The sequence below is a fragment of the Prunus persica genome, chromosome G7 (genome assembly GCF_000346465.2).
Source record: "Prunus persica cultivar Lovell chromosome G7, Prunus_persica_NCBIv2, whole genome shotgun sequence".
In the NCBI taxonomy this organism is placed as follows: Eukaryota; Viridiplantae; Streptophyta; class Magnoliopsida; order Rosales; family Rosaceae; genus Prunus; species Prunus persica.
Genome location: NC_034015.1, coordinates 3733000 through 3877178, shown reverse-complemented (window position 1 = coordinate 3877178; position 144179 = coordinate 3733000). Strand labels below are relative to the sequence as shown.

The following is a 144179-nucleotide window of genomic DNA, read 5'->3' as shown; positions in this document are numbered from 1 at the left end:
GGAACATTATCTTCCATTTTAGGCCAAAATACAATTTTTGGTACAAACAGATAGTGACGCCGGAGATACCAAAGGAGGAGCAGATTGTTTACTAAAAATGCATTTAATATTTTAAATTGAGGCAAAATTGGTTGCCAATTGTCAATCGCTTATTGGATGGGGATACTTATGTGGATGGCTGACCCCGGCATCTCCGTGCCAGGGAAGTTTTTCTCCTATTTTAGGGATCCGAAATATATTAAATTTGAAATATATGCAGGAATGGCAGTTCTCATACGAGGGAATCGCTCCTCTCTAAATTAAAATATCCCCAGTTAATTAGAAATCAATGCTAACTAAAGAAAAGGGGCAGAAGCACCTTTTGAACGGATTCAGGTCAGTCTGTTAGGTAACTTACTTAGCTAGATCCTAGTTCTTGGATTTTACTTATAAAATTGGAGAGCATTTTTCATCACCACATTAACCAAAGGTATATGCTCACCACCACTCTTAAAAGGTGACACATGTCCCATTGTTAACCTTAGTTAACTTTTATGTGAGAATTAACTTTTATTTGAAAATTGGCCCGCAAATCAACTTCCCCTCCTTCCTCCTTCTTCCTTTTTTTTTTTTATCTTTCTTTCCTCCCCCATGACCCTTCTCTCTTCTCCCTCCCTCCCTTACTTTGTATCTCTCCCCTTCCCCTGACCTTCCTCCGACCGGTGTCACATGTCCACAACTTTTAGGGGGTTTTATTGGTATTACACTTTTCCGTATTCTGCAACCAAAAAAACTCAGTTTTTAATCTTCTTCCCATGAGTTTTGTTCTTAGTGTATTTAGTTTCCCTATTCTGGGAAAATGCTTCTCATGGGGTCATTGATGTGTGTTTCAAGTTTCATACGTTTTATGTTTTTCGTTGTTTGGTGCAACTAATGGGTTTTCTCATAGAAAAACTAGAATCCGATTTCTAAACCCTAATGCGCCCACTAAGTCATCAACGTGGTTGCTGCCTTCTTCTCAGGGTTCAGGACGTTCAGGCTGGGCGGCAATTTGCTAAGAAGATGTGTCAAAAAGTTAAAACTGTTAGTTTTTTTAACATTGTTAGGTTTTCTTTCTTCAATTATTAGGGCTCGTTTGGTAATGTTTTCGGAGAATGTTTTCTTAGAATATTTTTAGAGAATAAAAACAAGAAAACGAATTTGCATTTTCAAGAAATGAAAATGCGTTTAGTAAATTAATTAGAAAACATCTTTAGAAAACAAAAACAATGTGTTTGTACCCAGCTTTGGTAAATGGACCAAAAATGGTTTAAAGGGTTAAAAGATTATTTTAAAGATAAAGTCAGGCCCATTAACAATTATCTTTTCTATAAAGGCCATTCTCTTCCTAACGAGCCTTTTTGAATAAATCAATAAGAGGGCCCAAATTGTAAAAATCAGAACCTCATTTCGCACTACAAGTTAAAAAATCGGTAAACGTGTTTTCTTGGCCCACGTGGGAGGCTGAAGGGGATTATCACATTTAATGATGACTTGACCTCCTTCTCTCTCAGCAAGAAAACTAGCCGTACTGAAGCCTCTGAAACTAGAGAAGGATCAAATTGCCAGCCAGGTCTTCAAGTACAAAGGAGTCAAATCAAGAGAGCTTCACAAGGAAAACTGACGGTCCCTGCCAGAAGCCTTCCATCATTCCTTCTATGAATCGGTTAAGATCAACGAACCAGCAACTAACCTTGAACCACAAGCCAAAGGTGTTGTCGCAGTTTCCATCATTATAGGCTCCTTTCGCATCTATAAATAAAGGTATACTTCAGAAAAAGTGGACTCTCTCTCCAAAATCAGACGCAACATCTCAAAAAAAAAAACACTCAAAATCTTTCAGAATAGCAATCAGCCTACTTCTTGTAGATAACTAGTTGATAGCTCCTGCGTTTATCTCTCGTTCCTCTGCCATATTCATGATATAATTTTCTTTTAAGAGTAATCTATTTCAATTCTTGTCATCGCTTAAACTGGAACGAGAAATCTCTAGTCTCCCTTTCCTTGTTTTGCAATTCGGATTTAAAAATGATCGATGGATTAATTGAAGAAAGTTCTGTTATTTAGTTTACGTTTAATTTAAATACACGGAAAATCATCATAAATAAGTTTACTTGATCACCCAGAAATGAATTATGGACTATTTTAATACATAGAATCAAGTTCCCGCCTTCTCCCTTTACAAAAGTCCAAAAGAACCAACGTTCGGGTCCAAAAGGGAATAGGGCCCCGAATGAAACAGTAAAAATAGGAGGGATAGGAAGTTGAGTTGGGCCCGAATTAACTATTAATCTGGTCCGAGAACGAAACAGGTATTGAAGGTGGTTGATAAAACCCAGATAGGGTCTTACTAACCACGAACTTGGTGTTTCTCCCTTATTTGTTCAGGTACTAGTCATACTTGTCAGGTTGACACTTGCGAAGGAAAGAATGCAGAAGTCCTCTTAATTGAGGCATAGAAAAGAATCAATCCAGGCCAGTACCATCACTGGAGTACAATGGCTTGAGAAGAAGTCCAGAAAAAGAGGCGTGAGTTCCATTAGAATTAACCATTCACAAAGCATCCATACCAGATCTATTGCGCTAGTCATATACCCAATAGTGGCATGCTTACACAACACCACGAGTCACAGTTGAGAAGAGCTGGTAGACAGGGCCTTAATCAGGCCCGCTCGCTTTTGGCAAACTGATTCAACTTTCAATTTTGTTCAAAAATTGGAGTCCTCTCTGCAAGCCAAGAAACAATCCAATCGGGGCATTGGTGTTGATCCAACGATCCTCTCCGTTCCTCAGAGCAGAGCCGACCCCCGCGGGGGGCGGAAACGAGCAGCGAACAGAAAAAAGGACCAATACAATGAAAACATGTCTGGTAGTACCATTTCAAATAATAATATGTGAATTATTTTTATGAAAACGTTTCCCATGAGAATGAAAACAATTTTTTCTCTGTTTTCTACAAGCACACATAAACTTGTTTTCATTTTATGAAAACATTCTCAATGTTTTCTGTTTTTGGGCCACTGAACGTGTTTTTGCCTCAATTTTGTTCTCTGAAAATGAAAACATCCCCTTAAAACGTTACCGAACGAGGCCTTAGTTTTTTTTTAATTAAAAGTTAACATTATTAACTTGTGGTTAAGTGAAAGGACATGTGCCAAAAAGTTAGATAGGTAACGTGTGGGCACAGAAAAAATAGTAACAGGTAAATTGAACTCAAATGTATTATATATTCTTTTCCCGTTCTTTTTTATTACACTTTGAATTACACCTCAACTCAATGCGTCTAGGTTTACGTCTCACCTTAAGCTTTGACGATGGAAAACACTGCTTTCACCTTATGAGAGCGTGCAAATGGACATTAATAATTGAAAGGTTGGTTCAAAGGGTATGTGTGGGGACTGAATTAAATCAGACCCGAGGTCAAATAATTCCTTCCATTTGGGGATTATTTGACCTAATTGGGAATTACTCAACCTTATTGGGAGTTACTCAATTTAATTCGGGGTTACCCAATTAAATAGAGAATTGATTTGATTCCTACCACAATTCCCAATTAAAAGAGGAGTTACCTAATCAAATTAGGAATTGATTTGATACCTACCACAATTAGGGATTTGATTTACCCTAATAAATCAAATCCCTAATTAATCAAATCAATTCCAAATCGGGGGGGAATAATTCCATTCCATCTACAAAATTATTCCTCTGAAACCCTAGCCTCCAAGACCACTATAAAAGGATGGCCACACATAAGGGTTGAGGTACGTCTAAAATTCCTACTGAAACTCTACAAAAAATTCCTCTCAAACCTTGGCCACCTCCTCTCTCTCTCTCTCTTTTACATAAGGCTTTGGCCGCCCGGTTTACACCTTAAACACATCTCCGTACCCTAGTTAGCTAGTGTTTTTCTTACAAACTCTTGAACTAATTTAGGCATATGAGGGCCATTGGCCAACACCCCCCGGGTGTGGTCCTCTTATTTGTTCTATTTTGCAGGGAGAAAGAGGCGGCAAAGAAGGAAGGGGAATCTTTACAATCGAATATTCTTGTGGGAAAATTTGCTCCCACAAATTGGTGCTTTCATTGAGAGCACGAGTTATACTCAACACGTGCTTAAGGAATCTGTTCCTCTTATTTTCCAATACACTGAAGCCTTCCAAACAACCATGGTTGGAAGCAAGAAGACGAGGGGCAAAACCGCCATGATGGCTCTATCTGCGACGGCCCAAAGCCACTCCACCCACGATCCCGTGATAGACATGATGGCACCACCCCCTCTCACCACCGTGCCACCCACTAGACTCGCAGCTGAGACCACCGCACCAGCCACCGCCGCAGAACATGGTGGAACTTCTCATCAAGGTGGGCTCATTACCACTGCCAACCTAGGCCCGATCTTGGAGTAACTTCAAGTGTTCCCTCCATTGCCTCCACGCTCGACGCACGCTCCCGCGTACACTTCCAATGAAACCCTAGCCCATGTGCAATTGGGCTCCATACACTTCTTTCCTCCCGATCCACGAAGTCAAGCAACCTTAATCTGAGAGTTGACCAGCTAGCTCAGAGAATGGACAACCAAAGCAATCTAATGAGGCAGCTCCTCAACCAAATAAGCTTGGCTCAAAACCTTGGCCTTGGACAACCAGGCAAAGGGAGAAGGATGGATGAACGAGCCGATAGGCAGCTCGATGGGTACCAAGTAGGTCAAGCAGGAGTGGGCATGATTGGCCTGCCAACATGTCGCAAGCATCTGCGAGCCACACTTAGAGCAGATTGAGTTTAAGGAACAACGTGCGCGAAAGGCTGGGCCTATGACTTGACATCCACGCCTGCCTGGGCTCGCAGGGAAATGTACATCAAAGGCTAGGCTCCCAAGAAGGTCAACCAGACAATCATCGCAACCAGGATCATGAAGAAAGGCACTCAGCTGTCCACTCGCAGAGGAGCATTCACGAAAGGCTAGGCCCCCAGAGAGGTCAACTGGATAACCCTCACAACGGGGATCATGAGGAAAGGCACTCCACTGCTCACTCTCGAAGAGTCGATTCTCGTCGACAAGCTATAGAAAATCCTTCACAAGCACAGTCAGCATCGCCCAAATCTTGAAGGTCGCCAACGTGGCTAACCAACAATATGTGTGGAAGATGTTGAAAAGCTTATGAATGACCGACTTTGAGACTTGAAGACCGGCGGAAATTTCGAAGATGCACTACGTAAGGAGATAGAACATGCAAACTCTATGCCTTTCACTGCCGAAATCGAGCAGGCTGCTCCCCCGAAAAGATTCTCAATGTCGTCGTTTAAACACTTCAATGGGGATTCCGATCCCAAGAGCCACCTAAAATACTTCAAAAGTGTCATGATCCTCCACAAGGCCGACAACGCACTGATGTGTAAGGTGTTTGCAATGACCTTACAAGGAGCAGTCCAAAACTAGTTCCACACCCTACCATCTAGGTCAATCAGCAGCTTCAAGGAGCTGGCTTACGTCTTCACCAAAGAATACACCTCTTACCGGATAATCAAGAAGAACCCTAACCACCTGTACAACCTGCGCAAGAAGTTCGACGAATCCCTTCGAGATTGCATCAAGAGATTCAAAGTAGAAAAGGCCAACATTGTAAGATGTGACGACCGAATCGAGTCATCTGCTTTCAAGAAAGGCCTTCCAACTGAACACGACTAGTACCGCGAGCTAAGTATCACTCCCAGCCAAACTCTGGCAGAGGTCTACGCCACTGTAGAACGCTATGCACTCTGGGATGATGAACAAATTGCCGCAAAGAAGTCTACTAAATAGGAAGATCAACCGACTAAGCAGGCAACAGGAACAAGGACAACCGCAAGTCACACCCACAAGGAGACGTTGCGGCCGGAGAGAACTAAACCAAGTTCTCCATCCCCATACATCAAATCTTAGCCCAAGTGAAAGACAAACCTTGGGAAAGAAGACCACCATCCTTGAAAGGAGATCCGGTCAAAAGGGACACTAGCAAATACTGTGGCTTCCATGGGACGCACGGGCACACTATGAACAACTGCTTCGCTTGGAAAGCACATCTTGAAGAACTCATGAGAGAATGTCACTATACGGAGTTCATTGCGAAGCAGGTCATCCAGTGGATTGAAGATCGTGACACCACCAAGGAGCCGCCCTAGAAGGTCATAAGGATTAACACAATCCTAGCGGACTTCGAGGAGTCCGGGCTGACCAGCAAGGAAAAGAAGAGGAAGATTAAACAGGTCACTGTGATCTCCCAAATCCCGACTGACCTTCCACCAGCAGAAGACAATCCTGTGACTGGCTTCCAAAAGAAAGATTTGATCGGCCTCGACATGCCACATAATGATGCCCTTGTCATCAGCATTCAAATAGCCCAGGCCATGGTCGACCGAATCCACATAGACGAGGGCAGCGCAGCCAATATCTTGTAACTGGCGGTCATCCAACAGATGGACTTGGAGGCAAAGATCAACAAATCAGGCAGATCGTTGACCGGCTTTAATGGTGCAACAATGGTTATCGGGGCCCGATAGACCTCTACGTCTACTCCTCACCTATAATCAGCTTGCAAACATTCATGGTCATTAATGAGGTCTCACCCTAGAACGGCATCTTGGGTAGACTATGGATTGGCAAGATCAACGTCATCACCTCTGCCATACATCAGATAATTTGATACCCAATTCCTGGGGGCAGTGTCGGCCAAATCAACAGCGACCTGGCAATGGTGAGGAAATGCTCTGCCTAAGGGCTAAAGAAAAGCAAACAAGCGCAGTTCCTCCCTGTGAGTTAAGCAGATCTGAAGGAGATTGAACAACCGAATCTTACTCACTTATAGCAATCAAAGCGTCAGGCCTAAGCCGAGGAAATCTGTCCAGAGGTTTCTCCTGAAAAGGATGGAAACCCGAAGGGGACGTCAAACTAATACCCTTGGATCCTGACCAGCCAGACAGGAAAGTGCAGATCGACTCACCCTTAAGCCCAGAAAATAAGGTGGAGCTGACCACCTTCCTCCAGAACAACAAAGACATGTTTGCATGGTCGCCGTTAGACATGCTTGACATCTACCCGAACATCATCAATCATCGACTCCACGTCAACCCTGCCTGCAAGCTAGTGGCGTAGAAAAGACGCAACTTCGCTCTGAGCGGGTTGCTATCATCGAAGCCGAGATTGACAACCTCCTAGCTGCCGGCTTTATCGAAGAGGTCTCTTACTCAGAGTGGCTTGCCAACGTTATTCTGGTAGCAAAACAAGAAAATGGCAAATGGAGAGTCTGCATCGATTACACAGACCTCAACAAAGCATGCCCTCAAGACAACTTCCCATTGTCGAGAATCGACCAACTCGGGGATTCCACTTCTGGCAATCAGCTACTCAGTTTCATGGACGCCTACTCCGGATATAACCAAATCCTAATGCACGAGGATGACAAGGCGAAAACTTCTTTCATCATCGAGAGAGGGACCTATTGCTACAAGGCCATGCCTTTTGGGCTGAAGAACGCCGAAGCAACCTACCAAAGGCTCGTTAATAAAATCTTCAATGAGCAGATCGGCAAAACCATGGAGGTCTACGTGGATGACATGCTGGTCAAAGCCCCAAAATGTACCGATCATATCAAAAATCTCGCTGAGGCATTCAGCCTGCTTCACCAATATCGCATGAAGTTAAACCTGAGTAAATGCACATTTGGTGTATCCTCCAGCCGATTCTTGGGATACCTAGTCACACAACAAGGTATCGAGGTACACCCACATGAAATCAAAGTCATTCTCAAGAAGAAGTCGCCTTCCACAATAAAGGAAATACAACGTCTGACGAGCAGAGCAGCAGCCCTCAACTGATTCCTCTCGAGATCTACCAACAAGTGTAGACCATTCTTCAAAGCTTTGAAGAGAGAACAAAGAGACAAATGGGATGAGGAGTACGAAGTAGCTTTCCAGAAGCTAAAGACTTACCTCACCTTACCTCCTCTGCTCTCAAAGCTAGTTCTTGGTGAAGACTTGTTCGTGTACCTGGCAGTGTCCAACTCAGCCGTCAGCTCAGCTCTCATCCGAGAAGAATTGGGGGCTCAACATCCGGTATTCTACATGGCAAAAGCTCTCCTCGATGCAGAGACTTGCTACCTGAAATTGGAGAAGCTCATTTTGGCTCTTGTAGTTTGCACGAGAAAGCTGCGACCCTACTACCAAGCTCATCGAGTCATTGTCATAACTGACTTTTCTTTGAAATCAATCCTCCAAAGCTTTGATGCTTCTCAGCGACTCATGAAATAGGCTATAAAGCTAAGCCAATATGAAGTGGACTCAAGAAGCTAGCAATCTACTCAGTTTCCCAGTTAATCGCGAATCAAGCGTTAGGTGAATACATGGCGAAGCACCCAAGGATGATCTTGTACCTTGACAAAGTTCAAGAGTTGTTGAAGGCGTTTCCTACCTTCACCATCCAACAAGTGCCTCGAGCAGAGAACGCCCATGCAGACGCAGTGGCAAGCCTAGGGTCAGCGCTGGACACCCAATTCAGACGCTCCAACCCGGTCGAACACTTTGACCGGAGCATTGAAGAAATAGAGTCAATCGACACAATGCAGATTGACGAGGACCCCAGCTGGCAAGAACCCATCGTCGACTACTTGATGAATGAAAACCTGCCAAAGAACAAGTGCGAAGCTAGAAAGGTCCAGCAAAAGGCCGCGAGATACTAAATGCATGGCAACAAGCTCATCCGCATATCATACTCCGGCCCTCATCTCACCTGCATAAAGTACCCACAAACACTTGAGGTTCTCTGCAAAATTCACGACGACGAGTGTGGCAACCACTCTGGGGCCAGGTCACTCGCCCGAAAAGGCTCTAAACATAGGCTACTTCTGGCCTACCATTGACACGACTCCGTCGAATATGTCAAGAAATGTGATCGCTGCCAGCGGTACAAGCCGATCCCTAACTTGCCTGCCGAAGTTTACCATCTGTAAAACAGTTCATGGCTATTCATGCAATAGGTCATTGACTAAGTGGGTCCTTTGCTGCCGGCGCCCGCCAAGAAGGACATGATAATCTTCGCCACCAACTACTTTACTAAATGGATCGAGGCCGAAGCTCTATCTTCTACTAAAGAAGCCGATGTGGAGCGATTCATCTGGAGAAACATCATCTGCCAGTTTGGTTACCGACGATGGCTCACAGTTCATTGGCAAGAAGATCACCACAAAACAGTCGCCCACAAGGAGCGTCCTAACGGAGATGCATGGCGACGACCAGAAGGGTCCTTAGGGAGACGCAGCCCGCTAAGAAGCGTCATCAGGTAGACGCAGGGTGCACCAAAAATTTCCTAAGGGAGGTATCCAGGTTCCTATTTGTTTTCTAAGGGAGGCAGGATAGTCACATAGTTGCCCATAAGGACAGTCCTAAGGGAGACACATGGGACGACTAGAAGCGTCCGTTTGGAGACGTAACCTGCTAAAAAACGTCCTAAGGGAGATGCAAGTTGCACCAGGAATTTCCCAAAAGAAAATCTTCATGCTTTCTGAGGGGGGTATCCTGGTTCCTATCCGTTTCCTAAGAGAGGCAGGATAGTCACACAGTTGCCCATAAGGAGCGCTCTAAAGGAGACACAGGGTGACGACCAAAAGCATCCTACGAGAGACGTATCCCACAAAGAAGCGTCCTCAGAGAGATGCATGGTGCGCTAGAAATTTCCAAAGAGAGGTGTCCATGCTTCCTGAGGGAGGTATCCAGGTTCCTACCATTTCCTAAGGGGCGCAGGATAGTCATGCAGTTGCCCATAAGCAGTGTCCTTTAAGAGACGCAGGGCAACAACCAAAGCATCCTACGAGATATACAGAACACGCCCGGAGTCCCTCAAAGGGGACCTAGGCACTCACCAACTTCATAAGGGAAAACTTCCTACAGGATATGCAAAACACTCTCAGAGTCCCTCAAGGGGGACCCTGGCTCTTATAAATCTCCCAAGGAAGATACATGATCAAGATACTGGCTGGTTACTCAAGCAGTTCACAAGTCAATATGCAAATTGAAGTAGAAAAAATAACTGAAATCTTCATAACAAGTTGACCAACCGGCCATGTTCAACAAAAAGAAAATGGTCAAATAAGACCAATTATTCTAAACAAGAAAGCAACTGCAAAAGCTGAAAAGAAATAAATGAGTCTTCATTTACTCCGAGACGCTAGCAGGAGATCCCTGATCTACAGCCTCTTCAGCATCCGCCTGATCAGCCACGTTCTCAGCAGCTCTACCTGCCTGATCCGTGATGTTTGCCACTACCTCATCTGCTTCATCCTCTTCGGGTATCGCCTGTTCGACCGCCTGCTCTTCAGCTCCTTCCATGTTCACAGCATTAACCTGGTCACTTTGCATAGGGAGCAAGTCATAACAGAGCATCTCGATGTCTCCATCTCCAATGGCATAGAAGGGATCATTTCTATTTGAGCAGTCCAAGTAGCCCAGCTTGTACGCATTCATGTTAGCTTCGAACTTGGACTTTTCAGCAGACTTGTTATAGATGCCAAATCTAGCCATAAGCTTGCTATAATTGAAGGAGACGCCAGCATTCTTGTGCTCAAGATGGAAGTAGGCATCTTTTCGACTAACCAAGTTAGCAGCAGAAGAGGGAGCAACAGTAGATGAGTTTCGGACAATTTCAGCAACAAGTACTCCTTTTTGAAGCAGATGAATTGTTCCTTCCCTTTTTTTCCAAGGAAAGACTTGAGACTGTCTCAAGATAAACCAGCTTGAAGCAAGCAGACGGGCTTGACGAGAGGTTCTTCTTCAGCAGATCAGACACTCCTGCATCCCCTGCAGGGCTGGACTTGTCCACATTGGGATCAGCCGCTGACGTTGTAGAAGAACCCTTCACCCGGACAGATGACTCTCTCGCCTTCTCAAGCCGCCGCCATCCTTACCTCCAAAAGAGTCGACGATGCTAAATCAACTCCACGCTTAACTGCTCGTGACTCAACAGCTGGATCGCGATAGTTGGGCGGATGAGCATACCTCCCAGTTCGATCTTCATCCCTTGATTAGTGCAAACGACTCGAACTTTGGAGAGGAATACCAATATCTCTTTACTTCTCGGTAGGTTTTCACCTGTTTTGAGTTTATTCCTGAGATGGAACGGCAAAGTTCCCCACTGCCTTGGAAACCATTGATTGGTCAACAAGTCAGCTTTCTTTGGTGTATGAGCGTGCCACTACTAGCAATAAAGATTATAGCAGACTTCTTTAAAATCGATAACTTGCGCCCCAAGTTACTGATTTCTAAACAAACGATTATGAATTTGGGTGGGGAATATATCCCAAGTAAGTTCTTTTTCTTGCCTCAGACTGGTGAGGACTTCACAATTTATCTCAGTATAAAATTGGTAATTCTAGCCAGAGTAATGGATAATAAAGTGGACTGTTTTAGACAGAACTGCTTTTTACAGAGGAAGAAATCAACTTTAGAAAAGCAAAAAAGAAAGCTGGAACTCCATTCCTGTCTGGATAGAAGCTTCTGATCCGGGCTGGACCGGGTATGTCTGGGCTAAACTAGACTTTCAACAACTTCAACTGCTCAGTTTCAACTGTAGATCGATACCAAAGTTCAATTTTGGCAGAGCTTTAATCTACTCCAAGCTTTGGGAGGCTTTTGAGCGGGCAGAACTGCAGCTTTTTCAGTTTGAAGGGACAGAAGTGGCTGTTCTTAAGAACCTAATGAGCTGGAAACTGCACTGTGAATTTTGTTGAGGTTTTCATATTTGAGAAAACTCAAACTCTGCTTGTCTTAGCTTTTGCTGAACCAAATTCGTAACGAGAGAGATCTCATTTTGAATGACTCATTTCTTGAAGTCTGAACTTTGGAAATTCTGATCTAAAACTGTTTTTCCTTGTGGTTCAAGTGAGCTTTTGGTTGATTTTTTTGTTGTTTGTTTGATTGATGAAAATTGAGTATCCTCGATTCTGTTCACCCTCTCTAGTATTTATAAAGAAATGCTTTGGAGTAGGGTTTCATTCTTCTAATAATGGGCGGCAAAAAATTCTCAAAAGATCTTTTTATTTTTAAATGCAAAGGAAGAAGAAAAGTTTTAATCAATTCTGGCAGATAAGCTCTCAATAGTCAGTTCTCAAGATCACTTCCCTGTTTTTCCAGAAAGAGAACCTAACCCCTTTTTAATTTCTAACTGCCCCCTTGTGAGAGCTCAAACCGTGATGGTTAGTTTGATTCTCAGTTTGAACAGCTCCCTGTCTTCCTGCTTATCTCTTTTTGAAAGTATGACCTGTTTATCTTTTGGGAGAATCACCCCTTTTTTGGAGTAGAAGAAATATCTCTAAATATTTTATACATAAAAAAATAAGGGTTTGATCTTCTGATGGCAGAGATTTTTAGAGAGGTCTTCTCCTAGTTTGCCTGCTTTTGATTAACATACTTTATCAAATTTGTTGAAAATGTTGACTTTTCAATGTCAGAGAAAAGAGATTTCACATAGGTCTGTTTTTATTTTTCTTCTTTCTTTAATCATGCTGAGCCTGCTCTGATTTTTCTGGAATCAAACCAAGGGCTGGCTTGCTCTTTTCTTTTCAAGGCCCAAGTTTTTGTTTTGCCACCTTTTGATAGATCCTGGGCAAGGGTTCTTTTGGATTTTTGGGCTTTTTGATTTCTTGTTTATTTTGCAAAGTCCGGGTCTGGGCCCGTAGTGTTTGGGCGGAGTGTATAATCTTGGCCCAATTCAAGGGAACGTTAGTGGCTGGTTTAAAAATTGCTATAGGCATTGTGACCTTGGACTGGGTGTGCCAAATTAAGCCCAAACAGTAGGTGAACTAGTTTGCGAGCGGACTACTTCACGGAGCAGATCACGGTTTTCAAACTTGTCGGCAAGAGGCTTGAGTAGAACATCCCAAGCACCGAGCACTATGCGTACCACCAACCTTCCTACTATCAGCACCAACAAGATATTTAACCCCAATAGATGATGATGGAACATACCCCACTTGAGTCTTCTCAGCATAAAGGAGCTTTGGCTTCTTCCTCAATGGAGACACATTCTTCGCCTACGAATAAGTAGCTTCATCTCTTGAAGATTGGGCAACAACCTTCTTTTTTAGGGGGGGTTCCGGTAGAACACTCCTCTTGCCCAGCCAGTAGATCATCAGAGTCTAGACTATTCTGCTTCCATCTCTCAACATCCTAGGCAAGGGGCAGACCACCGACTTCCTCTCGATACCCACTCAACTGATGTGGCTCACAATGCATAAGGCCAAGCACGCTCCAGCCTAGACCTGCGACGATAGGGAGCAGCTGGTCCACCTGCGCACACCTACTCCACCACGGCTGCCGCTCACTGCCAGCCGTTGCCACGACGACAACTAGCCGGGCTTTCCCTAGCTAGCCTTCACCGTAAAAAAGAAGAAAAGACGAAGGAAAAGAAATATACGTGCTCGACTGACCTTGGGATGCACGGCGACTCCTCTCTTCGACAAGCAGTACGAATTCTCTAAGATCTCTCTCAAGCTAGAAAGTAGAGAAGTTCAGTTTGTGATGTGAAGAAGAGTGAAGAGAAGCCCTGCATTTATACAGGTTGGGCATCCTTAGTCAAAAGGAATTGCAAGCCCATTTCTACTGAGAACCCAACTCCAAGAACAGTCATAAACTCACTCCAATTGAGAACCCAATCTACAAAAGGAGTCCAACTCACTGAAGGAAGCCCAGTTACAGCTAGACAGCCCAATAGATAATTCACATCTCCTACATGCCACCACGCGTCATGCAGAAACTGGGGGGCATTTGTGGGAACCGAATTAAATCAGACCCTAGGTCAAATAATTCCTTCCATTTGGGGATTATTTGACCTAATTGGGAATTACTCAACCTAATTGGGAGTTACTCAATTTAATTGGGAGTTACCCAATTAAATAGAGAACTGATTTGATTCCTAGCATAATTCCCAATTAAATGAGGAGTTACCTAATCAAATTAGGAATTGATTTGATACCTACCACAATTAAGGATTTGATTTACCCTAATAAATCAAATCCCTAATTAATCAAATCAATTCCAAATCGAGGAGGAATAATTTCATTCCATCTATGGAATTATTCCTCTGAAACCCTAGCCTCCAAGACCACTATAAAAAGATGGCCACTGAGGTACGTCTAAAATTCCTACTGAAACTCTACAGAAAATTCCTCTCAAACCCTAGCCACCTCCTCTCTCCCTCTCTTTTACATAAGGCTCCGGCCGCCAGGTTTACACCTTAAACACATCTCCGTACCATAGTTAGATAGTGTTTTTCTTACAAACTCTTGAACTAATTTAGGCATCGGATGGCCTTTGGCCAACACCCCCCAGGTGTGGTCCTCTCATTTGTTCTATTTTGCAGGGAGAAAGAGGCAGCGAAGAAGGAAGGGGAATCTTTGCAATCGAATATTCTCGTGGAAAAATTTGCTCCCACAGTGTGCATCCATGACTCATAAATAAAATTGAATGAGGACTATATCCCACCAATATCCTACAGAAAGCATTGGAACTAGCTGCTAAAGTAATCATTCATCAGCACAAAAAACCCACTAGTGTAGTGGTTTGTAACAATTGCTCCTTTAGGAAAGGTCTTGTGTTCAAGTCCTAACATCCATGTAGTGTATATGAGTTTAGTATGTTATCGCCACTGTCAATATAAAAGATCCTAAAAGAAAACAAAACAAAAAAGTAATTCATCAGTGCTTCCCCTTCCTACCAAAAGCTGGTCATTCTCTTCCAAAACATTTTTCATTCAGCCCTTAGAGGGAGAGAGAGAGAGAGAGAGAGAGAGAGAGAGAGAGAGAGAGAGAGAGATCCCGGAAATTTGAAATCTCCGGCCCTTAGCGTTTCACACTAAGCAAATAAGAGAGACAATTATATTACATTAACAATACAGATTTCCATTCCATAAAAGGTGCAACTCCATCCATGTGACTCGAAAAAAGAAACACGAGACATAATATACTGACTACGGATAAATTACCTCCACTGACAACTTGTCAATGTGGATCATACATTCAAATGAACAGGTTAAGGAACAAACATCTTTATTTTCTTCATCATGCTCGGGTTGCCACCACAACCTACACTTCCCTCTCATTTGTTTTTATTTCACCTGCAGTTCTTGTCTCTTGGCTTTGGTTCTTCATTGCTGAAACTACTGGATCTGCGCCAAAGTTTTCTTTCGCTTCTCCATTCTCCAGTTCATGCTTGCTATCTAACTTAGCGTTATCGCATTGAATGAGATCTGCGCCATTGTGTTTTTGTTTGGCTTCTCCATTGTCCAGTTCATGCTTACTGTCTAACTTAGCGTTATCGCATTGAATGAGATCTGTGCCGTTATGTTTTTCGTTGGCATCTCCATTCTCCAGTTCATGCTTACCATCTGAAATAGTACCATTGCATTGGATGATAGCTGCAGTCCAACCACGTAACTGCTCGGTGGCTGCTTCATCTGTTTATGAACTCCAAAAACTAGTTAAGACCATGTGTGCATACATGCATGTGCATAATTTTTGCATACGTGTGTGCTTATGTATGTATGGCTCAGAGTGAGAGAGAGTAAATTAGACCAACCTAGCCTTGGGACCATATGCCCCTGTGGGTGCCTGATGATGAGTGGGTTGTCGAATTCGGAAGCAAGATCCTCGGAAGGCAGTTTCAACCAATCTTTAGCTCCTATGAAGTGGACAGATTTGGCCTTGATAGTGTCTTTGTATGCAATGTCACATATTTTTGGATCTCTGAATTTTGCTCCTGATATGGATATAAAAAACTTGAAAGGTGGATGCTCCTTCAACAGCTTTCCCTGCATTCCCAAATTTTGTAGTTCCAAATGATATATCTTGAGTAAATACCTGAGAGAGAGAGAGAGAAATAGAGAGAGAGAGAGAGAGGGGACTTATATACCTGAGCTTGGTAGCCCAACAAGAGTCCTGATAGTGTTGCACCCTGAGTAAATATTTTGAGAATCTGAATTAGTAGTCTGTGAAACCATTAATATAAGCTAATATGTAGTGCTCTGCTAATGAAAACATCAATTTTTGATATTTTTAATGGTGTTTATTGTTCCAACATGTTCCCTAAATTTTGATGCCAAACAAAGGCAAAACACCTCAGCTGGTTTTTGCAGCTACAAAGGCAGTCATTACTTTGCATCATATGGTTCATAACTTATTTCCCATGATTTATGAGATTCATTAGATTTCTAGTCAGGGTTGGATTGGAAGATAAAGATATCTCTTTAGGACAGCAAAGCATGCTTTCACAGCAAAGGGTAAAATAAACTATCAAAGTAGTCCAAGTATTTTTATAGCTCTTGACAATAGTTTCAAGCAATTTGTAAACCTAATTTCTTCCAAAATTAAAAAATTAAAAAAAAAAACCTGAAGGGTGAGATCATAAAAGTCTTACAGAAACATGGAGGCATACCTGGGAAAAACCAAGCAAACCATCAAAAGGACCTTTGCTTGTTATGTAGTCACATAAATAAGTGATGCATTCTTCCAAGTTTGTGTACTCTGTGAAGTCCTGATCCACAACATCATAAATAACAGATCCATTAAATATACTCAATATCAGTAAAAGCATAAGATATATCAACAAACTTGGTAATGAAAGGATTTCATTTTGATGGACAGAAGGAACAACTAAAAGAATGAGGAGCAAGCAAGCAATATAAAAGTTGGAGTACAAGTTATGAGGACCAGATTGGCTATGTAAAATTAATCAAAAAGGTTTTACCTTGTCAAATTGAAACCACTCGTAGTAAGGTGGTGGGAAGATGCCTTCTATATCGGATTTTCCTCCAGCAGGAAATATACCATCTGGAAAATCCTGTTAAAATACCAGAAGTGATTTGATTATATTGTCAAATATCTACTAAATTACCACGAAAAAGAAAAATAATGTTGGAAACAGGTAAAGGGGGAGATTGGCTATTTCTATATAGTTCGTATCTTTAGTTTTCTGAAAAATTAATTTGGGTGGTTAAGTCTCAATTGGGTGACAGTTCAGGGGGCAAAATGACAGTTTACTCAATAAAAAACCATTGATATTTAGAGCATGATAGGAAAATCATGTTCAGAAAAATACTATTGTATATCCCAAGAATACAGAAAAAAAAAATTCCATGCACAATCTCTATGATTGATTAGTCGTGGCGAGATAAAAACAGTAAACATGCAGGTAGTAAACTTTGTCGCTTTTTTTAAAAAATTTTATTCATAAACAAAACAAATTATAAAATTATAAACAAAGAACTCCACAATATGATCATTAATCCCCAGATGATATTTTATTAAAGCAACGCATGAGCTATAGAATTATATTATAATTTATGCGTACATACCAAGTCAAACTGAGAGAAGATAGAAGCATCCCATTTGCTAATTTGCTTTTGCAGAAAGCTCCCACTGGTTCTAAATCCATGGAGGCAAAGTATCTTCATCTTCTTCTCCTTGTGCTGTTGGCTTTCCATTGATCTCCTGCTCTCTTCTCTCACCCAGCTTATCTGACCACAACAAATATCAATAAGCTAACTTTAACTTAATACACGGAGCAAGAACGCAGTAGCTAGCTGCACGTTTTGGTACTACCTACCACAGAACTTAAAGACCCCAACTACTACTCTCACTTGTTCATGTAGTTGCTGTTCCACGTGCGCTCTGCCAAAACCTTTTTTTTTTTTTTAAACTTTTTTGTCATACAAGCGATATTGGGGGAGGAGGAGGGAAACAGAACTTAAGACATCGGGTGCAAAGACAAATACTCTGAACCACTTGAACTACAAGCCCCTTCTGCTAAAACATTTTGTAGTTGCCAATTGTCTAGTTTTCTTCTCTTCTTTTTTTCTAAGATTTGCACAAATTTATTTATATCTTGAGTTTTATATTAAAATAAAGTAAATATATGCTGCTTTTCTCAGTTTTGTTCTTGTTTCCATTTTCTTGTCATACTATTCAAGAAACCAAAAGAGTAAAACTCCTCTTCTATATTGAAATGCAGGCATATGGAAATTAATGTTAATGAGCACTAACAAAGATGAAGATAAAGGGAAACTGGTAAATTTAATCCATCAATTTTTTGCCCAATTCCAGTATTTCTTACACCACACATTCCCCCCAACCCCCCTCGCTCCCCTCATATTTTGGCTCTGCACTTTTCAACCCACCTCTCATTCTCTCATTCAAACAAGTCACAAACTGCACAACAGCAAATTCAATCGTTTTTTCCAGTTTTCATAATCTCTTCAAACTTTTCTTCCTTGCATCTATTTTCTTCTTGTCTGCCTGTGCTTTTGCCAATCCACCTTCCTTCCTTAGCGTTGTAGTAGTTGCGGCTGCTGATGCAGCACAGCCACCAACTCCAGTCTCCACTGGAGCAACAACAGCTGGTTGATCCTGACCATTTCCTCTCATCACTGTAATAGGGGCCAGTGGGGACGGAGATACAGAGATCACTGGCAAAGCAGCACCAGGTGCTGTGATCTTTTGATCAGCATTAAGTGCAGAGCTGTTAGTTTGGTCAACGTTCAGTGCAGTAGTCGACTCTGAAATAGCTCCTGTTTTAAACTTGGGTTTTGGCTTGGCATGGATTCCAGTATAAAGTCTGCATGGAAGACATAAAAGACACTTTAGTTTCATAGTTATGTGTAATGGTAATGTATCCAATAGTCATATCATTTAGTCTATATGGGGGATCATTCAAGTTGGTATGTGCATCTTTCATTTTCCAATCATCTGAATGTTGTGCATTCAAATTACACAAATCTACTCTGACAAAGTCTACATATACAACCACACAAAAGTTTACATATAAACTTTCCCTGCTCCATTAACCAGAACATGAAGCACATAACATGATGACCATGACTCACCTGGCATGTTTTGCATATTCTTCATAATTTTCAAGCAGCATCTTGCCCGCCTGTTCATTCAACGCTGATTCTGGAAATGGTTCGATCAATAAACATCTAACTACCTGTTATTGCAAAGCACATAGCCGTGACAATTAGACTTGACCAGGAAAAAGAACATCTCAGCTGGATAAGCAGAAATGAAAGAAAGTCAATAATTGAAGAACAAAAGGGAACTTACAATCAGAATATGTCGTAATCCAAGACTTGGATTCCAATCTTTTTTCAAGGTGTTGACACAAATCTCACCATTCATTGCAATGTTTGGATGGAAAATCTTAGTCAGGAAGTAGCCTACAACAATCATGTCCCAGAAATTTCAAATTAAACAAAGTAATAGCTTCAACCAGATAGGGACTCAAATTAAGCATGGACATAAATATCGACTAATCCTAGAGTTATATACAAGCATTCCATCAACAGAACTTCTCTTCAGTTGTATCAAGCACACCAGTTTTTATTTACAGATATACGACATGTTCATTTAAAAAATATAGTGGTATCAGTTATGTCATTGATGACAAAACATAGCAAAACAAACCTTTAGGAGGAGAGTGTGGGAAGTCACGAGACAATAACAACTTCATGCGGAAAACACCATTCTCGTAAGGAGTGCCAGCTGCAAGGCCAAGATCTTAGCTCATCAATTATACTAAAATATAGATGCAGGAGTGAAAGACACTACATACAGTTTACCCCCAAAAAAAAAAAAAACTATGTACATGCCTGGGCCTTCAATATCCGCATATATGATCGAAAAATCATCATCATTAACACCAACTTTAATGCCTTCAGGTGGGGACTCATCAAGATTCTTCAATTCCTTCGCAAGTTGCTTAATTACATTTGGTGGGAGATTTTCATTAGTAGCCTGAAATTGAAACACGACCAAAGGAATTCTAAGAAGAGTTAAAAAGAACATAAGAAGAAGAAATCATCAGTTGCAAATAAAAACAATGCATCACTCGCTCAGATAGCAATCCTTATTGATCAAAGAAGAAAGATGGACTCCACGTACAGCTGACAGCTACTCTAGAATTTACCCTCACTGTTGTTGATAGGTGAGGAGGTGGAGTTCATATATTTTTAAAACACAACACCTAAAGCCATTGAATAAACCAAACAAACATGTGCACAACCACCATGTCATAGCTGATGTTTCAATATAAAGAGGATTAATATCTCATACACCAGGAATAAAATTTCACGTGCACACGTATTGATGTCCAACTATCATGTACTCTTAGAAGTAGAATGAAAACAACCTGAAATTATATTTAGATGAGAAAAAGCATGGCACTTAAACATCCACCCGTCTTAGTCCAGCGACAATGTTCATTAGTCCACATGATTACCATATTCTATTTTATAATCAATAATATCCAACAACATAAAATAAAGAATAGTTTTTTATGGAGAAAGAAATAACATTACCATAAGAATAAACAAATGAAGTCCCACTCTTGCTACCAAAAGAAAATCAGCAAATCGGCTGAATATGTGCCACAAAACTTTCAACTCCACGGATTAGAGTGACAGAATAAGGCAAGCTGTAAGCCGAAATGTCTGTAATAACAAATTAACATTTAATATTAAAAATCAGGAAAATAGAAGTCAGATCAGTCATATCATATACTTCTCACAATGAAAAATAGCACATAGAACCAAGAAGCACAAACCCTTCCTACTCAAAAGTTAAACCTATTACATCAGCATATTCAAACACAATAAACAAACAATAATTTCCAAAAAATCATAAACAAAAAATGAAATCAAAACAGCTGGTAAGTAGATAGGTAGGTAGATATCAAGATAAGTTTGAGAGGAAGTACATGATTGACACTCATGTACAAGGTATGTTGATTCCGTGAACACATCTAAGCATAAATTGTTTGGCCCATGCAAGAGCTCTGGATACCAAGAACCAATCAATCAAACAATAGAGATAGTAATTTAAAGAAGCCATTTCAAAAAAATTGAATTTCATTATGTCAGCTAATAAAACGGCAACAATATGGGAAAAGTAGAGGGGCTGGATTTGGACTAGTTAGAACTTCTCTGGATTTGGATGAGAAAAAAGAAGGTTTGAATTATACTGGGCATAAAATTACCTCTCAAAAGCATTGTGAAACTAAATTCCCAAACCCTTATAACTAATCAATCCCATCCTGTATCTGTCCCTTAAAATAACAACTAAGACTAGCTAAACTGTTATCTCAAATCATTGAAAAATACAAATCGAGTATGATTTCAGTGCAGACATGCACCAATCGTCTTCTAACCTATATTTTCTACTTTCTCACTTACTCGTTTGGCACACTAGCACAGACCAGTTAGTTTCCTGATAAGGTTAGTAGAGTTGATTTGAGCATGAACAGCACAAATTTCTCCTACTGTTATGACTTTCTAAGGGTTGTCTGAGTGTTAGATAGGGGATCAATGGACCAGCAAGAGAGATTAAGCCTGTTTTTCTCCATCAGCTATCTTCAAGAAAAACATGAATAAAAAAAGTTCTAAAGCTAATTTAAGATAGACACGAAGTCAAAGGAAAATCTCCAACACCAACATATTTTAACTTTCGAAACTCCTAAAAGACAAGTGAAAGTGATGAATAATTACACCCTGAATCCACTTAGACCTAAAGACATTAACAAGAACCAGTTAACTCACTTTAAATTAATACCCATACGAATACCATTAAAGTCAACAAAAACCAAATGCCTTATCTTTCCCGGGAGAAAGGGAGAGGAGAAAGCACTATCTTTCAAGTAAAACATCCATAAAACAACCCATTTGCCTAGAAAGCAAGAAAAGCACCTTAACTGAGAAAACCCCGAAACAGATCAAACAAGAAAAGTGAACTACCAAAACCCTTATGCCCAAAAATCCCATGTTTTCCCATTTCAAAAAGACACAGATAAAGATGCAACACAGACAGATATGTACTAGTTCTTAAGAAAGAAAATCAAAATCAGTGAGGTGAATAATCGAACCCAGAACAAAGAACAGGAATCCAAGAAACATCAAATTGACCAAACTTACGGTATTCACAGTCCAAAAAGACAGATTGATAATGAAAATCGAAACCAAAGAAAGGAAATTTACCCTAAATAAAGAAAACCCAGATGAGAATTTGCCTTATCTCATGAAAAAAAGCTCAGTCTAATGTTGTAGATTGAGGGTACGATTGAGGGCTTTGAGGGTTGCGAAGCAAAGAACAGAGAGAGAGAGAGAGAGAGAGAGAGAGAGAGAGAGTGCGTGCTCAAGAGAAGGCGATTTCTCCTTGGAATGATTGATTGGTTGAATTTGAGGAGCGAGAAATATTTTTATTTTATTATTATTTTTTACATAATTCAAATTTTACTGACTTACTTTAAAAGAAAAGAAAAAAGATTATTATAAAAATTCAAATAAATCCAGGCAACGTTTAAAAATATGGAAATAAAAAAAGTACCGTTTGAAACAAGGTGTGGCTGTGCATGGTCTCCTTCATCTTCAGGGCTTATAGACGTTGAATTGTCAGTGGCAGTGCCCCAGACGCGCTCTTCTCTCATTCTCACTTTGCGCCGCCCATTTTTAATTTATCTCACCAACGTCACCCTTTAGTCTAAGGTAAATTATTTAACGTGTGTGTGAGAAATTCCCACTCTTTTAATTTAAATTATTATTTTTATTTAAATATTAAAAAATTATAAATAATTTAGGGCTTTTTTTTAACGAATAATTAAGGGTTTTTTGTGTGTCAATAATTAAGGACTTGTTTAGGAATACTTCTAAGGACTAAAAATTATTTTTGACAACTAAAAGCGATTTTAATAATATTTGGAAAAGAAAAAAAACTTATTAGTGTTTTCGATCACGAAAGTGTTTCTTCAAAAATCACTTTTAAGTGCTTGCTGTTTTCAGTAAGTTTATTAACTAATAAAAGCTCTTTAAAAAAACTTATGTTCTACATAAATATTCCCAAACAAACTTAACAATTTAACAGAAAATTTTGACAGAACGTGACGGCGAGACCAAATTAATGTATAAGGTGTAACATAAAGGACCAATAATGTCACATAAAAACATATATGACCAAAGATGATAATTTAGCAAATCCCAAAAGCCATTTATGATAAAAAGGATCGGTTTGTAATTGCCTCATAAGCCAATTTCTCAACAAAAAGAAGCCATCTTTCAAACTATTATTTATTATTTACTTACGATAAAGAAAATAAAAAAGCAAAAGATTTATTATTTACTTAAGATAAAGAAATAGATTTATTTATCTCTATGTAGCCGACAGATTTGGTTAGGTTAGTGACCGTTGAGGGGTCATCTTTCAAACTAGCCGTTGACGGTGCTGCCAGCATCAACCTGCAAAGTTATGCTTTGCTGTTTGGTCACGGGGAGGGTATACCATATTCCAAACTTAATTATTTTGATTTTCTACGATATGCTTTCCTAGGCTCCAACTTGTACTACTTAAATATTTATAGTTGGTATTGCATCCAACAAGAAAAAACAATTCATACTTGTACATCACTCTCTGGCCCAACAAATTGAACACACGTGTCACTTTTAAGTTAGGGTTAACTACATAAACGTACTCAACTTTTAGGGTCCGTTCAAATTAGTACCCAACTTTTAAAATCATGCATGTAGATACTGTGGGAGCAAATATTTCGACAATCAATTATGAGGCACCACGTGAATAATGAGAATGTTTTTTAGGTCAATAATTGTGCTCCATTTAATTGGCCAAATATTTAGACTTAAAATAAGAATAATACCATAAATTAGGGATTTGATTTTCATTAAATCTCAATTGATTTAATCTCTCCATTTAAGGGAGAGAATAATTCCCGTCCATATGGAAATTATTCTCTGAAAAACCCTAGAAGGCAAGAGCACTATAAATACATGGCTACACCACACACATGAGATAATTCGAAAAACCCTAGCAATTCCTCTCTCTCTCTCACGTCGCCCACTCTCTCTCTCTCTCACGGCTCCGGCCACTCGGTTCTCTCATACCGTAGAGAAAACTCTGACCTTCTCTGTTATTTTCGTATCTTCCTCAAGATCATCAAACTGACTTAGGCATCTGAGGGCCTTTGACCGACACCCCCCAGGTGTAGTCTATTTACTCCAACCTTTTTCGTAGGTATTGAGGAGGAAGATAGAGAAGGAAGCTCAAAGGGTGAAGAATCTCTTACGAATATTCTCCCGTGAGAATTTTGCTCAAACAGATACCTAACCTTACAAAAAAAACATACAATAAGTCACTCTGTTAGTCAGGCTGTTATTATATCTATTAAATGACGATGTGGCATTTCCCATGTGGCTTCCTTTTGCTGAAGTGGCCTTACTGATGACGTTGATGGTGATGGTGATTATCCAATTAGACTGGCAAAATTGGGAGTGGAGAAGCAACATTTCAAAACGCTGACTTGAGCAGTGGTGTAGAGGAAGAAGTATACTTGGTAGTTGGAGGCTTTTTGAATTCGAACATCGCAATGTCTTGTACTCCGGGAAATTGCTGGTCATACGGTTGTACCTTCTAACCTAGGATAGGAAAGTGTTGGTGGGCCTGGATCCTTCTTCTGGGCCCTTGTCCTTCGCTCTTAATATTTATGCATATTTTCCCTTTTGAAACTGTAAGGGCTTTTTCGTTCCGGTAGTGGGCTGCCGTAAAGAGTCAAATGGGTGAAATTGCCCCTTGAGTATGAGTTCAAGGATCAGACCCCAAGAGTGTTTCAAAAGGATAGCTGAGCCTTAGGAAACACATTGGTCTTCTTCACCAATGAAACCAACAGTCGCTTACAGATAAATTCTTAGCTTGGCATGAGAAGCTTGTGGCATGGGAGCTGAGCATTTATGAGTTTAGCATGAGAGAGAGAAAGAGCTGCAATTTCCTATGAGAAATAGAGTTTTTAAGGCAAGGAGGAAGGGATTCTAAATGGGTTCGTTGGAGAGAGAGAGAGAGAGAGAGAGAGAGAGAGAGAGAGAGAGAGAGAGAGAGAGGAGAAGTGGGTGGTTTGAGCAATTTTCCAGCAGCCTGACAAAAGCTTGGTCAGACTCTGTAATGGCTTGAAATAGGAGAAAAAGAAAGCAATGGAAGAACATGGCTTGAAATCGAAGGGTTCCAAGGATGAGAGGTGAAGCTTGCTCTCTCTGGATGTGTTTATCGGAAAGAGAGGAAGAAGATAGAAGCATGGGTGACTTTAGCAGATTTCCAGCAGCTTGAAGAAAGCTTCGTCAGGCTCCTAGGTTGCTTGACAGAAGAGAAAATGGGAAGAGATAGAGGTATATGGCTCGAAATTGAAGTGTTGCAGGGATGAGAGGTGATGCTTGCTCTCTCTGGATGTGGGTTTTGGGAGAGAGAGGAAGAAGAGGGAAGAACGAAGCATGAAATTGAAGGGTTCCAGATGGGATGCTTGCCTTCGATTAGTTGTTTTTGTTGGGTAGAAAGTGGCTCCTTTCATAGGAGCTGGAAACCTTAATTTTGTCAAGCCTCCCTCCCCATTTTCTTCACTTTCTTCCATTTAATCTTGTTTGATGAAATTTCCCTAACCTAAACCTATAGGCACGCAGCTTTTTGGGGTTCCAAGGTCCTTAGATAGTTGGACTCCTCCATGTGGGTGAGGTGCCACCCACTTTTGCTTCTTGTTTTCTCACCAAAGCTTGAAGAGGAAAGAATGGGTAAGAGTGCTAGTCAAAAAAGTGCTCAGCACATGGGTTTGCTTGGTTTTGATGGTTTGGCTTCGATCTGGTTTTAATAGAGATGATGAATATTTTCCACGATGCTGGGCTAGGCTATTGGTATTTTGTTTTCAGCGGTCTGTGAGTTTGCTCAAGTTGCTGGAAACAGCCTATTTGATCAAGGTGCTGGATATTTTGGCTGATGTGGGATTTCTCCAAGTGTTTGCAAGCCATTGGATATTTCCCTAAGCTATTGGGCCACTCATTCTCTCTCATGCTTACCCATATGTTTGGGCTCAAGAAATGAGCTCAAGTTTTGGTGCTCCCAAGCAGCCCAAAACTTCCACTTCTTGGCCCATCAATGGGCCTCGTGGATGCTCGTAACAATCCATACCACAACCCGCTCAGTAAGCCCCAGGCATTCACGTGGCTTGGGCCCACTTAAGTTTGTAGCGTGGCGTGTTGCTTCTTTGCTTGGCATGGCACGTGTGCAAGCGTATATGACGAACTCTTGCGTACCCAAGTTGGGTTTTTTCCCTGGGCCTAGCCTTAGAATTTTTGGGCCTCAACAGAAACTTTTCTCACCCTTAGACAAAAATTAAAAAATTTAAAAAAATTTATCACCTGATGTGCTTATAAATGTGACATTTATCTATGATATTTCTCCATGTTTATACCTTTGTTTTACTCTTTTATATAGGTTTTACATTCTTTTATTACTTTTTTAGGTAATCACAAGCAAATGGTGGAAAATGAGCTAAAAAGAGAATGTTGAGTTTGAAAGGCCTGAGCAGATTAGTCAAGTTCATGGATTATACTGTACTTACTCAGGAAGAACCAGAAGCTGAGCCACATATGCTTGGAAAGCTACGGATGTCTATTTTCTGGAGATTTTTACTGTTTGTGAATATCATTCTTCTAGAGTAAGTTATGGTGGTTTTAGTCCAGGTAGTTCGGGCTGCGTGGGAATCTGCAATCTTTTATGAAGTCCAAGTTCTGAGGCCCAAATCACATCAATTGGCCCAATGAGGAATATTCCTATTTCCCAGGGGTTTATATGTCTAAGTAAAAAAAATATGTAGGGTTTCAGAAACGTGGAGAATACAATCATCAATAAACTTTTTTTTTTTTTAGAAAAAAAGAAAAAGAAAGGGCAACTGCTGTGCGAGAGGGGAGCTGATTTTTGAGTCGTAAAAATAGAAAAAAGAAAGGAGAAGAAGAGGGTAGCCACACCATCCCATTCTTCTCCATCCTTTAAGGTTCCAAGATCTGAAAGGCTTATGAAGCAAGGAGGAACATCAAGGCATCATCCAATCACTCTGGCTGACCAACACATCATCAAAGAGCTATCTTCTTCCTCTTTTTATTTTCTGTTTTGTATGTTCTTGCTGTCTATTTAAATTATGACTAAGTACTTTAGTTAGGGCTCGATTGAAGCCCTAATCATGTTTCTTTAAGGATTTCGATATGCCTTTGCTGTAAACTACTTTTGTGATGCTTAATTGATTAATTTCTTATTATATTTTACTCTTTACATACGTTATGTTATGCTTGATCACCATATGCACGTTGTGCATTGAGTTTGTTACATAGGAAAATTTAGATGACTGAGTCTTGTGCCTGTGAGAGTAACAAAAGAACTAGTTATAAGTTCTTGAAATTAGTCATCATGAATAACTAGAATAGATACCATGTTCTAGGAGTTGTGTGTTTGTCGATTTCCATTGTGTTATGCATTCTTAAAGTGTAACTTAGTAGATACCATGCTAAATACTTTAAGAATGAAAAGAGTTAGCGTAGATACCCATGCCTAACTTGTTGCTTAGGAAAATTAATAATTTAAAGGGTAGATATCATGCCTTTAGGTTGACAAACATGAGCATCTCAAATATGTTTTGTAGCATTGCGCATGTCGTTTGCTTAAGGAAGAAGATTAGTTGTGAACATTGAATCCCTAAGTAGTTTTCTCATTGTTTTGACCTCAATCCAATTCTATTTTTAATCAAATGCTGTTCTTAATATTTTGTTTCAAAATTTTCAGTTTTCAAAATCATCTTAAAATCATCCTTTTGAACACCTTGTCTACACAGAGTGCCCTTGTTTATTGCACCTTAACTTTGATTAGAAATCTTAGGGTTTTTGAAATAAGTTTTTTAGGGTTTTCTTTCACTTTTGCATCCTTATTTTGTACCATTTAGTTAGTAGTTCTAGGAAATTAATTTAAAACACACACACACACATATATATTAATCCAATTCTCGTGGGAATGATCTCGTATTTGCTTTATTTACTATTTGTCTGATCTTGTGCACTTGCAAGTTAAAACATGCATATAGTTGCTTAATTTTTAGGTTGCTATTTATACAACATCACCCACTCTGTTATCCCTCCTGCACTAGTTTGTGAGGGTTATGTCTAGTCGTGAGAGCGAATCAGACTCTTCTAGTGATGTACTATATTATGAAGTAGAATATGTCATCCCTTTGTTGAGTCTCTAGTAGATTCGATGCACCTTGCCACGACCAACCTCTCAGTCATGTTTGGAGAGTAAGAAAAGATGTCACAAGGTCATGAACTCAGTACTCTTAGTGGGGATGTTCATGCAATTTTGCGTTGTAGTAGTGGCTTAATCCTTTAATAGGATCAAGCCTTTGTTTTACATACTCAGAATAATTTATTTTGATGTGTTGTACTTTTTGAGAGCAACTTGAGCAACCTATCACCTTGGTGGACTTTTATGCACTTAGTTTTTTTAAGGGTTTTTTCCTGATCGTCTTTTTGAGAAAGACCTATCACCTCGGTGAACTTTTAAGCACATAGTGGTTATAGGGTGACAGAACCCACCCCAATTTCCCCCTCGAAATTCGTAATGAATCCTGTTTTCCGTATGACATCTAACCCATGACGGACCCGCTTTACCAAAAATCCCTTTAGCCCCAATTTAAATTGTAGACAATACGACTTCTACCAAAATTTCGGCAAAATCTCCCATGTAATTGGAACATTTCCCAATTACACTACCTGCAAACAAGTGCTAGAATATACCAAACTTCAAGCATGCACAAAGTAAAGGCACGCACAATAGTTAATACTATTCAAATGGGCTTCATGCCCTCTACCCAAGCTCAAATGAGCAAGCAGAGCAACTAAAAATTAAGTTTACAACCCAGGAAAAAATAAAATGTACAGAGTGATAGTAACACAATCCTATGGAGTGGATAACGATGATGCCTCGACGTGGTGGTCTCAACCTCATCTATCTAAAACCTGCGGGGAGCAAAACAGAAAATGTGAATTCACGAAAACAAGCATTAAACTCCATTTATATTCAACATAAATAACCCCTCAGTCTTAGAAAATAATATAAACTTGTTAATTTAAAATATAATCATCATATCCCAAGATCCTTTTTCCCGCAACTATACTCTTGTAAAAATACAATATGCTAAGTAATTTTCCAAATATCCAATCTCAATTCTGAATTTCATTTCAAATATTCACACCTGTGCAGAGTACTCTCAATGCACATGCTCAAGAAACCTCAACCTGGAAATAAATCCACATATACCCGATACATATACATATACCCTGAGGTTTGCGAAACTATCAGATTTCATCCTTTATGTTTTTTTGTGTCCTTTGTGGTTAATACGTGTGCTCACAAATAGTCCTTGCCATTAGGTTCCGTCCAAAAATCTGTTAAATTGATTACGTGACACATATGCGGGTCTCACATATCCACTGATATGACGCCATATGGATTAAATAAAAAAAATATTTGAAACTTATAAAAAAATTTAAAACAACTTAAAAGAAAAGAAAACATATTTAAAAAACAAAACAAAACAAAATCACCATCATCTTCTCCATCGGGCTAAACCTCAACCCCCACCAGTCTCCCTTTCCCCTTTTTCTCCTTGCTCCCACCTACATCTCCTCTCTCCCTTTCCCTTTTTCTTGTTTATCCCCGAAAATTCACAAACAAGCAAGAATTCATGTAATTTCACCCCATTTTTGTATTATATAAATAATTACAATATCCAATTTTGGTCTTTGGTGGTGGAGATTAGACGGGCAGTAGGTGAAGGGGAGTTCATGGCATATCAAGGTTTGGGTTGGCTGTTGTGGGTGTTGATTTGGGATAGCAGGTTGGGATATGGAGGAAGCTGGATGTGGGGTTTTGGTGCAATGGAGGGGGTGGTATTTTTTTTAGGTTTTTAATTTATAATTTTTTTTATTGTTTATAATTTGAAATTATTTTTTAAAATGTATTTTTTAAATTTAATCCACGTGGCATCATATTATTGGATATGTGAGACCTACATATGTGACACATCATCAATTTAACAGATTTTTGGACAGAATTTGACGGCAAGGACTATTTGTGAGCACACTTATTAACCTCAAGGACCACAAATGACAAAAATATATATATATAAAGGACGCAATCTAATAGTTTCACAAACCTCAAGGACGTTTTGTGATAAAAAGCCATATATATATACACGCACACACATTCACGACATTAAGATATGTACAAGGGGAAACAATCCAACTCGGGGATTGTTTATTCTCAACCACATGTTGGGATCTTACATCTTACATGTGGCTAGGGATGGGCAGTCCAACAGGGGGACTATTGCTCCCCAGCATGCACACCGGGACCTGCATTACACGTGCGCAGGGATGGACCCAGGATTTCAAACTTGACTGGGCTAAATTTACCTTACATATAAACATACTAAATAGATAGAAAACTCGATAGTACGATGTAATTTCATTGATAACAAAAAATTAATAATACATCTACTCAAAGGGGGGACACTATATAAGTTGCACCCTTCGAGTCTTCATAGAATTAAAATCATTAATTATCGATTAATTATCTATATTATCAGCAAATTCTCTTTCAATGTGAAGTAACATACAATCAGCAAGAAATTCATCATCTATCTTGTTTCGAAGCCGATTTTTGATCAGTCTCATACAAGAAAATGCTCGTTCTATTGTTGTTGTAGAAATAGGAAGAGTTAGCACTAAACAAATCAATCTGTCAATCAAGTAGTAGGTTTGTGCTAATCTTGTTTCTACTAAGTGCTCAAGTAATATAGGAATGGAATAAAGATTCTTGAAGGTTGGATTGTGATCCATGTCAATCTTATAAAATCCCAGTTGTTGATTAAAAGCATGCAACTCAGTTGTACTGAAATCTTGAGGATAAAATTTCTCAGCAAGAGTGTATATATCATCAATGTTAAATTGCTTGAAAGCATCACGAGGATCCAATGATGAGCTAAGACGAAGGAGTTCCACAGTTTCATATGAAAATCTAGTATTTAACTCCCCCAACTGATAATCTATTACCTCATTAAATACATCCATATGTTAATAATGTTCCACTGTGATACAATCTTTTTGTTGACAAGAACGCCCAGTTCCCATTGTATGACGGACACCCATATCAGGCATACTAGTTTCATGTTTTTCACAAAATGATCGTACACTTTGTATAAAGTCATCCCAACCATTGTTTCTCAACTCATCAAGCCCCATTTTTGTACTTGCAATCAAATTCAAAGCACTTACAATGTCTTGAGATTTTCTTTGAAGTTCTTGACAAAGAAAATTAGTGAATCTCATAGTTTTGTCCAACAAATTCAAGGCAAAGACAAAGTCAAAAGATAACATAGAAATTTTAATACCTTCTGCTTCCCCACGAAATTGTGAGGTAGGTCCATTATGATTGATATCCTTTAGAAGTGTCTTGGTTGCACCAAATAAATCAATCAAACTCCTAATAGAACTAAAATGTGAGCCCCAACGAGTAGTTCTAGGTCGTTGCAGACATCGAATTTGATTAGCCCCTTTACTTGTTCCAAGTCTTCCAGCTGCTAATAAGTCTTCAATTTCAGCTTGTCGGTTTAATTTTAACTCAGAATGTCGTTTGGCAGAAGTACCAACAAAATTCACAATGTTATTCAACATTGAAAAAAATCTCCAAACAAGTCCTACCTCTTTAGCAGCAGCATTTAAAGCTAATTGAAGGCGATGAGTAAAGCAATGAATATAATATGCATATGGACAATCATTGAGAAATAATGCTTGTAAGTCACTCCATTCACCATGCATATCGCTAGCACCATCATATCCTTGACCACGCATATTGCTTACTAAAAGACTATGCTTACTAAACACTTTACAAATATCACTTTTAAGAGTTGAGGAATTAGTGTCATGAACACTCACAATATCATAAAACCTTTCTCGAATATGCCCATCACAACTAACAAACCTTATGATAATAGCCATTTGTTCCTTCTTAGAATCGTCAAGTGCTTCATTAATGAGAATACAAAATTTCCTATCTTCCCCAATTTCATTGCATTTCCTTTTCCTCACTTTGTTAGCATAGATATTTCGGATCTCCTTTTGTATCTTATGTGAAATATATTGGGCATTTAGAGGAGCATTTTGTAACACAACTTTTTCAACTTCTTCGTTCATTCTTGCAAAAGCCTTTACCAACTCAATAAAATTACCCGATTAAAGGAGTCATGAGATTCATCATCACCTCTAAAAGCCATTCCTTGATTTGCTAAATACCTAATGGCCTCTTTTGTGGTTGTAAGCCTCAACCTATTTTTCGCAACTTCTTGTGGGGGTTGCACAACTCTATCAATATGGTGAGTTGGGTTCTTTAAATCCATCCACTTTTGGATAGCAAAATGATGTGGTGAATTTATAATGCCTACATGAGTAAGGAAAGCACACTCTTTGCCACCCACTCTTCTCCAATTTCTAAATCCATCTACAGTGAATGCCTTATGTGAGTGATCAACGTCAAAAAGAAAGCATGGAAAACAAAACACTTAATCTTTATGAACAGAATACTCAAGCCAAGGATATTGGTTATACCAATTACCATTAAATCGATGCATTTGTTTCCCTTCTAAATGAGATGGATATTCCTTTAGTTTTAGTTGACATGGTCCTAAGAGAATATATGCTCTTCGAACATTATCATGTTGATTAGGCGGAAATGTGTCTATTCGAGGATGTAATCCTGGATCACGCTCAAGAGAATTGGTATCAACTTCTTGATCAAAATTGGCTCTTTGAGACTCATCTCTTAAACTTTCAGATTCAACTCTTTGAGATTCAGAATGAGGTTGCTCCTCACAAATTGGAGGAAGTAGAGGAGGGTTGGAACCCATGCTAGTTGATTCTTCATTATTTCTTTTTTTTTAAATCCCGAATAGTCTTTGATCTCTTAGGATTTGGATGATGATCCGACATTATAAAGTTAAAGTATAACCTATTGGATAAGCAAGAACACCAAAATCAACTACAAATCCTATTTGATAATTCATAAATAAATCATAAGTCTCAATTGCAAATCTGTAATTGATACTAAATAAAATCCAAAAAAATTCTCAAATTTCAACATCAACAAATTGAGAGAAGCTTACCGTGCAATATGTCCATCACTCTAAGAATAGTTAAAAAATTTCTTTTTTTTTTCCTTTCTTTTTTTCCACCGGCTGTGTGCACTCCCTTTTTTTTCTCTCCTATGTGCTGTTTCTACAACTTCCCCATTTATTCCCCATATGCAAGCAATGGAATCCTAAGAAGGGTAGGATTAGGATATTCACTTGGATGGCTGGCTGGGCTATAAAAAAAATTTGGGCTGGGATTTTAAAAGCCACCTGGGCTGTAGCCTAGGTTAGCCAAAGCCAACTACCGTCCCTGCACGTGCAGCTGATCTAGTCATACATATAGACTAACATCCTGACACACCTCCCAAAAAGTATATGTGTGCCTTGATGGGTCCCAAAGACCAACTATAATTCTTTTCCATAATTTCATCATCCTTTTCATAATGAACCAGGGGAAGGTACAACAAATGGTGTGTAGTCACATAAATCTCATATCCCAAAATATATTCAAATTCCATAGACATAACTAATATCACCATAGTCTGAAATCCAAATTCATGTACTTTAATAATAATAATAATAAAATAATAATCCTTGGAAATCCCATATCACATTGTAAAAGCCAAGACTAGCCCGATAATAAAATCCATAATCTCATTAACCCAAAATAACCAATTTTCCAATCAAATCACATTTATGCAAGCAATTATATGTTTGAAAAACAATGCTCATTTAAAAACAAATGTCCACTCACAACAAGTCCAAAGCTAGCTCAACTGTGAGCGAGTCCATCCTAAGCGATACATTGCGCCTGGGTACCTATTTGAGAGAATAAACGGATTTAATTAATAAACGTACCCAACAACGAATTTTAACTCAAAAATCTAGTTCTCGGGTCTCAAAGTGTGCCCAACCCTTAATAAGGTTTATAGGGTCATTCTAGCACTTCCCGAAGGATGAGACGGTCTCGGAAGACTCATGGTCAACCGAATGGTCAAACTTTCCATATTGGTTAATAGGGCTCGTGGGGCCCACGATCTCCGATTTCCGATCCGAAAGTTCCTATAGGTCCAACAAAATCTACTGATCAAGTTTTGAAGATTCGGTCTTGATCGAGCGATCGGATCTAAGCCAATTGCACTATCGGACGGCGATCGTTTCCCCTACTTAGAATCATTGATTAAGTGTATCCGAGACTCCGATTCTCGATCCACAAGTTCCTACATGATCCTAGAGGTATATGGAATAACATAACTGAAATTAGAACCGATCGAACGGTCCAAACCTATCGAACCCAGATATCGCATAATAGGCGCAATATCTATTTGATAGTTAAATGACAACCAATTCCAAATTCGAGAATACAGTCGTGCTCAGGATGATATGGTGAGTTTTTTAAAACATAATAGGCCTCCACACAGTGGCCCACGCGCTCGCAAAGCGTGGTTGTCTTGAGAAATTTTCGGTGACGGAAAATTCTCAAAACACCCTACAATACCTATACCAAAACGTCAAGGGCAACTAGGGGAGTACCTTTTGGTCTTGGACCCCGGCCAAAAAGTGGCCAGAACTAGCTCAAAACACGGCCAAAACTGTCAGAAATTCTAGGTTTAAATATTGAACTTCCAAAACTCCAAATCGCCCCAAACCAACTACCAAAACAGCTAGAAGGCACTGAGAGGATGAAGATTCATACCTTGGTCAAAGAAAAATGTCACAGGAATTGCCAGGAACGATAATGGAAAATTGCAATATTTCTCCTCGTTCTAGTCGCTAAACTATGTGAAATCGATCGGAGAAAGCTAGTGGACTAGGTAGAGGAGAAGGAGAGGAAGATTTTGGAGGTGATTTTGTCGAAAAAGGTGGCCGGACAGTGACAAACTCGCCATCTGAAAATCAGGCATCGCGCGGAGGAGAGAGATAGTGTCGGGGAGAAAGAGAGAGATAAACAAACAAAAAAAGGAATATGGTCTGTACTTAAATTAGAACTTCGTGATATTTACGGTTGTACCACTGCACTTCTGTAACTTCTTCGTTATAAATCAGAATTGAGCCTACCGCATGTCTACGAACTCGTATTCATGTGCTCTAAGCAACATTGATAGTCATTTCCCCAAATTCTTCCCCAAACAAAAAGTGACTAAAGTACCGCCACTCCCAAGGGCAAAAACATAATTTCACAATTAATTAAATAATTAACTAATTATTTGAGATGGGGTGTTACATAGGGGTTTTGTCATGATCATCTTTGTAAGAGCGACTAGCCTTTTATTTGGGCTTCGTGCTCGGCTCGCATTCTTATTTATTTATTTTAGCCTTTAATTTAGACTAGTGCTGGGCACACTTTGTGGGATTTTATTTTATCCTCTTAGTATGTGGACTAGCCCCTTAGGGCATGTTTGTTGGAGGGGACTAGGACAAGATTGTGCTATTTAACACTTATCCTATCATGAACCAAACATGAGCATATTTAAGAAGCTCACTAGCAAGAAGACCTTGACTAACATGACTTATCTTAGCCCACTTGAAATCAGGGTTATGCCTAACCCAAAACAAGACGCACGCAATAGAAAACACACGAGTTCGTTTTCTTCTTTTGTCCTCTACGAGCTCGTCTTCTTCGTATCAATGTGTTTGTCGTCTTCGTAAGTAAGCTCCATCAGCGACTATCACCTTCTTGTAAGCCCCTAATCTTTCTCTCTCTCTCTCTCTTCTGATTTTTGGTAATGTTTGCGGAGCCTGTTATTGTTTTACGATTTCGATTCTAGGAGAGAAGCCCAAACCCCCAAATTGTTTTTTTTCAAATTTTTGGTACTTTGCAAGTATGAGACATCTCTGGTTTTGCTACCCTTTCTTGTGTCACACCCCATGAATTTACATAATCTTGGATTAAGACGCGATTCACACCTTAATTATAGAATTTAATAAAAACTATAACTAAAATGTGAAGAACACTAAAATGAATAAATAAATATTTCAAATAGAATTTTCAACGGTAACAACAACATCATTTGAAATCTTAGAGACCATTACAATATTTTACAACTTAGAACCACTAAAGAGTTCACTAAAACAGTAGCACATTATTCTACCACAAGCTATGTATGTGCACACTCTATAAACATGCCAAATTCATCTCAAGTCTTAGATTTCAAGTTCAATACCTGCAAAATCTGTTAAGGGGTGAGCGAAACCGCAGCTCAATAGGGGCACAAACGACATTTTCACAATAAATTGATATAACTAAATTTAATGACATGCAATCACTCAATTAGATATCATACCAATAATAATAATAATGCATGTATGTTCTTCATCTATTCATGTTAATTCATACCAAGAGTTAGACTCAACTATACAAAAGATCACATTACTCTCTTTTTCACCATTATTTTCTCAACCCAAAACCTCCAACCAATTTCCATGACATGATATAATTCTTCTTTTCACATATCTCATATATCTAAAAACAATGTAATCATTTAAATATTACGAGTGTACATATAATCATGCCAACATTAATAAAATATTGACAATTCATAACTATTCAAGAGAAACCATTCAATTGTAACAATAACATGCATCAAATAATAATTTTATGCATATTTCCACACAAGGAATATTCATCAATTCATAACCATTTAAGGATTATTTTTCAAACCCTAGCCTACGAGGAGCACTATAAATACATAGCTACATAAGGCATTTGAGGTAATTCTGAAATCCTACACAAACTCCTCTATTTTTCTCTCTCATGCCGTTTCCCTCTCCCTCTCACTCTCTCTCTCACACGGCTCCGACCACCCGACTCTTCCCGTGAGAAGAAACTCCAACCACTTTAGTTGTTGTCGTATCTTTTTCAAGATCCAACCAAACAAATATAGGCATCGGAGGATTTTTGGCAAACACCCCCGGATGTGGTCCGTTGACCTAGATTTGTTTTATAGGAACCAAGGGGGAAGAAAGAGAAGGAAGTTCGAGGGTCAAAAAATCTACGTGCGAATATTCCCTATGCGGAATTCTGTTCAAACACTGCTCACAAAATTTAATTAAATCAATCTCGGTAAAGGCCTCCAAGAAACTCCTTGCATGGATACCAAAACTTTTACAAGACGATTCCCCGATTTCCACCACATTCGTCCACTCTCTCTATCTCCTTTTCTCTCTCTCTTTCTTTTCTCTTTCGTTTTCTTTCTCCCTTCTCATGCGTGTCTTCCAAATGAAATGAAGCAATGAAGGTCCTATTTATAGTAAGAAGAGGCGGCAACTACTAGGCTTTCATTGGTTGCATGTAGATTTACACCAAGTGTGGGTAATTGTTTTCTATTATTTCAACAGCTCATGGTAATAAAGCTTAGTCACATAGGTACAATGACCCTCGTCAGGCTCGGGCCATAGCTTGTGTAGGTTGAGCGACTGCACAGGGCCCCTAAATTTTTTCAGGTCCACTTATAAAAGAAACCAAGAAAGGCCTTTACTTCTCCAAACTTCGCTTTTTGAAAACAAAAAACAAAAAGACCCTTAGCCAAGAGAAACAATAAAATGGGCCTTTTTTTTTTCAATTTTCTAACCCAATATGATATCTGATTTTTTTTTTTTACCTAAGTTTTTTAAATGTGTTTTTTGGTCAATCTTTTTTTCATTGGATGAAGATAATTTGGAATCATGTTATGATCATTTGGAAATTTTTTTTGAAACATGGCAAGTCTTTTGATCTTGATGGGAAGGATTTGTTTGATGAGTTAAAAGTCATACAATAGATTTTACCAAAGGAGGCTCAGACATCCGCTGACATTTTGAGCGCTTTAAAAAGACTCCACCGTTTTCCAAATGCAATAATTACTTATAGAGTATTATGAACTTTACCTGTTACAGTTGCTTCAGCTAAAAGAAGTGTTTCCAAATTGAAGGTATTGAAGTCTTACTTGCGATCAACCATGTCACAAGAAAGATTAAATGGTGTAACTTTGATATCTATTGAAAGTGATTTTTTGGACGAAATTGATTGTACTCGTTTAATTAATGATTTTGAAACTAAAAATGCAAGTAGGATAGTTTTTAGATGATTTTTGAACTGTTGGTTGCTAGTTGTTGGTTGTGTGGTTGTTTTGGTTATTGGATGAAGTGTTGGTCGTTGGTCGCTTTTTTTTATTTAGTTTTTTTAACTACCTTCACATTTTTTGTATGTAAAAGACAATTGAGTGGGTTATGAATATAAGAAAGTAAATGTAATTGACTTTATTAAGGATTGACTTGGTTCTATTTATGGATTATGATGTAATTGATGTCAATAAAGGGTGCGTTTGGTTCTATTTATGGATTATATATGGATAATTAAAAGCATGAAATTAATTGATAACTATTAAAACATAGAATTGATAACTTTGAGTATGCAAACTTACAGAAAATCTTGATTGAAAGATTTTATTGATCACTCATACAAGAGTTCATCAGGGTAATAGTCCTGAGAGAACTTTGAAACTGAGAAAAGTAAAATTTACATTCTGAATTCTAAATGAGGCAGGAGCCTCCTTAAATAAACTGAGGCTACCAGACTGTTGGTAGCATTGGATGCTTGAAATCATGACTGTAGATAGGCACAGGAGAACTGTAGAATTACAAGACTTTAACTTTTGCTTTTACTGATGACTGTCGGGGAACTTTATCTTTTACTGGCTTATGATGACTGTTGAGGAATCTACTTTTGATTAATATGAATTGAGATCATAGGGATCTTGACTGTCTGCATAATTTGCCCACCGCAATTTCGGGGTGGAATCCTTTTGACTAGTCTTTTGACTGGATGGCTAATGGGGTTGACTGGAAGAAGATTGAGATATGGGGGAGGTCTCATCGTCATCGTCCATTTGGGAGGCTTGAATGATTGACTGTCGGGCAATTTCTTGCAATTCAGCTTTAGACTTTCCTTCGGCTGAGAAGGAGGCAAGAGATGATTCGGATGAAGAAGGCTTGTGGGCGGACTGTGGAGGAACAGTAACTGGAGGGAAGTCTGAATGGACATAATCTGCAATTCTGTCGATTTTGAACTTATCCCACCAATTTACTGAAAATTGGGGAGAAAAGACTCTAGAATCCCAATTAATATGATAGGACCATTTAAGGATCCAGGGAACTTTATATTTAGCACAGAAAATAAGTAGATTAGGAAAGAACAACTCTAACTCTTTGAACTTATTTTTAATGGAATAATAATTGACTAGTTCTTGCATTTGAGAGGGAAGCAAATCAATGATTGGACCATGCTTTTCCCACCAGTGGAGGAACCAAAAAGGAAAAGGGCTTTTGAATTTACTATCGAAATTAATAAACCAATAATGACTGAAATCAATTGTTTGATGGAGGAAGATTGTATACCATGCTTCAATATAATCATAGTAACTATATTGGAGATCTGACTGAAGGACTTTGAGATCATAAGGGTGGCGACTCCATTCATCCTCACTAATCAGACGATGAATGTAAAGGGAATGGTAGAGAATAATATGAGGCTGATTGCGATCTTTTATTGGCTTTATTTCAATTGATTGTGTCTCATGAAGGATATCCCTGTAATATTTAAGTGACTTGTAGGGAGCTTGGGGGATAAAATGATGATTTGGAGGAAAATATGACTTTGCAATGGTGACTGGGTTGGTAATGTTATTATATTTGGATTCAATTATGAACAAATGGCAATTGCTCTTTTGAAGGTAAGGAGAAGACTTTTGAGATGGAGTAAAAGATTGGGTGACTTGGGTACTGACTTGGAAGGGATCATAACTTGAAACTAGAGCTAACTGATAATTTGGACGAACTTGTCCGACTGAGGAACCAAGTGGATTGAATCGATTACTAATCTGGATTGGAGAGCATCCCGGGAAGGGGACGATCTGTGAAGGTGACTCTGTTTTAACTAGGATCATTGATGCTGGGAGAGCTCTGAGTGACTAGGGTTGACTAATTTGTTCCTTTTCTTTGCCAGGCCTTCTAGCTACCATTGTTTATCCTGAAGAAATTCTCTAGTAAGAAAATCAGGACCATAATTCTCACTACCTCTTAAATACTCAATTTCAAAATAAAAAATACTTAAAATTGCTTGCCAACGTGCAAAAATCTATTTTGATGCAATGTTTTGAACATCTTTTTCTAAAACATGCTTCGCACTTTTGCGATCGACTCTGACTAAAAAATTTTGATTTAATAAATCATCTTGAAATTTACTGATGCATAAGACTATAGATAATATTTCTTTTTTAATAGTACTATAATGACTATGTGACTGAGTCCAAATTCCAGAATGGAATCGAACAATTTGCTCAGATTGACTTGGATTGACTTTATGTTTGAGAATACCTCCATAACCTATTTCAGAGGCATCAGTTTCAACTATTCTGAAAGAATTGACCGCAGGAATGCCAAGACAAGGAAGTGTTTTGACATAGGTTTTGATTTGTTTGACTATGTCTGTATGGATGGATGACCAGGGAGGAGGGTTACTCTGAAGTCGGTCAAATAAGGGCTTACATTATTTTTTTTAGATTTTGATAAAAATCAGAAACATAATTTAGAGATCCCAAGAATCTATGGAGTTGACCCTTGTCAAGAATTTGATCTGAGAATTTATCAGCAAATTGAATGACTCGATCAATGGGACTGATTTGAGACTGACAAATATTAAAACCAATAAAGCGGATATTAGTCTGAAATAACTTGATTTTCTTAGCAGAGACAACTAAGCCATTTTGTTTAACTATCTGGAGGAACTTATGCAAATGCTTCCAATGTTGTTCTATGGACTGAGAGAATATAAGAACATCATCAATATAGACTATGGAGAAATGACTGAAATGATTGAATATCTCATTCATTATATTCTGAAATTCACTATGGGCATTCTTAAGTCCGAAAGGCATAATTCCACTCATAGTGACCGAATGGGGTTACAAAAGCGGTTTTATACCTATCAGATTCCCGAATTTGGATTTGCCAGAAACCACTGTTCATATCAAACTTAGAAAAGATGACTGCTTTGTCTAATCGATTAATTAAATCTCTTTTATTAGGAATTGGATACGTAATCCATTCTAAGAATGTATTAAGAGGTTTATAGTTGATGACTAATCTAGGGGCTCCTCGTTCTAACTCAGTATTTTTCTGAACATAGAAAGCAAGACATGACCAGGGTGACTTGCTTTTTCGAATTATTCCTTTTTGGAGTAACTCTGTAATTTCTGTTTTGAGAAATTCCATTATTTCTTGACTCATTTGGATTGGTCTGGCTTTAGTGGGAATATTCTTTTCACTAAAGTTTTTGACATAAGGTAACTTGACTACATGTTGTTTCCTGTGCCAAAAGGCATTGGGTAAATCAGAACAGACTTCTTGTTTTAACTTTTCTTCAAAATTTTGAATCTGGGACTGTAAAGGCTTGTCATTAAGCTTTTGTTCAATTCTTTTAAATCTGACTTCTTCCTTAAGGAATTCTAACTATTTATCCTTATTTTGAATTACTTTGACTATTTTGGAAACTGCGCTCTTCTATAAGGCTTTTAAATTGTGCAACTCAGGTTTGGTTAAGAATTCAAATTTGACATTTTCTCCTAAATGGGTAGATAAGACTCCATTGTATTCTACCTAGAAAGGATACAAAAGGGCAATGAAAGGTAATCTTAGGATAACTTCATTAGTAATATTTTTGACTAAGACGAATGAGGTTTTGAAACAAATTTTATTTTGACAAACATGGGCTTTTGGTATTTCATAATTTAACTTAAGTGACTTTCTTGAGGCTATGCTTAATGATTCTTTCGACTTCTTGTAATATTTAGTAGGGATCAATCCTTCTTGAATACAATTAAGGTCAGCACCTGAATCAAAAAGGGCAACTGTATTTAACTCGAAATTTTTTACAAATATAGTGACTTTTGAATACCGTTTCCTAAAATTTACTTGTTTAATTAAATTAATGGTCTAATTATTATGAGAGGGTTCTTCGTCTGAATTGGCTGGACTATTTGGTTGACTTTTAGACTCAGAGGCTTCTTTTTCCATTAAATTAACAAAATCTTGCTTAATCTCATAATTCTTGGCTTGTAACTTTTGACTCATTTGTCTTAATTCAACTATCTCTTTTTTGACTAATTTTACTTCTATTTTTAAATCTTGCAAAGTTACTTCTTTTCTTTTCTTGTTGAATTTTTCTAATGTTGTATTTAGACTTATCTTCTGGGGAACGGACTGACTTGGCTCTTCCTGACTAATGATTTTTCTCAGTTTTCTTAGATACTCAGATTTTAACTCTGGGTTTTCTACTTTACTGATTAAATCTATTAACAATTCTTCTTGCTCTTCCTGTTTGGTAAGGACTCGTATTGACTTAGTGATGACATTACAATACTTGTCTTTACAACCTAATTGGATTTTTGGGGAACTTAGTTGAGAATATGAGGAACTGTAATCTGCTGACTTGGAACAACTCATAATTGTGTTGTCGGCTTCACTAGACTCAAAGTCTTTTAATTCTAAAACTTTAATCAAATTGTCTTTTTCTTCATCCGTGATTATCAATTGCTTTATTGCATCTTTTACCTTACACTCATTAGCATAGTGACCGTTCTTTTGACATTTCCAACACTTAACTTGTCTTTTGTCGAATCTTTTCTTAAAGTTACTTTTCTTATCTTTTCTGTAATCTTTTGATCAATTTTTTCACGGGTGAAATTTCCTTTTATTATAAAACTCATTATTATCATTATTATGTCTAGAAGACTGTCTTTTTCGGGAATAATGAAGCTGTTTACTAGTTTGTTGGTCATGATAACTAGTTTTGGCTTTTCTGGATGGGGGAACTGACACTATACCATACTGTTCACAAAAATTTCCTAACTCATATTTGCCTGAATTCCTTTCTGACTGAATTTGTTTACTAATTTTCAGATCAACACACATTTTCATTCCTACTTGGTTAATTGTACTCATTATATTACCATAAGTCAAATTATCGAAATCTATATGACCTTGATTATTACTAAGGACTGTGCGTATTTTATGAGCAAATAAATTGGGAAGACCATTAATAAATTTTTCTTTCCAAATGGGTTGGTTACTATCATCTCTAAGCATGACTCTGGAAATGAAAGCATCTTTATACCAACGGAAATCAGATAATTTAAGACATCTGAGATTACTAAGTTGATCATGAATTCGGGCTGTTGTATTACTAGGTGTTCCTATGAAATGCTCAATTATGGTGTATAACAAAGTATTGACTCCGTCTTCTATACCTCGATCTAATTGTTCGTCGAAAATAGGGAGTCCTTCTTCATTTAACTTGACTGTGTGAATGATAACTCATTTTGACTCTTCTGTTAAATGATATATATATATATATATATATATCTCAACATCTCTCTTTGCACGAGGCCTCCAAAATTAATGAACCAGCCTAACACATGTAAGTCTTAGTGTACTTCAAGTAATTGCATTCTTATATCACATGTGAGTCTTAGTGTGCATCAAATAATTGCAAATATGTTTCCACGTTGATTAATTAGCATGCAACAAATGTAAGGATGCCAACTACACTAATTAATAGCTGGAGGTTTTGCATGCAAGGGATTTAGATGAGGTGATTATGTTCCTAGTGGCAAAGTTTAACGGATCCATAATTTTAAAATGGACTGGACTAGATTTACCTTACAAAGAAACTCGACGGCACGAGCAAACTTTATTAACAACAAAAAATGATACACCTAATTAAGGAGAACATAATGAGGCATATACCTCTCAAAATGCATCTAAGAGCAGCTCCAGCGAGGGAGCCCAGCCCGAGGCGAGGGCAGGAAAAAAAAAAAAAGTCGCTCCAGCGTACAGCCCAGGCCCGGGGGTGGTGTGGGACCCACCAACTCGGGCCAGCCCGAAGGCGAGACCAGCCCGAGGTCCAACTCGCGTGTTGCTGACGTCAGCCTCGCGTCACGCTGACGTCAGTGCGCCAGGTCCAAAGTGCGCTGCCACGTGTCGCCTCCCCAGCCTTCCGATCTGCTTCTCCAAATTAATCCAACGGCTGAGGCTTTTTTGGGCAATAAAAATATGAAAAAAAATCGTAAATTTTTTTAAAAAATTCTAAAAAATTCTGATATTTTTTTTCTATAAATACCTATCAATACCCTTCACTTTCAACACCAATCCTCATACATTTCATTATACTTCTACTATTATTCACTCTTTATTCAACATTTTCCTCTATACCTTATTTCCATTTTCAACATTTAAGTAAATGTCTTTGTCCTTTTACTTTAATTTATTTTTATATTACTCCATTTACTTAAGTTTACAATGTAAATAAGGAAGTACCCCCCATTTGGATTCAAATAAAAATACTAGAAAATCAAATTCCCACCAAATCAAAATATGAAAAATCGGTTTTAGTGCAAAATACGATTTAGGCTAAAAATGATGGCTCATTAAGTCAATATATACTTCATATTAAAATCCCATAAAATCAAGTTTTCTTATTTGATGTGTAAGGAATAAAAGCCGCCAAAAATTATCTTGAGAAAATAATTATTCCGAAAAACCATTTTTCATACTTAGCCAATATTGCACCTCCGCTAAAAAAATTATGGGTCCGCCCGTGTCTATAAATACCAACCAATACTCTTCACTTTTAACACCAAATCCTCATTTTTTTTTTTAATGAATACCAACCAATACAACTAATAAAATAAAATCTTATCCGATATGAATAGTATTGACACGTAGGAACCCAAAAATCTTATCCGAAAATATTATCCAAATTAATTATTTAAGTAAAAAAAAGTTGTGAAAAAACAAAAAAATGAATAGTAATTGCCCTTAGCCATGGCAATGGGTGGAAACTCAAAATACTATTTGCAAGGGCAACCACTATTCACGTGAATAGTGGCTGCCCTAGCTCCCCCCTTGCCATGGCTAAGGGCAAATGGGTGGAGTTGCTCTAATACATAAGATATAAGCTAGTAAAAAAAAAAATAGTAAATAAACATGCAATGCAAATACAAAATAAAACTATTTAAGTTGCAACCTTCGAGTCTTTAAAGAATTAAAATAATTCATTATTGATTCATTATCGATATTATTAACTAATTTTTTTTTCATTGTGTGTAAATACTATATAACATTTTTAAAAAATTTGAAAAATCGGTACGGGCTATAGACCATATAGCCCCCAACATAGATTTGTCCCTACCAAGATTAAAAACGATTATACAACTTTTGGACTTTAGCTATTTAACATACATGAGGTGAATAACACAAAACTTATTTGTTCTAGTAATTAAATATTATTATAAATATAAAAACATCTAAATTATTATTATAATAATACTATAATTATTATCAAAGTGCACAACTATATGTATTTACTGCATAATTACCTATATATATAAAAATTAAACACCCAACAAATATATAACGACACCCATTTAGAAAAAGAACAAAGAATATATATACTTTTTGAGTCAATTCCTCCACAAATTGGAGCCATCATGGGTGTGTCCTCTTCCTCTTGTCAATTTTTTTCTTTTTCTGTCTTTCTTTTTGCTTTCCCATTTATTTTCCCGTCATCCTTATAATTCTCATTGGTTGTTTTTCTTCTCTCTATCATTGGGGATAATGCTAGGATTAGATTTGAGGGTGGGGAATATTATTCCTGTTGTGACTTCCATGTTTCGCAAAAAAAAATATAAATAAAAAAAAAACAAAACGAAAACATATAAATATTTTACTTTTTTCCTTCGAGTCTCTTCATTTTAATTCGTTTTTGGTAGTCACTTCCCATTTCTACGATGAGATTGTTCTTTATTTCCAACTACTTTCAAAATTTTAAGCATGACAATAATTCTTTACATTATCTTTGTGTTAGCCATATTTTGATAACAAAACTAGGTAAATCTCTATGCACATAGTGATGTTAATATGATTTTTTATTGAGAATTTCACATGATTTAAATCTCTAAATAAAAACTAGTGTAGACTTATATAATCCTCATTATGTGAGCTTTTCAGCCTATGCCTTCCTTTTTTGAGTGTTATATGCAATTCTATAATTTTTGTCTACAAGTCATTGTGATCTCATTATTCTTTCTTTTGGTCAAGTACTTAAGGATATTTAAATTGTTTGCTAGAACTACTTTCACTATCTATTTGAGGCATAGTTATAAACCACTTGGATTCTAGGAAGTGATATAGGCCTTGTTTCTTTCGTTTGAGCCTTTCTAGCCAACGTGTTCATTAATTATCCCTAGTTTTCCCTTTTGTGCCTTTAATGTAACCATTTTCAATTGTATTACCTAAATTCTCCCTACCCTAGCCTTTCATAAATTTTCCTACCCTTCTAAGAAGTTTGTAGAGCAATCTTCATAAAAAGATAGAGTTATTCAAAGTTGATGAGGCAAAAGTGTGAAGTAAAACAAAAACAAAAAAAAGAATTTGCTGTGAGAAAAATATGAAGAAAAAAAAAAGCTAGGCAAATTCCCAAAGTTGAACAAGTTCATTCAAAAGTTCAAAAAAGTGTGCTCAAATTCGAAAAATGCTTCGAATTAGTTGTATCTCTCAAGTGCAAGAGTGTTAAAGGTTTTAAAGCTCTATGAATTCCTTAGACTTTATTGTTTTTCATAACCTTTTCTTGTTTCAACCATCACCCTAAGCCCCACTACAACCCTAGTAAAAGTCCTACTTGATCCAAGAAGAAGTGTGGTTCCTCATGTGGAGAACAAGTGCGGCAGGACTATGGTCAAATGGTTTAAATGTTTTCAAGTATCCGATATATGTTCATGAGATCTTTATTCATGTCTTGTGCTTTTATTTCGATTATGTGAGTACATTCCATTACTTTGAATCTGCTCACATATAGATGAGTGACAACACCTAGTCAAATTTAGAGTGCTTTTATTAGAGAGAACATCCTTGGTGAGACTTAACTTTGAACCTTGTTGTTATTTGGTTATTTAACTTTTGTGAAGTTTAAATCTTGGATTGTATTAACGTTGGCTATTTCACACACTACACTTCAAGTTGTTCAATTAAAGTTTGGTTAACCTCTTGATAATGTCTTGAGTTATTGTTGCTTATCTATTGGAAGTTGGCTAACAGTTGATAATTATCTATCTCTGAGATCAATATTGGGAAGTTAGTTGTTTGTTTGTGTCGAGTCTTTGTTCTTATGCTTTGTTTTGCTTAAGGACTAGCAAAATCTAAGTTTCGGGGTATTTGGTAAGTCATTTATATATCATATAAATTTACTCTTTTCACTTAGATATTGTATGCAAAAGTTGATTGTTGTATAGAGATCTTCAAATATTCCAACTTTTGTGTTTTCAGGAAACCACTTGGATGAAACCACTTGGAGATGAAAGATAAGATGTCAAGGGACGTTGCATCAAACTTTGAGAGTTATTGGGGTAGCCAACTGTTCAGAACGAGTTGTTAAAGTCAAGGCATGTGTCATATGGGCAAATTGGAGCTGTTGGGATTGAGGACGATTTTAGTTAAGTTTATGGGATTTTTCTTGGAAACCATTTGTCATAAAATTGTAGCTGTCGTCAATACCTTTTCAATGACATCTTACACATTCAATTTGGTGAAGATTAAGCCCCCCAAAAGCCAAGAATTGGAATCTCTGCTATAAGCCGCAAGGAATAAGGAAAGTTGACTTGTACTTTCTATTTTTTATATTTCCTATGTGGTTACAGTTTGCTTGGCCATTCTTGCCTTGCAAGTTAAGTTATTTGAGGTTTGCTAGGACTAGGAAAAGGTAGAGGGATGATATAAAAAGAAAAGCCTAGGTTAGATTAGAGAACCTTACGATCCGTTTCATCAAGGAGAGAATATTGCGCTAGGCATTTGCGTGTGACGTTGTATTTCAGGGTTTTCTTTTTCACTCTTATGATATTATTTTTTGTGTTTTAATTACGTTGATGTGTAACTAAAGTTTAATCTGGGTGGGGTTAAGCCCTAGCATGATGATATGTGCTTTGATGCTTGATCACCATTAATGTGATTTTGAGTTTTATACTGGTTATGTGCTTTGATGCTTGATCACCATTATGGTATATGACTAAGCTATATGATGTAAAATTGAGTGAATGCCACAACGCTTTTGAGTATGCGTCTTGCAATTAAAAGGTGTGATTACTTAGGGTAAATGCCATGCTCTAAGAATTACATGATTTATTTGGTTACTCGTGCTCATCGTACTCTTCATGTTTATATCTAGCCTAAATGCCATAGGGAGATTGCATGTTGTATGAATTATTCTAGCCTAAATGACATAGGGAGAATAAACGTAAGGTAACCAATCTTCAATATGGAATTACCTCTTAATGGATGAATGAACATAAGTGCTATATTGGATTGCTTGTGGTGGACACCTAACCTTAGTATCTTCTCTTCCTGATTTTCTCAACCAATTAATGTATTTATAAAGATTGGTTAAGCGGTTTAGATTTACCAAAATGCGGATAATTTCATGGAGTCTAAATGCAGAAGTTTGGGATTGCCACAATTACATACCACTTCATATGGGAGAAGAGGTGGCTATGCCACATCAATTATATGATGAGCTATCTTTTAATTAAAGTACGTAAATTCTAGAAACAATGAAGCTATAATTACTTATTTTTCCAAATTAAGATGTTAATATGACATTCTCTACCCTTCTTCGTTTCTAGAATCCCACCATTCATGTCGTCCCTAGTCCCCAACAATGACTAAGATTTTTTCTTTTACTTTCTTTAACAATTTATTTCATTTTAATTGATACTTTTTTATTCGTAACTACCAAAAATACCAGTAATATGCTCTTTTATTAATTTCTTATAATATACCTGAGCACTTCAACCATTGCTTTTGATTGAACCAATTAGCATAATTTGAATTAATATATAATGATTACATTATATAATCACTAAGCAAATAGCTTTTGGTTATGTTATAACATGTACACTACTACTATTCCTTCAAAAGACATTTTGAATTTATGAACATCTTATTTTGGCCCATAAATGTTCTATGAGCAAAAGAAGAATGTGTTACAAGGATGCCTTTTAAAGTACTCATATGTTAATTTTTTTTGGTATAGTTGACACGAAGAACAAATTCTATTTGATAAGTTCTGAATACAATGATAATCCCCAGTTGATTAAAGATAGAGTTCATCAGTTGTTCACCCCGTTAAGTTCTATAATTGTTAATGGAGCGTTGTATGCTCAAGGGACTCGACAACTATTACACAAGACAAAACTTTTTAGTTCAGTTAAATGTACTACGGATCTTTCAGCAACAAATTGTAAGAAATGCCTTGATTATGTAATAACCGAACTTATAGATTGTAGTTATAAAATGAAATGTGGACGAGCAATGTATAGAAGTTGCTACATCAGATTTGAATTGTACAATTTTTACTAAAACGTATTTGTCAATTATAGTATTCTAAAATACTTGTTATGGTTATTATATAAATAATTTATATTATCGTCCCTATGTTTGATTTGTACAATGACAAAAATTAAAATATGTTCAAATTTTCAATAATGCACATGCTTATTACATTGAAATGTTTTTTCTTTTATATATAGAAATTTTTTGGCACAAGAGTTTATTGCTAAAATATGAATATGGTTTGAATACTTTAGGTTATCTTTATTCTTCTCCATAAGGAGGTATATGTAAGAGTTTACATGTGCTATACAAGGAATTAGATACAGTAAAAAATTAGAAAAGTATCTCCTAATTATACAATGATTTATCAACTATATAAAAATAGGAAAGTAAATCCCTTAATTAATCAAGGAAGTAAATTTCCTTGATTAATTAGGAGACTCACATCAACCATCCTCCTCAAGTTGGTGCATATATGTCACCAATGCCCAACTTGGTAAGTGAGTCATAAAATACTCTTCCACAAACAGCTTTGGTTAAGATAGTTGCCAACTGATCTTCTAATTTTATGAATGGTAGGCAGATGATCTTCTTCCCAAGTTTTTCTTTGATAAAATGTCTATCCACCTCAACATGTTTAGTTCGATCATGTTGAACTAGATTATGGACAATATCGATGGCTGACTTGTTATCACAATGTAACTCCATTGGCTTTTCTGGCTTGAACCCCAATTCTGTCAATAGCCTTCTTATCCATAGTAATTCACAAACTCCTTGAGCCATTCCTTGATACTCTGCTTCAGCACTAGATCGAGAAACTAAATTTTGTTTCTTACTCCGCCAAGTGACTAGGTTACCTCCCATAAAAGTGAAGTAACCTAAAGTAGAGCGTCTGTCAATAACGGAGGCAGCCCAATCAGCATATGTATATCCAACAATTTCGAGATCTCTATTTTTAGAGAACGTTAACCCTTTCCCAGGTGCTGACTTTAAGTATCTTAAGATCCGATCAACTGCATTCTTATAGGACACACTGGGTGAATGCATAAACTGACTAACCACACTCACAACATATGCAATATCTGGTCTTGTATGAGCTAAATATATCAACCTTCCAACAAGGCGTTGGTACTGTTCCTTATTGGTTGGTTCTTGATCCATGTCTTCACATAACTCGTGATTCATCTCGATGGGTGTATCAACAGGTTTGCATCCAAGCATTTCTGTTTCAGTGAGCAGATCTAATACATACTTCCTTTGAGACAGAAATATACCAGTTATGGACCTGGCTACTTCAATTCCTAGAAAGTACTTCAGATCACCTAAATCTTTCATCTCAAATTCCTGAGACAAATACTTCTGCAATTTCAGTTGCTCTCCTATGTCGTTTTCAGTTACGACTATGTCATCCACATAAACAATCAATGCAGTAAGTGTTATTCCATCACACTTCAAGAACAAAGTGTGATCTGTGTATATCCAAAATTCTTCATGGATTTAGTGAATCTGCCAAACCATGCCCTAGGGGATTGCTTTAACCCATACAATGACTTTCTGAGCTTGCAAACTTGATTCTCCTTCTCACGAGCTAAGTTACATCTTGGTGGCAAGTCCATATATACTTCTTCTTCCAAGTCTCCATATAAGAAAGCATTTTTGACATCAAACTGATGTAATGGCCAATCGAGATTTGCTGCTAGAGACAGAAGGACTCTGATAGTTTTAATCTTGGCTACTAGGGCAAAAGTATCTTGGTAGTCTATTCCATATCTTTGTGTGTACCCATTCGCCACCAATCTAGCTTTATATCTTTCAATGGATCCATCTGCTTTGAGTTTCACAGTATAAATCCACCTACATCCCACTATCTTCTTTCCATGAGGTAATGACATGAGTTCCCATGTGCCATTCTTCTGGAGAGCTCGCATTTCTTCATTCATGGCTTTCCATTTTGAGTCTTCCAGTGCTTCAGTTACACTGTTGGGAACGGGTATGTCGGCCAACTGCTTCACAAAGTGTACCCGTGACTCTAATAGTCTGTTGATGGATACATAATTGTTGATGGGATATTTCCCTTTTGCATTAAGATCTGCTTCATAGTGAATTGGAGGTTTTCTACAGTTCTTTCGTTTTGAAAGCTGAAATGCAGGCTCTGTGCCTTCTGAAATTAAATCATCATGGGATATTTCATTAATGTTATCAGTTTCAGGAGAAAATGTTACCTGAATGACGTCCTCAGCAGGTGATTGGTGTGGTACTGGAGCTGAAGAATTCTCCTGCACAGGCAAAAACTCCTCAATGATGATCTCCTCCTGAGTTTGATAGCAGGGAGACGACCGGTCGCTGTCCTCCGGGGATCGGTCGCTTTTGCACAGAGTTAGAATTTCTGGGGGCGACCGGTTGCTTTCCACTTGTGACCGGTTGCTTTCCACTTGTGACCGGTCGCTTTTGCACAGAGTTGAACTCTTGCTGGGCAACCGGTCGTTTTCAGTCTGAGACGTTTCTGGAGGAAAAATTTGGAAATTGGAGAAGTGTTGGCATTTTGATCCTCCTCCTAGACGACTGAAAAATATATGTCGGATTCCCGGAACACAACATCCATAGAAGTATAGACTTTCTGACTCGAAGGATGATAACACCAGTACCCTTTCTAATGAAGGGCATAGCCGATGAAAACACATTTTTCGGAGCGGAGATCCAATTTGCTGCGTTGGTGATCATGTAAGTGGACGAAGACCACACAGCCAAAGATCCGGGGTTCCAGGTTTTTGGTATGAGGTATTTGGAGATGGTGGTAGAGTGTTTGAAGGGGGGTTTGAAAATTGAGGATACTGTAGGGAATCCAATTGATAAGGTATGTTGCAGAGAGGACGGCTTCTCCCCAAAAGGACTGAGGCATATTGGCACCAAAGAGAGGCACGAACCACTTCCAATAAGTGTCTATTCTTTCGTTCAGCCACACCATTCTGTTGAGGAATGTAAGGGCACGAGCATTGATGTATGATGCCATGATCTTGTAAGAATTGATTAAGATCATGGTTGAGAAATTCTCCGCCATTGTCAGACCGAAGAACTTGAATTCTGGTATGAAATTGTGTCCTTACCATTTGATAGAACTGTTGAAATTTGGAACTGACTTCCCTTTTTGTTTGGAGAAGAGAAACTCAGGTCATACGTGTGCAATCATCGATAAACGTGACAAACCATCTAGCTTCCCCAGGAGTGGTAATTTTAGCCGGGCCCCAAACATCAGAATGAACAAGAGAAAAGGGAACCAAACTTTTATGTGAACTTAAGGGGAAAGGAACACGATGGCTCTTGGCTAGTTCACAGATGTCACATGTAAAACTGGAGATATCTAATTGAAAAAATAAGGAAGGAAATAGCTTCTGTAAATATCCAAATGACGTATGTCCAAGACGTCGATGCCATAACCATACTTCAGAAGTTTGCTTCTCAACACTCGTAACCCCAATTTTGTAAGCTTGACTGAGGCTGGCTTCACTGTCAGAGGCCAAGTCCAGATAGTAGAGTTTGCCCCTCCTAGTACCACAACCAATCGTCTTGCTACTGATGATGTCCTAAAAAACACAATGAGTAGGCCAAAAGGTTACAGTGCAATTCAAAGCCGTAGTAATTTGGGCAACAGACAAAAGATTATGATGTAAGGATGGAACAATCAACACAAAATCTAAAGTGAGGGAGTTGGAGAGAGAGAGAGGGAACCCGACCCAATTACTGGGGAAGGGGTACCATTGGCATTAGACACCACCGATTGAGAAGACGGTGTATGAGAAGTAAGTTGTCTAGGATCAAAGGTCATGTGATCAATGGCTCCGATGTCAATGACTCAGATGTGTTTCTTTGAAGAACTATGCAAAACATAACCGTTGGAACCTGTTGTGGCAATTTTGGAGGATGGGGAAGTGAAGGCAGTGGTTTGGGAAGATGAGACTATATTCATGGCAGCAGAAGAATTTAAGAGTAAGAGAACAAAACAAACAAAAAAAGAATTTGTGTTTAGGGTTTTGTGATAAGAGGATATGAGGATTCGGGTATGAAGATCTGAATCTGAAGCTGTAAATGTGAGGCATTTGATTTAGGGTTTGGGTGTGAAGAAATTTGATATGAGGATTTAGGGTTTGTGTTTGAAGAAATTTGATATGAGGATTTAGGGTTTGTGTTTGAAGAAAATTTGATATGAGAATTTAGAGACAACCGAGGATCGATTGCTCTGATATCATGCTAAAATATGAATATGGTTTGAATACATTAGATTATCTTTATTTTTCTCCATAAGGAGGTATATATAAGAGTTTACATGTGCTATACAAGGAATTAGATACAGTAAAGAATTAGGAAAGTATCTCCTAATTATACAATGATTTATCAACTATATAAAAATATGAAAGTAAATCTCTTTATTTATCAATGAAGTAAATCTCCTTGATTAATTAGGAGACTCACGTCAACATTTATTTGCCCATGTTGTTCGTTTGGCATGATTTAGTTTAAATTTGGCTTTGAAGTGTCAAGTGAAGTCATGTTTAGACTACTTGAGGCCAATTGGGTCACTAATCCATTATTGAACTTTGCCAAAAAACAGAACTTCAAAACAATGCTCGTTTGGTACACAGGACTGTCTTGGCATGGACTATGCTTAGGGACTGGCTTGGCTTGGCTTGGCTTGGTCTAAGTTGGATAACACTTATCCTACGTTTGGTGTATGCTTGGACTAGGACTAGAATTTTTTTATTTTTTATATATATGTATATATGTATTTTATAATATATAAAATATATATGTATATATACATATACAGTCCCCTTCTATTGAGGGATCCCTCAAATAATTTTATTTGAGGGACGCCCTTTAGGATACCCTACAATTCTTTTCCCAATAATCCAAACCATCTATTTTTTAGGTATTCATTCATAGATCATCCTTACAAAAAAATAGACAAATCGGAAGCCGTTTCGACATCCAATTGTGTCTTACAAAATCAATGAACACGGTGCTTTAAGAAAAGTACTAAAATTTCAATAACTCAATTGAGTGGTCACATGATATCGGATTCAAGTGATTTTTTGTAGAGATGATCTTTGAATGAGTATCTACAAAATAGACTGTTTGGATTAGTGAAATACAATCTGGAGTGGGGCCTACAAGGGGTGTCCCTCAAATATTATTTGAGGGATCCCTCAATGGAAGCTCTCTGTATACATATATGGGTATAATACATATACATATATTTATATATATGTATGTACAGTCCCCTTCTATTGAGGGATCCCTCAAATAATTTTATTTGAGGGACGCCCTTTAGGGTACCCTACAATTTTTTTCTCAATGATCCAAACTATCTATGTTTTAGGTCTTCATTCATAGATCATCCTTACAAAAAATTAGACAAATCGGAAACCGTTTCGACATCCAATTGTGTCTTACAAAATCAATGAACACGGTGCTTCAAGAAAATGCTAAAATTTCAATAACTTAATTGAGTGGTCAAATGATATCGGATTCAAGTGATTTTTTGTAGAGATGATCTTTGAATGAGTATCTACAAAATAGACGGTTTGGATTAGTGAAATACAATCCGGAGTGGGGCCTACAAGGAGTGTCCCTCAACTAAGCTTATTTGAGGGATCCCTCAATGAAAGCTCTCTGTGTATATATAATATATGTATAATATATGTATATATTATATATTAGGGAAATAGCTCTAAATGCCACCATTTTTATAATTTTAACTGAAAATACCACCTCTCCCCAAAAATTTTGCAACTATCACCTATAAATATATATTTATTGTCCACTTATTGCACACATATCACTTTTGCTAAAATTTTGTTCTCTCTTTGTCGCTCAGCTCTCTCTGTCTCTATTGCTCAGGTCTCACTCTCTGTTCGATCAGTTCACACACTTTCTTCTCTCTTTTACTGTCGCGAGAAGCTCTAGGGGCTCTCTTGCACAGCTATCTCTCTCTCTCTCTCTCTCTCTCTCTCTCTCTCTCTCTCTCTCTCTCTCTCTCTCTCTCTCTCTCTCTCTCTCTCTCTCTCTCTCTCTCTCTCTCTCTTTGTGAAGCAGTGGTCTTCGGTCACCTGCAAAAGGTACTGTTCATCGTCAATTTGAATTGGTTTATGAGTTTCTCTGAAGTTGGTTTAGGGTTTATGGGTTTCTATGAAATTGGTTTAGGGGTTTCTTCGAAATTGGTTTAGGGTTTAGGAGTATCTCTGAAATTGGATTAGGGGTTTCTCTGAAATTGGTTTAGGATTTAGGGCTTTGTCTGAAATTGGTTTAGGGTTGAGGGGTTCCTTTGAAATTGTCTGATTCTGATGATTCTGTATTTGAAACATTGAATGGGTTTATTCTTGTGGATTGATTCTTGCGTTTGATTTGGAATTCTGTTATTTTACTGTTGTTTTGTTGTTGTTATTGATGTTTTATTGATGTTTTAGTGCTGTTTTTTGCTATCGTATTGCCAATTTAGTGGTTGTGTATTGGCATTTTAGTGCTGTTGTATTGCTAGTTTATTATGATTTTATTCTCGTTTCATTATGGTTTTAATGGTTTTTGTGATTTTTGCAATTGAAGTCTGTGTTTCCTGTTGTTTTTTTTTTTCCATCCAAAGAAGGAAAATTGTATGTGTCATTTATAGGTGTTGCTAAAAAATTATGGGTGAGGTTTCTTTCTAGGTTCAATTCAAATAAACAAGTGCATATGTGGTGCAACAGGGTCTTAAATTTTGTTAGATGTTTACTAGTCCTCTTATGTGAAAATATAGGTTGTTTACTTTGTAAGATGGTGCAGAGTTTCAAATCTAAACGAAATCAATTCCATTCATATTTAAGGTTGGAATGTATATTTTTTTTATTCACTAGGTAGATGTGTTCGATGGACTAGTATTATTGCATGACATGACAAACCTTGCAAATCCTGACTTTGACTGTCATCATATGATGGTTTTCTAGTACAGAGTTCTTCGACAGAGCAGTGACTCTACTGCTCTCATTATGAAGTACTTTTTGCCCGTGATCTAGCCTGGTTACTTCTTCGTCATGTTTTGTGGCTCAGAAGGAATTGTTTTAACATCACTCTGTTTTTGGGTGTCATTTGAGCATGGTTCGAATGGGTCATGAGGAGACTTGTTTTTGTAGCTTGTTGATACTGCTCTTTGACTGATCATGTCATGGGTGCATGAATAGGGATAGAATTCAAGGCATGGAAGGAAAGAAATTTGAGGAAGAGGAGGGTTAGGGATTAATGTATTTCTTCTTCTTAAGGACTAAGGTGGCTAACGATGAATGAAGAAATTCTACCTCAGCCCATGAACCTATATGTTGTTTGTTCAATTTACCCATTAAATGCTTCTGTGATTGAAGAAATAGATTTGCCCATCTTGGTTTCATTTAATTTCCAGCTCCTTTGCTTATTGCATATGTATCATGTAATTAATTATTCCTTTAGCTACAAAGTTCTATTTGATGAGACATCCACTTGTTGCAACATCCACTTGTTATGCATTATTTGTCAGCGAAGTCCAGTACTATGGTGATAATGGCTGAAGAGGTTCATAATTTTATATATTGAAATGCAAGGCTTAGAATAGTGGATGTGAGATTTTATATTCTCAACAATTTGACTAATGTTTTAACAATTTTGCTGATGTTGTTTTCTCTTTATTTATTCTAAAAATATGGGGTTTCAGAAAATATCTTCCGATTCTTGTAGGCACTTAATAGGATGCTGCAGTTTAATAATACTAAAGCTCATAAGAGAAAGCAAATCAAGTCAATGTTTTCTTTGTATCCATGAATTAGATTACTAAATGTTGCTGTAAGTTATTGTGTTCAGTTTAATTATCTTTTTGTTTTTTTTTTATATGTAGTATTTTATTTTATTTTTCGCAGAGTTTGTTTATCATTCCATTCTTGAGAAGTTTTATGCGTACTTGCAGGCTTGAGAATTTTTCCCATGTTTGGAGGTCAAAACAACTTGTGTAGTCAACCATGCATAATTTCAGAGTTGAAGCTGATGGTGTCTTTTGAGCCAATGGATTTTCCTAGATATCAGAAGTGCAATGGCAAATTAATGAATTGATCTAGACAAAGAGAGACCTGAAGTGATACACATCGACCATTTTCTGTGAGCTGATTCAATAAATAGAAATTGTCTGGTGCCTTTTGTCTTAAGAATGGTGGTTTAACTTTGCCTTGTTTGCTTTTGGTCTGTAACATTATTTCTCATTGGCTGTTCTTGGAAATATTTTTTTCTTTCTTTCCTTGTGTATCCCTTAGAACTTGCCTTATGCCTTATGGAATTGTGGATGTTTATTTGTATGTAGTAATGGTGGATTTATGTGCAGTGAGAATTTCTAATTTCAAGTCATGTGGTTGACTTTTGCATATATGAAGAATTATTTGTTATTCATACATTAATCGAATTCTTTGAGTTTGCATACAGTCAAGTATTATACATAAACTTTGTGGAATTTTTAAAAACCTTTGGTTTGGGGAAAAGAAATGTACATGTCAATTTCATAACTGTAAAGTATAGAGATGGTTACCAAATATCATGTTGAGCACTGTGACCCCTAAGTATAGAGATGGTTACCAAATATCATGTTCAGCGCTGTGACCCGTGCAAAGTTAAAATGCATAAATTAGTTTACTAGTTGTTCTTTATCGTTTTGAAGATTCATTACTTGTTCCCAAAATTTGTTATCCCTATTAGATCACATAATGTTTGAACTAATGGTCATCAACTCAATCCTGCCTTTGCTTGCTAGGAGAAGCTCTGCTGTTTACTTTTTTTGGTCAAAAGGTTTAATGGAAAGCTATCTATCCATTCCAAATTAAATTCATGTGTTCTTTGTTTTCCTTACAGGAAAATGGAGGTCAAACAATGGACATATGTCAAAAATAAAAAACAGAGGAAGTGCATAATTTGTTTCTGCCTAAAACGCAATAAACTGGTGATAGGTTGGTGATACAGTAGTGATAGAGAGGCGATAAAAGGGTGCTAGAAATTGTTGTTTCTGTTTATTTTGGGCTTCTTCTTTTGTTTCATTTCATTTACTTAGCTTTAATAGTTGGATGATTACGAGATGAATTTGTGTGAATTAATAATACAACAAGTATATATATGAAGAAGATTAAGATGAAGAACATATCGTATCACCAAACATAATCAAACCACCAAATGTAATCATCCTTTTCTTCAACTCATCACGAAGCATTTGCATATTTATTCATACCTTCCTTTTTGTGTACATTATTTTTAAAAATAATTTCTTACAATGTCTTACGGTGCAATTATTATGCATCTGATTGCCTGTTTTTGAAAGGCACGTTGTTTCGTTCTCGTTCTCGTCTTCTTTTTGAATGAAGTAGGGCCTAAATTGTAAACCCATTGATAAGCCGTACTCAATATACATACAATATAATGGCAATATGTGGCCAATATACGTGCACTAGAGAGGCAATATTAGAGTTATATAACAGCAATACAACAGCAATAGTAGCACAATATACATACAATAGGGTGACAATATGCATACAATATCTATGCAATACAAAGGCAATATTAGTACAATACACATGCAATAGGGTAATTGACATGCTCGTTTGGAGGGGGTACATCCGACGTCTTTAAGTATCAGTGGGGACATCCGACATCTTTAAGTACATCCGACATCCATTACAGACTATAATTTAAAGAGCTTATTGCTCTGCATTTCAAATGAGGCAAATATATAGGTTTGATTTTTGTTTAACCCCAAAACCTCCCTAGGCTACAGCCCACTGTAGCCTTTGTCCTAGTTCCGCTAGTGTATTCTAGGGTTCTTGTAATGATCTATTGACTTTGTCGAAACTATGTTTTCTTCTTTGCCAATCGGTAAATAAGAATTTCATAGCAGCAGAGCAAGAGAGAACAGTATCATGCACACTATCAAATTGCTTTTAGTTTGATTACAATGATAATTGAACCTATAATTTTTCTAATACATGAAGCATGATGAAGGTATTGAGATGCAACTCTCCAAGAGGCTTCAATCGGCGGCAGAACGAACATGAGCACACACCCTTACTTTAGCACAAAAGATGCGTCGGTGTCCTCCAACGTTCCAATAGACTCCTTGAGAAGTCTCCGTGCTTCTTCTCTCCTCCTAAACAAGAAAGTGAAGCAAATAGTCACAAGCAATTATGTAACATCCAATCCACATGGCAGATTGATTACACAGTCACAATACCAGTAGATTTAAAGAATTTATATGCATCTTCGAACTCTTACACTGACCATGCACACACCGCAGTTTACTTTTAACCTCATAATTCAAGGTTGAAAGAAACTAAAAATCAACATTTCGATGCCTCACATATAAGAACAGGGGAGTTTTCAACAACTTCTACAATGCACCAAAAGAATAGCCTAGTAGATTCAAGTACTTTTACTCTAAATAAAATGCTATATAAGCGATTCATTTCAATGATCGAAGGACAAAGAAATTTTCTTTCAACTGTTTTGGAAAACAAAGCAAAACATTTCAGCCTCAGACCACAAATATTTCCAGTAATTGTTGAAAGCATACCTCTTTATATCCTCCACAACTTGTTTACGACGTTGTATTTGAAGTTCTAGAATGTGAATTAACGTTGCCCTAGCCTGTTTGATAAAATACATTACAAAATAAAGTACCTCAAAACACAAACCAATACAGTGCATTCTAAGACCCAAAACTATCTTACTTGATGGGGACGCAATGAGTTGAGAAGATGATGCAAGTTCTTGAAGACAAGAGATATATCTTCCAATCTCCTTGCGTACTGTGAAGGTCTCTCTACAAGAATATCAGCCAGCTCCAAAATGTGCAGCTGCAATTCTCTGTTAAGTGACCTCAGTTCCTTCTTAAAATCTAAGAAGGATCACAATTTTTGTCAGAGAAGCATAAAACATTTTAGAGGCGGAAAACAAACACATGCATATGCACAATATATATATATATAGACACTAGAATAAACAGACATACACGTATGTGCACAGGCAGTTCTTATTTGTTTCTTGTTAGTTATTATCAATAAAATCATGCTCTGCAAACCAGATGATACATACCCCCTAACACTCTTCTCCTTTCTAGAGAGGACATTTGTATTGCACTAAAGAAGGCTCATTAAGGGTTCATATTTTAGTCGTAATGTCAGATTTATCATGCATGACAACATTTTCTAGTATGGATTGGATATACGCCATAGCCTAGAAAACTATGGCAATCAATCAGAAATTTCAAGAGCAATAATTTCACATGACAATACAAATAATTAAAACTAGAACGGAGGGAGGCATACCAATGTTTGGGCCTTTTGGATACAGTTGATGCACTCCCTGATCTTCCAAGCTCGGAAGAATGTCATCAGTCTATATAAAATAAGATAAAACTAATTAAGAAGAGATTACAAGGAAAACAAAGAAATCATACATTGATAACATCAACATAGTAGATTATAGAATTACACATTTTCCAAACTCAACATTCAAAGCCAACAACTTTAAAGGTCATATATGACATTCCTGGCTAAAGCAACTGCTATAAAGGAGAGATGGCATTCTTCAAACAGTAAAGCAACTACTATAAAGGAGAGATGGCATTCTTCAAACAGTAAATTCAACAAACTTTACTTTTCACAAAAACTTCTAGCATCTAGTCATTAGTGACAAAAGCAATTTTCAGAAATCAAATTACACAGTTTTTATAAATTTTGACAGGAAGAATGCAAAGAATGAGAAAAGCTCATAGTGTAATTGTCACCATAACAAATGCATGTCCTTTAAATCGGAGAGGGCGGCTCCGGAGCTGATTTGGGATCTTGCAAGTAATCTTTGTAGAGCTTATAATACGGTGGTAGTGGTGGATATGTCGCTGTAGCCATTGCCAGCACCTTCTGGCCAAACCTAAATCAACCAAGTTTAAAGAAAACAATCATGCCAAGCGCAGCTTTCCAAATCAAACAGAAAACAAACTGAAATAACCTAATAGAAATATTAAGAAATCACCTAATTATGTACATAGAAACACTGAATTTAAACCTAGAAACACAGTCTCCTTTGCATCACGATACTGACACCTAAAGCGAACACACAACCACACAATTGTTTAAACCAAACCATAAACCTGCAATTTCCTTTTAACAGAGACAAAGTACCCACACCTCCATCTGCATCTCCACCACTCTATCACCCAAACCACAATCAAATGCATTCTACCAAACCAAAAATCAAGCCCATTTAAAAATGCCATAAACAAAACATTCTCAAAAGATTACAGGGAACCCAAAACCATCCCATAAATCCATATGCAAAATTTGATTATAAGCATGTAGATTCCAGAAGTCGTTTTTGACAATTACCCATCCATAAACAACGTTCCTTCCTTTGCTTTGATTTGAACAATTAAATCAGAATATTGTGGAATTAATTCTTGTAGAAATCACAAAGCCCAGAGCTTAAAATCTCATCAAAAAATATAGATAGTTGGGACTTACCCAGACAAAGGTGAACAAAGTCCAAACTTTCTGTGACAAAATGAAGAGTTTGATTTTTGTGAAGAGTGTCTGCGAGCGAGTGAGAGTGGGTGTGAGTTATTACCCAGTTCATGGAAACCCATAAACCCTCAACCCTAGAGAAATCCCTAAACCAATTTCAAAGAAACCCATAAACCCTAAACCAGTTTCTGAGCAACCCCTAAACCCTAAAACCCAAAACCAATTTCAAAGAAACCCCTAAATCAATTTCTTACAAATTCATACACCATAAACCAAATTCACAAAAACCCCAAATTTCAAAGACAAGGAAGATGAACAGTACCTCATGGATGTGAACCGTGGAGTTAAGCTTGGATGAATAGCCACCGCTGAGGGAGAAAGACGATTGCGTCGGAGAGAGAGAGAGTTACATGAGGGAGAGAGAAGGGCTGAAGAGAGAGATAGAGCCAAGAGAGTTGAGAGAGAACCCAATTTCTGAAAAACTGAAATGGGTACAATCATTCCACAATAAAGATGTATTTATATGTGGTAGTTGTAAAAAAATTGGGAAGGGGTGGTATTTTTAGTTAAAATTATAACAAGGGTGGCATTTTAAGCTATTTCCCAAAAAAAAAAAAAAACAGGAAACACAGACTTCAATTGCAAAAATCACAAAAACCATTAAAACCATAATGAAACGAGAATAAAATCATAATAAACTAGCAATACAACAGCACTAAAATGCCAATACACAACCACTAAATTGGCAATACGATAGCAAAAAACAGCACTAAAACATCAATAAAACATCAATAACAACAACAAAACAACAGCAAAATAACAGAATTCCAAATCAAACGCAAGAATCAATCCACAAAGAATAAACCCATTCAATGTTTCAAATACGGAATCATCAGAATCAGACAATTTCAAAGGAACCCCTCAACCCTAAACCAATTTCAGACAAAGCCCTAAATCCTAAACCAATTTCAGAGAAACCCCTAATCCAATTTCAGAGATACTCCTAAACCCTAAACCAATTTCGAAGAAACCCCTAAACCAATTTCATAGAAACCCATAAACCCTAAACTAACTTCAGAGAAACCCATAAACCAATTCAAATTGACGATGAACAGTACCTTTTGCAGGTGAACGATGGAAGAGGAAGACCACTGCTTCACAGAGAGAGAGAGAGAGAGAGAGAGAGAGAGAGAGAGAGAGAGAGAGAGAGATAGCTGTGCAAGAGAGCCCCTAGAGCTTCCCGCGACAGTAAAAGAGAGAAGAAAGTGTGAGAGCTGATCGAACAGAGAGTGAGACCTGAGCAATAGAGACAGAGAGAGCTGAGCGACAAAGAGAGAACAAAATTTTAGCAAAAGTGATATGTGTGCAATAAATGGACAATAAATATATATTTATAGGTGATAGTTGCAAAATTTTTGGGGAGAGGTGGTATTTTCAGTTAAAATTATAAAAATGGTGGCATTTAGAGCTATTTCCCTATATATTATAATATACATATATATATGTATATACATGTATATAATATATGTGTATATAGGTGTATCTATATATTATAATATATATGGGTATAATACATATATATATATGTATATTATAATATATATATATATACATATAGTATAAATATATAATGTATATGTGTATATACATGTGTATATGTATATTATAATACATACATGGGTATAATATATATACACATATATGTATATACAGAGAGCTTCCATTGAGGGATCCCTCAAATAAGCTTATTTGAGGGACACCCCTTGTAGGCCCCACTCTGGATTGTATTTCACTAATCCAAACCGTCTATTTTGTAGATACTCATTCAAAGATCATCTATACAAAAAATCACTTGAATCCGATATTATTTGACCACTCAATTAAGTTATTGAAATTTTAGCATTTTCTTGAAGCACCGTGTTCATTGATTTTATAAGACACAATTGGATGTCGAAATGGTTTCCGATTTGTCTAATTTTTTGTAAGGATGATCTATGAATGAAGACCTAAAAAATTGATGATTTGGATCATTGGGAAAAAAATTGTAGGGTACCCTAAAGGGCGTCCCTCAAATAATTTTATTTGAGGGATCCCTCAATAGAAGGGGACTGTATGTATATATACTTATATATATATTACATATATTCATGTATGTTATTATTATAATATTAATATGTATGTGTATATGGGTATATTATATATGTATATATGTGTTTATATACATATACGTGTATATATGTACATTAATGTATAATATAATATATATTACATATATACATGTATACATGTATGCTATTATTATAATATTAATATGTATGTGTATATGAGTATATTATAATAATAATATATGTGTATATATCTATATGTATTTATATATATATATATATATATATATTACAGAGAGCTTCCATTGAGGGATCCCTCAAATAAGCTTATTTGAGGGACACCCTTGTAGGCCCCACTCCGGATTGTATTTCACTAATCCAAACCGTCTATTTTGTACATACTCATTCAAAGATCATCTCAACAAAAAATCAATTGAACAAAAAATCACTTGAATCCGATATTATTTGATCACTCAATTAAGCTATTGAAATTTTAGCATTTTCTTGAAGCATCGTATTCATTGATTTTGTAAGACACAATTGGATGTCGAAATGATTTTCGATTTGTCTAATTTTTTGTAAGGATGATCTCTGAATAAAGACCTAAAAAATAGATGGTTTGGATCATTGAGAAAAAAATTGTAGGGTACCCTAAGGGGCGTCCCTCAAATAAAATTATTTGAGGGATTCCTCAATAGAAGGGGACTGTATATATTATATATATATATGTGTTTATATATATACATGTATATGTGTATATACATGTATATATGTACATTATAGTATATGTGTATGTAATAATAATAATAATAATAATAATAGTAATATATGTTATTAGTATTACAATATAATATATGCATCTTGTACATTGGTGAACATAGGACTAGCTAATCCTCCCTTTCTACATGGGCTTAGTAGTCCCCTCCTAATGAGGTGTTTTTGGTGGGCCCGGTATTAGCAATCCCATCTAAGACTAGAATTAAATGAAACAAACATGGTACTAAATTTAGTCCAAGCCAGTCCAAGCCAGTCCAAGCCAAGACTGTGTACCAAACGACCCCTTATGAGTTTCAACAAAGGATTACTTTGGATGGCCGCACACATTGGGTCAAGAAATAGTTGTTTACGGTCAGCTAGTTTATTCTCCTAAGCGTAATTCTAATTCGCCATAGGTCAAACAAAAGCGATGTGGTCAAAATTTTCTTCTGCACAAAGCAAAACAAAAGCGATGTGGTCAAAATTTTCTTCTGCACAAAACAAAACAAAAGCGATGTGGTCAAAATTTTCCTCTCTCTCTCTCTTCTCAAGCCACATTGCCCCCTATTTTTGCCATTGTTGTAATTGTTGTTGCTCTGAACAAATTCATCAAGGGGCAAGTTGTACATTTTATCCCTAAAAAGCACAATTCTAGCTTCCCTATTGTGGTGTTATAAGGTTTTTTATTATTTTTTTTTTGAAAACCTCGAAAATAATCTCAAAGGATGTTTTCCAATGACCCCTTCTGGATTAAGCTATGAGACATTAAATATTTCGAGGTCCTTAAAAAATATTTTTATAATTTCAGAAAATTGATTGGGATAATTTGGATTTTAGGTTTTTTTTTTTTTGTTCAAAGGTAGGAAGGGAAGGGGGATAATTTATTCACATACACTAATGCCTAAGAATTTTGAATCTGAGACCATTGGTCTAAGGCTAAACATACTTTTCTACAAAGTATGACCATTGGTCTGAGGCTAACTTATGGACTAAATATCATAGTTATGAGTTTATAATTTATGAGTTGTTAATATCTTCATATTAATCTAAATCTATAAATAATAGATTTTATTAAAATAAGATATATAAATTAACTGACGCAAATTTTATTATCTATCTCTATTTTCCAATTCTCTCTTTATAATTTTCCCTTCGTTATATATAACCGAGATCAAGATTTTAGAGTACGGATGCATTTTTAAGGAGTTTCCGAAGTTGGATGAATTAGAATTGGACCGCTTGAAAAAAGAATAAGAAAATGAGAAGCGGCGTTCTTTTTCAGGCTCGATATTTTCTTCGAGTTGAACGAACAAAAAACAAAAAGAAAAAAAGTAAAAGAAAAGAATCGATAAGGTTGCCTGAGCTGAGAGAGAGAGTTCAAGATGGACGGGGAAGTGTGGTTACGTGGCAGTCAACGCGTGAGGGGATGAGCTCACATTCCGCGTACGCGTAGAAACCGCGTCAAATTTTAAGCGTAGCAATCACATAATTCGAAACCTTTGAAAAAAAAAAAAAAAAAAAATTTCTTGACAACGACAACCACCACACTACGCGTAAAGTTATTCTTAGTAAAAATAGACCAAGACTTATACTTGGCTACAATCAGAACCACAGGAGACGCACTGTATCTGATGGGCTCTGATTTGACTGGAGTTTTCCATGTCATCTTGGCTGCCACGTGGCAACATGATAAAGGCCATCACTATCGTTCATCATTTTTCCAAAGCTCCAAAATGTTTAAATTTTAATTTTCGAGCAATTGCTTATTTTCTCTTATTTATTTATTTATTTTTACTGTTATGACCATTCTGAAAATTTTCTCAAAAGTTTACCTTACCTAAAATGCCCCTCTTTGGAACAATCACATAAACATATGAGAGTTCTTTGTCGACATCAAAAAGAGTGAAAACATGTGTACAATTTGATGAATTTAGTATAGTATTCAAAGAAAAATGTAAAATGGTAACAATATATGTTACTTGTATATCTAATTAAAATTAATTATATATTTTAAAATAAACATTATAACTCCTATTGTAATAGTTGAACGCTCATGATCACCGTAAGTTTTGTAAGAAAATATGTTAAAAATATTACCAACTAGTTGAATTCATTTTCGTTAAATTAATTTTAAAAGTATTATCTATGAAAAAATTGCAATATGGTTATCTACTAAATATGGGTGTGCATATAGAAGGACCAAAATATATCATACAAAGATGGAGATGATAGATAGGTTTGGTTTAGCATAATTTTGTAAGAATCAAGGTAAAAACATTGCTTATGAACTCTAATTCAAGTGGCATTCAGATGTGATGAGCAAGTGAGATATTATAAGTTCAAATATTTTTGTATGTATATTTCAATTCAATTTAAAACTATAATAAAAAGAACCTCCTTAATATTAATTCAAAACCATAACTATCCAACAAAAATTGACTATTTCTTCATCCTTGATTTGAGAAGTTTTTTTTTTTTTTTTTTGGTAAACGATTTGAGAAGTTTTTTATTTACCCAAAAATGAAGAAACTTAACTGGTCCAAATATAAAAACATAAACAAATTTGTTAATTTTATAAGAAACTCATGACACGATTTGGTTTAAAATGATGTACAAAGAAACTGTTGTGTCAATGGAGTCTAGCTCAGTAACCTTCGTTACAGCTTGACAGTGTATGTGAGAAAAATTCTCCTATCTCAAAATCATTTGTATTAAAAAAATTAAAAAGAAATTATTTTTTTTGCGTTCAGTATCGATTGCTTCTTAATTTGTCAATATGTCCAAAATGAACCCCATTTAACTAGTTTTAGTTATTTTTAAATATTTAAAAAACTATTTTGAGTTATTTTCTTTCTATTTTGGCAATCATATAACAACATAAATTATTAAACTAGTTGTGTCAATTGATTTTTCTTTTTCACTTTAGAATTAAGAGAGAGAAAATAATTTGGTTGTTGTATGCCGTGAAAATAGGACTCATGTTCTTATTTTTAATTTTTTTTAATCTGTTGATTTACTATAATATCCTTATTTTATGAAAATTCTAATTCTTAATAAATTCATTAATCAAGGGTAATGTTTTGTATTTTGAATGTTTCTATGCCTTTTACTCTGTTTGTGTGTATATATATATGGATAATGCTAAATATTACTTAAAAAAGCCCTCTAGAAATATTAAAATATAAACAACATTTCAAGTCTAAATCGTAAAGAACCAAAAGTAGTATTTTGATAAGCGCATATTTTTTTGGTAAATAATAATATTGTCATTTTATTTTTGGTAATTTAATATTGTGAAATTTATTAGATGCGTCTGTTTCCATATTAGAAGTCGCTAGAAAAAGAGTCGCGATATGGACAAAACTGTCATTTCGAAAAAGGAAAATATGATAGGCGTCGAGGGCTAAAATGGTAAAGTTGAGATGCGAAAGGAGATGCGCTGGACTGATATAAAAACGGACACTCTTCTTCGCTTGTTTGTCTGAACGAAAGAAAATCTCTCTCATTGTTTCTTTTCTCGCAAATTTTTGTGTTCTTGATTTCGAAGAGAAAAGAAAACGCAATCTCAGATTCTCGGGAAACAGACAAGCACCGATGGCGGATCAGCTGACCGACGATCAGATCTCTGAGTTCAAGGAAGCCTTCAGCCTATTCGACAAGGATGGCGATGGTTAGACTTCGATCTCCCTTCCAATATTTGTATATTATTCATATTTACATGTTATGGATCGTTCATCCATGCCAGATCTAGGTGTTGTGTTTCTGATTTGGGTTCTTGTTTTTGTAATTAGGGTTAGGTCATGTATTGGGTCATGTTGTATATATTTTCTGCGTTTAATTTGACTTTCTGCTGCGGAATTTGGATCATCGATTTTGAATTTTTCCTTTTAAATCGTGGTATTTGGTTTTGCGGATTCATTAGCTTTGTACATGTTACGTGTGAGAAGGAAAATTTGTGTGAAAAAACATTTGAAGTTGAGCGATTTAGAAATGGTTAATCTTCTCTTTGAATGGTATTGAGCGTTTTGATTTGTAAAATGGTAATTAAACCCCGGATCTTTATGATGTGATTATTTATTTAAAGACCTGTGAAAAGTAGAACGACGTTGAATTAGTTATCATTTTTGTCATGCAATAACTCCAGCCATAAATTTTTCTTTGTTGCATAGATGTGACATAACAGAGTGTTTGAAGCTGTAAGTAAAGCCTGTATTGGAAATTTAAAATTTATTGTGTTGGATATGTATTTTTCTTGTGGAGATGTAACTTGTGCAGGTGGCTGTATATTTTGGATTTATGTGCTTGTATACGCGATTCAAGTATCATATTGTCGGGTTCTATTGTTTATGCTTGTGTTGTAGGATGAATGATTATGGATCATGTTATCGATGTATGATTTATTGTTGGATGCTCTAGTGTGATTTATTTTCTTACAATTCCCATGTTCTATACTTTCACTCAAAGGTAAATAATGGGCTAATACATCTCTTGTGGATGTTTGGGTATTTTATTTTTGTTGATGCTATGAATTTTTAAAGCCGCTCTTACAATTGGTGTGGTCTGTTTTTTGAACATATATTGGTAATGGCTGATTCCATGCCCGTTCAATGTGTGTTTACACTCGTGTCTATTGTTGTACAAATGTAATTTTGCATTCAGAATGTACATCATTAGATGGTGTTTTTCTTTTCATTCATGATTATATATATTTACGAGATGAACTTGTTGAACTTTAAAATGCTCGTGCTATATACTAGAAGGCAGTACAATTTACCATTTGTCACTTTCTCAAAGGATATGAAATGCCACTAATTTTTCTTATCATCTCAGAATCTGCATACTTTGTGTTCTGTTGTTGTGCTTAATAGATAAGAAAGTTGATAGTGGTGAGAATTTAGCTTAGTTGTGTTCCTCTAATAAAGATGATAATAGTAAGAATTTAGCTTCTTCAGTAGTTTTCCTTCATAAGCAATTATCTGCTAGGGTCTGGCCAAGGTTGATACCCCAATCAGAAGAAGCAACTTATTGCTGTTTCTAATAATTTTAATATGCAGGCTGTATCACTACCAAGGAACTCGGGACTGTGATGAGATCATTGGGGCAGAACCCAACTGAGGCAGAGCTCCAGGACATGATTAATGAAGTGGATGCTGATGGTAATGGAACCATCGACTTTCCTGAGTTCTTAAACCTGATGGCCAGGAAGATGAAAGACACCGACTCTGAGGAGGAGCTGAAAGAGGCTTTCAGAGTTTTTGATAAGGATCAGAATGGCTTCATTTCTGCTGCTGAGCTGCGCCATGTGATGACAAATCTGGGGGAGAAGCTCACTGACGAGGAAGTTGATGAGATGATTCGTGAGGCTGATGTTGATGGTGATGGCCAGATAAATTACGAGGAGTTTGTTAAGGTGATGATGGCTAAGTGAGAGTTTCAAGAAACCTAACTCACATGATTTTATGAACCAAAACAAAAAAAAGAAAAAAAAAGATGAGGAAGGGGGGGAGAACATGCAGAAATTAATATGGGATTCCTAGCGTCCATTTTTATGTTTATGTTTTTTGTAATCAAGTCTTAAAAAAAAGTAGTAGACTCTAGTGGAGGTGGTGGTGTTGTTTTTGCCTCCCTCTTTTATGTCTTGTGACAATGGTTTGGCAGTTCAATTTTTTTCTTTTTCTTTCCCTTTTCCTTTTCCTTTCCCTTTTCCCTTTCCTTTTCCTCCTTCCATTTTCTGGTCTATTGTGAACCGTAATTTTCTGAGATGATTCAATGTTCTATGTTGGATGGATGACACATTTTATTTGTAGGCTACCTCTTATTTTACAACGAATCTGCGTGTCAATTTTTGAGCAAACCCATTCTGGTTTAGCATTCGATTGTGTGGATCTGGTCTACACTTTGCAATCCCAGAAGCGCTAAATTTGGATAAGGAGAATAGCGCAAAAATGTGAAAATTTGGTCCTCAAGCTTGGAATTAATGTATATTGTTGAGATCAATGATACAACATATTTGAGAAACTAATTAAAGATTCTCCAATTTAGTAGTCTTCAAGTAAAGATTCTTCAACATTACTATATATGACTTTAATTAAAAATGATTCTTTTGTATTGCACACATAAAAAACGGATACAAGGTGACAAAACCAAGCCATATTTCACCAAAACTTTTCAATACGCATGAGCTTCAAAAGAATGGTGAGATAAATGTTCAACAAATGCAATCCAGCAACAATTTTGCTGAGTTATTCACTATAACATTGCTAACTACAACATTTAAAAAGATGATCAACAATATTGGAATGCATCAATTCAAAAATCTTTGCTAGCATAAGGGAGAGAGTATGCTATCAATGAGGCCTTCACACTATACTCATTTTCCTTCGTTTAGATTTTTATCCCATTAGATTTTTCATGGTAAAGTTTTAATAGGGTAGTGTCGAACGTTCTATATTACAGATGGATATGTACTCTTTTTCCCTTCGTTCAGGTTATTTTCCACCTTGTTTTACTGACAAGGTTTTTAACAAGGCATATTCCATACATAGTGGACGAATAGGGAGTTCTGTAAATTCAAAGATTATGGATGACAACCATAATAGCTACCATAATTACTAATGATTGTATCTACAATTTTTATGGGTTTGTTATTATGCACTGTACCCTACCAATTATGGGTGATGAATGATATAAATAGTAGGCACCAAAATGAATAATATACACGTGAGTATGAGCTAGTGGGAATTGTTCTTACCTTTTCCATACTTTCCTACTTTGTTATACTACAATATAGAACTTTATTTATTTCTTGTAAAATGGTAATATTTTAGGAGCTATTTTTATAAGAGAAGTTTATTTTAAATCAATATTTCGACTTTTATTTTATTTTATTTTATTTTAGTTTTTTATTTTCTCACGCGCCGGGCCTGAGGTTTCCGCCGACCCCCGGGTCCAAGGCTGACAATTGTTGAGGCCCAAAAAGTCACGATAAGCCCAAAAGCATTTAAAGCCCAATTTAACGTACAAAATAGGGATAAATTGGTCACATATTAGTTCTAATTATATTTTCGGGAATTAATTCAACAAAATAAATATGTACACAAGCTTTTATACAAATTCTAATAGCATCCATGTCATGCCAAAAACCTATTCCTTTAATTCCGATATATCACTAAGCTCGATCACAAATGCCCAAGTCATTGTAACACATGCCCAAGCATTCTAAGCACATGCCAAATAACTTCATGCCACGCTAATACATTTTTCCTATGCCAATCACTTACCAAGCTCACATGAACCCAAGTCATGTGGTTTACGGGACTTGCACGAGGGATTGTGGTGTGGAAGGTTACAGAGGTCCACAAGGCCCACAGAAGCTCTTGGATAATGGAGACTTTGGGCTAGCTACTTGGGAGCACCAAAGTCCAAGCTCATTACTTGGAGTTCTCCAATGTGAGTGAGCAAATGAGATATTCTTCAAGCACTTCCTTTTACCCATAGAAAATAGTCATTTTTCAATGCTTAGCTTTACCTGCTGGAAATAAGAATGTCCCAATGCTCCCTATTACCCATTGGAGATAGACTAGCTCCAACACTTCATTTTATCTATTGAAAACCAAAGAGAGCCTTCACGTTCTATAAATTAGGAGGCATTGCCCAGGCAAAACCAACTCCTTTTGGTTGTTGCAAGCCTCTCAGCAACCATGAGAACTCACCCTTCTTTTAGTTGTTGCAAGCATTCCAGCAGCCATCACAGTCATTCTTGAGCCATCAACCTCCATTCTTTGGCTGCTGTAAGCATACCAGCGACCATCGACCAATTCTCTCGACTGCTGTAAGCTCCTAGCAACCATTACAACCATGTCTCCAACTTTCTCATCCTTGAAACCCATCATCTTCTCTATAAAGCCTCACCAAGCATAACTCCAAGCCTTTCTTTCCTCTTCATACTCTACCAATCTATAAATACCATATCCTTCAAGTCTCAAGCTTTTCCTCCCATCCTCCTTCTCTTGAAACTCTTAAATCCCCATAGCCATAGCCACAAACAACAAATTCTCAACACCCAAACTAAAGCATATCCAACACCAAGCCAATCACATGCATTCTCATTTGCTAAACTCGTGGGTCTTTAGCTCCCACACACCAAGCTCTCATGCCAAGCTCACACAATCTCGGTTCAACATCAACAAGTCATCTTCAACCATCTAGAGCACGACCATGTAATCGTCAAGCTGCTGGAAAATCTACTCATGCCACTCATCCATTCATCCCCATCTCTTTCTCTCTCAAAAAGCTCCATCCCAGATCTGAATCACCCATCCTCTCAAGCTAAGTTGAAATCATAGTCATCACCTTCTTGGTAAGAAAATGCAAACATCGCAAGCTCATCGTCTGGCTACTGAAAACACCCAAAATCTCAAGCCTTAATCTTTTCTTTATGCTCATTTTCTCTTAGAAGACCATGCTAAACCCTGAAAATCACCATCCTAAGAGTCAAGCATCATAATTAACTTTCTATGTTTCAAAAAACCCATTCAAGTTGGTGGGAGCAATTCCAGAGCTGCCGGAAGATACAGTCCAGCTACAATTCCAAGCTTTTAAATTTCCAACTCTCTCTCTTGTTAAACTTATGGGCTCTTAGGCCATCCCTAGTCATAGGCTATATCCCAAATATAGCCTTAAAATAATGCAAAACTCATCTCCAGCCGTGGGCTAAACAAAATTTTGGCCAAATTTGGAGAGCTCCATTTGGCCCTTTAGCCCTCCAACTGGGCCACATGTAGCCTAACTTTGTCCTAGGCCAAATGTTTTTGTGGGCCCCATGTATGTGCTTTTTTTGTTTAAGAAAAAAAAAGTATAAAAAAGTATTGGTCATGACCATTGAAAACCAATCCTCTTTTTTTTTTTTTTAAATTTATATTTTTTATAAACGTGGTCACCTTTTTAAATGTCAATTCATGTAGTTAAGAAAAAATTAGAAAAAATTATTGGTCATGACCGTTGGAGGTCAGACCATTGAAACCCATATTTTATTTTATTTTTTATTTTATTAATTTACATGTGGTCACCTTTTTAAATGTTTTCAAGTGTTGTTTAAAAAAAAATTATAATTAAATTAAACAATATATAATTGTAGAATGTATGAGTATTGTATTATAATTTTTTTGAAAATAATAAAAAATGAAGGACCCTAAAATATAACCCTGCATGGTTGGAGATGGAAAAATTTAGCCATGCACTATTCTTTAAAAAATTAATATTTTGGAGGGCTAAATTTTTAGCCATGGACTACATTTAGCCCTATGACTGGAGATGGCCTTAGCTCCCACGCCACAAGCCTCTCATGCTAAGCCTAGTAATATCTTGATTCACCAAAGCAAACTCTCATACCAAGCCTATACAATATCAATGCACCATCTCCAACTATATTCAGAGCTGCCAGAAACGTCAACACAAAACACGCAGCCGCTGGAAGAACAACAGAGTACTCCCCTAGGACTTGCTTCTCCTTCGGGATGCTTTCGGCCTAGCTCTCGCTAACTTGGAAAAAGGGGCAACGAAGGCTTCATTCATCACTATATGGTGGTCCACGAATCAACAAGCCTTCCGACGGAAACACATATAAATTATTCACAATAAGTAATTTTTCTTATATGTTACAAAATAGGTTTGGGCTTTTAAAAATGTCAAAATAATATGGACCCCAATAAGCATTGCCAAATCGGCACTTAGCTGAGTATGATTATTTGTTTATTGTTTTTAGTGAGAGCCACTAAGTGTAATCGGGGTTGTGGTCTCCAAACACTTTGTAAACACCCTAATTTATTGATAGTTGATTTGTATGCTCATACTGCTCTGAGGATGTACTCAAGTGACACTGGCCATGAGGAACTTCATTAAATTATGTGTCTTTCTATTTTTTTGTTCTTGGACTTATTTTCTATGCGATTTATCTTGGATTCAATCCTTAAGATTTGGTGCTTCCGGCACTTATAAAGACTAAGAAATTTTTGTCATTTCTAACCATGTGATGATTTCAATAAGTTTATTTGGTTTAGCGGTGCTTCTCTTTTCAATTTTCAATACGTAATGGGAATAAGAAGAAATGGAATAGGATAAACAAGGAATGAGAATAAGACTACCCCCTCCTAGTTTTTCATTTTTTTTTTGGCCAAAGTTAGGAAGGGGGAGGGGGGAAAACTCATACACGAGTACCATGGGGGCTTGAACTCAGGACCACTTAAGAGCACACTAAGGACCAGGGCCAATCCAACTAACACCCTATTGGTAACTACCCCTCCTAGTTGATCCAATTCCTAATTTGTAGTGTATTTGATTAAAGTTTTTAAAGTTAGACCCGCGTATTAAATGATGCAAATAAACATAGAGAAACTCAAGAATGGAAATCATTCCGTTTCTTCTAATTGTTGTTACTTGTAAGTTCGAATAAACAAATAAAACCATATCAAAAGGAATAATAAAATAGGTTTCTTATCATGTCCCTTTTCCTTCTTGTTCCCGTCTTTATTCTTTTCCACTTTTCATGCGATACTTCTAAAGCTTGAAGTAAATTTCTTGAAGGAGAGTGTTTTAACATGGGGCGAGAAAAACATGGGAAGAAAAGAAATAGTATGAGTTGTATATATTAGTGGACTAGAAAAAGTACAGGTTGCCAAAGCTTAGTTTTAAATTAGCTTTAGATTAGTCTGCTAGCTGGTTATTGCATAAGCTAATTGCTTGCTAGCTTTGCTTCGTATTATACACAGATATATATATATTGTGGAAATCGAAGAGGATGTGTGCAAGTTTGAAGCCTTGCACGTATAGTCGTGACAAATTCATGAACTTTCCATTAAAAAACAATTATATATCTGGTTTGCATTGTATTAATTGAATTTAATTTAATCCATTATCTTAACTTATACTTCTATCTTGTATCGAAGTTTCAGTCTCTCAACCATTCATTTTCAACTAAGAAACCCTACAAGTATATAGTTGGTTTGGTTTTACTTGTTAATATCATTGCAAATTCATGATGGCTGGGCACCTTTGTGGTACATTTCTTATATTCATTGCAACCTTAAGTCTGATTTGTGGAAGCAGCTGGTTCCTCTGCGCAAATGCATCCAGGTTAATGCCATCAGAATTTCCAGAGGATTTCATCATTCATGTTGACAGTGGCTCATCATCATCTACTGCGACTGAGCAAAATGGAACCAGATGGGCAGTCCTAGTTGCTGGTTCATATGGTTATCAGAACTATAGGCATCAGGTGTATAATCAATTCACTAAGACCTTTTGATAACTATTTCATGTTTAGTTTTTAATTTTTTAATTTTGTGAACAAAAACTAAAAATTAAAATCTATTTCAAATTGTTTTCACTTTCAAGTTTTTGTTTTCACTTTTGTTACACCTTCCTCTCATCCTCCCCTCTCATCCTCTCTCTCAATCTCATCTTCACTCTCGTTCTCACTTTCATTTTCCTCTATACTCTAGCACACAAAAAATAAAGCTAAAAACTAAAATTGAAATGCTTATCAAACGGGCCCTATATTTATGTTAATTGTTTAGAACATCAACATATGATGAGTAATGTTCTTTCGTCAAATTGTCTAGTAACATAATATGCTTGTCTTGCTAGACTATGAATGTGGACTCTTGATTATATTGATTTCGCCAAATTTTGTTGTGATTCATATGGTTTGAAAAAATAAGCGTATTTGTATAACAACATAGCCTTACAAGGTAAGGTTACTCGTCCAATATATATATATATATATATATATATATATATAAGAGTCCCGATCTCTTGGACCATAAGAGTTCAAGAGATTGTGGCCACCCACCGTTGGATATTAATCTAATGGTTCAAAAAGGTTTCTTAAAAGAAGTGCAAGAGTGAGTGAACCGTTGAATTTACATTCAACGGTGAGTGACCACAAATTTCTTGAACCTCTATAGTCCAAGAGATCAGGACTGATATATATAATAAGACAAAACAAGTGATTAGCACCGTATAATTGATTAGCACTTTAGGCCTCTTATTTTTATGTGTATTCATATTAAAATGGAACATCTAATTTTTTTAAAATTATAATTATTTCTCTAAGATAGTTTGTTGGAAATATTGCAGGCGGATGTATGTCATGCATATCAAATATTGAAGAAAGGCGGATTGAAAGATGAAAACATTATTGTTTTTATGTATGATGACATAGCATTCAATGTTCAGAACCCTAGACCTGGTGTCATCATCAACAAGCCAGATGGTCCAGATGTTTACGAAGGAGTTCCCAAGGTTTCCTTACTTTCATTTTGTTTATAAATTTTAATTAATTACGATGAGAAAAATAAAAATTATTTAGTGTGACAATAACAACACGTGACATGTTAATGTAGTGCTACGAGTTGCTACTAGTTTGTTTGATATATATACTTTGCTTTTGCAGGATTATACAGGAACCAATGTGACCGCTGCCAATCTTTATGCCGTTATTCTTGGAAATAAAACTGCTCTCACCGGGGGCAGTGGCAAGGTTCTAGACAGTGGTCCAAATGACAACATTTTTATTTACTATACAGACCATGGTGCCGCTGGAATAATCGGTTAGTAACTTACATTAGTTAATCTAAGAATGTAATTTCTAGCACGGGGTTTGTAGCTAAAGTTGTTAATAGCAGTTATATTCTTGTACCCGAAATTCTGTGTTCGAATTCTCCTTCCCATATATCACACGTATACATATTCAACCTACAAACCTTTTTTCTTGCAATGATCTGGTGTAGGGATGCCTGAAGGCGACTATGTTTATGCAAACGATCTAGTGGATGTTCTGAAACAGAAGCATGAAGCCAAGTCCTACAAAGATATGGTAAAATATAACTATAAGAAATGGTCTTTCTTTTTAATGGATTTATATTCTAACTAATGATCTTTAAAAAAAACTTAGGTATTTTACCTTGAATCTTGTGAATCTGGGAGCATGTTCGAGGGCCTCCTTCCAAACAATATAAGTATCTATGCGACCACAGCAGCAAATGCAACGGAAAACAGTTGGGGAACATACTGTCCCGGTTTTAATCCTGGTCCTCCTGCAGGATATACCACTTGTTTGGGAGACTTGTATAGTATTTCTTGGATGGAGGATTGGTACGTACTATTTTCGGAATATTATTTAGTTAAAAGAGGCAAACAAATAATATTCTATATTAATCTAATCTAAACTACGAAGAGGGGAATTCGAATTCGAGTACAAAGTGGAGAGCACAACTGCTCTAGTCAACTACTGATTATCTCAATTAATCCTTATCCTTTTAACTGTGATGATTTTTGTTGTTTTTATGTACATGGGGAGCAGTGACATCAAAGATTTGCGGAGAGAAACTTTTGAACAGCAATATGAAGCAGTAAAATATCGAAACTTATAAATATCCTCTTACAAATATGAATTATATATATTTTTTTAACTGTAACAACTGAAATATACGCTATTGATCATTATGTTACTTTTTATGAATTATATACTTATTTTAGTTACTTCTTTATTAATTATGTCACTTGTGTTTTTTTTTTTTCCTCTCCATTGATGCTTTGATTGGTGTTGGCTACATTTGCAAATGGGATACAGGTTAGAAAGAGAACAAGAAATACTACTGAGGGACTAGGTTCTCATGTTACTCAGTATGGAAATATGAATCAAGCCAACGATTTACTCTTCTCTTACATGGGTTCAAATGATAACTCTACTTCTTACACCCAAAGTGAATCGTCCCCATCGCTCTTAGGATCCATTTTCAACCAACGTGATGCAGATCTCCTTCACTTTTTGGTCAAGGTCTCTGATCTCTCTATCTTCCTAACTAATCTTAACTTATTTGATCAGCTTTGATGGTTTACTATATTAGTTCTAAATCTCAAATGTAATCTCTATTTGTATATTAATCCAGTCGAGTAAAGCTCCGATTGGGTCTGATGAGAGGCATGAAGCTAGAGAGGAACTACGTGCTGAGGTTGATCGCAGGAAGCGCATCGACGACAATGTAGATCAAATCCGGTGGCGTTTGTTTGGTCGTGAGAGTGACTTGAAGAATATTCGACCTCAGAGTCAAAGCCTTGTAGATGATTGGAGCTGCTTCAAGATGCTTGTAAGTTTTTTCAATTATGAACAAACGTAGTATATAGACTCTTTGGTATGTTGGTTAATTTGGATACTAATTCATTGATGCAGGTGAGAACTTATGAGAAATATTGTGGGTCACTCTCGGATTATGGAATGCAATACACACGAGTTTTTGCCAACATGTGCAATGCTGGGGTTACCAAAGAGCGAATGATTGCAGCATCAACTCAAACGTGTTCTTAGTTTTTATGACACAGAGATTGGCAAGATTACGGGCACAATAAATTACTTTTACTTTTAATACACTTGTTGGGAAAATCTCGAATGTTTTTCTTGTAAGTTTGGATATCAAGGTTCCAATAAGATTGCTCTCCGGACAACAATATGATCCCCTAAAATTTGTCCAAAGCAGCAGGTAAGCTGCATTAGTAAACATATAAGTTTGTAGCAGAAGAGTATAACAAGTTCCGTTGTAGTCTAGTTGGTCAGGATACTCGGCTCTCACCCGAGAGACCCGGGTTCAAGTCCCGGCAACGGAAATGCTTTTTGTTGAGTTTTTATTTTTTAAATGCCAAATGATTGAAACTGAAAAGCATCACCCAAGTCCTTTTAATCACCAAAAAGAAAAAGAAAACACTAATAATAATAATAATAATAAAATCCCCAAAAATCATTCATGTTACTCAAGTAGTACACACCATTTAGAAACGTAGTCTTCTCTTACATGCCTCAAAGGGCAGTGAATACACATAACTATATCCCATTTCTGTAACCATCTCTTGTATCAAGTCTTTGTAAATGTGGTCCTGTAAAGCCAACCCTATTCTTCCAATTTCTCTCCTCTCCCCCCAAGCAATGTCCCTGCACACTTCCTCTACACTCTCTCGCATGGCATTGCTGTTCCATATTAATGGTGATGATGATGCTTCCACTGATTCGGTTGTGATTTTGTCAATGATACTTGGATTGATGTTGATGAAGTCCTCCTCTCCTGGTTTCTTCCTTTGTTGTTGAGGTTGTGCTCGCCCTGCATTCAAATTAAATTACAGTTTATGTGCCTCACGTAAATTCATTTTTAAAAAATTACATAATATATTAGCGGTGTCAAATAGACTGGCCCGATCGGTTTAAAATCGAGCTATTATTACTACACGCATGTTCGTGTGCAATTGCATGAACCAAAAGAATTGATGAAATACAGTAGACTCATTACAAAAGTGCTCACTGTTGAGTACTAATTCCATAGACCATCCCCACCTTGCAACCCATGATGACTTATGAAAATTCAACAATGTAATGATTTTTTGGTTTTTGAGTAAAAAATCAATAAATAATCTTGCAATAAACCCTAATTGAAAAATGTACACTTAAATAAAGAACTCTTGTTATAGCACTCGAATTTAAGATCTTAAATATAAAAATAAATATTCTTATCGATTTGAGCTACAAACTTCTTGCGTGTTCCGAATTGTCTGGGTTTGGATAACCATTAGCTGTAGGCATAGGGATGCACGCATAAATTGTACATCATTACATAATGCATGATGTCCTCAACAAGGCTGTCCCCACGCGCAGTGCACGTTCTTCTTTCCAGACGTAGCTTTAAGCATATACGTTTTTTGTTTGGGGGGGTCAAAATCTTTAAACATATCCTAGTCCATACAAAGTGGTCATGGAACCCACAGCCTGCAAAAGAGGGTTTTGCCAGGTAAATCCATTAGGGTTTGTCTTCCTTTCCTTTCCATTTGTCTCTCTCACTCTTCTTTTGCTTTTGAACCAACTTTGACTCCATCATGAAGGAATTTCAGATTTATAGTCCATGCAAAGTTAATAAGGCTCTTAATAGGTTTGTCTTTCTTCATCTTGATTCATTTTTTATGCAGTCAAAACCTATTTACAATATAACGAAGAGATTTTAAACTTTCTGTAATATACAAAATTACCATTGATTTTCTTAAAACTAGCTCAATCTCAAAACCTCACAAAAAACCTAAAACACTTAAAACAAAAGGGTAAAACCGAAAATTAGTATATTAAGTAAACTAAAAAATAAGACAGCTGGCAATAGTATAATTTGTTTTTTTGGGTTTGTTTATAGAACTTAAGTGGTATAGTGTTTATCTATAACACTAGTGCTAAGAATGAATATATAACTAAATATCTCTAAATTACGTTTCTTTGTTAATTTTTGTTTGTATTTAAATTTTGTTTTATAATAGTTGCAACTTTTATTTATTTATTTATTTTTTTTAACAACCTCTCCACAGATTTGATTTAAGGTTAATCTATATATATATATATATATATATATAGTGTTGATGATTAATGATTGCACATAGTATGATGGAAGAGATGAATTAGGTTGTCTCCCACTATAGTATAGTTAACTTGGAATCCTAAATCTTTGGTGGAGCATAGCAGACTTTTTCCTAGGGATGCTCTCTTCGGACACAAAAGAAACATTCCTAGGGGCGACTTTTTCTTCTAATCTTCTTCTGTTTGGTGTAAAATCTTCATTTGCTTGGACCTTGTTTTGTCAGATTCTAACTTCCTTTTTTATTTTATTTTTTAATAAGTTTTATTAGTTTCTTTTTTCTTTCTATTTTTCGTCATAAAGGAAGGCAAAGCTACAAGCTCCCACTTCCAGTTGAATGCAATTTCCGTATGAAAATATTTATAAATATTCGGTCTTTGGGTTGGTAGTTTACATCTCATTTTAGAGAAATATTCTCGTACAATGGGGATAACACTGTTTTGCTATTTCGACTAATAACACAATGATACGTAAAATAACTTTTTCACGTATCATTGTGTTATTGGCCGAAAATAGCAAAATCGTAATATCCATATTAGAAGTAAGTTTTTCTGCTCATTTTGGCCTATGGCACATTAAACAATTTGTATAAGGAAACAACAAGATTGCTTTAATCGCGTATTGCAGAAAGGGAGCATGCTAAACATGCCTGATGACACACACATATAAGAATTTGTATAAGTAACTTATTTACTAAATAAATATAATAAAGCTTTAAGGGCCAAAGATTGATATCTTCTAAAATATAATATTAAAAATAAGAAAAAATAGACTAAAGACTGAGATGCTAGATGGTTATAAGTACCAAAAGCAAAATGGAAAAGAAAAAGTTGTAAGGAAGAAAAGAGAGAACATGGCACATACCGTAATTTAACACTTGCTTTTTGTAGTGTTGGTGGTTGCTGAAAGGGGAACGAGTAGACTCATCAAGAACAGACACCGGACTCGGATGCTCAGTACCAAACTCCAAGCACTTTGAATTTGCACCATAAAACCTTTTCTTCTTGTCACCAATGGTCTCCATTCGCTTCATCAAGGCGGGTGATCGGAGCCCTTCCCCTGCCCGAACGGCGTCTATGATCTTCTTTAGGGCCTTCAAGTCTTCATCACACTTCTCCAATGCGCCCAAAAGCTGCTGCCTCTTATTGGTGGACGTGGGCTCTGGCACCGCTGTCTTTGGCGTGACTTGCGGAGCTAGAGCCTGTTCCAACCCCATCAGCCTCGCAACTAAGGTTGGTGGGATTGGGGAGCTCTCAGGCGGGTCCACAGAGTTGGAGCGCCGGATCTCTGCCGGAAGCGTGGGACTTCTTGGTACGTTGCATAAGAATCTACGCAGATAAATGGACTTGTCTCCATTTTTTACTTGACCTAATATAGGCGGTGTGGAAGCTTGGATTGCTGTCGAGGACTTTGATATTCTAGAAGAGGAACCAGCCCCATTCTTCTCTTGCTTTCTCCCTGAAAATAATTAAAAACATAAAATTACAAAATATATGAGAGAGAGAGAGAGAGAGAGAGAGAGAGAGATGGATGAACAAAATATATAGATAAAGAAGGAAAAAAAAATGGAACAAACCAAAAGTGAGGAATTTGCGGGAAGAGTGGTATTTAGAGAGAAGGTGGGCGATGCCGGACATGCAGCCGGTGGTCTTTCCGTGGAGATTTTCTGTTGCATTTTCACCGCGTGAGGAGGCTGAGCGCAGACTACTATCCTGTCTTTTCATATCTCTTAATTTCTCTCTGTGTGTATGTGTTTTTGTTTGTTTGTGAGTGAGAGGGATAATTCTTTTGGTGTTGTAAAAGGAAAAGGTGATATGATTTCACATGAAATGGTGCATCATGACATGGACATGGTTAGAGTTGAAAGCTGGCATAACGGTAATATATATATAATAGGGGGCTCTATGTGGGGTTTTTTATATATTTTATTTTATTTCATTTTTGGATTAGAACTAATCGAATCCTCACAACAACCAAAATCATAATCACAACTCATTGCTCCACTCTCTTTCACAAGTAATTAATTATAGGGTAGGACACGGTGATGTGATATTTGTTCACATCTTATAATATAAATGAATATTTATTGATAATTATATTTTAAAAATAAGAAATTTTAATTATGTCGTTCATTCATAATATAATATGTTGACAAAATATATCACGTGTCGTCCATATAACATGTCGACAAAAATAAATCACGTAAATATATTTCAGTATCATACAATAATTTCTTATCTTTCACTGCTTAAACTTTGGAAGATAAGAGAAAGAGACTAAAGATGCGTCCTCATCTTTTGTTAGAGTTATTTTCTTATTTTGTTTTTGGGCATTGCATGTGTTTTGTTTTATTTTCAAGGCTAGTGCCTGCTTTATATACATGGTGACATCAAGTGTGGCAGAGATATTGAGGTGGTTCAGATAAACTCCAACTACGCACTATGCACACATTAATTTGCATGACGTAGTTTACATAAATTGAATTTGATAGAAATTAACACTAGTTTTAGCTTTTTGTTATAAATCTAGAAGAAATTGGAGAGAGAATTGAGATGGAGAGAAGGAATAGAAGAGAATGTTTGTTCTCTATCATGTATATCTGTGTATTATTACAAGTATGGAGAAGCCCTATTTATAGGCATTTGGGCTCCACATTTACAACACTCCCCCTTGGAGACTACAAATGATATAGAATATGCCTCGTTAAAAAATCTTGCCAGTAAAAACCCAGTGGGACAAAAACTGGTCAAAAAAAAAAGTACATAATCATGTGTAACATAAAATTCTGTGTATATTGACGCGCGTATGACACTGCCTCGTTAAAACCTTGCCAGGAAAAAATCCGGTAGGATAAAAACCTGGACGAAGGAAAAAGAGTACAGTGTTTGAAGATCTTTATTGATGGCACGCTCCCCCTGATGCTTAGCAAAATATCTTTAAGTCATACTGTTGATCACCTTTCTGAATATCGTAGTTGACACTGCTTCTATGAGTCAATCTTGAGCGACACTGCCTCGTTAAAACCTTATCAAGAAAAACCCAGTGGGATAAAAACCTGGATGAAGGAAAAAGAGTACAGTGTATGAAGGTCTTTATTAAAACCACGCTCCCCCTGATGAATATCTCCCCCTGAAAACTTCATGACTAGCTTTTCCAGTATGCGACCATAGAAATTTCCAGAGTCCGCATATCTAATAACACTTGGGCTATTTGTAAGTTCACTCAAAAAAAAGTATGCCCGTATATGGCGTTATGCTGAGATAGCATCAAATATGCCTCACATCATCCCAAAATGATGGTGATGGAGTTGAGCTCTATCTGGAAAATACGATGTACGGTCCAATATACTTCCGGAAAATCCTTAAAGTGTCCAACGGATAATCCTCATAAAAATGCTTCAATACTTTCTTAGTATAAGCAAGAATCTCGTTGGCATAATGCTCGATTTTTAAGTCGAGACAAATATTTCGTGAATTCTGCAGAAGCTTTAATGTGTTGCAATCACATTATAATCAATGTACTCACTGAGGTAATTTATGCATATTAATATTGAGTACAAATTTTGTGCTTCAAGTGCATGTCCTTTAGGGACTTGCTTTATGCAATGTCAATCCTCTCAACGGATTTTGTCTAAAAGGGATTAAACTTTATGACACATTATATAGCTTTTACCCAGCTATTTATACATCTTTAGAAAATCGCTTCTAGCGATATGCTCCGTGCATTTAATAACCCTTAAAGATAATATGTTGGTCTCCGTAATTGTGTAATAAGGGGGGCACAATTGAATCTGTAAATATGGAGAAAACCCAACATTCCTTGTTTCTGCCAGAAACAGTGTGTCATACAAAGTAGGTATATTCCCCTTTATTCCGAACACCCAAGTATAAATTTCAGTATTAACATCTTTTGGGGTTCGTACTGTGGGTTTGTTCTTTCACGTTCATTCTCATCTATAATGGAATTACCTCATTCCATTTTGGCCAATAATATTGTCGACATTTAATAATTGAACGTGGTTCTAATCAACACAGCCCATTGATGATTTGAGTAGCTACTCCAAAACCAAAAATTGTCATTCATCAATTCATGATCTCACCATTCTCATGTGCATGCGCATGCATCAATTATAAGCATTTCTTTGCTTTTGGGTACCCAAGCCACTTCATGGGGCTTTTATTATGTGAGAATGTGGATTATAACCTCCAATAGAGCGTTATTTTACAGTAGGGCGCGGATAATCTCTATTTAGAGAGTTGGAACATTTAGAACCCATATATCTGTCATGCTGCAGGCATGCTACAAGTTAATTCATACATGTCAATTAATTTCTGGGACTTTAACCCATATTATGGGACTTCAACCCATATAATTTGCTACGCATTAGGCGTGCCTAATATCAATATTGACATGTCGAAGGATTATCCTTTCGGGACTTCAATCCATATTATTTGCTACGCAACAGGCGTGCATCATATTGATCACTGCTATACCCATATTCTGTTCTTATGGGACTTTAATCTGTGCAGTGTATTATCAATGTATCCAACTTACAATCTGTAAAATTTGCATTAATAATTCATGGATACATACAAGCCATTCTTTTGGAACGGACTTATCTCCCCATTTGGTTACCTTTCAAGATAAAATATCAAATAAGTATATAAGCATATAATAACACAAATATTGCTTACATCCTTAGGTGGGGGAAACTTTTCGCAAGTGTCATTCAAGCTCGTATCGGCCCAGTAAATATAATGTAGCGCTTGATGATCTAGTTATATCTTGCAAGAGCAAAATCACAACTCTTTTCTCTGTCAAAAACAAATAACCCTCAGAGTTAGGATCACTCCATGGATTCTTTCTTCAGATGTTCATTCTAAAGAAATAAAATCTCTTATGAACAGAGAGTTATAAAAAGAGAAAAAATGCAAAAATAATGTGATATTGATTGCAAGAGAAGGTAAGCAATCAAGGAAGGAAGCTGGTGGGAGCAGACAACAAGCTCAGCAATCAAGGAAGGAAGCTGGTGGGAGCAAACAACAAGCTCTCATTTCTTCTAGTTTAGAAGAACTTCCGGAGATTAGAGCATAAGGTTGCCTTCACAGTTCCCTGATGTGGCGGAAACGTGATCAGGGATAGTCTCGCTTCCTGAATGGATGATCAGAGATAGTCTTGCTTCTCGGGCATATTAAGTGCTCACTGATAAGAAAAACAAGTAGATATCGCATCACTAGGTAGGTATGGAGAAAACTGGATGTCTTCTGCAAAGAAAATTTCGTTAGTAACACATTTATACACAAATACAATGAATAGGTAGAATCGGTGAATTTCAAATTAACCATAGGAAAATTGCGAGATTCTCGGGATACTTTTAAAAAAGTAGCTCCGTGAAATCCGTAAAGCAAGATCAGTTTTGACGAAAATAATACTTGAAAATGCCGAAAGTGCCGACAGGCATTATCAGAGGCCACGTGAAGTTTTGGACTCTGGGAAAGAAAAGATATATGGGGATCCGAAAGATATTGGGATCCTGAAAAACTGTAGCCATAATTCCTCCTATAGATATTGCCTTTGCAAGACTTGATTGGAGCAACTGCGTTTCAACTTGCTCCTTTCCTGTTATAATAATTGCGCACATTCTTAAAATTTGCACCTGTGGTTTTTACGTCTTTTCAAAATGACGGTTTAGAACCTTGTGCCTTATAGGTTCAAATAACCACATCGACTCTCTCAAATTTCATATTTCAACGTATGGGAGCCCGGAACTTTTGGCCTGGGCTAAACACAAAACTCAGAATTTATTTGCCCTTTTCAAATGGACATGAAATATGAATTGAGTAAAAGCTACGATAATATCGCAATATAGTAGTGAAGAGCATTAACTACTATATACCCACAACCTCAAATTCGGGATTTCTCATATATTTGAATCCATGTGCTTCTGGCCCAGATATATCAAAATATGTGGGAGCCTCAATTCATCATTTGAGGTTTATATTGATATTATCCATTTCACGGTGTATTCTTAACAACCGGAATTCACAAAATATATTTCTTCCTTGAGGGGTCGATTATAACAAAATCGAACTTTATTAAATTCATCATTCTCTTATGCCAAAGAAATATGTGGCGTACCACAATTTGCAATAATACCTCAAGGGTTGTCCATTTAATTGTTGGAACTTCAGGTTCTCAACACTGTTAGATTTTGAACTTCAGGCCAAAATCACATATTCTCATGGTATGGACATTCAATCCCCTTAGATTTTGAACTTCGGGCCAAAATCACATATTCTCATGGTATGGACATTTTTACAATTTTCTGTACATACTTCTGGACTTCAAGCCCTTACATAATTGTCCATATTTTGAGGAACTTTTGGCATCTCATTTAATTGCTCATCCATGAGTTTAAGGAACTGCAGGTTCCTTTTTTGAATATAGTGACGGTTTACCCAAAATGGTTAATATTTATGTATACGTCACTATTCATAAATCCGGTACTATTCATCAAGTCATGAATACGTATCTATTCATGTGGACAGTACATTTGCCAGTACAGTTATCATCCATGTGTACGGCATTATGAAACAATACGGTACTGTTACATCATTAAGGCCAGGTCCTTATTTACATGTCAGGGATCAAGGACCCTCAAGTCCAATCACATGTTTACAAATATAGTACCGGAGAGACTGCCAGCTCTCATATTAACATCATCATCAAGGATCTTCAAGTCCTGATATAATTGTATGATGAGGATCAAGGAACTTCTGGTCCTGATCTGCATACTGTAAAAACTCATCATACAGCACATTTAATCCATAAAATAAATTACTGGTAAATAAATAACTGGTATGGACGATAAACCCACACCATACTTTAAATAAATGTAAATGTGCGGTAAAATAAATTGGTAAAGTAAACGTACTTGTATGGGCACTAATTCTGCTCCATACATTTAAATAAAAGTAAAGGCGTGGACGATAAACCCGCACAACCCTTTTAAATAAATGTAAATGTGCGGTAAAATAAATTCATAAATTAAATTGCTTGCTGTATAGACGTTAATTCCGCACCATACTTTAAATAAAAGGCAATATAAAGTATGAGGGTTAATTCCACATCATACTTTTAATAAAAGTAAATGTGCAGCAAAGTAAATTCATAAAGTATGAGGGTTAATTCCACATCATACTTTTAATAAAAGTAAATTTGCGATAAAGTAAACGTGCTTGTATGGGCACTAATTCTGCTCCATACATTTAAATAAAAGTAAAGGCGTGGACGATAAACCCGCACCACCCTTTTAAATAAATACTGTCGTATGGGTAATAATCCTACACCATACAGTAAATAAAATAAATGTGCGGTAAATTAAATTTCATAAAGTATGAGGGTCAATTCCACATCATACTTTAAATAAAAATAAATTTGCGATAAAGTAAAGGCAATTATTGGTGGGTTCTTATCAACACCACGATCAAATAGTATAGCAGATAATATTATTATCGTTTGTGGAAGGCATCATGCTTGTCTCTCAAATCAAATGCTTTCCACCTGTAATCTGCATACTTGCACCAATTGGTTTATTAAATACTGTAGAGGAATAATAAAGTAATAGAAAGCATAAAAAAAATGTGATATTTTTCTTTCTTTCGGTGGATTTGCTGTTGGATCTCCTTTTGCTTTCATCATTGCTGCTGATAATTGCCCAAAATAATCGCAGGTCCACCATTACCGCCTGGACCTTTGAATTGGAAGACCAATTCTGGGAAGTCAACTTTCTTCTTGTAGCATGGACCCTTTTCTTTACACACCAGAGAAGTCCTCACAGTACCACCCTTGGAGTACCCTCCATTCGGACCCCCATACACGACAACTCCATCGTACTCCGCGTGGAGACGCCAACTCCGATCTTCAACTCGAGAGGATCAACGTCTATTACAATGAGGCTTCCGGCGGCCGGTACCTCCCTCGCGCCGTCCTCATGGATCTTGAACCCGGTACCATGGACAGCATCCGATCCGGTCTGTACGGCCAGATCTTCCGCCCTGACAACTTCGTCTTCGGCCAGTCCGGTGCCGGCAACAACTGGGCCAAAGGTCATTACACCGAAGGTGCCGAGTTGATCGATTCCGTTCTTGATGTTGTTCGCAAGGAGGCCGAGATGTTAAAGGTAGCTGGCTTGCCTCTCACCACTGGGTCAGGCAATATCTCGACTCCCTGGACCTTCACAACATATTCATCTGTCTGACCACAATATTTGACATCCGTAGCCTGAGTGAATGGTAGAAGCAGGAACAAGGTGGAGAAGCAAAGCACAATGAAGTTGAGCTTCGAGTGAACAATCATGGTCGTGATTCGCCTCCTCTTGGGTTTATCCCTTTGCTTTCGTTTTTTTTTTATTTCAGAAGAAAAGAAAATGTAAGTAGGAGCAGCAAACAAAAATATTTAGTGGAAACGAAAGAGAGAGTCTGGATTAGGTGTCGAACAGAATAAGAAGAGGAAGAAACGTGGTTAAGTGGAGTTATTTGAGCCAGTGACTTTATTTGGAATTGATTCAATAGCAGCAGATCTAAAGGACCAGAAGGTTGTTGTTGGCTTGGGGGTCTCGGCACTATTGGCTCGGTGTCGAGATCGGAAGAAGAAATGGAGGAGTTGGTGGGGGATGAAGGTGGAGGTAGCAGATCATTTCTCGGATCTAGCATTTTTCCTCTCTTTGTTTCTCTCTGTGTGTGTTGGTTTATCTGACTGGGTTTTTTCAGAGAACTCAGCTGGTTAGAGAATCGTGCTGATAACGTGTTATAAATCTAGAAGAAATTGGAGAGAGAATTGAGATGGAGAGAAGGAATAGAAGAGAATGTTTGTTCTCTATCATGTATATCTGTGTATTATTACAAGTATGGAGAAGCCCTATTTATAGGCATTTGGGCTCCACATTTACAACACTTTTGTACTTAATGGATATTGTTGTATAATTTCCCTTTTGGTATGGCAGGATGTTTTTCGACACTATTTTGTGTAAGGAGTTGAAGGAGTTTGGTATGGTTTATCCAAGAAATTCCTTGCAAAGTTTTTCCCTCCAACCAAAACTGCAAAATTCCGGGAAGATATTATGCCGTTCACTTAATATGGTAAGGAGTCTCTTTATAAAGTCTGGGAACGATTCAAAGATTTATTGCGCAAGTGTCCTTACCATAAGCTACCAACATGGTTAGACTTTTTACAATAGGTTGAGTCAAACAAGCAAGACATTAGTTGATGCAGCAGCTGGAGGCAGTGGCCAACCCACAGTCTACAGAGGCGCAAGGAAGTGCAGTTGCACCTCCTTTTGCCGGAAATCCTGTGAAGAGTCTGGAGTATGCACCTCTGCTGGTCCCAAGGTTCTGCATCTGAGGTGTGTTGCAAAGGATTTCAAAACGAGGAAGATGACTTGGGTTTTTATGTTTTCATTTTTTTGTAGCGCAAATGACGTCACCTTTGTTATCCTTCAACTCAAAAAGAGTTTAATGAAATGGACAGTATTGATTGATGCAATTCTGACTCAGCAAATTACTACTTTAACCTTCTTATTATCCTCTAGCTCAAAACACCTTTTTATTATCCCATGATCAATTAACCATGTGCGCAGATTAGGATTCCCTTCCATCTAGAAAACCCACAACTCCAAAGCGCTTTCCAAATCTCTTAAAGATTTCTCCAGTGCAAATTTAAGTGCCTATGGGTTAGTCTTGAAGATATGTTTTATTAGGTAACAATTGGTATCTCAAAAAGCTTACTCCTCACCGTTTAAAACTTTGGCTAGCGCCCACTATGTGTTCGACTAAATGCATCAAAGAGGCTTTCCATGTTTTGTTTGTACTGTTATTATTATTATTTTTTTCCATCAATGACATTAGTATTGTTTAAATTCTAAAGAAATTTGGTTGTCTAAATTTTGTTTTTGAATTTTTAGCCTTTTAAATATTGCCTTTTTTTTGAAAAATTTCTGAATTCGCCATTGGCTGAAGGGGCTTTAATGGCAAAAACGGCTATTGAAGCATTTGAACTATTGGAGACCATGACGTCCAATAGTTACCAATGGCCAAGTGAGAGAATGAATCTGAAGCTAGCTGGGGTCTTGGAAGTTAATGTTATGGCTTTGCTAATAGCACAAATTTCTAATCTTACTAAAAAAGTTGATTCTTTGAGTGTTATTGCTGTGAACACTAATACTAATTTTGGTTGTGAATTTTGTGCAGGACCTCATGCAAGTTCAGAGTGCACTACAAGGAACCCATTTGTGTCTACTGAGCAAGTCAATCAAGTTACAGAATTTAATTGATAGAGGAATAATCCTTATTCCAATGCATACATCCTCGGTTGGCGAAACCATCCAAATTTTTCATGAAGCAATAATCAGAATGTGCAGAGACCTCCACTTGGCTTTCCGCCTCAAGAGAAGAAGATAAACTTGGAAGATGCGCATACTCAGTTGACTATGTCTACCACTCAATTTATGACTGAAACAAAAATCCAACTTCAGAATCAACATGCTTCTATTTAGAATTTGGAGGTGTAAGTAGGCCAATTAGCTAGTGTAATGAGCGGAAGAAACCAAGGAGTATTGCAAAGCCAACCCGAAGTTAACCCAAAAAATCCAAAGGCAATCACTCTTCGTAAAGGGAAGCAAGTGAATACTGCGGTCGACTTGGAAAAAGAAGAATTATAAAAGAAAAAGAAGCCGAGAAGTCTGCGACGGAAGTGGGGCATGCCAATTTCACTGCCAATCACCATCCCAGAAGCCAGTGTTGAGAAATCCCTAGAAGAAGAAAATTCTATACCGATTCCTTCCCCTCCATTGAAGCCATATGTCCCACCAATCCCTTTTCCGTAGAGGTTGAGGAAAAATAAAATTGATGGGAAATTTTCAAAATTCTTGAGGATGTTCAAAAAGTTGCATATAAGCATTCCCTTTGCCATTTCTTTGGAACAAATGCCAAATTATGCAAAATTCATGAAAGACATCCTCTCCAAGAAAAGGAAGCACGAGAAAATCCAACTCACTAAAGAGTGCAGTGCCATCTTACAACGGAAGCTTACACCATAGCAAAAAGATAGAGGGAATTTTAAAATTCCATGCACTATTGTAAATAATTTCTTTGAAAGGGCTTTATGTGATTTGGGTCCTAACATTAACCTGCTACCTTTATTTGTTGCTAAAAAGATTGGCATTGGTGAAATTAAATCCACTACTGTTTCTTTGTAGATGGAGGACATGTCAATCATATATCCAGACGGAATTATTGAAGATGTTCTAGTAAAGGTTGATACACTTATATTTCCGGTTGATTTTCTAGTTTTGGATATGGAAGAAGATTCTGATACAAAGCTAATTTTGGGCCCCCCATTCTGATTACTTCACGCACTCTAATTGATGTGGAAGAAGGGTTACTAACTTTGAGAGTTCGGAATTAAAAAACGACATTCAAAGTTAATGAAATTTCCAAGAGAAGTAGAGGATTGTTTTCGCATTGAATTAGTTGATGAAATTGCTATGGACACATTTGAAAAGGAGAATCCGAGCCATCCATGGGAATCTACATTGGTCCATGCCGCTACCTTATAAGATGACAACCCAATGGTTGCTGAATATTCCTTGTATTTAGATGCATCACAACCGTACAACCCGAGGAGAAGGAATGAGTTCGAACTACTAGGTGTGGCACCTCCTAAGACTGCATTGTCTGTGATTACTGCACCTACACTCACTCTGAAACCATTGCCAACACATTTGAGGTATGCTCATTTGGGAACTTCTGAAACTTTACCAGTTATTATTGTTGCAAATCTGAGTTAAACTAAAGAAGAAAAAGTGTTGCGGGTGTTGCGAAAACATAAAACTGCAATTGGGTGGACGATCACCGACATCAAGGGTATTGACCCTTCTATATGTATGCACCGAATACTAATGCAAGAGGAGCGTAAGCCATCCATTGAGCATCAATGCCAATTGAACCTCAACATGAAAGAAGTGGTTTGTGCAGAGGTATTAAAATTGCTTGATGCATGTATTATTTACCCTATATGTGATAGTAGTTGGGTGAGTCCTACACAGGTTGTGCCAAAGAAGGGAGGGATGACTGTTGTAAAAAATGACAAAAATGAGTTGGTCGCGACAAGAACTATTACAGGATGGAGAGTCTGCATTACAGGAAATTGAATTATGCAACTAGAAAATATCACTTCTAGCTTCCTTTTATTTATCAGTTGCTAGAAAGACGTGTTGGGCACGGTTATTACTATTTTCTAGATGGGTACTTAGGGTATAATCAAATCCCTATCACGCCTGAAGACCAAGAAAAAACGACATTCACATGTCCATTTGGCACTTTTGTCTATCGTCGTATGCCTTTTGGGTTATGTAACGCTCCTGCCATTTTTCAACGTTGCATGATGAGCATTTTCTGTGATGTAGTGGAGAATTTATTGAGGTATTTATGGATGACTTCTCTGTTTTCGATTCATCTTTTGATTCTTGTTTGGATAATTTGCCATTAGTGTTGATTACTACTACAAAAAGGTAAAAAGACGACTAGAAAACATCGACGATAGAACAAAAAACCGTCGTTGTGTTTAATAAGACGACGGTAAATAAAAACTGTTGTAGATATATAACTTAAACACCTAATAAATGGAGATCCGGATGGATAATTTTAAAACACGACGCACCAAATTAAAAAAAGCGTCGTCTTATTAAATAGGCCTTCGCAGGGTTAAATTCTGAGCGAGAAAATAACGACAAAAGCTATTAATAAACCGACGTAGAAAGTAAAGACGGCGGTTTCCAAAAAGGGCCACCGTTTTAACTTCTAACTGAAAATGACATGCATTTCTTAGTTAGCGTCATTTAGTTTTAAAGGAATCCACGTCGGTATATTACAAAACGGCGCCGTATTAAATTATATACCACGTCGGTAAGGATAAATTTACTAACTTATTTTAGACGTGTACTACGACGGTATCTATAAGGCTACAAACCGCATAGGTTATACTAACCACGTCGGTTTGTTCAGTTAATGACGTATAATATTTTTACCACGTCGTCAATTTAAAAGTAATGTCGTATTTATTTAATTTATAAGTAAGTCTTTATATGTAAACGAATGTCTTAATTTTAATTTTTTTAAAGATTTATTTCTTGAATTTTGGTATCCTACGACGACAGACACAAAAAATGACAAGAATAGAGAAAATGGGGAGGTGGAGGTGAAAATGATGGTGACAGAGTTTGTTGGAAGAAGTCAAAATTCTTTGATCTCGAGTATTGGAAATACCTTCCTGTGAGGCATGCCCTCGATGTTATGCACATTGAGAAGAATGTTTGTGATAGTATCATTGGTAAGTTGTTGGAGATCCGTAGAAAAAATAAAGATAGGATTGCTGCTCGTTTAGATTTATTGAACATGGGGGTCAAGATTGATTTGCAACCTGAGTATGGAGAAAGACATGCTCGCTTGCCTCTAGGGCCTTGGAATTTGTTAAGAGCAGAGAAGAGAGTGGTTTGCAATTCTTTTTATGGTATGAAGGTCCTTGATGGTTATTCGTCAAATATAAAAAATCTTGTATCTTTACAAGATTCAAGACTTCTTGGCCTTAAATCACATGATTGTCATATCTTGATGCAACAATTGCTCCCTGTGGCAATTCGTTCTGTTTTGGAGAAGCCTGCAAGGTATGCAATAACTTGTTTGTGCTTCTTCTTCAATGCTATATGTGCAAAGACGATAGATTTTTCCAAGCTAGATAAGTTGGAAGAAGATGTAGTAGTTATGTTGTGTTTGCTTGAAAAATTCTTTCCACCTTCATTCTTGGATATCATGGTTCATCTAGTAGTACATCTTGTCAGAGAAGTTCGTCTTTGTGGGTGTATCCGTTCAAAAGATATATGAAAGTGCTAAAGGGGTATGTTCAGAATCATACTCATCCCGAAGGTTGCATTGCTGAGCGGTATATAGCTGAAGAAGCTGTAGAATTTTGCACCGAGCATTTATCTGATGTTAGTACAATTGGAGTGCCATCCAGCCAGAAGATAGGACTTTGAAAGCCATTATCAGGTTGCACAGTGAGCTTAGTTGATCGAGACCTGTTGAACCAGACACATCTATATGTCTTGGAGAATATGGAGGAAGTCTTACCTTATACCGAGTAAGAGTTTTATTCTTTAAGTAGCCATTTTAAATTAATCCTTATGTTTATATTATATGTTTGGGACCGTAATGCTTGAATTTTTCGTGTCATGTAGGGAACATTTGATCCACATCAAGACCACTTATCTAAAATTCAGAAAGAGAACAAAGTGGCTGCAAGATAAGCACAATAGCACTTTCATTCAATGGCTACGCTTTAAGGTATATGTTATTGACATATTAGACTTTTAATTTTCTTCTTTCTATGTTAGATTGAATTAAGATATGATTAATTTGCAGGTTCAAAGTGAGCTTAATATGGAAGACAAAAATGGCGTATCAGAAAATTTGAGGTGGCTAGCAGCCGGTCCAAGCATGGCAGTGCCATCTTATAGGAGTTATCTTATTAAAGATGTTAAATTTAACATCAAGGCACAAGATGATATGCGTGCAGTACAAAATAGTGGAGTTTATTTACTTGCACATACTATGCAAGTTGCTAGTGCCAAGGATAAAAACCCAATTGTCTCAAATATGGGTTTTTATGGTGTCATTCAAGATATTTGGGACCTTGACTACCAAAAGTTTACAATCACAGTCTTTAGGTTTGATTGGATAGATAGCACTTTTGGCCTTGTAGTCGATGAACTTGGATTTACTCTTGTAGATATGAGTAAAATTGGTCATAGGAATGACCAATTTGTTATGGCTTCTCAAGTCAAACAAGTATTTTTTGTTGACGACCCAATGCATCGTGGTTGGTCGGTAGTGTTATCAATGCCTAATAGAGAATATAATGATGTTATTGGTGATGTTGTTTTAGGTGATGTGAGAATTGAGTGTGAGCTATTTCCTAGAGGAATGCCAAATGTTGACACATTTGATGAACTTGCAGGTGAGTTTGGAAGTCAAAATATTTGAGATGGGTGTGAAGATTTATGGATTGAATGATGCTTGTAATTTATGAAATTACTTATGCCCTAAACGGCCGTGTATGACATTAATTTTGTAATAAATTGTAATTCATTTTTTTTCACTTTCATTATGCAAGTTTTGGCCACAAAAGTACCAGTACTAAAAAATATTGGGTTCAAGATTCAAAAAACGACGGTCCTAATAAAAATGTGAAAAACAGACGTTTGTTTTAATAAAATTGGCATTAGAAAACGATGTTTTGGAGCATTCAATGAAGGCAATGTACTTACCGACGTCTAAAGCTTAATTTACAAGACTCTCTCATTTAATTCAAAGCAACGTAAATAAAAAAGAACCACGATGGTATTGTGCAACAGTTATTGACGATATCACGCCGGAGATGCATAAAGAGCCGACATTTAAAGCCCAATAACACGACTCCATTATCAGAATACCGACGTCTAAAAAACATCTACGACCAGCAACATATAATCTACGTCGTCTTTTAAAGCCATAAAAGGCATTTGCGTCTAGATATCTTACCTGAACGTCATAAAGATTACAAAAGACGACGTCTTATATTATGAACTCGTCCGTATTATAAGAACAATCGTCGTATTAAAAATCTACCACGTCACTTTTTATCTTAGAAACGAAGTGGACATATGATAAATGACGACGGTGGTTAAAATTACGAGGTCGTAGTATATATTTATGGCTTTGTCCTTGTTAAAGAAATTGATGTGAAAATTGATTTGGACGTCGTTCTTCTAAACAAAACGACGTTATATTTAATTAACAGTGTCTTTTCTTTTAGGCCTGTGTCGTTAAAAATATTTTACATGGCGATGGACTGACAAACTAAGCCGTCTAGGAGAAATTAGATGACGGTCCTTGTGTTACATGTGACGTATAAATTTGAATAAAACGTCCGTCTTTTTAATCCGGCGTACGTTGAACAAGAATGACAACGTCGTCTGTTTAAATAAAGATGACGTTATTAAGTTTTACCACGTCAACATTTATCGAACAAACGAAGTGGAAATTATTATTAACGACGGTTATATAACAATGATGATGTAGAGGATTCTAATAACGGCGTCTTTTGTGTAGTTTTCGACTTAATAATTCATATTGCACGACGGTTCTCTAGTCGTCTATTCTTATTCTTGTCGATTTTTTTTTGGCTCATTTTCAGGATATAGACATCAGTGTTTATTTGTTCGTGACGGGGATTTACCGTCTTGGTTTGTTTCTTCAAAAGATGTCGGTCAATTTCATGACAATTTGAAATCCGACTACACGACGGTGAATTCCCGTCGTCTATTACCTTTTTTTTTAGTAGTGTGACATGATGTGAAGAAACCAATTTAGTTCTCAATTGGGAAAATTGTCATTTTATGGTACAAGAAGGGATTGTGTTGGGGCATAAAATTTCAACTAGAGGTATTGAGGTTGACCGTGCAAAAATTGAGACCATAGAAAAGCTACCAACCCCTTCTATAGTGAAAGGAATTCGAAGCTTCTTGGGACATGGTGGGTTTTATCATAGATTTATTAAGGATTTCTTGAAAATTACAAAGCGATTTCTCGAAAATTACAAAGCCTCTTTGTAAGTTGCTATTGAAGGTTGCCGATTTCAACTTTGAAGGATACCCAATTAATTTACTGAAGGAGAAGCTCACCACTACGCCAGTCATCATTGCACCCGATTGGGAATTACCATTTAAGATTATGTGTGATGCAAGTGACTATATTATTGGAGCGGTCTTGGGTCAAAGGAAGAATAAATTACTACATGTGATTCACTATGCGACCTGTACATTGAATGATACCCAATTAAATTATGCCACTATGAAAAATGAATTGTTAGCAGTGGTATTCGCATTGGATAAATTTCGTTCTTACTTATTGTGTGTACGGATCATGCGGCTTTGAAATTTTTTCTTGCCAAGAAGGAAGCAAAACCGAGACTAATTCGATTGGTTTTATTGCTTCAAGAGTTTGATATTGAAATTTGAGATAAAAAAGGGTATGAGAAAGTGGTGGCTGACCACCTCTCTTGCTAGTCCATGAGGATGAAGCTATAGAAGATGTTGCACCCATCCTAGAAACATTCCCTGACGAACAACTATTTTTCATCAATTCTGAGAAAGAATACGTCACTCCCTAGTAAGCAGACTTTGTCAATTATCTAGCTTGTGGTGATTTTTCCCCTTAATATGTCATTTTATAAATAATAAAAAATGAAATTCCTATTGTTGGTTAAACATTATTATTGGGATGATCCATATTTGTGGAAGCACGGTCCTCACCAGGTTATACTAAAATGTGTACCTGAGATAGAGATGGTTGACAAATTATTGCATTGTCATAGTTTGGCATGTGGAGGCCATTATGGTGCTTCCAAGGCTGTGGCCAAGGTTCTACAATCTGGGTTTTTCTGGCCTACTTTGCTTAAAGATGCTCAAGACTTTGTTGTGACGTGTGATCCTTGCCAACGTAAGGGAAATATCTCTAATAGAAACCAAATGCCCTTGAATAATATTCTGGAGGTAGAATTGTTTGATGTTTGGGGTATTGACTTCATGGGTCCGTTTTCGGCATCGTATGGGAATTTGTATATTTTGGTTGCAGTAGATTATGTATCAAAATGGGTCGAAGCGGCTGCCTTACCCACTAATAACTCCAAGGTTGTGGTTAAATTTCTACGAAAGAATATTTTCACAAGATTTGGGGTCCCTCGTGCAATAGTGATGGAGGTACGCATTTTTGCAATTGTCAATTTAATTCTCTTCTTGCAAAATATGGAATTACCCACAAGTTTCCACTCTATACCATCTACAAACTAGTGGGCAAGCTGAAGTTTCGAATAGGGAATTAAAGAAAATCTTGGAAACAACAGTGAATGCCTCTTGGAAAGATTGGTCATTGAAATTGGATGATGAATTATGGGCTTATAGAATGGCCTTCAAAACGCCAATTGGGATGTCACCATATAGACTTGTTTTTGGGAAAGCGTGCCACGTTCCTGTGGAATTGGAGCATAAAGCTTTTTGGGCTATTAAAACGCTCAATTTTGACATGAGTTCGGTGAGTGAGAAGAGGAAGTTGCAATTGAATGAGTTAGAGGAACTTCAGAATGAATTGTATGAGAATGCAAAAATTTACAAGGACTGTACAAAGAAGTGGCATGACAAGCACATCTTGAAGAAAGAATTTTATGTGGGTCAAAGGCATTCTCATCTACAACTCACGGTTGAAACTCTTTCCCGGGAAACTTCACACTCGTTGGTCCTTTGATTGATCTCAACGGTACAACTTTCAAAGTTAATGGTCATCGGCCAAAACCATATGCGACAACTGCATTTCCAAAAGTTGGGCTATTGACTCTAAACCAAGCGCTTGTTGGGAGCCAACCCAACTTCATTCCTTATCTTTTTAATTTTCGTTTGTGTGTTTCCCGAGTTCATTGCCAAATTCCATGCAGTACTTTGTGAGATAGTCACTGAAAACTGATATGAGGTCGAAATTGAAAAGAAGCAATTTCACCAAAATGTGAATTCTAGTTAAAGCTTTCACTTTTTCTTGCTAATAGCGATGTATATGCCATGTTTTGATCTTTAATGTTTTACTAACGTGTCTCCATGAAAGGTTATTGCATTATAATCTTTGCACTTCACCATACCCTACTCGTATTGTTTTGGTGGACAAGGTTGCTATGCTCAAATGACTATGGAATATTAGTAGAGACTACCCTTGTGAGAATTTGAACCAAAAGCCAATATTTATTGTTTCTACTCTTAAATACTCTTCTATTTTGTCCTTAATTGGATTGCTTTCATTAGGTTTGTATTGGATACTAAAGAATGTTCTTACTTTTGTAGGTATGTTTCTTCCAAGTGGAATGGACCATGAAAAATGATGTTACCTAGGCTATGAATGTTTTCACCAACTAAAAGGCCTTTCATCCTACCCTTTTGTGTGCGTTGTTAACCCCTTTGTAACCAAACACTTAGCCTTTTTTTCATCACCCTTATTATCTTTAACCTATATAACCCGTTTTCCGTTTCTAAGCCATACCTTATATCTTAGGATGTGCCAAAGTGATGAAAATAAGAAGGTTAAGCTCTGCACCAAAAAATTGGCGTGTATCGAGGTGTTTGTGCAAATTGCAAAAAGAAAAAAAACTACAAGAAAAGGAGAAAAAGAAAGAAATAAAAAATTAGAGAATACTGAAGAAAAGAAAAGAAAAGAAAAGAAAAGTATTGTGCAATTCAAAACAATAAAAGTTCAAAATTACTCCAAACGGAGTAGGAAAGATGCACAATTCGTGGACGCTGAGTATTACAAAATGTTCAAAAGAAGTAGGCCATGTATGTGATTGTGGATAATGCTTTGGTATGTCTTAAGTTTTTGTTATTCCCTTCCTTTATTTCTTAACCCTAGCCCAGCCTTTCATTACAACTCAAGTAGAAGACCTAATTGATCTTTTGGAAAATCTTGCTTGGAGGTGAGGTATGTACTCATGTTCATAGTATTCGATTCTTATCAGGAGACTTTATTTTCAGAAATTGTCGTTCTTTGTGCTAAGCATATGTGTTAATATTTGATTTCCAATACATAGCATCGTACACATATGTGACATTTGAGTGTAAGCCTAGGATTTCGAGAGAAAAAAATACAGTGATATCCAGTGAGGATTAGAGTCAAGGAGAAATAATTCCATGGCGTTCAAGTGTGGTTGTCTTTAAGCTTCGATATTATGACTTTGGGTATTACACGTTACACCAAGATGCAATGTACTCAAAGTGGCATAGCTTTAGTGATGCAAATGTGATTGACATGCATTGGTTTTTATTAACTTGTTTAAAGTGATGCCTTTAATGACTTTGTTTTGTAGTAAAACTTTTGTGGGTATCGTAATTGGTAAACCCTCATGAGACACAACTCCTCTTACTAGGGACACTTAGAGGTTTAACAGATTGTGGCACATGCTAAGTGCCATCGAGATTACCTGTGGAAGTGGTTTAGTTAGCTTTTCATTTTGTATTTATTTTTGTTTGTAATTTTGCTCGAGGACTAGCAAAAAATGGGTTTGAGGTAGTTTGGTAGATTCATATTTTGCATATATAATCTATCTCTATTTGCATTGTTTCCGTGTGAAATTGGTTATTTTAATGTGTTTAGTGAAGATTTTATAGGCAACCGTTCCTAGGAAGAGTTTGGAGCTAAAACTATGATTTTGGAAGCTGAAGGGATCAAAATGGGTGGAATTATCAACTCAATGAAATCTCAAGAACTCACTTTATCATTTCATCAAATACGTGGAGTACATCTGTGCAGGTGTCAATTTATGCCCACAATTGGTCTCAATGACCAGCGCCATAGAGTTTGAGTTAGAAAAGTTACCATCATTTTTGGAGGTGAATTAGTATCTAGTTGTTGGCTGTGCAGCTGTAAAGATTAGGTGTCAAAAATCTATTAGCTTTTATTGATGAGCAAGCAAAATACACACATACATGAAGGTGGTGGTGCTGTCTTCTTTTATTCAATTTATTGGGCTGATTCAATGATAAAGGAAAAGGATCAATACCTTTGTATTACAATGGGCTATGAAGAAGAAGATGGAAGATGATATCCAGAAAGAAGCTAACATTTGCTGAATTATAATAGGCTGAAATTGAATTAATGTCATATGGGCCTATCCAGTCTTGCCGAGATCTGTAACACCCCGACCCCAAATTTCCCCAAATTTAACCCTTATTTAATTATTTAATTATTTAAGGGTATTTTAGTCATATTTTTAACCGGAGAGAGTTTGGGACCCTGACTTGTATTTTTGGATAGGTTGTACTGAGGCGAGTTCATAGACACGTAGTGGGCTCGAATCGGAGTTGTAACGAGAGAGATATGGTCAAAAGAAGCCCAGTGGCACAATCGTAAATATTTCGAAATGGGATTTTTTTTATAAAAATCTGGTTCTCTCTCTCTCTCTCTCTCTCTCTCTCTCTCTCTCTCTCTCTCCCGCGCGACCTCTCTCTCTCTCCTCTCTCCTGTTCCAGCGGCCCTCGCCTTCCAAGAGGCGCCGGCGCCGGCGCCGCCACAGGGCACCACCGGCCACGGGACCGGTGGCGTTCGAACCGCCGTCGTCCCTCCTTCCTTTCCCGACCCTTCCCCGCCGCGGCACAACCTGTGCTGGCCGGAAGATGCGAAAGACCGACGGGAACCCACCTAAACTTCAACGCCGTCGATCTCCCTCCTCCGGCCACCAAATCCGACGAGCAAGGCATGGTTTCTCACCTATTTTTCATGCTCTAACTGCCTGTTGGATAGGATTAGATCGATTCTTAGCGTAGCCAACTCGATTTTCGAATTGAAAATCGGCCGAAACTTCGGCCGCCGTGATCGGCCATTTTCGGCCACTTTTTGGGGTAGGTCCAAGAACAAAAGTGGCTCCAAATAGGGTGTTATACCTAGGGTAGGAGTTTGGAGCCGCGGTTTTGAGATTTTCCGGCGTAGCGTTATCGCTTTGGGCACCACGCGTTGCCGGCGCGTGGGCAAGGTGGAAAAAGTAGCACTGTGTTCCGATGAGATCCTTAGGTTGTCACGAGTGCGTAGGATTTCGCGGATCTCAATTCGGACGTCGTTTGACTATCGAATGGATAATCGCATATTGTGCGTTATCCGGGTTCGATAGGTTGGGACCGTTGGATGGTCCCAAATTTAATATATGTTAATCTAGGTAATTCTAGGATCGTGTAGGAATTCACGGATTGTGAATCGGAGTCCCGGATGTTCCGAATAGTAATTTTACAGTTTATATTTTATATTAAATTGTCAGATCGTGCGATCGTGAGAAATCCGACCGTCCGATCTGAACCAAACTTGCAGGACAAGTGTCCTATACCTGGTAGAACCCATAGAGACTTTCGGATCGGAAATTGGAGGTCATGGGTTCTGCAGGTCCGTTTGACCAGGGTTAGAGTAGTTTGACCACTGGTTGACCGTGAGTCTCCCGGAGTAATCTCACCCTTCCAGGGGGGATTATCGGGAGCTAGACTATTGTGGAGGGTTACACAATATTAGAATTATTTATATAATTATATATGGTTGTACAAGGGTACAACAGAGTCTAGAATGTCAGTTGGGAGTGCTATACACACTACTTTAGGTACCTCCCCAGATGTTGGATTTACTACAAGTACCACCAAGTGAAAGTGAGGTCCCACATGGCGTAGGTTATCCGGCGTGCGGACAGGCCCCATACGTGGCGTTGGTTGTACCAGCGTATGGGGAGATTTGTGATATTATGTTCAGGTCTCACGTGGCGTAGGTTATCCGGCGTTGAGACAGGCCCCATATGTGGCGTTGGTTGTACCGGCGTATGGGGAGCTATGTGATATTGTGTTGAGGTCGCACGTGGTGTAGGTTATCCGGCGTGTCGACAGACCCCATACGTGGCGTTGGTTGTACCGGCGTATGGCCACGTATGGGGAGATTTGTGATATGATGTTGAGGTCCCGCGTGGTGTAGGTTATCCGACGTTGGGACAGGCCCCATACGTGGCGTTGGTTGTACCGGCGTATGGGGAGTTATGTGATATGATGTGCAGGTCTCGAGTGGTGTAGGTTATCCGGCTTTGAGACATGCCCCATACGTGGCGTTGGTTGTACCGGCGTATGGGGAGATATAATGATAGTATGACATGGTCGCACGTGGCGTAGGTTATCCGGCGTGTTGACAGGCCCCATACGTGGCATTGGTTGTACCGGCGTATGGGAAGAATATGTGAAATACAGAGAAATGAAATAAGGTATCGCTGATGTGTGGAATTGGGTTTTATGGAAGAACTATGTATGGCTTGATCCCTCAAGGAGGGTACGTAGGCAGCCTAAGGTTATTAGGTGCAGCCGCAGACTAAATGTTAGTCATAAATTGTATTTGGATTGTTTGGTAGTCTGTTGAGAATTTTTGGAAGGCCGAAAGCCAATTTATGTGAACTGCATGAAATTATATTGTGCATGCTGCCAGTTGTGGATATTAAATGCGTTTGTATGCAGGTTAAAATTTTGAAAAATGTCCAATTTATAGGGGAGACTCTGCCGAAATTTCGACAAGGATTCTCGGTTTTTAGTAAGTGGGTCGGAGTGATGTTAGGAATTTCAAAGGGTTCGTCTCGGGTTTTGAGAAAATTCGGGGCGGGTCCTTACAAGATCCACTTAAACCTTGGTCCTATTTTCCTATTTTTTTATACCCAATCTCAATTTCCTAATTCCTTCTTTGAGTTGGAGCTAATTATTTCTAAATAACAGCTGCACCTTTTCTCCTTTATCCAAGTGGGTTTTGGCTTTCTCAATATTCCTATTATTCCTCTACTTCCTAATTAGACATTGCCTTTCCTTATTTCTGGAGGATTTTCTTGGCCTATAAGTACAAAGCTTTAACCTAAGATATGGTACCATCGTCTTACCATATACAACTTTCATACACCCACAAATATATCAGAGAGAGAGTCAAGAGTTTGCTATTGGGGTGCTTTTGGAGCTTGCGAAGGTGTTGCTGTGGAGATTCCGAACATCAAGTCCATTGGCCAAATAAGTTTTATGACAACAATTATTTTGTTTATCTTTTCTTTTGTCATGAACAAATTTCTCTTGCTAGGGTTATGATGTAGCTTAACCATGAACACTATTTTTATAGTTATATTAATTTCTGATTATTATTCCATGTGAGTATTTGTTACTATTCGTAATGCTTTAAATATCTAGCTAATATTTAATTGATGATCCAAATGGAGAATGAGAGGAGATGTTTGGTGTTTGCTTCTCGTAACAAATACCATGTATTGAATGAGTGCCCGAGAGGACCTAACATGACTCATGTAATTTTCTTGCAGGTTATCATAGAACTTAATGGGTTCTTGATTTTCTAAATTCGTTGCTCGATAGAGAATGAGTTGTTAATTGAGAATACTTTTAGTTGAGCCTGAGAGGGGATATCGAATGAATTAGGAGAAACCAACTGTCAACATGGGTAGTAATTAGGGTTAATCGGCTATAAGAATTAAGTGTGGTGAAATCGGATGCTCTAGTGTCTCATCAACTTAATTTTTCATTATTAATTAAGTTGCTATTTTTCATAACTGTTTTAGTTTGGTTAAATCAATCAATCTTCTTAATCAACTGTTCAAATAAACTTTTGAATTAATCATAATTGGTAATTAAAATGAAATTACAATCTTCATGGGAACGATACTTCATTTATCTCTATATTACTTGTGCGGATTGTGCGCTTGTAATAATTTCACAACAGTTCTTTTATGAAATAAAAATTGCTTGAGTTGGAATTTTTGGATTCAGTTTCTTCACTCTCAAAAATTTCTATTATTGGTAGCCTAGGACACTTAAAAATGAGATTGGATAACCTGATTACATAGAGAAAGTCTCTTGGGCCTACTGCATTGTGGGAATAAATATTTCGGCAACCAATCATGAGGCACCACGTGGACAATGAGAATGTCTCTTAGGTCAATAATTATCTCCATGTAATTGGTTAATTACTTAGACAAAAAATAGAGATATCATCATCAATTAGGGATTTGATTCTTATTAAAATCCTTAATTGACTCAATCTCTCCATTTAAGGGAAAAAAAATATAGAAATTATTCTTTGAAAACCCTAGAAGGCAAGTGCACTATGAATACATGGCTACATTATACCTCCAAGGTAATTTGAAAACCTTAGCAAAATTCTGTCCTCTCTCTCTCTCTCTCTCACGACATCTCTCTCTCTCTCTCTCTCTCTCTCTCTCTCTCTCTCTCTCTCTCACACACACACACACACACACACACACACACACACACACACACGGCCATGCGACTCCACACATGGCTCTAACCACCTGGTCTTCTAGTACCGTAACTCCGACCACTTTAGCTATTATCGTATCTTTTTTAAGATCCAATCGAACTAACTTAGGCATCGGAGAGCCTTTAGCCAACACCCCCTGGTGTGGCCCATTAACCCCAATTTTTTTTGCAGGGTTCGAGGAAAAGGAAAGAGAAGCATATTCTTGGGTTTGAAGAATGAAGAGGTGAATATTCCCCGTGCAAAAATTTGCACAAACATGTATGAGAGAGAGAGGGATTCGGATTCTCTGCTTTGATTTTCTCTGTCGTGATCTGCTTGACTTTTGTTCTCTATACGCCATCTCATTAAAATTTAATCTATAAGGCCATCTCCAACCTAAGGGGTGGAAACTCAAATTTTAATTTTGGAGCCCAAAACCCATCTCCAACCCATGTATTTTGAGGGGTGGAAATTTGAGATGGGTGGAATTTGGAGTGGAATACCAGTCCAAGTTTTGTCTGGACTAATAATTTGTGTGGAGCCCAAATCCTTTCTCTATAGCATACGTGAAAAGTGAAAAACAGGCAAGCCCCATGTGGCAGCAAGCTGTCTCCTTCCATTCTTGTTGCGTGACAAATGGCAGCATCTGGACGAAGTGCTATTGCAATCAAATGGCAGCCCTGTGCACGTGGTCTTCCAAGCTCCTTTCGTGGCTTCTGTTTTTTCAGCAAGGTGCCTCTTTTTCAAGTTGTTATTTTAATTATATGAGCCTTCTAGGATAATGGGTTGGTTTGTCAAAATAAATGGCTAACCTCAACAAGCGTTGACCTATTTTTGTTGAGGTGTTGGGCTAATTTGGTTAAGCTAATGGGCTATTTCCTCCTTTGTGCTCACCCACATGTTTGGCCCTAAGAAATGGGCTTGAGTCCCGAGGCTCCCAAGCAACCCGGAACCTCCATTTCTCGGCTCATCAATAGGCCTAATGACAACTTATTACCATCCATACTACAACCCACTCAAGCAAGCCTCGGGCATTCAAGTAGCTTGGGCCCACTTAGGCTTGTAGCGTGGTTGGGTGTGCAACAATGATTTCTTGCTTGGCATGGCATGTCGCTTGGCATGCTTTTAATTATGATGCTTGACGAGATAATTATCATGGATTTGCGGAGTTAATGCATTTTATAATCTTAATCTCGATTCCTAGCATGATAGATTATTTATTTGGCACGGCACGTGGAGTGTGACTTGTGCATGGCAGACTTTTGCGTGCTCTAAATTGGGTGTTTTCTCAATGATGTGTCGCATTGGGCCGGGAATTTATTCTGGCCCAACCGTGAATTTTTTGGGCCTCAAATTAGCCCCCTTAATTATTAGGGCCATGGATAAGTGCTAGAATGGGCCGAGTAATTAAACCTGGCCCAAAAATCAAATTTATAAGCTCCGGCAGCCATTTGTGGTTTCCTAGATACCAACTTCCTCCTTCTTCTTTTTTATTTATTATTTCTTCCTTAATCTCTTTCCTCTTTACGCGCACAAGAGTAACCCTCTCCCCATCACCTTCATCTTCTGTTTCCTTATCTTCCTCCAACGAACTCAGAGCGAGAGAGAGAGAGAGAGAGAGAGAGAGAGAGAGAGAGAGAGAGAGAGAGAGTGAGATCAAGAAGAATCGCCTATCTACAGCCGCTGAAAGGGAGCTCAAGCTAAACCCGACTCCGTTATTCCCCACATGAAGAAACCCACTTGCTATTGCTGGATGAGATTGTCTCTGTGCAGACTTTTCTTGCAAAATTCCCAATTCCTTCATTCTTGGTGCATTTGAGGCTATCATTTGAGGGGATTAACAAGGTATGCCCTTTTCTATTGCAATTTCTTGAATCTGTTGAAGGGTTCATTGGGTTCTTCATGCCCATGAGCTTTGCTCTTTGTTTTGGCAGCCAAGCACCCACTACTTTTGACCCATCCATCTTTTGTTGGTGTAATCGTTAGCAAGGAAGAGTTTGCATCAGCTTTTCGGGTTATCCCCTTTTTGATTTCTTTCTTTTTGCAAGCTGGTGGAAGAGTGCGAACTTTGTGAGAAGAAATCGTTGTTATGGATTGCATCATTTTCTTTTCTCCATTTTTCTTCCTCGTTTTTATCATGTGTTGGCCCTTTTTGAGCTGGTGAAAAGGCTGAACTTTGCGCGATGCACTTTTTCTATATAGGTGCATACATCTCTAGCACAGGCAGGGGAAGGTGCCAGAAGCCTGCATCGCATTCCTTGCTATTGGAAGCTTCGAGTGTGCCGATTTCGCAACTTGGCAATTTGGATTTCTATCTCGATTTCTCAGTAAATAGTTCTGCTCCTTTACTGGAATCGTGAGTCTTTCTTTTGGCTTTCTAGGAATAGACATAGACTGGTGTTTGGCCTAGGCTCATTCTTCCTGTGAACACTTGCTTGATTAGTTTTGGGCTTTCTTCCGTGTCGCAGGAAATAGAGTTGTTAAGAAAATGACAGAATGTATGTTTTGCAATGCTTGAATTTTTGCATTATTGGGATAGAATTTGCTTGCCATGGGAATTGCTTGTCGATCATGGAATGAGAATTTTGCTTGCCATGAGCTCGAGTAATAGATTGCATGATGCTTCGAAAATATTGTTGTTTATGCATTCCGCTTGGCATGAGATAGCTTTCTTGGCTTGGCTTGTGAAGTTCATATTGCTTGCATGCTAGTGTGGAAATTACTTGGCTTTAACACAGAGAACCAGCTTTATGCTTTGCCTTTTTTGCAGCATATTCTTTGTTGGCAATTCTTGCAGGGATTCACGTAATAAGTCACAATGACCTCCATGATTAGTGATGGCCTATTTTCCCTTGATGGTTTGAAGAAGGGGCGACTACCTTCATCGCTTAGAAACACTTGCCAAGACTCGATCATAGGCACTCGATAAGCTTTGGAGGCTACTGTCATTTTCAGGTGTTGTATAGAAGAAATGCAGGTTTTTGGCAGCCCCATGATTTTTTCAATACCCTTGCACGATGGCTTGAAGAAGGGATGACTACCTTCATCGCTTAGAAACACTTGCCAAGAGGCTATTCTCATCTCTAGGTGTTGTATAGAAAAAAGGCATGTTTCTGGCGGCCACTTGATTTTTTTTTAATACCCTTGCAGCATCACTAGGGGTTGGCCAGAGTGGTTCGATTGCCAGTTGACAGACCCAACTACCAAAGATGTTTTGAGAATGATTGAAGGTTGCAAAGGAAACATCGTTTTTGACCTTACAGCAGCGTGCTGAATGGGCTTGAGTATGTGTCTTATTTGGACTTTGCGTGGACTTCCTGCTGGATACTTAAAAGAAGTTATAGCACACACTGTTTTTAGAGCACAAGCTGCTTGTAGCATAAAAATGCATCCCGAGTCCCCCTTAAACAAGAGTTGTTGTTAATGCGTTGAGCCTTAAGGAACACGAATTGGAGAGTCAGTGCCGTAAACTACGAGACCTTCTCCTTGAAAAATGAGCTACTGGTAATGGCGCTTGGTGCGTGGTGGAAACATCAAAAGGATCATCTCTCTGCACTTCTTCTAGTCATGCACCATGACATAGTTGAGGTATCGAATTCTCCTTGTTTGCACCCTGATATAATTTTTATTTTTATTTTTTTAACAAGACTACATCTTCTAGCACTATCCTTCTCTAACACCCATCCTTATTTTACCTTGCAGGTCGCATTTCTTTATTTGTGGGGAGCTGGCTTGGTGCATAGTAGCTTTTCCTTTTAAAAGTGAAGGGTGTATCGATCTTTAGCACAGTTGACTGCATTTGGGCTTGAGTTGTAACCCTTTTTTTTTTTTGAAGAGCCTAAAGCTCATGTTGTTGGAAACTTGAAACACAGCATTGTTGCATACTTTATGTCCGAACTTTTGATGTAGAATGCTTGAGATATTAAGCTTCGGCCTGTTTTGTACGCCTTGCTTGGTTGGAAATGACGAAATGCATGAGTTGCTTGAGATTTTAACAAGTTGGGTTGTGGTAGGTGCAAGGTGATTTTTTTTTCTTTTTACAGCACCCCAACACATACACTTTCTTCAAATATTGTAGGGACTTGAATGATTTTCCTTGATAACATGACTTTCCTTTTTCCTTTTCAAGATTGACATATGATATTGCTTGTGCATGGTACTTGTTAACAGCTTGGGATCCCATCTAAGTGGCTTTGCTTGGTATAATTGCTGCTGGCATGTATTTGGCATGTGTTATACTAGGCTGCCATGCTCTATTGAGAAATTTAACAGAGCCACAACTGCTGCTTTACTTGAATGCGGCTCATAACCCAACTAATCAAAGAGTGATTTGCAACTCATAACTCATTGTACTTTCTTCAACTTCTGTGAGGTTATGAGAGGTTACGGTAGCTGTCTCTTGATAATCTTGCTGACCAAAGGAAGCCCCCGAGTGGCGTTCTTCCAGCATGTCCAATGTGAATACTTCACTACTGGAACCATTCTCCCATCTATTAGCAAGCAGCCATGGGGTGTTATAGCTCAGAGATTTTGAATATTTATGCCAGTAGGCTTTCTCCATGTTTCCACAAGTTTTCCAAATATCCTCCAATGGCTTTGGATCATTCTTCGATGGGTGACACAATTCGCCATCGTCGAGCAAGTCATCATAGCATGAAATGACATCAGCCATCTCCTTTCCCCTTCGTTTTGGCAAGGAGTCTTCATCAAAAGCTTGCTTCCTAGAGGGCAACTCAAGAGTTCCGTCATGTATCTCGGCGTGCAAGATCTTCCTCAAAGTTTGACAAGCAGTGGTTGGATGACCCACAAACTGATGATAACAGTAATACCTAGGATCACACTTTTCTTCTCTGGTAGGGACTTTGTAGGGCCTCGAGGGTTTGATTGCATCATCAGTAAATATCTTATCAAGAATGGCATGTAACACTTCATCTTCGCACGGCAGTGGCGGGTACATCTCCTTGTCTTTTCTTTTGCGTAAATTGTAGTCACTAGATGATTCAATCTCATCTAATGTCTGGTGTGCTTCTTCCTCTTCACTCCTCCATGCTTCTTGTCCAATTATTTTTTCTGAAATGCTTGTTTTTCTCACTGCTTCCAGCAGCCGAGAAAATTGACTGATGCCAATATTCTCCAAATAAACTCTATAATCTGCCACAATATTGCTGATGCAAATTTTGACAAGCGCCTCCTCATCTTTCTCATCATAGCAATCCAACGCCAGGTCCCGGAACCTGCGCACAAAGTCCATGGGATCCTCTCTATTTTTTTGGCGAGTGTTGTTGAGTTGAGTGGTGGTAACTCTTTCTTCATGCTGGAAATACTTCTTACAGAACCTGCTTGCCAAATCTTCCTAAGAGCGAATGGAGCCCAATGCCAACGTCGTATACCATGTGTAAGCACGATCGGTAAGGCTCTTTGAAAATTCTCAAAGCCGGAGATTATAATCATTGGCATGTGGTCCCAAGGCATCAATAAAATGGTTGACATGCACCTTCGAGCTCCCTTTCCTTCCGATGAAGAGGACAATGCTTGGTGCTTCGTGGCCTTTAGGATATGGCTATTGGAGTAAGCTTGATAGATACGGCGGCTGAGGAAGGTACTTCCAATCCTCTTGGCTTCGACTTAGTTCTTTTTCCCGCATAGCGATGACGTCTTCTTGGGTGACAAAAGATGGTCCCTTTTGTTCAGACCTCTTTTCGGCAGCAGCAAACTCCTCTTGTGGAAGTCACTCATTTTCTTCGCTTGGCTTAGCAACTGAACTTTTCAACTCCTTGATCGTTTCTGCCATTTCCCTCTGAGTCTCTCCTATAGCATGGATGGCTGCAACAAGGTCTGTGAGGGTGAAAGCTCCCTCGCTTGCACGTTCGTCTTCTCTAGATGAGGCATTTTGCCTTGATTCCTAATCACCATGGTTTGGCCCGTCTTGGGAAGTCATGTTGTTGCTTCTGGTTTTCTTCTTTGGAGGCATGAAGATAATATCCTAATCCCCAGCAGAGTCGCCAATTTATGTAGGGGCTTTTTTTTCTTCTGGCAGCTACAAATGGGCTGGGGTGCCGTAAAGAGCAAAATAGATGAAAATTAACCCTTGTGTTTGAGTTCAAAGATCAGACCCCAAAATATTTTGAAAGGATAGTAAAGCCTTAGAAAACACCCTGGTCACCTTCACCAACAAAAACAATGGCTGCTTACAGATGAATTCTTAGTGCTTACAGGTAGAATCTTAGCTTGGCATGAGAGGCTTGTGGCATGGGAGCAAAATTGTCATGAGTTTAGCACTAGAGAGAAAACTAAGTGTTCCTAGGAAAAGAGAGGGGTATAAAGGTGAGGGAGAAAGGGTTTGAAGAAAGGTTGGCTGAGTGTTTTTCCGGCAGCTTGACAGAGGCTTTGTCAAGTGTTAAAACAGCCTGCCAAGAGGGAAGAACAAGGAGGAGGAAGATGAACTGAGCACGAAATTGCTGGGTTTTGGAAGTAAGAGAGGAAGGTTGCTCTTTGATTGTGGTTGTTGCTTGTTGGGTAGAAGAGGCCTCTTTTATAGCTGCTAGAAGCTATCCATTTCAAAGAAAACCTAATGGTTTCCATTCAATTTGGCCAAATCTTTTCCTTTCTTTCTCCTCTCCCCCCTTGACTTTTCCCATCTTGGTGAAATTTCATCTGCCTATTTGCACAAAATCAGGGATTTTTTGGGAGCTCGAGGCCCTTTCCCGCAGCTATCAAAGTGTAGAGCTCCTATTCTAAGACATCCCCTTTCCTTTCTTTCCTTCCCTCTTTCATGGCCAGATCTGATGAAAGAAAGAAATGGGTATACATGCTGGTTCGAATGGTGACTCCCTTCCTAGCAAGCTGCGTGCCAATATCTTTTGGTCCCTTGGATGTTTATGCTTGAAAACTTGTTCTTCCCTCCCAGCAGCCTTGTACACGTGGTCTTCCAAGCTCCTTTCATGGCTTTTGTTTTTTCAGCAAGGTGCTGAGGCTTTTGCAAGTTCTTATTTTAATTATATGGGCCTTCTAGGATAATGGGTTGGTTTGTCAAAATAAATGGGCTAACCTCAACAAGTGTTATCCAATTTTTACCATCCATACCACAACCCACTCAAGCAAGCCCCGGGCATTCGAGTGGCTTGGGTCCACTTAGGCTTGTAGCGTGGTTGGGTGTGCAATAATGATTTCCTACTTGGCATGGCATGTCGCTTGGCATGCTTTTAATTATGATGCTTGACGGGTTAATTATCATGGATTTGCGGAGTTAATGCATTTTATAATCTTAATCTCGATTCCTAGCATGACGGATTATTTATTTGGCATGGCACGTGGAGTGTGACTCGTGCATGTCAGACCTTTTGCGTGCTCCAAATTGGGTCTTTTCTCAATGATGTGTCGTATTGGGCCGGAAATTTATTCGGGCCCAACCGTGGATTTTTTGGGCCTCAACAGAGGTCTTTATAAGTGTGGAAGTCCCACACTTAGTAAATGGAAGTCGGGCCAAGTGGAAGCCAATTGGGCTTCAAAATTAATTTGGGCGTTGAATATTTTATAAAATTTAAGGGAGTTGATTTTCCCACTCCATTTTTCTCCATTTGCACTCCTTTTTGCTTTTTAATACTTTTTAATCAACGTTGTCTTTTTTCTTTTTTCTCTTTCCAATTTTACCCTCACCCTACCTTATTTCTTTTTCTTTATAGTTAATTTTCTAAGTTGCACTACATTTCTAGTAATTTTTTTCCTTTCATCAAGTAAGAAATAATTAACACTGTATATTTATCTAGGCAAAATTATATGATCCACCTGTTACAAAAACACATGCCCACGAATAAACCTTGCAACTGTAGGGATTTTTTTTTTTTTTTGGTGTGAATAGGCAAAATATTTCTTTAGTGATCCATTTACATCTGGCATCTTTCATTCTTGAACTAGAAAATAGTGATCGGAAGAACTTCACTGAACAATTATAATCCTATGGGTCCATTCGAGAACAAAATATAAATATTTACTTAGATGCTTCATTGGGCTGTTCAAATAACATGGGAAATAAAAGAGAGCAAAAAACTTAGCTCAATTGACATGTTCTTTTTTTTGTCAATACCTGAAACTTCATTGAAAGCCAGAAAAGATGGCTAAACAGAGATAGCGACAAGAGCAACAACCAAAAAGTACAGACAAAACTATCGTGGTTGCCAAAAATTTAGCTCCATTAACCAAACTATATCATTCCATACAAGAGCAGAGAAAAACTATAACCACAAAAAAGATAATTTAGCTTCATTAACCAAACTGTATCATTCCATACAACACTTCTTGCTTGTGTTAAAAAAAGACATGTGAAATAAGGATGAATCCATCCATCTACTTCAAAATACCTACAAGAAAGAAGACTAATTAATTAACAAATGTTATAAACTAGAGGAATTGGAGAGACAAAAAATTGAGAGAGAGAGAGAGGAAGAGAAAACTGATCTTGATCATTCCTATCAGATCGTATTCTCATTGTTCTGCAAATGTGTATATACAATGAAAGGGTGGAGGAAGCTTCCAATTGGAGGAAGCTTCGAGGAAGCTTCAGGTGGGCTCCACCTAATATATTTACAACACTCCCCCTTGGAGACCACAAATGATATGGAATATGCCTCGTTAAAAACCTTGCCAGTAAAAACCCAGTGGGACAAAAACTGGTCAAAGGAAAAAAGAGTACATAATCATGTGTAACATAAAATTCTGTGCGCGTGCGACACTGCCTCGTTAAAACCTTGCCAGGAAAAAACCCAGTGGGATAAAAACCTGGACGAAGGAAAAAGAGTACAGTGTTTGAAGATCTTTATTGATAGTGCGCTCCCCCTGATGCTTGGCAAAATATCTTTAAGTCATACTGTTGATCAGCTTTCTGAATATCGTAGTTGGCACTGCTTCTGTGAGTCAATCTTGAGCGACACTGCCTCGTTAAAACCTTACCAGGAAAATCCAGTGGGATAAAAACCTGGATGAAGGAAAAAGAGTACAGTGTATGGAGGTCTTTATTAAAACCACGCTCCCCTTTGTGAATATCTCCCCCTGAAAAATTTAGGACTAGCTTTTGTCCAGTAAGCGACCATAAAAATTTTCATAGTATACCCTAAACCCTTGAGCGACACTGCCTCGTTAAAACCTTACCAGGAAAAACCCAATGGGATAAAAACCTGGATGAAGGAAAAAGAGTACAGTGTGGAGCTGAGCTCTATCTGGTCTAGTATACTTCCGAAAAAATATTTAAGGACCAACGGATAATCCTCATAAAAATGCTTCAATACTTTCTTAGTATAAGCAAGAATCTCGTTGGTACAATGCTCGATCCTTAAGTCGAGATAAATATTTCGTGAATTCTGCAGAAGCTTTAATGTGTTGCAATCACATTATAATCAATGTACTCACTGAGGTAATTTATGCACATTAATATTGAGTACAAATTTTGTGCTTCAAGCACATGTCCTTTAGGGACTTGCTTTATGCAATGTTAATCCTCTCAACGGATTTTGTTTAAAAGGGATTAAACTTTATGACACATTATATAGCTTTAACCCAGCTATTTATACATCTTTAGGGAATCGCTTCTGGCGATATGCTCCGTGCATTTAATAACCCTTAAAGATAATATGTTGGTCTCCGTAATTGTGTAATAAAGGAGGGGCACAATTGAATCTGTAAATATGGAGAAAACCCAACATTCCTTGTTTCTGTTAGAAACAGTGTGTCATACAATGTATGTATATTCCCTTTTATTCCGAACACCCAAGTATAACATTCAGTATTAACAAATTTTTAGGGTTCGTATTGTGGGTTTGTTCTTTCACGTTCATTCTCATTTATAATGGAATTACCTCGTTCCATTTTGGCCAATAATATTGTCGACATTTAATAATTGAACGTGGTTCCAATCAACACAGCCCATTGATGATTTGAGTAGCTACTCCAAAATCAAAAATTGTCATTCATCAATTCATGATCTCACCATTCTCATGTGCATGCGCATGCATCGATTATAAGCATTTCTTTGCTTTTGGGTACCCAAGCCACTTCAGGGGGCTTTTATTATGTGAGAATGTGGATTATAACCTCCAATGGAGCGTTATTTTACATAGGGCGTGGAAAATCTCCATTTAGGGAGTTGGAACATTTAGAACCCATATATCTGTCATGCTGCAGGCATGCCACAGATTAATACATACATGTCAATTAATTTATGGGACTTTAACCCATATTATGGGACTTTAACCCATATAATTTGCTACGCAATAGGCGTGCATAATATTAATATTGACATGTCAAAGGATTGTCCATTTGGGACTTCAATCCACATCATTTGCTACGCAACAGGCGTGCATCATATTGATCACTGCTATACCCATGTTATGTTCTTATGGGACTTTTAATCTGTGCAGTGTATTATCAATGTATCCAACTTGCAATCTGTAAAATTTGCATTAATAATTCATGGATACATACAAGTCATTCTTTTGGAACGGACTTATCTCCCCATTTGGTTACCTTTCAAGATAAAATATCAAATAGGTATATAAGCATAAAATAACACAAGTATTGCTTACATCCTTAGGTGGGAGAAACTTTTCTCAAGTATCATTCAAGCTCGTATCGGCCCAGTAAATATAAAGTATCGCTTGATGATCTTGTTATATCCTGCAAGAGCAAAAATCACAACTCTTTTGCCTCTGTCAAAACAAATAACCCTCATAGTTAGGATTACTTCATGGATTCATTCTTCAGATGTTCATTCTAAAGAAATAAAATCTCTTATGAACAGAGAGTTATAAAAAGAGAAAAAATGCAAAAATAATGTGATATTGATTGCAAGAGAAGGTAAGCAATCAGGGAAGGAAACTGGTGGGAGCAAACAACAAGCTCTCATTTCTCCTAGTCGAGAAAGACCTCAGGAGATTAGAGCATAAGGTCACCTTCACAGTTCCCTAATGTAGCGGAAACATGATCAGGGATAGTCTTGCTTCCTGAATGTATGATCAGAGATAGTCTTGCTTCTCAGGCATATTAAGTGTTCACTGATAAGAAAAACAAGTAGATATCGCATCACTAGGTATGGAGAAGACTGGATGTCTTTTACAAAGAAAATTTCGTTAGTAACACATTTATACACAAATACAATGAATATGTAGAACCGGTGAATTTCAAATTAACCATAGGAAAATTGCGAGATTCTCGGGATGCTTTTGAAAAAGTAGCTCCGTGAAATCCGTAAAGCAAGATCGGCTTTGAAAATAATGCTTGAAAACGCCGAAAGTGCCGACAGGCATTATTAGAGGCCACGTGAAGTTTTGGACTCTAGGAAAGAAAAAGATAATATGGGGATTCGAGAAGATATTGGGGTCCTGAAAAACAGTAGCCATATTTCCTCCTATAGATATGGCCTTTGCAAAACTTGATTGGAGCAACTGCGTTTCAACTCAAATTTCTTCATTTTCCGAACCTTTAGTTTTTCTAAGATTTTCTTCGAAACCTTCTTAAAAAAAATGGCTTCCTCTTCTTCCTGCCCAAATTATTTCAATTTAAATGATGCACAACAACCAGTGACGCCCAAGTTTCGCGTCCTTCCTTTGTATCCAAAAATTGTCATCCCACAGTTAATGATTCTGTGATGATGAATGATGCTACTGCTGTCATAGTAGCTAGGAATTTCATTACTCCAATGGATGAAATGTTGTTGACAGGGAGATCAGAGGAAGAGGCTATTGATGACTCAATGGCTTTTAGCATTCAGAGTGCTGTTTCTGTTTCTAACATGGCTGATCGTTTGCGTGCCAGAGCAAACGAGGTTGAGAGGTTAGCTACTGAAAATTCGTCTCTCCAAAGAATGCTTCATGAGTCTCAACAGGAGGTTGAGAAACTTAAAGGAGAGAATAATGCCTTGTTGAAACTGGTGAGTTCATACTCTGTTGATACACTGAGAATGCTAGACATGCTGCAGGTCTCCAATGAAAGAATTTTGGGAGACCATGAGAAGCTCATGGCTAAGCTTAAGAGGCGCCGTCCTCTTCCTTCAGAGGCTTCCAGAACATAATGTAATTTTATAGATTTTACAGAGCCTGCACCTTCATTGTAGGAAAAAATCTATCTGTTGTATGTTCCTGTTATAATAATTGCGCATATTCTTAAACTTGCACCTGTGGTTTTTACGTCTTTTCAAAATGACGATTTGGAACCTTGTGCCTTATAGGTTCAAATAACCACATTGTCTCTCCCAAATTTCATATTTTATCGCATGGTAGCCCGGAACTTTTGGCCTGGGCAGAAACTCAGAATTTATTTGCCCTTTTCAAATGGACATGAAATATGAATTGAGTAAAAGCCATGATAATATCGCAATATAGTAGTGAAGAGCATTAACTACTATATACCCACAACTTCAAGTTCAGGATCTCTCATATATTTGGATCCATGGGCTTCCGGCCCAGATATAACAAAATATGTGGGGAGCCTCAATTCATCATTTTCTTATGCCAAAGAGATATGTGGCGTACCACAATTTGCAATAATACCTCAAGGGTTGTCCATTTAATTGTTGGAACTTCAGGTTCTCAACATTGTTAGATTTTTGAACTTCTGGCCAAAATCACATATTCTCATGGTATGAACATTTTTACAATTTTTTTTGTACATATTTCTGGACTTCAAGCCCTTACATAATTGTCCATATTTTGATGAACTTCTGGCATCTCATTTAATTGCTCATCCATGAGTTTAAGGAACTGCAGGTTCCCTTTTGTATATAGTGACGGTTTACCCAAAATGGTTCATATTTATGCATACGTCACTATTCATGTGAATAGGACTATTCATCAAGTCATGAATACGTATCTATTCATCTGCCAGTACAGTTATCATCAATGTGTACGGCACTATGAACCAATACGGTACTGTTACATCATTATCCTTATTTACATGTCAGGAATCAAGGACCTTTAAGTCCGATCACATGTTTACAAATACAGTACCGGAGAGACTGCCAGCTCTCAGATTAATATCATCATCAAGGATCTTCAAGTCCTGATGTAATTGTATGATGAGGATCAAGGAACTTCTAGTCCTGATCTGCATACTGTAAAAATTCATCATACAGCACATTTAATCCATAAAATAAATTACTGGTAATTAAATTACTGGTATGGACGATAAACCCGCACCACACTTTAAATAAATGTAAATGTGCGGTAAAATAAATTCATAAATTAAATTGCTTGCTGTATGGACGTTAATCCCGCACCATACCTTAAATAAAATTAAATGTGCGGTAAAGTAAACGTGCTTGTATGGGAACTAATTCTGCTCCATACATTTAAATAACAGTAAAGGCGTGGACGATAAACCCGCACCACCCTTTTAAATAAATATTGTTGTATGGGTAATAAACCTACACCATACAGTAAATAAATGTGCGGTAAAGTAAATTTGCGATAAAGTAAAGGTGCTTGTATGGGCACTAATTCTGCTCCATACATTTAAATAAAAGCAAAGGCGTGGACGATAAACCCGCACCACCCTTTTAAATAAATGTAAATGTGCAGTAAATTAAATTCATAAATTAAATTGTTAGTATTAGTAACGGTCTCCCACTGATAATATGTTTAGTATTACCGAGGGTCCATTTTTGTTAAAGGTTAGTATTACCAAGGGTCCAGATAAATATAGTATAGTATATTATATATATAGATAAATATACCAAGGGTCCATTTTTTTTTTTTTTTTTTTTAGAAATTTAATTTTTCTTTCTGTCGGTGGGTTTGTTGTTTTTATTAAAAGATGCTTTAGCACTTACTGATATGGTGCTGCTCTCTTGCGCACCCATACTCAATTATAGCAGCTCAGTGCTAGCTCGCGTGATGTTCCCCGCTCTCAGAATATTCCATCCACCTCGCCACTGTCATAATTAGGGTCATTGTGATCAATAGGGGATTTCGGGGATGATGACAAAATCTCCACATTTTGGCTGGCAATTTTTTTTTATTTATTTATTTTTATCGTTTCCCTCTGCAGCAACTAAATCAAACCGTTGCTTTTTATCCACAAACAGAGCCCTTTTAGATCTATTAGCACCACCGCCGCACAAGCTCCCTCTGTGAATAAACAACCATCTCTTGTGAAAAACCAAACTCAACCCACAATTTTGAATCCAAATCAGACATCACCGGACTTGATCATCCGATTGCAATCTTCGAGGCTACAAGTCATTTGGAGTTGATTGAGCACCAAATGGAGCTCGTTGGCCGAGATGAGGCCGTTGCGGTCCTGGTCGTAGAGATCGAAGGCGTCGCGAAGCTCGGCGGCGTTGCCGTCCCTGGAGCCGGAGACCCAGAAGGCGTTGAACTCATCGAGGCAAGTGAAGTCGTCGCGGTCGGTGTCGAGATCGCCCATGACACGCTGAAGCTCATCGGCAGAGACGCTGGAGCCGAGGGCCTTGAGCATGTTGCCGAGCTCGGAGACGGAGATCTTGCCGTCACCATTGGCGTCGAAGCTTTTGAAGACTCTCTGAAACTCGTCGGTGACAACTAGCTTGGTGTCGACGGATTTTGAGGTTCCGTTAACAAGATTGGATTTCCAGCCATCACTAGGCCTTTTGCTCAATGCCAATCTTTGTCCATCTACCAGCAGCTTGTGAAAGGCACCAGAGTTCTTGATATTCGAATTCAGGAGGATCGCCGCGTCTGCCACGGGATTCTCCTCACTTACAGCATAGATGTTGTGATCAATGATGTCAAGAAGTTTCTATCCGAAACACAGTCTGAGATCATAATCCTTGAAATCAGGACTGAGTTTGGACATGAAGACCCTCCGGACTTTGACAAGTACTTGGTGGATCAACTTGGAGAGTTTTTGATCCATCAGGATGAGCATGTCTTTAACAAGACAATCGCGGAATTGCTGCCAAGGAGAGTGATATGTGTGTGGAAGCCGAGGAAGTCACCTCAGACCAAGGCAGGGAGCAGCCACCAGTTTCAACAAGGAAATTCTTTTACAGGGTGGAGAACACAGTGACACCTCAGGCTGATAACCCGGTTTTATGTGTGAAACCTGTGACGGGTCGGATTCATGACATGAGAGCTGTCGATTTGAGATGGGTTTTCCTCGTAGGTCTCCATCTGGAACCAGCTAATTTCTTCTGGTTTTTCTTCAATGGGTTCAAAGAATTGAAGAATTTGTGATGTGGGTCTTGCAGGGTACTGGCAAGCAATCCGTGTGGCTCTGTACAAAACTGGGTTGGTTTTGGGTGGGCAATCTGGGCTTGGTTTCGAACTGGGTGTCTTGATCAATTTCTGGGATCAAGAAATCAGAGATTTCAGCCGGTTAAAGACTCGTGCTGATAACGTGTTATAAACTAGAGGAATTGGAGAGACAGAAAATTGAGAGAGAACGAGGAAGAGAAAACTGATCTTGATCATTCCTATCAGATCGTATTCTCATTGTTCTGCAAATGTGTATATACAATGAAAGGGTGGAGGAAGCTTCCAATTGGAGGAAGCTTCAGGTGGGCTCCACCTAATATATTTACAACAACAAACTAATTGATCTCTCATAATACTATTTACTACTGTAAAATTTGATGAGATATAATTCCCTTTAATAAACATGTACAATTACTTTGAAAATTATGAAAGAATAAAATATGAGACTATTATGCATAAGAAGTACCTTGCTATCTACAGTTACCCAAAAAAATTTATTATCAATTAACTACAACAAAGATAAATAGTACTCACATACTTGGTAAAAAAAAAAATAAAGAATTTGCCTACAAATACTTACATTTCTATTCATTTCCAAAATGTAGAATTAAGAGGCAACTTGAAATGGACAAGTACTTTTATTGTGGCCAACACCTTTGCAAACACTACATTTATGAGACTTTTCAACTATCTCAAAATTTGAAGGTTCACGCCTTGTAGAGCTAGATTCCTTTCTCTTCTTTGACCCCAGTGGATGTCCTTTATGAGGTTGAATTTTAGGCTCTAGAATTTGGGAAAAAGAAGTACCAACAAATTGAGATAGTTGTCTCTTTATATCATCTTTTTGAAGAATGGATAGTTTTTCATACTTCTCTTTGAAGTTGTTTGGGGGTGGTAGAAATCCACCTAACTCGGGCACGAGAATTGGCCGGGCATGAGAAGAATAACGGTTGGGCCAGGAACTAAAAGGGCACGGTCGGATGAAGTGGGGCTCTAAGTCGCGGTGCACGGCCAGGCTGGAGTTGAAGTTTTAGCAGGGCATGGCTAGAAGAGTCGGCTGGGCTTCTCAATTGCAGAAGTAAGTGCCAGGTGTTGTTGGAGAACGAAGCCAGGCTGGGAGATGAAGATGCGGCCGGGCTACACGCTATCACGGCCAGAACAGATCCAAGGATCTGGAAAATTACGGCTGGGTTTGGAATGGATCTATTGTGGCCGGATTTTTATTGCCCAAGGAGACACAGCCGGAGATGTCCAAGAGAGATGTGGCCAGATTTTAATTGTGGTTGATGCCTAATTTTTCATGACTACAGAGATGAAGGGCTGCAAGGATTCTTGCGGCTGGAGTATTTGGTCTCTTTGAAAATTGGGCAGAAGGGTTTTTGGAGTCCACTTGCCTTAGTATATATATATATATATATACACATGCAGCCAAGTTTTATTAGGAGTGGTGGCCAAGTTTTGTTAGGAGTTGCGGCCAAGTTTTGCTAGAAGTTGTGGCCTCGGTTTTTGGTTTTGAGCAAACAGTTTTGGAGAATGGCAGCTGGAGTATTTGATTTCTTTGTAAACTAGGCTAAACGAGTTTTGAGTTGGAGGTTTGGTTGACTTATTATATATATATTATATGTATTAATATATGCATATATGGGCAAATAAAATCAAATGAGTGCGATTGGAATAACATGGATGGGCTCTTTAAAGTGAAACCTCATTGCCCCATTATATATATATATATATATATTTAATTTGAACTATACAACCCAAGTGGCTAGCTCCAGCCACGTATACATAAAGAAACAATTTTAGAGCTCCACGAATTCAAAGGGCATGAAGGGCACCCTCATGTCATGCCAAGAAACCAAAGGACTAAGTCCAAGACACTATTTTGAGCCCAGAATTTTCGGAGGATTATGTGCACGTGACGGAGACCTCACAAGGAAAGAAATCAAGGAATTTTTTTTATAGTAACTCCGAGTGTTCCAAAGCAAGGAAGAATCAAGCATGTCAGAATATTTCAATCAATGTAGTCCTACGGATTTAGGGGGGCCTTGGAAGGAAAGAAGTTTTAAAAGAGTTGACCTTTGGCCATTCAATGGCCAGCCTATGGGCTGACGAGTGCCCTATATAAACCTTGCTCGATGAAGACATTAGACACACAACATCAGACAGACAAACCTATTTTTCGTCTCGCACTTTTCTTTTCCTAGACTTAGAATTTTACTTTTCATGCACTTAGTGCAGCGAGTTCTTCCTTTTCTTAGTATAAGTTTAAATTCTCTTTCAATTTATATTTTCTTGTAATTTAAATTCAAGTTTATTTAAATTGCTTTACTTTTCATTGTTATCGCACTTCAATTAAGTTTAATTTCAAGTTCATTTTACTTTATTGTTCTTATTGCTTTCATTTTGTTATTGCTTTATTTATCATTTTGATTCATTTTATCACATTTTAATTCTCAGCTTTACATTATTTATCTTTTGTACTTTACTTTACGCATTTGTCTTTAAATTATATTTAAGTTTAAGCACCTTTACTTTACGCACTTGTTCTTCGTTTCATTACGTTTCACCTTCAATCTTCATCTCCACCCACTCCACATCATTTGGTCACTCACGTAAAGCCTTGACCTCGAGGTAGTGCAAGAACCTATGCCGTGAGGAGGTTCCTTGCTCAGCCGAACAATTGTTTGATTAAAGTTAGATCTCGAACGCAACATATCCATCTACTCACATTCCATTCAAGCCCAAATTCGGGGCTTGGTGGTGGCATGCCCCGCACTCAAAAGAAGAAGGACCAAAAGTTCATTCTGTCGGCCGCCTCAGCCGAAAAAAGGGAAACATAATTTGGCACGCTAGGTGGGATACACTCTATGAGCGACTGGAAGGAATGGCAACATTCCTATCAGCCAATGAACTACAACGGCTATGATTCTTATGACTCGAATAGCCAATCCATCGGCCAATACTATGGTCAATATAATTTTACCCATAAAGGTGGGCCTAACAACCAATATGGCTCAAGTAGTCAATTTGGTGGCCAATATGGTAGGCACAACTGTGTTGGAGGATTTGGTGACCAATATGGTGGGCACAACTATATTGGCAGATATGATCCTATGAACCAAAATGGTTCGAATGATCAAAATGGCTTTGGTGGCAAAACCAATCAAGGTGGCTATAACGGCCAATACAATTCTACATATCAATATGGCTCTGGTAGCCAGTTCAATGGCTAGCATGACGGAAACAACAATTATGGCCAAAATAATATGATATATCAAAATTATGCGAATGGCCAACATGGCTATAATGGCCAGTACAATCAAGTGGTCGGAGGACAATACACTTACCCAGATGCCCAAAATAATCTGGCCATATCTATGATCAGCCTAGTTATGGCTCCCACCAAACGAATCATCCTAATGGCTATAATGGCCAAAATGTTCTTAGCGTAAGCGAGAGGCCATAAGTTGACCGCATGGACAAAGAACATCAAAATTTCATAAAGGAAATATCTAAAGTGAAAGATGTATTTATGGAGATGGCAGTTTCCAATGAACTTTTGATCCAACATCTGCGTGAAATCTCCTTGCGACTTGCGATCAAAGTGCAAGTTCTTAGCCAACAAGCCGAGGGCAAACTCTCAACCCCAACTTTGATTCTCAGTCGCAAGAGGAAAATTCTCATGTGGTTGCAAGTTGGCCACCCATTCCATCTACTCCTCTAGAGGAAAGTGAGGTTAGTAGGGAATATGAGAGTGAGAAAGAAATGGGCGAGATGACCTAAGGATCAAATGTTCAAGTTGATCGTCCTATTGAGAGCTTGACATTGGTTGAGGAAAAGGAGTCTACCCAAGGGGATGAGGCCCAAAAGATGGTCACCGATGAAAATTACAATATGGTCCAACCCAAGGCCACTATCCTAGGATGTAATAGCTTACCACCTAGTGAAGAAAGAGGTCGAAGCACGACCCAAGGTGGAATCATAATAGACATGATTGTAGAAGAAAAACTCGACATTGCGAGACCATAATTGCAAGTAGTCAAGTTTGTTAAGCCCCAGCCAAAGGCCAAGATTCGCCGACCAAGTGGATTTGGAGGGCATGAAGGGTTAGCCAAAGTGATGACCAAAAGTCATTTGGGTAGTGCTAGTCATCCTAGTATTTCAACCCATCGCCAACAAAATGGCAAGATCTGAGTTGAGAATAAGAAGGGCTTCAAGGTTGGAGTAAAACATGGTTGGCCACCGCCATGGTCTCCATGACAATTTTGTTCTACATGGCCACCTACTAGGTAGGCCATTAAGATTCAAATAAAGGTCATGGTTCGTTCTTGAATGAATTGGCCACTTAGTTATAATAAAAATAATAATTAAAAAAATACCAAAAAAGGGCTCAGAGTGAGTTTCGTCGGCGAAAGATGAATGACGCCATAATTTCGACCACAGAGGTGGAAGTTTGTGACTTTTGGGCGAAAGATGAATTAGGGCCATGTCCATCACCCAAGTAATCCACTAGAGGGATTCACATCACTTCGACCATAATTAGATGGTTGGTTCACTCCTCATGTATACTCTGCAACAAAATGTTTCGACTGCTCAACAAGGCCAAAATGGTCTCGGCTGAACCACGGTCATGACCAAAATGATTTGGGCCGAGACCCGGCCATCGATCCCGACCATGTGTTGCTTGAAGATGTTTCGAAAGTCGTCAGAGGACCATTGTTCAGGCCAAATCCTGCCACTTCATTGGAAATCCAACAACTCATCCGTGCAATGAAGATGTCAAACAACCTCAACGATCAACGAATACAAGAGGTGATTCAAACCATTCCTCTAACCATGGCCACTCAATCAAGGAGAGGTTTGATTGATTGCTAGGCCAACAAAATGGCTAAAATGGAATTGAGAGGCGCCAAATAGAGTGCCAATGGCAGGGCCTCAAGCGGAGGCCCAACCAAATTTTTTTTGGAATTAATGTACCCCAACCTAATCCACTAGCTGGGGGCAACCTAACCTTAGCGGTTAATGTTCCGCCGATGTGAAACAATCCATATGTGGTTAATGTCTCGCCATAAAATCAATTCAGCCCACAAGTTCACTAAGGGACCGGAGCCAATTTTGCTGGTCCTCATATCAACCAATTCGCTAGGGTCAGTGGTTGGAATAATCTCAGCGGAAATGCGGACAACCCGTCGCTAGGAAACCAAGCAATTGATCGAGGTGCAGTCGAACAAATGGTTCAAGATATGGTGCCCCATGCTAGGAGCATTGGTAAGCCAGTTACTGGAGGCCATATCTGGAGAACTTTGATCAAGATGAATTTTCGAGGGGTTTCAAGGGGAACAAACCAAACTTTGGCAGGAGAAGAATTACGGTTGGAGGTGCTTAAATGGCGTGTGGCCACATTTTTCGAATAGTTAATGTGGCGGCCGGCTTTTGGTGCACAAAGTATGTCTAGAGTTGCGGCCGGATAGAGCCCAAGGATATTGTGGCTAGGTATCGAAGCTTATAGCTATGGCCAGATTTCGGAGTCTAACAAAAATACGGGCTAGGGGCTAAAGAATGTGGCCTAGTTTTGTGGATGAAGAATGTGGCCCAGTTTTTTAGTTGGAGATGTGGTAGGATTTTGGTGGAGTCGCAGCCAGGCCTTGAATTGCGAGGCAACCGGGTGAAGTTGCGCAGTGAGATGCAGCTGGGCATGGCTAGAGGAGTTGGGGCGTGCGAGAAGACGGCTGAAACTGCTAGAGAATTTGGGAGATCTTGGCCGGGTTTCGAAGGATTGCTGCAACTGGGTTTTGTTGGGCTGGAGTCTTATAGCTTTAGTGGTTGAGATTTGGAGCAGCTGAAGCTCTGGAGGTTTTGCAAAGATGTGGCCAGCTAGAAAGTGGTGGCTAGAATTGGCGGGTGGTGCTCGATTTCTTTTGCGATTGGGGTTTTAAGGTTGTAAAAAATGATGATGGGTTGGAGGGTTTTAGACTGAGCCCTCCTTATCTTATTTTGTATTTATATAATATTATATATATACGGATATATATATATATATATGTATACGGATATGAGAATACTGCCGAGGTCTTTTTGATGGGGCTAGATTGAAGGATTTTTGGGCAATTGAAATATGAGAACTTTATTATATATTTTATGTAATAAAAATGAGGAGCAACAAGAGAGTCGGCAGACATCTTAGCCAACTTTCCATAGAGATTCGATGAAACCCTCCATGTCTAGAACTACGACGATCCACGCAATATATCTCAAAGATATAGATTCAGAAGAAAGAGGTGATGAGGTTTACCTAGAGGAGGAAAAAGAGTCGGCCAGAGTAAACTTGGCCGAGATTATGGCCAAAGCGCCGTATGTGTGCAAGGCTTTGTCTAACGCCTCTAAGGATTAAAGGCCGACCACGGCCCAAATGTCCAAGTTTAGTGGAACCTCCTAAAAGGCGGTCGTGACAAAGTCCTATACGTTTGATATTTCTAAAGCCAAACAAATTTTTGACCAACTTTTAAAAGAAAATATCATAAAATTGTGTAATGATCATGATATTCCGTCGACTAATGAACTTAGAAATAAAACTTATTGCAAGTTTCACAATGTGTGGTCTCATACGACTAACAATTGTTTGATTTTTTGGAATGCCGTGCAGGATCTCATCGATCGGAACATCTTGAAATTTCCGGAGAAAGTTACAATGGGCGTTGACCAGAATTCTTTCCCAAATGCTTAAGTCAACATGGTGAACGCTAACTTCCCAAGGCCAGACCAACCTAGGCCAAGGTTGGATTTCAGTGGCTCAACAAAGGCTGCGGCAGAAAGAAGGGCAATGGAGATTCCGGCGGACCCTAAGGCAAGGGGCAAGGCCAAAATGTTTCCTGAGGTGGCCAAGGTTCTCGAGACAAAAGTTTTGACCAAGAAAGAACCACCAAAGGCCATTGTGCTATGCAGTCGATGCCAATGCTAGGTGACCCTCGAATTGGTTCCGCTAAAGCCCAAGGAGCCAACCAAGGAACCCACCAAGGGGCTGATTAAGGAGCCAACCAAAGATCAATTCCAGGTGAGCAGATCTAGGAGTTTTGAAAGGAGTATGATAACAAATTTGGCCGAAAATTACGGCCTGCATATCCCAAGAGGCAGGATGGAATTGAGGCCGAACAAACGGCCATTGCATGAGTACCAAGATAGGTACGAGAGGTCAAGATATCAGCCGAAGAGGAAAAATCAACATGCCCCTCTAAGGTATGAAGACATTGATTCACCAGACTCAAAATCGAAGCATGTGGATTTCAGTGGGAGAAGGCAAAAGCCGAGATATGCCCTATGTGTCAAGACCCTGCCCGGCGGACGGGAGTGGTGTCCCAACTTTCAAGGTGCCGAACACAAAAGCGGGCCAATGGTATACAAGCAGAGGCCCAAAACTCCCACTAGTACCCCTGAGCAAACGAGAAGGGCTCAAAGGCAATATGCCACCACTTGCAAGGCGAAGTTAGAATGGGCAGACAAAAGGCAAGCTCAACGTGATCGATTGGTCAAGCTTCAAGAGAAGCTTTGATTGGAGGAATTGGAGTTGGCCAAGGCCGATGCTGTCGCTTCCTTGAAGGCGGCTGAAGGCGAGGAAATAAAAATACGTCGAAAATGGGTGAATGGGCAAGTCATGATAACAGTCCCGGAAGAGCCAATCAAGATGATGGGAGATAAACCTTTGAAGGTTGGAAAGGCAAGGGTGGCTTCGGCGAAAGCGAAGCTTTCCGGTCGCCAAGGCCCCAGTCGTGACCAAAGTGGCTCAGCCTACCAAGGTTAAGAAGAAAGAGGAAAATTACCAAAACATGGTCCAATAAGCTGGGCATGAGCCCCATATGATATTAAGTGAACCAAAGGGAGGCTGAAGACAAAAAGCTCTACGAAGACGATGAGGAGTATGTTGATAACGAGTATATACAGGAACTTCCGGAATAGGCTATAGAACAACTTGAGAAACGCAAGGGAGAGATGGCCAAATTTGAGAACGAATTGAAGGTGGGCAAGGTCAAAGTGAAGTTTGGAGACTTTGACGAGGTAAATGCCATGGTTATTACACTCCCACTATTTTCCGTAGGTCGGCCAGATCAATCTAATTGTATGGATAAAGATGTGTTCAATGAGGTTGAGTCCATGGTCCAAATGGAAGGGGCCAAAGAAATTAAGGTGGCCCAAGAAATTCCAAAGGAATGCAATGCCCAATCTTGCATCATGGTGCCCAAAATGGAGGAGAAATTGCCAGAGAGGGTGTGCTATGAGATGCTCACCAAGAAAATGTCCTCCCACCTTAAGCTTGTGTACGTGGGCGCTCATTTTGATGGAGTTTTGATGAGCAAGGTCCTTGTAGATACATGGGCTACGGTTAACATCCTCTCGGCCTAAATCTTGAGGAAACTGAAAAAGGGCTCAAATGAATTGATTCCGACTGAGGCAAACGATTAGTGGGTTTGTGGGAGACACCATGACTTCAAGGGAGATTATCCTACTCCAAGTTAGAAGGGAGCAAAAGGTTAGAATGATTGCCTTCTTTGCGGTGGAGACAACCCATTTCAATGCTTTGTTAGGCCTAGATTGGATCCATGGGAGTAGTGTGTACCCTCTTCACTTCATCAATTTTTACAATTTTGGCATGAGGATGGAAGTGTAGAGATTGTTCAGGCTGATGCACGGCACTTCATGGTTTCCTCCCACGCGTTGGAGGCAAAATTTTATGAGGATGATATTGGGCCTCTTTATTTTACGAGGTCAAATATGAACGGCCGACTTATAGGAGTCAGCCTAAAAGTTGATAGACTTGGGGGCACACGATGCCCAAGTAAATGGGGAGCACCCCACAATAGCTGATTTCTTCTCTCTTAATTAGTGATACAACCATAGAGGAATAAAAAAGGCAGCGATGGAAGACACTTTGAGATGTCTATACAGTTTTTGGGCCGAAAGAGCGGCCGAGCAAGGGTCCACCGCTAACTTAGTGGAATTTCTTCATAAAGGTTCGGAAGATGATGCACTCAAGCTTGAGGAAGTAGAGTTGGTGCCAAGCGAGATGGATGATTCGAAGGCGGAAGTCCAAGACCTTTTGGTGGAAATCAACTTGGGGACGGAAGACAACCATCGACCAATCTACATTAGGTCTAATGGAGCTAAAACTTCGGGCCAAGATGGAAGAGCTTTTGAGAGAGTAAAAGGATTGCTTTGCTTGAGAATACACCGAGATGCCCTGATTGAGTCGTGACTTGGTCGAGCATCGCTTACAAACGGTGGAATATTTTAAGTCTTAAAAGAAGCCGCCCCATCGGATGTCAACAGAAGTAGAATTACAAGTCAAGGAAGAAATTGTAAGACTTGTGAAAGCCAAATTTGTTAGGCCAAATTTGTAAGTCATGACTTTGGGGTTTCCGTCGAGAATTTCATAGGATTCTTGGTGCACCAAAGGGGAATTCAAATTGATTAAAATGAGGCTAAGGGCCAGTTTGGCATTGCAGTGCTGTGAAAGTAATCGCTGTCAGATTTACTGTGAGAGAAATCAGCTGTGAGAGAAAGTAGTTTGGCGTTTGGTAAACTTTTTGTTAAAAGTGTTGTTGGTACTGATTCCCGCATAATCAGAAAATGATTGCTGCATAATCATTAAACCCAGCGCATCTTTGAAACTGGTTCCTGGATAATCAGAAAATGAAAGCACCTCATTAGCTGCTTTCTCTTATAGCTTTATCTCACAACAATTTTTAACAATAAGTGATTTTATCATAGTTTACCAAACGGGTTGAGCTTCCCAAAATTTTTTAAAAATCACTTATCACCCCCAAATAAGCAATGCGAAACTAGCACTAAGGCTATCATTAATGTGCCCCATTCAAAAAACAAGGTGTGCAAAGTTTGTTGGGCTAAATTAACTTTCTCCAAAGGTTCATTGCCAACTTCGTGGGAAAAGTTGAGTCATTCTCTTTTTTGCTAAAACTCAAGGATGAATAGGAATTTCGGTGGGAGGAAACGCACCAAAAACCATTAGAAGCCATTAAAGAGTTTTGGCCAAGCCTCAAGTGCTCATTCCACCAAGGTAGGGCCGACTCTTGAAATTGTGTATTTTGGCCGTGGAGAACTCCATCGGAAGTTTGTTATCCCAAGACAAGGATAAGAAGAGCAAGCGTTATATTACCCTAGCCGAATTTTAATTGTCACCACAAGAGAATACTCGCCGGTGGAGAAACTTGGCTTACCCATGTACTTTACCGCAACCAAGTTGAGGTGGGCAAAGTTCACTAAAAAATAGGGCCAAAAAATGGCCTCGGCATCCAGCCCGATTCAAAATTTAAAAAAGTGCGAGGTGAGCAAAAAGTCTCAAACTTTAGAAATTGAGAGGTCTTGGGTTTCGATTTGCTTACCTCTACACCAATTCCAAGCCAAGCAAGTTGAGGGGGCAATGTTTGGGGGTGGTAGAAATCCACCTAACTCGGGCACGAGAATTGGCCGGGCATGAGAAGAATAACAGTCGGGCTAGGAACTGAAAAGGCACGGCAGGATGAAGTGGGGCTCTAAGTCGCGGGGCAGAGCTAGGCTGGAGTTGAAGATTCAACAGGGCATGGCTAGAAGAGTCGGCTAGGCTTCTCAATTGCAGAAGTGACCGGCCAAGTGTTGCTCGAGAATGAAGCCATGCTGGGAGATGAAGATGCGGCCGGGCTACACGCTATCACGGCCGAAACAGATCCAAGGGTCTGGAAAATTGCGGCAGGGTTCAGAATGGATGTATTGCGGCCAGATTTTTGTTGCCCAAGGAGATGCGGACGGGGATGTCCTAGAGAGATGCGGCCATATTTTAGTTGTGGTTGATGCCCAATTTTTCATGACTAGAGAGATGAATGGCAGCAAGGATTCTTGCGGCTGGAGTATTTGGTCTCTTTGAAAATTAGGCGGAAGGGTTTTTGGAGTCCACTTGCCTTAGTATATATATATATATATATATACATGCGGCCAAGTTTTATTAGCAGTGGCGGCCAAGTTTTGTTAGGAGTTGCGGCCAAGTTTTGCTAGAAGTTGAGGCCCCATTTTTTGATTTTGAACAAACAGTTTTGGAGAATGGCAGTTGGAGTATTTGATTTCTTTGTAAACTAGGCTAAACGGGTTTAGAGTTGGAGGTTTGGTTGACTTAATTTATATATATATATATATATATGAATTTAATTTGAACTATACAACCCAAGTGGCTAGCTCTAGCCACATATACATAAAGAACAATTTTAGAGCTCCACGAATTCAAAGGGCATGAAGGGGCACCCTCATGTCATGCCAAGAAACCAAAGGTCTAAGTCCAAGACACCGTTTCGAGCCCAGGATTTTTGGAAGATTATGGTGCACGTGATCGAGACCTCACAAGGAAAGAAATCAAGGGATTTTTAATAGTAACTCCGAGTGTTCCAAAGCAAGGAAGAATCAAGCATGTCAAAATATTTCAATCAATGCAATCCTACAGATTTAGGGGGGCCTTGGAAGGAAATAAGTTTTAAAAGAGTTGACCTTTGCCCATTCAATGCCAGCCCATGGGCTGACGAGTGCCCTATATAAACCTTGCTCGACGAAGACATTAGACACACAACATCAGACAGACAAACCTATTTTTTGTCTCGCACTTTTCTTTTCCTAGACTTAGGATTTTACATTTCATGCACTTAGTGTAGTGAGTTCTTCCTTTTCTTAGTATAAGTTTAAATTCTAGTTCAATTTATATTTTCTTGTAATTTAAATTCAAGTTTATTTCAATTGCTTTACTTTTCATTGTTATCGTACTTCAATTAAGTTTAATTTCAAGTTCATTTTACTTTATTGTTCTTATTGCTTTCATTTTGTTCTTGCTTTATTTATTGCTTTGATTCATTTTATCGCACTTTAATTCTTGATTTTACGTTATTTATCTTTTGCACTTTACTTTACGCATTTGTTTTTGAATTATATTTAAGTTTAAGCACCTTTACCTTACGCACTTGGTCTTCGTTTCATTACGTTTCACTTTCAATCTTCAGCTCCACCCACTCTACATCAGTTGGTCACTCACGTCAAGCCTTGACCTCGAGGTAGTGAAAGAACCTATGCCATGAGGAGGTTCCTTGCTTAGCCGAACAATTGTTTGATTAAAATCTCAGACGCAACATATCCATCTACTCACATTCCATTCAAGCCCAAATTCGGGGCTTGGTGATGGTACGCCCCGCACTCAAAAGAAGAAGGACCAAAAGTTCCTTCTGTCGGCCGCCTCGGCCGAAAAGAGGGAAACATAAGTCCAATCGAAGACTACTTATCTGATCATCTTCATCATCCAAACTTGCATGTTGATCATTGTTAAACAATCGTGCATCGATCCTCCACTGATTATATATGGCATTTAAAGGCAATACTTGAATTTTCATATCCTTAATCATGTGTCCACAAGGAATACCCATCATTTTGAAAAAATGGCGTATGCATTGAGATGAAAGATTACGATATTTTGCAGCTTCATGTTGCTTGTATAACTCATCTAAAAAGAAAACATAGATACATGAGTAACAACTTCTTCAAAGAATGGAATCCGTAGTCTATGTGGAACACGAACCTTTTCACTTGAGAGTTGAGTTTGGATTTCTTGAAATTGATGTTCAATAGCAAGACATGTTTTTTTCTTTTACCTCACGAAGACCTCCTGTTGAAACTTGAAGATATACTTCTTTAGTGTTGCATCTGCATCTTCAGCTCTTGAAGTAGCCCGATTACCTAAGTGTACAACCTCATCTATCCATGCACTTACAAATTTTTCTTTCAATGGCAGCCAAGTACCTCCAATATAGTTCAAAACAACTGCATTCTCCTTGTACTCATTTTCAATACGATCCCAAGCTTTATCGAATGATGATTCATTCAGAGATTTGATTAAATCAGCCCAAGTAGACAGGAAAGCAACCCAATCAACTTCTTTTCTAAAATGAGGTTTACAATTTGCAAGAATGTTTTTCTCAATATGCCACACGCATAACAAATTACAAGCACTTGGGAATACAATGCATATAGCATTCATTAAGGCCAATTTTCTGTCTGATATGATCACCAATGGCTGATTATGAACTCCCAAAATTTTATTGAACATTTCTAGAGCCCACACATAATCCTTCTCTTCAGACAAAACAAGAGTAGAATGAAGTGTTGAAACTTGAAACTCTTATTATATCCAATAATGGCATCTTATACTTATTAGTTTTATAAGTGCAATCCATCAAAAAGACACATGGGTAACTCTTACTCAATTCAATTGACATAGGATGAGCACAGAACAAATGAGTCAAATGCCCTTCTTGGTGATACTCAATGTTATAAGAGAAACCACCTTCACCAAGTTCATCCAATAATGCTTGAATAACCGTACATCCTGTTAGGCTCTCCTCCAAAATTTTATCCTTCTTATTGTAAATGTTTTGGGAAATTGCTCAAAGATTAGGATTGCTTTGTCAAAGTGAATAGAGAATTTGGCACCGTGGTATACCAAATTTCTTTAATCTGCATAATTTCCTCATTTGAAAATCGACAACAATAGGGATGTCCAAACATGTCCGTTGAAGGTTCATAATTATGCAACAAAATTTTAATCTCCAACTTCCAATATCCTTGAAGTTTCCTTTTCTATTTGCCCCAAATTTCAAATGGACAGTTTGTGAGGCAAGATGCTGATTTCTTTTTTCTTTCCTCTAGTGGAACTTTTCTGCATTTATATTTACCACCTCTACCAAGGACAACATATTTCTCATATTTAGATCTTCTAATAACTAGTGCATACCCTTACGCATAGGCAATCTTATGAGTAGTTCAATGAGGTCTTCCCGACTTTGAAATTTTTTTGTTTGTCAAAGAGAGCATTTTGTCACTTTTATCAATCGATGCTTCACTGCCTATATCACAAACCATCCAATTTATATAAAGGCAAAAAGTCATTTTGGTCCCTTTAGTTTACTATTTTTATCACTTAGGTCATTGTAGTTTCAATCTGATCAATTTTACCCTTGTAGTTTCAATTCCAAGCAATTCAAGGACAACTCCCAATTCTTGTAAAATTATTCCAACTTCCGTTACTTACTGAAATTGTGCCCCTTACTTAGAGGGGCATTTAGTCCAATATTGCAGCCCTTAGCCAACCACCCGACAGCCACCCATTAGCTCCTCCCCAACCACTTTTACCAAATTGAAATCACATGGAATTATTTTAAAAAAATGAAAAGAAAAAAAAAAACCCAGCAGCCCTTCCCCAACCATCCCCACCTTCTCCCCTCCCTATTCCCCCTCTTGATTGAACCTGCTTCTCTCCCTGCACAGCCACATTTTCCCCTCTCTCTAAGAACCACCAAAACCTTAATTTTTGAAAAACCCAATCTACATCCTACATAGCTAGTTGCAATTATCCAAATCAAACCCTATCTGACAAGCCAAAATCTCTTGAGATATGTGACCCAAATTCGAGATAATGGTAAAGGTTCATAATTTTCTCACCATTGTTGTGGGAGATATTGTAGCCCATGCGCAAGAGTCATCAAGAAGATCTTATAAAAGCCTAGAAAGGAAAGTGCAGGGGCTAAGTTCTGTGGAGAATATTGAAGTTGAAAGTGAAGAGCTTTGCTTTTCGTAGAGGCTATGGGGACTTCAAAACCCAAGTCACAGATCTCATAAAAAAATCCCAAGAAATAAAAAGAGAATTTTGCTTGAGCATGGAGGGAGGAACTTGGATGCTTGAAAGGAAAAAAAGGTACAAGAAGGGATGCTGGGTGGCTCTGGAAGTGTTTGGGGAGATTGGACCAAAATGCCCTTCCATGTGAAGGGCACATGTTTAATAAGTAATGGAAGTTAAAGTAATTTGACAGGAAATTGAAGTTTGTCCTTAAATTGCTTGAAATTGAAACTATAGGGACAAAATTGATCAAATTGAAACTACAGGGACCTAAGTGGTACAAGTGGTAAACTACACGGACCAAAAGTGACTTTTTGCCTTATATAAAACATAAACTACACATTACCTACAGCTATGAAGAATGTTTATGTTTCACTGCCTATCACATATTAGTTAAGAATGAATATATATAATAGCAGAGGTACTGCTATGAGACATTTCGTCGAGCAGCTTGTAGGCACCTCCAAGGGGTCGAACTAGTAGGTCACCACGACCTCTATCCAAGGGCAAAAATAAAGAGATAGTAGTGCCAATAATTTAAACTTGTCTATGTGTGCACATGAGAAGATAAGAGGGCAAAAGAAAGACATATCTTAAAACAAAAAAAACCTCAAAATTGAATTACAATTCATCAGAGCACCAATTATTTTGTAAAACTCAACCTATGAATAAGATAATAGGTAATGCTCAGCAAAGTGAATTTCTTTTTAATACAAAAACATCTTCTAGATTTCAAAAAGCTTCCTTGTGGACACAGATGTAAACCATCAATGCTCAGCATCTCCCCACAAGGTTAACAAATCCCTTATGAAAAGGTTAAACATAAAGATACACACACATACTTAAAACCAATATGCTAATTCACTGCTAATAATCGATAAGTTAGATTAAGTAAGAAATGAAACATACCATGCATAATATCTTGAGAATTTGAATGATTACTAAATTCTGTCATTCCACTCAAACCACTGGTGCCCACCATATCTAAAATCCTCTACGACTCAGACTCCAATTTTTGTTCTTCATCCATAGCTAAGCTTTCACGAATAATTAAGAGTATTTGCTTTGGGTAAGAGAAGGATTGTTCTATTTCATGACTTGCTTTGAGAGTAGCTCTGGGTATGAGAAGTGGGAAAGACATAATGAAGGAGAAGAATAGGGTTTAGGTATCAAAACAGAAGAAGCTCTGACTTCTTTTTTATTTTTTGGTTTCATTTTCTGTTAACTTTTCTTAATTTTAATTATCAAAACATTAATTCAGAGTAAGAGTAGAATAGGAACGAGAAAGAACAAAAAAGAAAAAATTGATTAAAAAGCAAAAAGTAGTGTAAGTGGAGAAAATGGGAGTGGGAAAATCAACTCCCATATTTAATTGTCAAAAAGATAGGCCTTGGGCCTTGGGGCACTTGGGCACTTTTAGATTTAAATTAATATTTTAGTTTCGAATTAATAATAATTTTTTATTAATTCGGATTAGTTTAATTAACTGTTTTCTAACAATTATTACTCTTATTATAAGGTTTCAAAGGTTTATTTAAATCAAACAAAGCCTCATTCGTGATATACAAAAAAAGCATTCTACAAGCACATTTCATCTTGTCTAAGAGGAAAACAAACAAAGTTTGTCAGATTCTAAGTCCGAGTGCTAGGGCTTAGAATACAGATTGTTGAATTTTAGGAGGCAGTCACCTACAGAACTTCAAGCACCGAGAAGGGGTGAAATACAAAAGAAAGTAAATGGTTGAATATTCTGTTGTATTACCAACGTCAAATACTACAATACATATATACAGTAATAGCCTTCTATCAACCCTACTATTAAGGCTTTGAAGACATGATCCAATATTAGTGGGATTTGACCTACACTAATTTGGGCAAGTAAAGATATTACAAATATTTACAAAGATATTTCCTAATACTCCCCCCTCAAGTTGGAGAGTGAATATCATGAAGTCCCAACTTGTCGCGCAATGTCACAAATTGATCCTTCCCCAAGGCCTTCGTAAAAATATCTGCCAATTGGAAGCGTGTAGGTACGTACGAAGGACTAATTATTCCAGCTTGTAGTTTTTCTCGAACTATGTGACAATCAATTTTGATGTGCTTTGTACGCTCATGGAAAACAGGATTAGCGACAATATACAAAGCTGACTAATTATCACAAAACAATGGTGCAGGAGCTATCTGTGGGACTTTTAAATCCTGTAGTATAAAGCGTAACCAAGTCAGCTCCAAACATGTGTTGGCCATAGCTCGATATTCAGCTTCTGCTGATGATCTTGAAACATTGGTTTGTTTCTTGGATTTCCATGAGATGAGTGAATTGCGAAGAAAAATACAGTATCCTGTAACTGATCTCCTTGTCGCACGACAACCTCCCCAGTCTGAATCACAAGAAGCTTTTAATGTAAGATTGTTGGTGGCAGAAAATAACAAACCCTGACCTGGAGTCCCCTTGAGGTATTTAAGGACCCGTATGGCAGCATCCCAATGAGGTCTGCGAGGCTGATGCATGAATTGACTTAGTGTTCGAACAGGATAGACTATATCAAGCCTTGTGACAGTAAGGTAGATCAATCGGCCAACCAGTCTCCTGTATTTGGTTGGATCATTCAGTAATTCTCCATCTGTGGGAGTGAGTTTCAAATTCTGTTCCATTGGGAACTTGTCTGGGCATGCGCCTAAAAGTTCTGAATCCTGCAAAATATCAAGTGCATACTTTCTTTGAGACATGAAAATACCTTTCTTGGAACGAGAGAATTCAATGCCCAGAAAATATTTCAAATCTCCAAGATCTTTGATGCGGAAGCGATTGAGAAGGAACTTTTTGAGACGTTCCATATAATGACCCAAACCTAAAATTCATATTTAATTAGTAATTTCTTATGCGGAAAGACAATTTTGCCCTTGGAATAAATTATGAACCCAAAGTTGACTTTTTGACCGAAAAGGAATTTGACAATTCCACATACGCTGTTGCATAGAGCACGTTGACACGAGTTCATAGACACGAAGTGGACTCGAATCGGAGTTTTAACGAAGAAAATACGATTAAAATATCACGAAGGGCAAAACGGTAATTAGGAAAAATCAGATTTTTTATATAACCTCAGTTTTTCTCTTTCTCTCTCTCTCTCTCTCTCTCTCTCTCTCTCTCTCTCCCGTCGCAAACCCCCCCCCCCCCCAGTGAGTTTTTTTCGATCGCCGTCGCCGCCACAGACCACCGCCGACGACGAGACCGGTGTCGTTTGAACCGCTGCCACCTCCTCTATCCTTTCTGACCATTCTCCGCCCGTGGAACCGCCGGCGCTGGCCGGAAAGAGCAAAAAAACCGATCGGTGTTGACAGAAATTCAACCCGTTCCTTCTCCTTCAATTCCCCTCCAAATTTATCGAGTAAGGCACCCGGGCACTAGTTGACCCACAGGAGGGACCTTCAAGAGGTCCAGCGAGCTCAGACTATCAGTGAGTGGACTCTTTGTTTTAATAAATGAATTTAAGCAGTTCAGTTTCAGTTATAAGCTGTTTTATGCTGTTAAATATTTTATGTTGCATGCTGCCGAGTGAAATTTCCTTTTAAAGAATACAGGAAAAGATATTCTCGTTAATTATCAGATAAATGGCAGCAGAATTTTAAAGGTTACAGACAGTTAATTATTCAACAGATTTTCTTCAGAAACTTTATATTTTCTTAAACCACATGGTACCCAGATATTAAATGTTGCCTTCGATTATATTTGTTGCCTTCGGTTTAGTCAGCATGCTTGACAGTTGCCCCACGAGTTCTTTGTTACTCGAACTCGTGTGGAGCGAGTAATGCGGATAAAGGTGGACTACGGTTCCCTGAATCCTGCGAGTTGCGGCTAGGACTGACTTCGTGTCACTGAGACCTGCGAGTATGTGTCACCCATGGTGATGCAATGAATTGACGGATATAAGGAATTGACGGAAATAAGGGTACACCTAGGTGATAGTTTAAACTGTTTTCAAATGTATATATATATACATGCACTGATTTCAAAAATAAAGAAAATAAGCTAGTTTGTATAACTGTTTTTACAGTGGGGTTAGTATGTTCATATGGTAGTTTCTAAGCTTTGTTTTTGGGTCCACTCACCCCTTTTGTTGTTTTGCGCCCCCAGGCAGTAGACGTGCACAGGAATCCACCACCGGGCCACTTCCCATCTTCCGCGCCTTTCTTTGATGTAGGATTTGTATTTTGTACAAAGATTCACTCTTTTGTAAATTCTTAGTAGTCGCTCTGATGTTTTGCCCTAGACTGAGCTGTGAACTCTTTGCATGTGTATATATATGTATGCTGGCAGTTGGTTGTATATATATATATATATATACTTGTTTTGACAGGTGTAAATGTTTTGGTATTGAGCCAGTTACAAGGGAAACTCTGTCGATTTTTCGGTAGAAGTCAACCTTGTTATTTTTATCGTGTTTTGTATAGAAGGGCAAATAGGTCATTTGTGCCCGACATTCGCCAGGTGTCGGACACGCAGAGGGTCTGGGTCGGATTCCAAAGCGGAATTTGGATCGGGTCCTGTCATTCCATTTCTTGAAGATTATTTCCTGTGAGAAGTATGTCATCAACATAGATAAGAACTGCAGTAAATGAAGTGCCTTTAGCCTTGGTAAAAAGAGAATAATCAGCTTTAGATTGTTGATAACCAGCCTTTTGAATGGTATTTGAAAAGGTGGAAAACTAGTTTCTGGAAGCCTGTTTGAGACCATAAAGAGATTTGTTGAGCCGACATACAACGTTCTCCCCCTGTCGGCGAAGACCAGGAGGAGGCTCCATGTACATCACCTCATGTAAATCGCCATGGAGAAAAGCATTTTGAACGTCTAATTGGTGGATGAACCAATGGCGGGTAGCAGCAACAGTAAGAAGACAACGGAGGGTAGTGAGTTTGGCTGTAGGGGAGAAAGTCTCCTGATAATCGATGCCTTCAATTTGAGTGTAGCCTTTAGCAACAAGCCGAGCCTTGTAGCACTCAATGGTGCCGTCGGACTTGTATTTGATTTTGTAGACCCATTTGCATCCGATCGGTTTATGACCAACAGGCAGGGGAACCAAACTCCAAGTGTTATTGTGCTGTAAAGCCTCTAGTTCTGCAGTCATGGCTTGGCACCAATGTGGATCAAGAATAGCCTGAGCATAGGATGTGGGTTTTGTGTGACCTGTAATGTTAGCGAGAAAAGCACAATGGGTAGAGGATAAACGAGAGTAGGTAAGGAAGTGGGAAAGGGGATACCGAGTACCTGATGCAGAACGAGGTGTTGAGGTTGAGTGATTGACATGGTTGGACATGTGGTAGTCTGTATGCCATGCCGGAGGATGTTTAGAGCGAGTGAACTATCGAGGAGGGGGAATGAGAGGAATGAGATTATCTGTATGTGGAGGGGTGGGGTCGACGGATGGGGACAAAGGTGGGATGGGAGAGGTGGGGCTGTCAAGCTCGTCATGTGCGTCAGAGAGGATAGAGTGGTTAGGCACTTGTGGTGGGTTGGTTAGAGGGTTGGGTGGATTGGCTAGTGGGTTGGGCGGATCAATTGGTGGGGTCCAGCTGTTAAGAAAATCAAAGGAAAGGTAGGGCTGAGAAGTAGGTGGGGTAAGGGAGGCCAAAAATTGAGAGAAAGGGAAGGTATTTTCACATAATCGGACATCACGGCTTACAAAAAATTTGTTTGTCTCCAAATTGTAGAGTTTGTAACCCTTTTGGCCAGTAGGATATCCAACAAAGACACAACGTGTGGCATGGGGATCAAATTTGTGAAGAGGATGGACAATAGTTGCATAACAGAGACAACCAAAGACTTTCAAGTGGTCGAGTGATGGGGGACGGTTGTATAACAATTCAAAAGGTGATTTACTGGAAAGTAATGGTGAGGGTAATCGGTTAATAAGATAGACAGCGGTCAAGACACATTCACCCAAGAAAATAATGGGTAAGTGAGACTGAAAAAGTAATGCACATGCGACAGTGAGAATGTGGCGATGCTTGCGTTCGACGACTCCATTTTGTTGTGGAGTGTAAACACAAGTGCGCTGATATTCAATGCCATTATTTTGAAAAAAATCCCTCATGGAGAAAAATTCAGACCCGTTGTTTACCCGAATGGTTTTAATGTTGGCATGGAATTGAAAGTGGGCAAAAGCAACAAAAGATTTGAGAAGGTTTTGGGTTTCAGATTTATGCTGCATCAAAAATATCGTTGTGCACCTAGTAAAGTCACCCACAATGGTAAGAAAGAAACGTGCCCCTGAATGTGTGATAACTTTGTGTGGACCCCAAATATCACAATGTAACAAATCAAAATGAGCTTTAGTTGATATTGAACTTAGAGGAAATGGAAGTCTTGTTTGTTTGGCCATGGGACAAACACTATAATTATTATCAAAAGAAATAGTATTGGAAGGCAATAATGAAGAAGCTAATCGAAGACGAGCGGGGGATGGGTGTCCAAGTCGCATGTGCCATAAATCAGATGAGAGTGAAACTTGATATTAGATAGGTGTCTTTTGCAATGGAGACATGTAATAGAGACCACCACGCTGTTTACCCAAGCCAATCATCTTCCCTGTAGCCAAGTCCTGCAAGACACAGAAGGTAGGAAATAAAATGGCACAACAGTTTAGAGAAGTAGTAAGTTTGCTGGCAGACATAAGATTTAAGCGAAAAGATGGAACACACAAAATTTTGTCTAATGTGATATTTGAATTGAATGGTATAGTGCCAGTGGAAGTGATTGGGGCATGAGAATCAGTAGGTAAATTAACAATGGGCATTTGTGATGATTCAGTTTTAGTGAAAAGTGTGGGATCATAAGTGATGTGATCAGTAGCTCCGCTATCTAAAATCCAAGGTTTAGTGAACACAGAATTTATGGAGGGAATGGAAAAAGGAGCCAGACCTGCAGCATTTGCATAAGCATTGCTATTACTAGAGGAATGAGTTGAACTCATCATAGAAACGGCATGTGCTAGTTGTTGGAGTTGCTCTGCAGAAAACCCATGTAAAGGGTTAGATTGAGAGGCTGGCTGGGTTGGTGCACTGAAACCATATGATTGGGCCTCATGCGCTAGAGCTGTGTCTGCGGCGTGGGCAGTAGGAAAGGACCCATGTGAATTGATGTGCCCTCTAGACCCTTGACGTTGTTGCTTAGATTGATTATGCCTACTGCCTTGAATTCCTGTGTCATTGGGAATCCATGTCCCATTTTTAAATTTACATCTATCCTCAGTGTGGGCTCTCCTATCACAATACTTGCAATGGAATTTGAGGGTCCGACATTCTTCAATTGTATGACCGTTTCTATCATAGTGCTCACAGTGTTTGTTCGTCGAATTATTCGACATATTGTTTGATCGGTTGTGAATTGCAGCGGCAATGAAAAAAATTCTCTGTTGGTCCTGATGTTATTTGTCGCTGTGTTTCGTCTTCAACGACAAGTGAATAGGCTTGGCGGACATTAGGCAATGGCGACATCATGAGGATATTCCCGCGAACACCGTTGTAGGTGTCGTTGAGGCCCATAAGGAATTGCATCATCCGATCTTCTTCCTTTTGTGTATTGTGTGCTTTCATCTCGTTACATGTGAGAGGTGTTTGATATGTTTCTAATTCGTCCCAAAGATCTTTGAGTTTCTTGTAATAGTCTGAAACCATCATGGTGCCTTGTGAGAGAGAGGCGATGGATTTCTGTATCTGATATATGGTTGGTGCATTCTTTTGTGAGAATTGATATTTGAAATCTTGCCAAACTTGATGGACAGTCTTGGCATGAACAACTGCTTTGGCCAGATCGGGTTCCACCGAATGAGCAAGCCATGATAAAATCATACTGTTGCATTGATTCCAGAGAGCATATTCGGTTGGTTGTTCTGTTTCTGAAGGAGGTTGAACGGATCCATTGACAAAGCCAACTTTGTTCTTGGCCGTGAGAGCATGGAGCATGGATTTACTCCAAGATGGGTAATTGGTGCCAT

At 38.0% G+C, this 144179-nt stretch overlaps 9 protein-coding genes, 1 non-coding gene and 1 pseudogene across 11 annotated transcripts; 4 read left to right on the top strand and 7 right to left on the bottom strand.

The window, feature by feature from the left end:
- On the bottom strand, positions 14859-17601 carry LOC18769861 (dihydrofolate reductase). The gene is made up of 6 exons (XM_007202179.2): positions 17390-17601; positions 16783-16875; positions 16471-16569; positions 15949-15990; positions 15616-15847; positions 14859-15493 (listed from the first exon to the last, which is right to left on the bottom strand). The coding sequence occupies exons 1-6, from the start codon at positions 17516-17518 to the stop codon at positions 15123-15125; spliced, it is 966 nt and encodes a 321-aa protein (XP_007202241.1). The 5' UTR covers positions 17519-17601; the 3' UTR covers positions 14859-15122.
- Positions 18014-22247, bottom strand: LOC18769320 (ubiquitin-conjugating enzyme E2 22). The gene is made up of 7 exons (XM_007202384.2): positions 22061-22247; positions 20390-20521; positions 19682-19826; positions 19497-19574; positions 19137-19249; positions 18917-19020; positions 18014-18648 (listed from the first exon to the last, which is right to left on the bottom strand). The coding sequence occupies exons 2-7, from the start codon at positions 20390-20392 to the stop codon at positions 18279-18281; spliced, it is 813 nt and encodes a 270-aa protein (XP_007202446.1). The 5' UTR covers positions 20393-20521; positions 22061-22247; the 3' UTR covers positions 18014-18278.
- Positions 30521-32856, bottom strand: LOC18769511. Its single transcript, XM_020568870.1, has 4 exons — positions 32565-32856; positions 32182-32450; positions 31345-32077; positions 30521-30999 (listed from the first exon to the last, which is right to left on the bottom strand). Exons 1-4 carry the CDS (start codon positions 32854-32856, stop codon positions 30521-30523), a joined length of 1773 nt encoding a protein of 590 aa, XP_020424459.1.
- Positions 59485-61424, bottom strand: LOC18769893 (annotated as a pseudogene).
- Positions 68234-70703, top strand: LOC18770340 (calmodulin-7). Its single transcript, XM_020567936.1, has 2 exons — positions 68234-68567; positions 69952-70703. Exons 1-2 carry the CDS (start codon positions 68492-68494, stop codon positions 70323-70325), a joined length of 450 nt encoding a protein of 149 aa, XP_020423525.1. The 5' UTR covers positions 68234-68491; the 3' UTR covers positions 70326-70703.
- LOC18769683 (vacuolar-processing enzyme) lies at positions 76009-79262 on the top strand. Its single transcript, XM_007202786.2, has 9 exons — positions 76009-76169; positions 77033-77197; positions 77349-77505; positions 77686-77771; positions 77850-78049; positions 78258-78306; positions 78528-78734; positions 78847-79044; positions 79128-79262. Exons 1-9 carry the CDS (start codon positions 76032-76034, stop codon positions 79260-79262), a joined length of 1335 nt encoding a protein of 444 aa, XP_007202848.1. The 5' UTR covers positions 76009-76031.
- TRNAE-CUC lies at positions 79486-79558 on the top strand. Its single transcript has one exon. It is a non-coding gene; the product is annotated as a tRNA-Glu (tRNA).
- LOC18769881 lies at positions 79671-83467 on the bottom strand. Of its 2 annotated transcripts, none has more exons than XM_020567751.1 (3): positions 82910-83467; positions 82198-82791; positions 79671-80046 (listed from the first exon to the last, which is right to left on the bottom strand). In XM_020567751.1, exons 1-3 carry the CDS (start codon positions 83055-83057, stop codon positions 79721-79723), a joined length of 1068 nt encoding a protein of 355 aa, XP_020423340.1. In that variant the 5' UTR covers positions 83058-83467; the 3' UTR covers positions 79671-79720. The 2 variants fall into 2 exon arrangements, with proteins under 2 accessions (XP_020423340.1, XP_020423341.1); XM_020567752.1 differs by lacking the exon at positions 79671-80046 and adding an exon at positions 80058-80705.
- Positions 89135-92734, top strand: LOC109950315 (tubulin beta-4B chain-like). Its single transcript, XM_020568869.1, has 3 exons — positions 89135-89546; positions 91581-91636; positions 92588-92734. The coding sequence occupies exons 1-3, from the start codon at positions 89135-89137 to the stop codon at positions 92732-92734; spliced, it is 615 nt and encodes a 204-aa protein (XP_020424458.1).
- On the bottom strand, positions 120447-121163 carry LOC18770697 (probable calcium-binding protein CML27). Its single transcript, XM_020568866.1, has 2 exons — positions 121119-121163; positions 120447-121034 (listed from the first exon to the last, which is right to left on the bottom strand). The coding sequence occupies exons 1-2, from the start codon at positions 121161-121163 to the stop codon at positions 120447-120449; spliced, it is 633 nt and encodes a 210-aa protein (XP_020424455.1).
- Positions 138330-139019, bottom strand: LOC109950314 (uncharacterized mitochondrial protein AtMg00810-like). Its single transcript, XM_020568865.1, has one exon. It carries the CDS (start codon positions 139017-139019, stop codon positions 138330-138332), a length of 690 nt encoding a protein of 229 aa, XP_020424454.1.

Excerpts from the sequence above, each read along its gene's own strand:
- LOC18769881 (XM_020567751.1), bottom strand. The coding sequence starts at position 83,057 with ATGAAAAGACAGGATAGTAGTCTGCGCTCAGCCTCCTCACGCGGTGAA. Across the intron at positions 82,792-82,909 it reads CCGCAAATTCCTCACTTTTG|GGAGAAAGCAAGAGAAGAAT; the intron begins GTTTGTTCCATT and ends AATTATTTTCAG. Across the intron at positions 80,047-82,197 it reads AAAGCAAGTGTTAAATTACG|GGCGAGCACAACCTCAACAA; the intron begins GTATGTGCCATG and ends ATTTGAATGCAG.
- LOC18770340 (XM_020567936.1), top strand. The coding sequence starts at position 68,492 with ATGGCGGATCAGCTGACCGACGATCAGATCTCTGAGTTCAAGGAAGCC. Across the intron at positions 68,568-69,951 it reads ATTCGACAAGGATGGCGATG|GCTGTATCACTACCAAGGAA; the intron begins GTTAGACTTCGA and ends TTTAATATGCAG.
- LOC18769511 (XM_020568870.1), bottom strand. The coding sequence starts at position 32,856 with ATGGGTTCCAACCCTCCTCTACTTCCTCCAATTTGTGAGGAGCAACCT. Across the intron at positions 32,451-32,564 it reads ACAAATGCATCGATTTAATG|ATGGATTTAGAAATTGGAGA; the intron begins GTAATTGGTATA and ends CATTCACTGTAG. Across the intron at positions 32,078-32,181 it reads CTCATGACTCCTTTAATCGG|ATACAAAAGGAGATCCGAAA; the intron begins GTAATTTTATTG and ends ATTTCACATAAG.
- LOC109950315 (XM_020568869.1), top strand. The coding sequence starts at position 89,135 with ATGGACCCTTTTCTTTACACACCAGAGAAGTCCTCACAGTACCACCCT. Across the intron at positions 89,547-91,580 it reads GCCTCTCACCACTGGGTCAG|GACCTCATGCAAGTTCAGAG; the intron begins GCAATATCTCGA and ends AATTTTGTGCAG. Across the intron at positions 91,637-92,587 it reads CATTTGTGTCTACTGAGCAA|ATGGAGGACATGTCAATCAT; the intron begins GTCAATCAAGTT and ends GTTTCTTTGTAG.
- LOC18769861 (XM_007202179.2), bottom strand. The coding sequence starts at position 17,518 with ATGGAAAGCCAACAGCACAAGGAGAAGAAGATGAAGATACTTTGCCTC. Across the intron at positions 16,876-17,389 it reads TCTTCTCTCAGTTTGACTTG|GATTTTCCAGATGGTATATT; the intron begins GTATGTACGCAT and ends GTATTTTAACAG. Across the intron at positions 16,570-16,782 it reads AGTGGTTTCAATTTGACAAG|GACTTCACAGAGTACACAAA; the intron begins GTAAAACCTTTT and ends GTTGTGGATCAG.
- LOC18769320 (XM_007202384.2), bottom strand. Across the intron at positions 19,021-19,136 it reads GATTACGACATATTCTGATT|GTAGTTAGATGTTTATTGAT; the intron begins GTAAGTTCCCTT and ends TTGCAATAACAG. Across the intron at positions 18,649-18,916 it reads GAATATGCAAAACATGCCAG|ACTTTATACTGGAATCCATG; the intron begins GTGAGTCATGGT and ends TCTTCCATGCAG.
- LOC18769683 (XM_007202786.2), top strand. The coding sequence starts at position 76,032 with ATGCCATCAGAATTTCCAGAGGATTTCATCATTCATGTTGACAGTGGC. Across the intron at positions 77,198-77,348 it reads TTTACGAAGGAGTTCCCAAG|GATTATACAGGAACCAATGT; the intron begins GTTTCCTTACTT and ends TTGCTTTTGCAG. Across the intron at positions 78,050-78,257 it reads ATTTCTTGGATGGAGGATTG|TGACATCAAAGATTTGCGGA; the intron begins GTACGTACTATT and ends CATGGGGAGCAG.
- LOC18770697 (XM_020568866.1), bottom strand. The coding sequence starts at position 121,163 with ATGCTCATCCTGATGGATCAAAAACTCTCCAAGTTGATCCACCAA. Across the intron at positions 121,035-121,118 it reads TCTCCAAGTTGATCCACCAA|AAACTTCTTGACATCATTGA; the intron begins GTACTTGTCAAA and ends TGTTTCGGATAG.
- LOC109950314 (XM_020568865.1), bottom strand. The coding sequence starts at position 139,019 with ATGGAACGTCTCAAAAAGTTCCTTCTCAATCGCTTCCGCATCAAAGAT.